Genomic DNA, 132,740 nt, shown 5'->3' on the forward strand with positions numbered 1-132,740 from the left:
ATATTTTCATGAATGAATTGCAAGGGTTTTCCATTTAATGTACTGAACCATAGTTTGGTTAGAAATTAATATTTTATATATTATTTTAATAAACAATAATAATTATAAGTTCCCACTAAATCGGAATACCCAAAAAAAAAAATTAATTTACTATAATTGGATGTTAAAATGGAAAGAAAAAGGAAAACTATTATCTATCTTCTCTCCAAACGAGCAAAACAAATAATTTAAATAATCTTTCTTAATTGTCACCATTTTTATAATTACTTTTTCAAATTTTAAAAACTCTTAATTTAGTGTATCAATCTTTCAATATATTTTTTTTAATTTCATCCATCCGTTAGGATTTTCTGTTAAATACTATCGAAATTTTTAAAATAACCATATTTAAAAATTAAAAAAAAAATAAAAAAGAAATCAAAGATTCAAGCTTGAGTATTTATGCAAATTTCATTTAATTCTAACCAACGCCTCAATCTTTGTATTTTTTATTCTTTTTTCCGACAAAAAAAAAAATGCATCTTGAGAATTTGACATTCATCCGTTAAAATTTAACGAAAAATCTTAATGAATTAGTGAAATAGGAAAAAAAAGAAAAAAAAAATTGATACACTAAATTAAATTTTAAAAACAAAAAAATTAGAAATATCATGAAAATTAAGAAAAATTTCCCTATTTTAAAGTTTAAATAGAGAAGCAATCATTTAGTAAGAAATGAGACGTTTAATCTGTGCCATATATTATAGGATGTGTCATTCTAGACTCTAGAGGTTTCTGGTTAATTGACTCCAATGCTGGCTGACACGTGGAGGACACGGCCTAATAGTCTACGACTCTATGGGCTATTTAGCTAACATCTTCACTTCTTCAGCACATGGCCGGAAAAAATGTGGTAGTACCCCATTTCTGTCGTATCTCCTGTGCATCTTCTGCCCACAATAAATTGGGTGCATGCATTGTATTGCTGAAGAGTAGGGCAGTAATTTTAACACGACACGACAATTCGATATAAATATGATACGAAATTAGTGAGTTTAGGTCTACCTTAAACGAGTTTGGGTCATAGACGGGTCGACCCATTTATGACCCGTTTATCTCAGTTAAACGGGTCGTGTCACGGGTCACCTCTACCTTAAATGGGTTTGGGTCATAGACGGGTCGACCCATTTATGACCCGTTTATCTCAGTTAAACGGGTCACCCGCGGGTGACCCGCCAGACACGATTTCCTTTTTTTTTTTTCTTTTTTTTTTTTTTAAACCCAAAAAGAATAGAAAAGAAAAAAAAAAAAAATGGAGAATAGCCGAATAGGAAATTGGGGGGAAAATTAATCTGAAAAGTGAAAGTTGAAAACAAAAGATTCAAAAGTAATCAAAACTCAAAAGAATCAAATGATTCAAAACAGTAAAACACAAACAAAACCAGAAAAGTGAGAAAAGTGAAAGAAAACCTTAACTTTTTCTTTTTTGATTTTTCCTTCGGCCTTGCCGAGTCGCCGCGCCACCGCCCCTTCTTCTTCCTCCCGCGAGGCTCAATTGGAACTAGACCCGCTCGACACTCTCTCTCTCTCTCAAGTTTCTCTAGTCTCTGCTCTCCCCGTCTCTCTGCCGCTCTCTCTTTCTGACTCTCTCTCTCTCGATCTCTCCGGTCGATGTCGCATCCGGTACCGCCAATATGTTAGTTGATTTCCATTTTTAATTTTTCATCAACAAGAGAGAATATTAGAAATTAGAATCTGTCAGCTTTGGAACTTAGTTGATTCTATTCTAGACTAATTCTTGTTTTGGGTTTTGGTTTAATTGTTGGTTGGTTTTCTGCAGAATGTGTTACTAAACTTACTGCAGTTGTGTTTGCTGTTCTTTTGTTTTGATTGTAATGTTGTTACTTTGATTGTGTGGTGATTTTTGTTGTTTATAATATTGATTACTTATTCATGTAAAAAAAAACCCATTTTATGAAGATTAGGATGTGCAAATCAATGGGAAGAAGCATTTTGTTCGTAACCCATTTTATGAAGGTGGTCTATTTCAGTATTTCTTGTCTTTGGTCTACTGACTCTACTTGTTTGATTGAAGTTGATGCATTATGGTCATACCCAATGACTCACAAACCTAACCTTAACCAACAACCATTGACAATCTTCTGGAATTGATGATGTATTTGGTTTACTGTCTATGCAAGTGTTCATTAAAAATATATTTTATTTTTTATTTTTTTTAAAAAAACCCCTTTAAGCTAAACGGGTCGGGTCGACCCAATTCGACCCATTATGTTAAACGGATTCACATGTCGTGTCGGGTAACCCGTGAAATAATCGTGTTTGTGTCGTGTCTGGAGCCCCGACCCGTTAACATAAACGGGTCGTTTATGGGTTTAGGCTAAACGGGTCGCGGGTTTTAACAGGTCGTGTCGGGTGACCCGTTTTGCCAGCCCTACTTAAGAGGGCTTATTGGTGCACAATAATTGTGTATTTTTGTAGATACATAAGGTGGGATTTATGTAGTAACATATGGGCCCATCTCATATGTCTACAAACTTGTACAATAATAATTGTTATGCAAGAGTCTTTTTCCATGGCATAATGTTCCTTTCTGTAAAATGGCATTGGATATTTTTATGGTTCACCCCCCCCCCCCCCTTTTTTTTTATTTAACTGTGTAAATGGTGTGATAACATATTTATTATGTAACAATATATATGTTATTGAATCATTTCCCTAGACCCCGGGGTGGCCTTCAGGTCACCTCTAGGGGTGGCCAGGCCACCCCCCAAAGGAGCAGCCACCCCTTTGCTTTTTTTTTTTTTTAAGAAAAAAAGAAGAAGAAGAAGAAGTTATATTTATATTTTTTTTTATTAAAATGGACACGTGTCACTATTTTATTGGCTGACGTGGCGTTTACATGGCATTTAACAAAATTTGTCAAAATTTTTAACGGAATTTGACTCTAGGAATCGATTTGTAAACTAAACCAACCACAAGAATTTGTAAATTTATGTTGATACCACATGGAGTGATTTATAATTACGCCAACCACAAAGACCAATAGTGTAATTATCTCATATACATACATACATACATATATATATATATATATATATATATATATATATATGGTTTCCCACCATCTCATAAAGCTTTTAACCAATCGTGACAGCAATCCAAACACAGATTCAAAGAGAATTTTCAAAGGCAAAAAGGACAATTTAAAAAAGTTGCTAGCAAAACTGGTGGCTGTAGCGGGACAGAAATTGAAGAAGTTAGAAGGAGATAAATAAGTAAAAATAAAAGAAAATAGGAAGAAGTTAGGTGGAAATTGTAGTGGCCGGGAGCAGGAAATGCCAAAATGGAATTATTAAGGGTAAGTTTTCGACGAGAATCTTTGCAGGAGGTTTTGTTCCTTTTTCTTCATCAAAATGGGCGCCTCCGCCTCACTGCCTCTCCATAAAAACCAAAAACAAATGCTCCAATTTGTACGCATGCAAAATCAAATGAGACATTTTAGCAATGCCATACATCTTTCAAGTTTGAAGGTTGAAGCCCCTAGCTCTTCCTTTATCCATATTTTGGACATTAATTATTTGATTTCCTGATTTGGTCCGGCTACGGACGGAGCCAGAAACTCTTATAGGCAGGGATCAGTAGCCAAAAAAAAAAAAAAAAAATTGTTAGGAGTCAGTAGACTAAATTATTATTTTTTACCTTATATTTTTTTGAAAAATAATAAATTTCAAACTTTATAAATTTTTTTTTTAAAGAAATTGAGGGAGGGGCCATGACACCTAGGTCCGGACTAATAAGGAGTAAATTTTTATTTATTTTTGTAGTATAGTCTAATAAGGAATAGATCTCTAGTTCAAAATCTCTCCTTACTAAAGTTGTTATAGTCTTAGAAGTCAAAACTCAATTGGTCTCTTATTTAATCAATAGTTTATTGTTTCTCTATTTAAAGGTGAACTATCAAGAACAAATGGATGAGTTGATTATTGTTTTAGAATACAATTTATTATGTATTGGAGGTCAATGATCCGATCCCTCAAAGTAGCCAAATATCTCAAAGCAGCCGATTTATCATTTCCAGCTACACATAATATAATATTTATTAGCCTTCCATTTGTTGATGAACTAGTGTATATATGTCTCCTAGTATATATTCATGTGATTCCTTGTGCTAACCTGCATGCTTCGATCATTACCCTGCTCATTCAAACCACTCACACCTCATATCAACTTCCCCAGTATTTCTACTTCAACTGGTAGTTTTAGTTTTAATTGCATTTCAAGGTAAATGTGAATTCTTTATATATATTTGATGAGATATCTTACCCATGCGGAAATATAAAGGTAAAAATAGTTTTGAATAATTTTTTGTATTAGGTTGTTTGTTAATATTTTTGTTTTTTTTTTTTTGTTAGGAAGCAAAAAAACTATCTTAAAAGTATTGAGTTCAAACACTGTCTCCGTCATTCATCTTTCATTTCAATTAAATATTTCACGTGTTAGGTGCTCACTTATTGATCGAGAGTTTGAACCGTCTTGTGAGAGAGAGTATTCGAATATTAATTAAACAATTAAATCAATCATTTTCTATCGAGTTAAGCTTTTAGTATAAGTGATAATTTAGCATTCTAATGACCAAGAAAATTCTCCAAAATTGTTAAATTCAAGCTTGGCCTGCCCATGCAATGGATGTAGGCATAAAATTCAAGATTGAAGAAAACAAAGCAGCTCACTTCCATTGTGTGTATATTCTCAAACCTAGATATATAGAAACCACCAAATTCTTCCCAAATTATATATCTCATTAATTGTTCACTCTGCTCATGCTGCTAGAGATTAATCTATTCCTTGGAGCTCTAGAACCCACCTACAGGGACGTTTTAGTTTGTAGCATCTTTATTTGGGGGGATGAATCAGGAATTCAGGATATAAAAGACATTAGGTAGGTTCCTAGACCTATATAGCAGTCAACCTACTGGTTCAGATGGGCAGGGCAGGGGAAACTCTTCATCATTCCTTTTCTGGAATATGATATTGTAAGAATTATTTGAAGGCAATCTAATTCTAAATGGCCTCTTAAGATAGCTGCATTTGAAGAGTATCATATTATAAGTTGGATTAAACCCATTCTAGATCCTGAAAAACATCTTGCAATTCCAAAAAACGAATCTCAAAGCTTCTAGCTTTTTGCAGCCATTATTATAGATATAATTTAGAGTGAAAAATAATATAGACTTATAGATAACCGCAACCAAACAGTTAACCAAGTATAAAAAGCAGTAAAGATTTAAAACACAGTTATTTAATTACGAAGTGAAAACTCCTTACAGCAAAGAGAAAAATGCTCTAGGGCAGTTAAACTCAGGAAATCAACTAATAGAAGAAATAGCTAGTTACAAGAAATTCGTACTCACAACCCTTTGTAGTAGTCACACCTCGAATTCTAACAAGTTCCTACTTGTTTGCCTTTCTCCCAGACCCATCTGGAGAGTTCTTCAATTGACTTTCTTAACTAGAGCTCATCTCTAATTAGACTTTAATGGTTAAACGGTTACAACACAAATCTAAGAGAGCACATTGGAATTCTCTACAGGAATTTTCACAAAAACACTGCCTAAAAGCCCCTTTAAATAGGCTATGAAAATCTTAGTACAAGTCAGGAATAGATTTATAGGCGGCGGCATCCGAACAGGTCATCGGGCATCCGGACAGGCAACAACAACTTCATATTTTGTTGAAGGGCGTCCGGGCGGTTGCATAAAAAGGATCATCCGTCCCCAATCTTCACTTCTGTGTTCAGACATCCTTGGACTAATAAATTTTGTTGTAAAAAAAAAAAAATTATTTATTTATTTATTTGTTAAAAATTAAATGTGTTTTTTATGGAGGTGGCTCTAGGAGATTCAAACCAGTGAGAGAGAGTAGGAGGAGGAGTTTGAAGCATGTGAAACAATTAATATACAAAAATAAAAAAATAACGCAGGCCAAGAAATTGGGGAAGGTGACTTGGCTTTACTTTGACCATATCGTAGGAGACCGTGACGGCAATGCCTCGCCCTCACGCCTTCGAGGTTCCATTCCCCCCCACAACCACAACCCTCCAATAAAAACCTTATATTTTATTATTTTACATCAAACATTAGAATAACAAAAACAAACACATTTTTTTTTTTGGGAAATTTCAAGTACTTTTTTAAGGTTTATTACAGTTACCTAGATTCCATGTTCCCCATCATCTTGCTAAACTCCGGCCAGCCATAGAAGTGCCCTTAGCTTTGTTGCATAATTAATTGATTAAACAACATATATTAATTGGACCGTCTAAGCTTTTGACTCGGTTGAGCTTGAGGTTGACATATCTTAAAGCCAACCTATCAAGCTTAATTATTGCATAACTCTATCAAATTACCCTCCTAGCTTTGTTAAGAGTGTGTTTCGCTCTCAATTCTGCCCAAAAGCGCATTTTTAACAAAATTTCAAAAAGTGTTCATTTGGAAGTGCGAATAATAATAAAAAAAAAATTACATTTTTAAACCGCATGCAAATATTTATGTTTTTAAAAACGCACGATTAAAGATTCAACAGTAATATTACTAATTACTTAACTGCATTTTAAACTCATTATTTTTTTAAACTATACGTTTTGACATCACTAAACCAAACGGACACTAATACAAAATGTGATTAAAAAATAGCCGGAAGTTCACCATAAACAAAACTATAAGATATATTTAAATCAACAAATTATATATATATTCTCTAGCCTAATCGGGGCTCAATTGATGGTATTTTGATATCAAGGCAGCTAACTCAATAGTAACTCAATAGAAAGAATTTAATATATAGGCCCAAGCTAATCATCATATCCTCAAACTTTCCGGCATTAATTAGTTTTTATAATAAAATTTTAAAAATAAAAATAAAAAAGGAAGAATGAAAAAATGAAAAATGAAAAGACAGGGCATCAACAAGGATGAATATTTCTCAATAATGATTCGATGAAGGGTAATTTTTGTTTCTCCTTTTTTGGGTCTGAGAAATTAGAAATAGGAGGAGATCATGTCCACATAATTATTATGGGGTTGTAGATGAAAACTTTAGCAGTACATGGTAGGCAACACTGAAAAATTTGGGAACCACATGAACGTGTACTGACCCATTTCCATCCAACGGACCTAAAACCGCCACCTGGACAAACACCGGACCATTTGGTCCTCCCATCGTACGGACGTGTCCAAATTTGGGCACAGTTCCCTGTGGGTTTAATAAAATCAGGGCAGGCAGTGGCACTGCTTGTCTTTATTGACTGACCGTTTTTCACCTTTACCTTTATTTTACCCCAGCCGGTCGGCCGGGCAGTCCTGGAGGGCAGGCCCACCCTGCTGTCGTCATTTGAGTCCATTTCACATTCTTTCTGGGCCTTGGACCTGTCACTGTCAGGTCCATTAGGGTAGCCCACTAGTTGTCCCAAACCCTTTTTTCACCCCCCCCCCCCCTCCTCTCATATAATATAAGCCTTGGCACCTTCACATTCTCTTCATACAGTGCACTCTCTTCTCTCTCCCTCTCTCTCTCTCTCGGAAGAGAAAAGGAAACTTCCCAAGATGAAAGAAACACACAAGTTTCTACGAGGTGTGAATGTGAAAAAGCTTTACATATGGCATGTCAAAATTTTTGCTATACTCTCTCTCTCTCTCTCTCTCTATTGACATGATACGAATTCTCAGTGTATGTTCAACCTTTTTTATAATACAATTTTGTAGATAAATTGTGGTCAATTTTATATATAATCCTGGAGTTGAGATTTAATTATCTCCTACCTTTCTTACATTATGTTCATTATTGATGCAGGTAACCTTGAAGCCGTTGGCTTGCATGGGGCCATGAAGAACACCACCACTGTACTCAACCCTCCAAGAATTGGAATCCAATGCCAAAAAGTAGTACTCCTTGTAGCAGGAATCTTCGAGACTTCCATTGCGACGGTTGCTGCTTGTTCATGTTAATTGGGTGCTATCCTACCTGAGCTTTTTCTTCTACCCACTTCTTCATCCGATCTATTTTTTTTTTTTTTTTTTTTTTTCTGTCTTCTTGACCTTGTAAGACCTTTTCTTGATCTTGTAAGACCTCGTACCGTGTCTGCTGTCTTTGTTTTCCAATTTCCTACCATCTCTGTATCGAAATTCACTGATGCAGAGTTTTGTCGTTGTACTTTCCCGTTTCCACCCAACTCATCTTCTCCTTCCTTGTCTATCCCTCCTGAGCTGTTTGAAATTAGCTTGTCATGCGTATATGTGTATCTCTCCTCAGAAAGTGTCCCATAGAAGACTTGATCAGATCAGCCTCTAGCTTATAAGAGCTCATGCAAGCAATGGAGACCTCGATTACAATATGGGTTTCTCTTTTCACATGTAAATTTAGAAGGGATTGAAGAAATTAAATGGTAACAGTGATCCATGAGGTTGAGTTGTAAAAGAAGCTAGAATATTAATAAAAATATTCCCACCTTGTTTTTATTCAGAATAAATACACACTGAAATTATTTGTTCCTTATTCTGTTGAGGCCATCAATTTCAATTTGTATTATTGTCTGCATAAATATGCTGTTGCAGGCATCAGTTTCGTTGTTTTATATGTTGTTGGGTGAGAAAGTGAGGAAAAGAATAAATGTTCTCTCAGATCTGTGGAAGAGTTTCCCTCGTGACTGCTCTTATATGTACAAAATATCCACTGTATTATTGGAGCTGGCTCTATCTCTTTCTCTCTCCAAAAGACTTTTGTACTAAGAAAGTCGTTCATGGAAAAGCTGATTACCCCTTGATGTGATCACAAGTCTTCTTTCCACAACCTCATAAATGTGGTGAGCTCAGGGAGAAGGGGAAAGAGAATACAAATAAAAAATCCCAAAAAAAGTAAGTGAGATAGAGAGAGAGAAGTAGGCACCGTTTGGCAAACCACTCAAATTTTTTTCCCTTTTTAAAAAGTCAAATTATAATATTCTTATTTTTTATATCACATTAATTTATTTTTATTACTATTTAGATTTTAAAAAGAATCTATTAAAAACCTTTTTTTTTTTTTTAATCACATCAATCACATCTTACTGTTATTTAAACAAAAATTTTACTACAAAATTATTTACTAGACATATCCTACGTAAATCCCCCAATCTCAGGAAAAAAAAAATCCCCAATCTCTCTTTATATGATTGATTTGTTTCTTCTTTAAAGCAAAGACAAAGTAGGATAAACTGAAGAAATCCAATTTGGCAGTTCATGCGTCCCAAGCCTTTGATCGATCTGTATTTTGTTGCAATGGTTATGATAATTAATTAGCCGTTAGTCAAAGCATTATACAGTTTAAAAGCATGTTTAAAATTGCGTTAAAGAGCTAAAAACTCATATTTAGTACGCAAAAAGCTGTGCCAAGTAAAAATTGATATGTTTGATAAAAAAAACTTTAGACTTTTTGCTTGAAAAATAGCTCAAAATTACGTTTTGGAGAAGCTTTTTGAAAATGAAGCTTCTTTTAAAAAGCTCTTTCAAACCTTTTTTTAAGACAAACTATATCTTCCGAGGCAATCCTCGCTAAATTTAAGGTGATACTAGTTAACAAAGCATTTCTCAATATATGTTGAAACTTAAATTAGAATGAATATATATATGATGCTTTATTTTCATGCTAGTGCTATGCTGAAGAACCTAAACCAATTAATCCTTTGATCTTCATTAATTTTCCTGGCAAGTGGCATTTTTTGATGCGTGAAAAACGGATTAATTGGCTTTAGTGTCGGAAAAAAGAAGAAGAAGAAGCTATATATATATATATATATTGTTAACGGTCCGAATTTGACAAGTAAAAAAATCACAGCACATATGATCATATATATGATTTTTTTTACGGCACCTTAAGTCAAATGGGCGGTGTGAAAATGATGCAATTCCTTACCCTTTTTTCAGAAGAAGAAGAAGCAACCACATGGCTGCGGAGAAGCAATTGGATTAGGAATTTAGGGTAGACTATAGCCTTGAGAGGTGTGGGTGAATAATTCACCAAGCTTCGAAAAGGATAGATCGAGATAGCGACCTACCTCACACCAAAGGTAACATGATAAACCATCATTCAAATGAAATTTGTTTTTCTTTTTGCCCCGTTTTCAACTTTGCATGATTATTGATCAAGATTCTCATGCTAAACACAGGACATGCATGTCAACATCATAAACAAAATTTCCTGATTCAAACCATATTACGACCGATCATAATTAACATTTGCTACCCCCTAGATGCTTTTGTCAAATCATTAATTTAGTTAGTTTTGAAATATAATATTTCATTTCAAAAATTCAAAAAAAAAAAATGATTTAACGTATAATATATACATTTTTCATAAAATTTCGAGGCTTCAAATTAACTCTAACATGTCGTGTAGATTTTTTTAATTATAGACCGTTAAGAAAACTGCAAGACATCTCTCCGGTCTAATAACCCTATTTGGAAAGAAATGTAACGTATTCGCTACTGAGTTTGATTGAGTTTATTTTAATAATTAAACTTTGGAGTAAATTAATGAGGAAGTACTAATTGGACTGCTTTAGTGAGTATGCAAATTAATATCACCCACTAATGTTAATCATGGTCCATGGTCATTTCTTATGAAAGATATATATTACATATAAATTAGAGGCAAGCAGTTACATTGAACAGTCAAAAGTAGTTCTAGCTAGCTAAGATGAAGACCAATTGGGTTAATTACTACGTACTATATATATATTGAGTATAAAAAAACAGTCAAGAGTGGTGAATTCTATCACAAAATGATGATGTCCACAAGTGGGCATTGAAAAGCTCAATGCCTTTAGCTTGTCTGCGACTTATTTACCTCTCTCTCTCTCTCTCACACACACATTTGGGTTAGGTATCTCATGCATAGGGCCCATATATGTCAAACCCTTTTCCATCTTTAGGTAACATGCTAACATGGCTCTTTCATGAGGTTTTTACTTTTGCTCCAATGATTCCTTTCAAGACCCTTGGAAAGGAGGGGAATTACCTCTCAATAATTAATGCCTCGATGGAAATATTCAGGCCAATAAATTTGTTGGTAAAATGTGAATCATGGTCAGGTTGTAAGTTTAAAATTGTATTTTCGGAATGAAAAGGTTTTCCACTGTTCCTTCATGTGCGAATCAACGAAAAAGCATCCCTATTGATCAATGAGATAATACTCTTTATGAAGACAGTTTAGATATAATATTATTATTATTTTTTGCTTTTTTCCTCTTTATTTATTCATTTAATTAGCCGATGTAACACTTACTATGTCTCGATTCTCTTACATGATGATCTACTCTCGAGGATCATAATTTTCTGTTATTCTTTATTTAAAGAAGAGAGAGCAAGAAGGGATCTGTGTCCCTTTAGACTGAAATTTTTGATCTTCAATTGAAATGAATTAAAGATGTGAAATTACAAAAATAATCCTAGTTATAATTGACCGTCTCCTCTCCAGTTAAAAATCAACTAAAAAAATTATGTTGCTATTCCGAAAGGCACTGTACCCAATTTGCGAGGGTGCCACATTGCAAACCATGACCCCATTTGTATCATGTACGTAAATTAAGCTTTCAAGTGTTAGAATAATTAATTAAAAACAAAATTACTATGAGATTAGGAATTCAAAAACGAAAATTGAAATAAATTAATAAACAAATATGAGTAGGCAATTTGGTAGTAGTCACCCTTAATTCCTAGCTTATAGATGCTTAATTTAGGGACAATTGTGGTAGTCATCAGTCTGTCGCAATCTTACTCAGGGTACGTACGGTCAACAATAATTACGTACAAGTTTTAATTGAAGTTTAATTAACATAATTTTCATGCAAAACATAACATGGACAAGCTAGCCTGGTTAATGGTTATTTAGTTTGATTCCAATCAGCAGACCAGAAATAGATTCGATCTACTTCAAAAACTCTTTGTCCAAATCTTGATTGATAGATGCTGAACAAGACCATCGTGACAACACTTCAGAGGTGCATGCATGTCAGGCTCGATAAGATTGAATTGTCAATTTGTAATAATGGTGAGGCCGGTCTCAAACTGTTTTTTTATATATTGACGATCACCAAATAACTCCCGCCATTAATAAGCTTTGATGACTTTTCCGGCACCGGCACCGGCACCGGCACCGGCGCAGATAACACCAACGATCTTGTCTCGACTCCACCTCGTCTTTGTAGTAGAAAGGAGACTCGTCCAGAGCTACTTCTACTTCTACTGAGGCCTAGGCGGTAGGTCTCCAGACCTACAGTCATATGTGAAAATCCAAGGTTGCCCATCAGTGTTTCAGCCGTTTCAGTCTAGTGCTAATAATTTTTATCACAACCAACAAGACCAATACAAAATTAAAAGATTAGATTTGAGGAGTATGACCATTTTAATTAAATAAATTTGATTATAGTTGACCTATATATAGTCTTATACACATATATACTTTGACACGAACTGAATTTGTGAACCCGATACAAACCCAATACAAAATTAGAGGATTATGGTTTAAGAGGTTAGACCCGTTTAATTAAATGAGCTTGGTTAGAATTGACTTATATAATCTTATACCCACTCTTCGACATGACTCAAATCCGACATGCGAACATGAATTGTTGCCCCTACTTATTTGATAACTGAGTTTCGAACACGAATTGTCGTCTCTACTTATTGATAATTGAGTTTATCTATCAACTTAAATCAATGTAAGCTTAGTTTGCTTATATATATATTTTTTTTTCAGAAAATCAATTTCTACATTTTGCATGTAGATGGTATAGCTGAAAAATGAAAATTATTAGTTAAAGAACAAAATTTGTCATGATAAAAAGAAAATTGCATTCAAACATACAAAAGAGGTTTATGAATTATGATGTTGGGCATTTTCACGTTAGAAAGGGCAGCTTACAGTTGGGCATGCCAGTGCCTCTTCTGTTTGGGTTGGGCTGGATAGAATGGGCCGGGCTTGCATTAATCGAATTTGCTTCAAAACCTTCTGAAGCGTGCTGAACCCGAGCTGGATAGAAACTCACCTCAACATTCTGATAATTTGAATTTGGATGCAAGCCCCCCTTCCCCATCTTTCAATATATATATATATATATATATATATATATATATATATATATATATATATATATATATATATATATATATATATATATATATATATATATAATCAGGCTTTCTTTAGATTCACAGCCATTTCCAATTCTAACTAATAAACAAACAGAAGCCCATTCTACATATGATCAAGGTGCTCATTATTTAGGTGTCGATCAGTTTCCAAATTGCTTAAACACAAGCCATAAATTTCTAAATAATGGTTAATGTGGTTTTCGTGGTTATCGATCAAAATATTTTTTGAGTTTTAGAAAGTGATAAAATTGGTCTAGCTCCTAGACTTTTTGAATTTGTGGGATTAGACCTTTCGTCCATGTTTGGTCGGACCCGTGTCATATCAACATATTCTTAATATATATACAAAAAAAAAAAAAAAAAAAAACGAAGAATGAAGGTTGGGCAATAGGAAAAATTCCCTTCAACATGTGGTACGTACTGGTGGAGTTCTCCAACAACCCACTTCTACCCTGCGTAAAAGGGGAGTTCCTCCCCCATGCTAAAATGGGTTGCAAAAGACCCTTCCACCCTACGATCCACCATATAACACAGGCGAGGGTTGGTTGCGGGGAAGCCACCACCCCTACGACCACCTCTGCAAGGTGGGGGTGGGTGGTTGATAACCCCATGCACCACCACTTGTAGAGTGGATTTATCCTACCGCCACCTATTTCTACCTCTTTTTATTGTTTTAGAGAACATGTTGCTATGACAAAGATGTCACACGCGTGGCAACATTTAATAGGTTTTTGGTGATTTATTTACTTATTATTATTATTATTTTTTTTGTATAGAAATGTTAAACAGCCTTGACAGTTGATGCATGGGCATAATGACTAATCTTATGAACTCAGAAAAAGACCAATTTTTCCACTTTCTAAAACTACTAAAAAGCTTGTTTTCATAAACATGAACGCAAACCATTTTTAGATTTAACCCATTTCTATATATATATATATATATTTGATAGAGAACAACCAAGCCACACGAATTAATGCATGCATATATTGCGTCTTCATGATCTCTGTTCTAACGTCATAGTTTTCAAAAATTATTATATGACTAAACGAAGATGTGGAACTGTTCATCGTGATGTGGCTCTTGGTTCCTTTGATGGGTCGTCGATTAAATTAATCACGTTTAATATAATACAAGTTGGAAAAAAAACCTCCCAACTGTCAACCCTACCCAGGAGACCATTTCATTCTATCAATTCTCTCATTTTCCAGGTTTCATTCCGATAGGACTCCCTAACTCATCCTACTCAACCCCAAATTTGATAATCAGATGCTTCGTCAATAAAATATACGAGCAGCTAATAGGATTCGATCTTTCATCATATTTCTGCGAATCTTCGTCGATATGGCTTATAAACGTCGTTTTCTTTAGCGTTTCATTGGTTAATTAGTATTAGAACAAGTGCGTGTATCTGCATTATATATGCAGAAATGGTGCCCGTCGTTGTGGTCTTGACAATTTTATATTAATTAGAGATTGTGGGGATGAATATTACCCTTTTGAATTTAAATTTAAATTAATATCCCATCCTTTTCAGCCAATATACGTATAAAAATCGATCTATTCATGAGGAAAACAAGGTTCTTTTTGGAGCTTCAGGCTTCAGCTATCTATCTATATATGGACTTCTTCCTAGCTGCAATGGTTTTCTTTTCTCTTTTTGGGATGAGAATCATGGAGAACCATTGCTTAAAAAAGATTTTGACTTGCCTTCATTTTTTTAATAAAAATTCTTAAATTATCTGGTAATTGGGCTGATCAGATATATATATATATATATAAGAGAATATATATATATAGGCTTATAATTTTATAAAGCAAGTGTCGTTTTTAACATGGATCTCGTCTACTAGGTGGGATTGTGTTTTACAGATTTTCTAATATTGAATAGACGGACCGATAAGAGACCCGGGACAGCTAGCAGCTGGTCTGACGTGAAATTCAATTTCATATGAAAAAATCTGGCCGTACAGAAACTCAATAGTGCATTGAAGAAAATCTCTGACCCCGTAGCAACATTAACACAGCTATTTAATTACGATATTCTTTTCTTCAATTTATGTGTGCCACTGACATCACAATTTCACATGCAATTGTGAAGTGTACAGATCATCAACACCAGATCGGCAATGAATTAAGTTGTTTATTGTTTGATATTTAATGGACAGTTTCATGTCAGCGAGCAGACACTTGGACTCCATCTGTTCACACAGATAGGACTCGATTTGTTCAAAAAACAGAATAGGACTTGAATTGCCCCCTTACACAGGACTTGGGTTCCTTCCATCTGTTCACGCAGTCTAATCCATCTACTCAGACAGTCTAAGCAGGTAGAACTCGATATGTTCGAACAGAATAATTCTGAATGCATGCCCTCTTACACAACTGTGGATTGCCATCATGAACGGAATAAGACATGAATGCCCTCTTATTACCAACCAAAGAGATAATAATATGATATTTCAGATCTTTTGCAATAAATTAAAGTTGGTTGTTGTATAATTTAATGGACATGCAGTTTCATGTGAGCGGACAGTTGGGATCCATCTGCATGCTCAAACAGTCTAAGCAGGCAGGACCAATATGTTCGAGCATAATAGGAGTGAACGCCCTCTTACCCCAACAAATAAAAGTTACACGATTCAAATCTCGTGCAATAAAATTGGTTATTTTTTTGATTTAATGGACAATTTTATGTGAACGGTCTACGCATGCAGGTAGGACTCGATTTGTTAAAAAATAATAAGATTTGTTAGTACAATTTTCAGTATGATGATGTGTCATTTCGGAATGGGCACTCTTTGCTACTTACAAGAAGAAAATATTAAACACAGGAGGTGATCAGATGAGTCTCACTCTAATGCCTAAATCAAATTCTTGTAAACAAAATACAGGAATAGGAAAGCACAAGAAAAAATAGAGAGATTTGATACATGAAGTCATGACTTATTTATAGACATGTAGTTTTGCTGCACTGGAAATTAATGTTCTGATTAGAGTTCAATTAAGACTCTAATCCCATATCGTGTGGGATTAGAGCTTATCCCTTGATCAAGAGTCATGTTCAGCTAGGACTACTCTTTAACTGAGTTCAAACAAATCTCTTATCCCATATCATGTGGGATAAGAGGCAATCTCGGAACATTCCGGATTGAGATCTTCGATCGCCTTGTCAAGGATTAGTGATCAGATCTTCCCCACAAATCCCTACTATAATATCGCGATTAGAATCTCAACATATTCCATCACAATCACCTCGTGGTAATCCCCAGAAATTCAATCCCGAGACTATCTAGATATGGGCATTCCGTTTAAATTCTTCTCATATTCTCGGGACACTGATGTCGATCCCTATGTTTATCCCCTATTCTGCCTATCGAGGGATATTCATAAGTTTTTTTAAGGAGCATTCGAAGTGTTTCCAATCCAAGGTCTCTCTCAGCCAAATCCGGCACATTTATAACTGTCCGAATTTTCACAGGCCTCTAACGAAATTTGACTTTCTGCTAGAGTTGACGGACCAGAGGGGCCCACAAGCCCAGTCATAAACTTGTATGAACTTTGAGAATAATAATTTTTCCAACAAATTGAATGCCCTCTTACACAAGACTGTTAGATTAGCAAAAATACAATGAGAAAGGAAAATTTGTAAAGTAATTTTGGATTGGAAAATAAGATTAACGTCAGCAACAGTAGTTGGACCACCGAAAATAAGAGATTGACGGCAGACACCATGATAGGTACGGACGGTGATTGTTTGCATTTAGACATGCTTTAATCAGCGTCATCTGTCAACCTTTAGATCGATCAACGTGAATACGTACGATTGTTCCCTCAATATCTTGGTTGGGCCTTGAATCTTGATCTGGCATATACATACGTACAGGGGTGGAGCTACTCTTCAGTTTGGGGGGCCGGCCAAAGGGTTTCACATAAACAAAAAAAAAAAAAAAAAAATTATCCTTTACTTATTTTTTCTTAGTTTTGATCCCCCAATTTTTTTTATTTTCTTTTTTTTTTTTTTTTTTTTTTTTTCATTTTAACCCCTTCAAAGTTTAAAACTTAGCTCTGCTCCTGCATACGTACACGAATAATAGAGTACGTACAAAGCACGCAGATCATTTTCAATGCTACTTTATTATTATTTGACAAATAATACACATTAAAAATTATTATTAAATTTTAAATAAGTTAATTTATATAATTCACATCAATAATAATTTTTACAATTAACTTAGAGAAGATTTGGGTACTAAAGATCGAGTAGCCTCTAAGGAGTGGTAGAGGGGTAAAGGGCACAACAGTCACACGATATATATTATGTGGCTTAATATTGGTAGTTATTGATAATTTGACAAGTCCAGGCAAAATGTTTTTTTTTTTTTTTAGAAATGATCCATACACTTATTTCTCACAACAGTCCCACAACAAGCTGATGTGGCTGGTAGTATTTTATTATTTTTTTACAAAAAAAAAAGAAAACAAAAGAAAACAAAAAAAATAATAAAATATTACCAGCCACATCAACTTGTTGTGGGGTTGTTATGAGAAATGAATGTAGGGAATCATTTCTTTTTTTTTTTTAACGACTAAATAATATAGACATGTGTCAATATATAATTGGTTTTGACATGTCACGTTAATAAATTTTGTCACTTTTTGTAACAATAATTACCTATTTATTTTGTTTGCATATTTTAGAGTGTTCAATCAAATTAATTAACTTCAGAAATTAAGCTATATATATATATATATATATATATATATATATATATATATATATATAACTCAACAAAACTATAGGGATTATTTTATTTTATTTTTTCTGGCAGAAATTAGAGCTAACCGATAAATATCAATTGATTGATCGACGACAGTTCTTAATAATATGATAAAAACTATATATGTAGATAACTATCGCTTTTGAGGTTTCAATTATTGTGTGTGTAGCATTATAAAAATGATCGCATCTTTGTCTGACGTATTGTTACTGCGTTGGACTTTGGGCTCATGGCTGCCACTGCTGAGAGAGACCTTCGTCTGTGGAGACAATTTTTGCCAATAATAAATCTTTATTTTGATATATATATATATATATATATATATATATATATATATATATATATATATATATATATATATATATATATATATATATATATATATATATGTATTGTGGTGTGCTTCTTTGAGAGAGACCGTGAGCCTTGTTCCAGGATGGTGATCCATTAATCTTCTTAATTATAATTAGGCCACCATTATCACGGAGCCCTCAAGTAAAAATAATAGTTTAAAAACTGCTACCTAAGTGGGTTAATTAATTAGATGAAACAAATGAATAGACCAAATAGAAATGTGAAATGATAATATGCAAACAACAGTTAATACTGTTGTTGTGTGATCGAGTCTATGATTATCCATGGAAGAATTGACTTGGAGTGGCTCCGAACGAATAAAAGCACGTCCTTTCATTTCTGATTTAATTAGTCGGTCGTTGCCATCGAAGTGTGTGTATATGCCGTGGAGTGCATGGGAATGCAAACCCTTCTTCTATTGGAGGCAACGACCCAACTTTATTTCCGAAAGTTATCTAAATCTACTTTTGGTAGGAGATTAGGTAGGTGTTCCTGGTCATTGTCGTGCTGTTTAGTCTTTCTTTCTTTCTTTCTTTCTTCTTCTTTTTTTTTTTTTTTGGTATTTCTTTAATTCATTTACTTGAATGCAGGTTCGATCAATCACTCAAAACGTTGATACTACAGGCTATTGCATTTTGTTAAGTGATTTTGTTGTCTCTTGTTGCAGAAAGAAACAATTATAATTAATTTGTTGTTGTTTGGATGAGTACTAAGCTAAGTACCATGTATTTGTTGACATCACTGTCGAGCTACACTCACTCTGCTAGTTCAGCCAAAACAGATACATGCAGGTGCCTCGATCTGAGGCATCTAATTCGATCTTTTTATATTTTGCGATAATAATAAAAATATTCAAACTGCCCATTATGTCTTTAATAAATACTCAAGCACATTAAGCTCGGCCGCCATTCACTTAATTATTTAAATATATAAATTTAATCATTTAATTAGTTAATCAATACTTTAACAATTATTCTTACATGTTAATTCAAATTCTTTTTTAATATGTAAAATGATGGACATGATTCAAACTAACAAACTCTAGTTTTGATATTATGTTAAATTACCACTTATTCGAAAAACGTAATTTAATATGAAAAAAAAAAATTGTAAATTTAATGAATACTTTAATATTTTGACTGATGTATTCACTGATGCACATTCACCTGAACGTTTTCGTGACCTAACTTGTTTTCAAATTCAAGCTGGCTTCCACATTACCGTCTTGAATTTGATGGAATATATGTTAGAATATCTTTTGGATACTTACCTTATTAGCCTAATATCAAATTTTGATTGGTGAGATTACTTGTCATTCGAAGACCATATTGATATTTGGCGGGACGAAGCCATCAATTACTATGGATAGGAGATTAATTAGGTGTTCATGGTCATTCTCGTGCTTGGTCTTTCTTTCATTTTTCTGGTCTTTCTTTAATTGATATTTGGCAGGGACGAAGCCATCAATTACTATGGATAGTCATAGGAGATTAGGTGTTCGTGGTCATTCTCGTGCTTAGTCTTTCTTTCTTTTTTCTGGTCTTTCTTTAATTCATTTACTTCAATCTGATTAACGCACTCAAAACGTAGATTTAATTGCAAGCCTCAATTGGACATCCACCCTGCATCTATTAATACATTTCGTGAAGTAGCCTCTGCTGCTCTTTTAACTTTTTAGTTGACTTCATTTTTTGGTTGTGAAAATTTACTTTTGAAGGGATGCTCTACTTGTTATTCTTGTTATCAACAATATATCATATGTACCCTCTTCTTATTTTTTGCTAATTGTATTTCAGATATTAGTTTAGTTTATCTTTTTTTCATAGGTAAGTGGGCCGCTTCCAATTATGTTTTTGGAAGCATTCTCATAGAATTTCTTATCTTCTCTTTCATTTGAGAAATGTTAGAGCATCTACTGTGGTCCTTCTTGAATCGTTCTGTACTAACTTAGCATCCTTTTTAAAATCTTTTTTTTTAAAAAAACTTATAACTAATTCTCTCTTTATTTTTTTTTTCTTCTGTGTAAAGTCCGTATAGAAAAACCATAATAAATACTCTAACATTACTCCTTCTATTAGGATAAGAAGCGAAAAAAAAAAAATAAAAATACACCCTTATAACTTTTCTCTCATATTTAATTAAAAAAAAAAAAAAAAAATTGTGACCGACAAAGAATTAATACATGTGATTTTTGTTACGAAAAGACAGAAACATCAAACTTCGAAGGGCGGTCTATACTTTTTGCCTTTGAGATGTGAGATGAAGTTGGTATCTAGAAATATGATGAGCCCCCAACGAAGCTTGACTTTGGTGCCTACACGTGGGGGATGCGGTTCCACTATAGACCGTGTAGAATGCAAGGGCAGCTCGTAGGCTTTCACCATAATCGAAAAGATATATAAAAAAGGCTGACAGTTAATTGATTGCTGGAGTAGCTTTTTGTTAATTTGTAGATATATACAAGCCTCTGATTTTTTTTTTGGCTTTTCAATCTTTTTGGACGAATTAATTTGGGGTTTATGATTAATGAATTTTGGTATGTTTTGATAAACAATAAGTGATCTTTTATTATTATTATTATTATTATTATTATTCAAATTTATGAATATGATTTTTGAGAATTAGGTTTAATTGTCCTTCACTTATTACTGTTCTTCTGTTGACTTTATAACTCATTAAAAATTAATATATATATATATATATATAATGACAGCTAATACATAAACAGTATTAATACTGTATTTGAAAAGAAAAAAAAAAAGAAAAAAAGAGTAGCTTATTATTTATATTGGAATAAGCCATAAATGAGATTCATAAACAGTAATAGTATTTATGAAAAATAAATAATAAGAGTTATTTTTATTGGAATAAGAAGAGAGAGAGATGTACAGAAGGGATAGGTGCGTGGGTCAAAAATAAGCTTGCTTGCCCAAGAAGCATAGAATAAAAAAAGAGAGTAGTAATTAAAAAAGGGTCAAAGTCAAAAAGGCAGTAATAAATTAAAGTAACAAAAGAGTATTTATTATTAATATCCAATTAAAGCAGAATAAAAACGTTATTGATGGGGGGTGGGGGGGGAATTTAATTCCCAGTCAAGCAAGAGTGAAGAAAGTCAATCTTTTTGTGGGGCTAGCTTGTACTTCACCAAAAAAAAAAAGTCTCTAGATTCCTTAATTCACCGGAAATCTTTCAGTATTAAATGGGAAAAGGGCGTGTGACTATTTATGATGAGGTTCAGGGCACGAAAACTAATGAACGCAGAATACTACTTTTTCTAGAAATGTCCTCCCTTAACTCCAGTCAAAATTAAATTTACTTCTAAGAGTGACGGTAAGGTCCTCTGCTTATTTACGCTTGGTAAAAATTAACGGTAAAAATTGTGAGATTAGGAAAGAATTATTTACGGTTAATTTTTGCACAAAAATATCTCCAATCATTTTTTTTTTTTTTTTTCTGAAAGCCATAGACATTTAGCTACGAGTGTGACCTCGTGGTAGCCCATCACTATTTTAAAATTCCAATTCTCAGTCGCTCTCTCGCCCATAAATATCTTCATTATCAGTTCTCGGAAACTCCCTAACCTTCTTTCTCGTCCTTCATAACACTCTCTCTCTCTCTCTCTCTGTTATCTTTCCCATCTTTTGCTTCTTTTACTCACTGTGTAGAAAATTAGAATGGTGGTACCGCCGAGTACCATTCTTGGCAGCGAAAAACTTCGAGCCATGGAGCTTCCTGTAGTCGACCTTTCGGCCGAGAGATCAGAGGTGTCGAAGCTCATTGTTAAGGCATGTGAAGAATATGGTTTTTTTAAGGTGGTCAACCATGGTGTCCCTGAGGAGGTTATAGTAAGACTAGAAGAACAAGTCCTCAGCTTTTTTGCCCTACCAGTGTCTGAAAAACAACGGGCTGGGCCGGCTGACCCTTTAGGCTATGGCTGCAAGAACATAGGCTTCAATGGAGATACGGGAGAGGTGGAATATCTTACACTTAATACAAATCCACTCTCCATCGCTCAGAGATCCAAAACCATGTCCAATGACCCTTCCAAATTCAGGTTTTTAACACTTTTCTTGCCTCCATTTGTTTTTTCATTCCAATGGCTCCTTGCATGGTTTGTTTGCCTTTTGTTTCTCTCTCAATGTTTTCTTACAGCTATTTTCAACTACTATCTGCTATTCATATAGTTTTTTGTTAATCGATACTTATTTGTGCATGGCGGCGAGACTATATATATTTATATTTATATTTATATATATATATAGAAGAAATCGTAGCAATAAGACCATGCTAGCTAGCTCACAAACGTTGCTGGCATTCCATGCAATTCAAGTTACATATACCACTCAAAAAGAAAAGGAAGATATTTATAACTATTTATTACGATATATATATATATATCATGGAAAATAATCTTTATAGAAGAAACTTACTTTTTTCTATAGCATTTTATTGTAGTATTTCGAAAGGAATTTGCAGTTCTTAAACAGGGTATATTCGTTATCCTAATAGCGTCGCGGTGTTCTGGGAAAGGACCAAAGACAAGTTGCCTGGTTAGGGTTGAGTTTAGCACTGTTATTTTCAAGAAAAAGGCTGTCACGCACGAATTTGGTTTCCGAGATTGCAGTATATTTATTTCATGGAACTTTTTGAGCTGAACAAATTAAAGGTTTTTCTTTTTCTTTTTTGTGCTCTCTCCCTCTCTCTCTCTCTTTTCCTTACGGTCGTTGGCAATCTTATATATATATATATATATATATGCAACTGGATTTGAACACGAAGAAGCTCGTTAAATTGAAACCCAAAAGATGATTGATTGAACCATCAAAACACGTTAGTTTCTAAAGCATAAAGAAGGATTTCAAGTCACATGAGTCTAAGGGATGTAGTAGTAGTTCCTCCTACAAGGCAGGATGGATTTCTCCTAGACGCTTTGGTGGTCTGTAATCCATGTCCAAGCTGGTGCGTGGGGATAGCTTTCATTGTAGAAATGAATAGAAAATCACAAAAAAAAAAAAAAAGGAAAGCTCTTACAAAGTACTATCAGAATGACAAGACAGAGATACGTCAGGAAGGTCCAATCAAATCAAAAAAGAGAGTTAAAAAGGCTTGAAAAACACCCAAAATAGAAAAGAAAAGCAAACTAAAAATTGATAACTGTCACTGAAAAGGCTTAGCACAAGCAGTGGTCAATCAGACTGAGAGACATGTGTGAGTTTAACGTACATTGCCACGGCCTACTTTTTGTGGGGTTTTGACTGATGTGTGATTGTGATTGTGTGTTGCGTATGACAGCTCTGCTGTGAGTGGATATGTTGAAGCAGTTAGGGAGGTGGCATGTGAGCTATTGGATCTGACGGCAGAGGGCCTGTCGGTCTCTGATACATCAGTGTTCAGCAGGCTGATCAGGGACGTTGATAGTGACTCCATCCTCAGGCTCAATCACTATCCTCCTCTACAAGTGGACTGCAAGGATTGGGACTCCTCACCATCCTATGCTAAAACTAGGATTGGGTTTGGAGCCCATTCTGACCCTCAGATCTTGACCCTCCTTAGATCCAACGATGTGGGTGGCCTTCAAATTTCTATTGAGGATGGGGTATGGATCCCGGTCCCCCCTGACCCAACTGCCTTTTGGGTTAATGTGGGTGACACGTTACAGGTTGCTCCTCTCTCTCTCTCTCTCTCACACGCACACACATTAATTGATGTTTGCGAACAAATGGAACTGAAAGGTGCTTGGTTGGTTCGGCAGTACGGCATGGTGTCTGCAACTTTACATTGAGATAAGAGTCATAAGACTGGAAAAAAGAAAAAAAAAACTCAAGAAAAAAAATAACTAGTCCCTTCCATGCTCCCATTCGTTCCTGTAGTTAAATAGTTCTTCTTACCTAGACCCCCCCCACCCCCACCCCCACCCCCACACAAAAGGTTATAAAATGAAGTTTTGCTTACTCTTTGGTAACAATCTGTAACCCTTGGAAGAAACTAAAGACAACCAATATATATTTCCTAACTAAAGAACTGTTTTTAATCAAATAATTTTTACTGTTACGTCATTTTAATCCGTTTGTTGATATTAGATATTCTTTTTGCATGTGTGTTTTTGAAGGCTATGACAAATGGGAGATTTGTGAGCGTGCGACACAGGGCCCTAACAAACTCATGCAAGCCTAGAATGTCAATTGCCTTCTTTGGGGCTCCACCCCTCCAAGCAAGGATAGCTGCCCTTCCAGAAATGGTTGCCCCCAACAGGCTCTCTCTCTACAGGCCCTTCACTTGGGCTGAATACAAGAAAACAATATACTCTCTCCGCCTCGGGGATACTCGTCTTGACCTTTTCAGGACATCTACAGATGACTGAATTGCTTCCTGAATTCAGTGCTGCTGTTGAATTGTATTGTGGGGTCGAGCAATTCCAAGATATGAAAGGGTTCTTTCGTGGATTTCCTTTTCTTTTTCTTTTGTGGAGGGCCAGGGAAGAAGGGGCCTCAAATTGTATACAAATCTCTCCTGTAGTTTCTACTAGAGAAGGATGTAGACTTGTAATCTTAGAATGGGGAAAAAAAAGTTTGTGCTAGTGTAATTTCAGTCATCGAAAAAAAATGCCAATTATATCCCAAGTTTGATGTGCTTAATTTATGCCTTCATGGAGACATCCACTGGTAACATTATTTGATGCCCCATTGGGCAATTAACCTTGTTTCTTCCGAAAATTGATCAACACAAAGTTTCTTTATACACATGACCAATAGACAACGTTTCTTATGAAACTAGGCTGCAAGAAATTTCTGTGACTTTGTCTATTGAACTGACACGTGAAAATTACATGTTCTAGTAAAAATACATGTCAAAAAAATCATATGCATTTTAGTCTTTTAGACACATGTCTAAGTTAAAAAAGAAAATAAAACTGTCCTTTTACAATTATGAACACAATCAAGCTCTTTTTGTATATTATCTCTTCTGCTATACACTCGAATTTCAAAGATGCATGGCAAAATGGGTTTCTTTAAATGCATTCATGATCAGCATTCTACAAAACTAAAGGGGCAAGCAAGCCCTAACATTTTTAAAAGGGATTGAGATTAATTTCTAGCAATTTTATTTATTCAAATTGCTTGTTTTAGAGCCCATATGGGTCTTATATGTCCAAATCACCTACTTGCCCGACCCACTTGGGCAAGTAGGACCTATACAGACTCTCTCCCCCGTACAAATTGCTAATAATTTGGCTAAAAAAGTTGGCTGAAAATTCCCATCCTCTAAGAAGACCTAGAAAATAGGAAAGGAAGAACAAAGTTACAAGTATTGTTATATTACATTTAATATAAATACATACAATTGTTTTGCAGTAGAGCCATACAGATGGGTTAAGATGCTCTCAAAAAAAGAGTCATAAAAAATGAATCGTCCCTCCAATTAATGAGACAACAAAATCATATTTTACAGTTTTGTTTAATTTTTGAAAACAGGGCCACAACCTAATTAGTGGTGGGAGAAAAAAGTTAGGCCGTTCAGATATTGAAAGATAGGAAGGCTTTACTGGTGTGGATAATATACCCTCACATAGATTTCCAACTGTCATGTGTGCATGAGAGGCATGTGATCATATGTGCAATAATTTAAGGGTTAAGTACTTTTTATGCATTTTTAATAAGCTGCATGGGCTTACTAGAAAAGACTTTTAAACATATACAGTTTGGCAAATCATTCCAATTTTCCTAAAAAAGTTAAACTAAAAATATTCCTATTTTTTAAATCAAATTAATAATTTTTTTTTATTATTCAACCAAAAAAAAATAAAAGAACATAATTTGTTCATTTTTCCTATCCAAAAATTTTAATTTTATAATTTTTTTTTTACTTTATATCACATTTATCACTTTTTATTACCATTAAAAAAAAAATTCACTGCAGATGGGTCTGCTGCTCTTTTATAGAAAATTTGTAAGTAGGAATATAGCATTTATTCTACACTGAAAACGCATTTGCAGCTACATTAATAGCTGTTATATGTATAAATTGTGCAATCCGATAATTTTGTAAATGACAGGAAAGAACATTCACATTTCACAGCATTTCAACAGAATTTTTTACGCTGTCGTAGTGCTGGAGGGTGCCTTGAACAGAATTTTTGACAGTGTCCTACTACAACAGGGTGCCTTGAGATTTACAAACCACCGACATAAATAAATTAAAAAAAAATAAATTAAGTTTGTACAAATATTCTGGTTTGGAGATAAGTACAAATAGAAAAATGCTAAAAATACAACAAGTGCATAACTAATGCACAACCCCAAGACACATTTGGGTGGAACCTACGTGTTAATAAATGATAGAATTTACTTATTTTTATAAATTTAAACTTTTAAAATAGAGGAAAAACTTTATTTATAATTCTTGATTTTTCATTACTTTTTTTTTTTTTTTTTTAAAAAAAAAAAAAAAGCATCTAAATTTTGAAAAGTGACAATTTAAAGTATCTATCTTTTAATTTTTTTTTTTCAATTTAACCCTATCTTATAATCTTCCGTTAAATCTTGTCAAATTTTTTAAAATATCCAATTTTTTATTAAAAAAAAAAAATTGCTAGGATTTAGTTATTGGTTTGCGAGAATTAAACAGAATTTACAAAAATACTCATGTTTGAAACTTTGAAATTTTTTATAAAAATAAATAAATAAATAAACACAGTATTTTGAGAATTTTGATAGGATTTAACGAAAAATTCTAACGGATTATTTAAATTGAAAAAAAAAAATTGAAAGATTGATACCCTAAATTGACACTTTTTAAAGTTTGGATACATTTTTTTCAAAAGTAATGAAAGATCATAAATTTTTTCTAAAATAAACGATAATTTAACATACGAAACTGATCAGCCTTCTCCGGCACCCTTTGGGAGCCCATGTTTTCGACATCAACTAGAGCTTCGAATATCTCCAAGTGTGGCCGCACACGAAATATAGTACTAGCCACCAGTTTCACTGCCCTAGCTGCAATCCCTTTGCCCCACTGCTTAGAGCCCAAAACATACTCAAGCTCACCTGATCTGCACTTATCATTAACGCCAGAATTTTCGGTCACTGAAATGGCACCAATTGGCCGCTTGTCACGGCAAATTGCCCTTAACCATGGGTGGGGAATAACCTTGTTCTTCATAAACTCTATGCCACCTTATTCCCGTGCGCAAAAACAAGTCACTTTAATTAATTATCATCTGAAGCCAACGTACACCATGAGATATGGTCTATGTCAAAAAGATCCGGTGGCCCAAGTGTGATCTTAGTGAATCCATATATTGCCACCTTCTTTTCGGTCTTATTTGCAACAACCTGTCAAAACTATAGATTAAATGATTAAATATATTTATTTCTATTAATTTAAGTTTCAAAAGTAGTTGTTTAATATAGAATCAGAGCGCCTATTAAAGCTAGTACATATTATTAAATGATGAGAACTAAATGCATGTCTTGAGTTTGAATATCTAATTAAGAGAAAGTTTAAGCCCACATGTCAGGGGGTGTGTTGGAATATAAATTAAAAGATTAAATTCATTTATTTCAATCAACTTAAACTTTCGAGATAAATAATAATTTAATAAAATTTCATTCCATTTGTACTAAGATAAAAGCCAATAGTTTGAGAAGTCTATGGGTGAGTACTTGAAATGTGAAGTGGTGCATGCCGAGCAAGTCATCAACGAGTGGTTGAGTATTTTGAGTTGGGGTGGTCAGCCCCCCAAGTGGGAGTGGTTAGAGTGGTCTGACTGCCTTGACCACCACATTGGAGTGGCTAATCGCTCTCTAAAGGGTAAAATGATGGTCTCGCCACCCAACTTTTTTTATTTATTTTTTAAATCACTTCAAGTGTTCATTTTGAATGAACAATATGAATCTATTGAAATTCTTTATTTAAAATAAAAATGAATATTTAGATTTGAAACCTCATTCCGCGTAAAAATGTGTGGATGCAAGGGCTAAGGCAGTTGGTTGCGAATAGTAAACGTCCGCAGAGTAAGAGGGCTGTGGATAACTAGGGTGTGTTTGGTAACCAACTTTCTCTTTCCTCCCCTTATTTTCACTTCTCTTAAAAAAATAGTTAACTTCAAAACATTTTCACTTTTTATATCACATCAATAATTTTTTATAATTATTCAAATAAAATAAAATAAAATAAATTCACTACAAAATAAAACTTTTTCAACTTTTCCATGCAAATTCTTTCTACATTATATCATGTTAATCACTTTTTACTACTACTAAAAAAAAAAAAAAGGATCTCTCAAGTATGAGGGTAAGGTGTTACCAAACGGGCCAATATATAACGATTGTAGGAGTGCATAGACGCAATAAAGAGTGAGAAACTAGAGAATTATAGTATATTTACTTTAATGAAGGAGGTTCCTTTTTCATATCTCTAAATTACATCTGCAGAAAACAGAATCGTCCTAAAAATGGAGAACATTTCTCTGTCTTTATTAGCATTCATTATTTTTGCACTGGTAAAAGGTCACAACGTCTGCAGGCCAATAATGCTAAAAATAAATATTTCCCTCGGTCAGCCAATTATATACTACCAAGGACAGAAATTCATCTCAAATAGAAAATCAGTATTCAAAAAGGTGTGTATAGGTGTTATTGCTGTCTTATCCCACATTGCCAGCACGAGACGAGCGCCGGGACAAGTCGGATAATTACAGACAGCATGAGTGGCTAGAATGTTCATACCTTTCTCGGCCTTTTGGCTAAGATCAAGTGTAGTATCTGTTCTTATCAGTTTAATATCTGTTACGTGGCCCATCAGGCCACATGATATTAAATTAATTTCTCTTAATTGGGGGAGAGTCAATCGCAGTAGCTTGCTACTGAGCCTCTCGAGCGTCGCCTATGTGTAGCACTATTGCACGGGCCTAGCGCACCCCACCCAAATCAAAACCAAGGTACTCTTGGCTCGTACCCGTTTCGATGTGTTTCGGTTCTTCCGAACAAGACAACTTTCGTTAACAAGTCGAGTTAGATTTGCCAGAATGTTTAGTGTTAAATGAGCAGAAAGTTACACACCACTAATTTCTTCATGAAGTTTATGCAATCTTCTATGTGATTGTAATGCTCCCAAGTCCCAAGTGGCAAAACGAGTCATTTTTATCATCTGTGACCCCCACCATGAAATCTTTAATGTCCAAAAGATCCAAATGCTGAGGGAGATATCTGAAAATTCATTGCAGCCTTCTTCTCTGACTGATTCACAAGCTCCCTCTATTATACTCGATCTGACGGATCATAAAGTTGTTGTAAGGGTGTTGCATGTACGAAAACATGAGCTTCAAGAAACTGCTTGGGATCGAAATAATATATAGATGAAGAAAAATCTAGCTAGTTGTATGACTAATGAGGGTCCATCTGGCATTAACTGACTACATTTGTACACTGATGAATAAAATACTGCTGTTTATAAGGCTGCCTTAACTGGCTGCTAGCTGTTTCCCTGATAACAATGCTAAATAGTTTATGTTCAATAGGCTAGGGACCTCATAATTTCAGTTTTTGACGTCTTGTTAAACTCTTGGGGCCAACTTTGATGCATGCGTCTTCTCTTTCTCTTTAAGAGAATCTATCAAATTTTTAAACAATTTATATTTTTTGTTGATGAATAAACGAACTTCTTTAATAACCACGAAAACATTGGTAGGTGTTGCAAATTTTAGAAACACCCATCAAAAATCACTTCCATTTCCAAACTGGAAGGTGTTCCCACCATTGGCATGGCGAAGGAAATGACGATTGATCTTTCAAAAATCACACTCCGTCCATATAAAATTTCCTATGTTGATGACTTCTTGATGTACGGTGGCGACGACAAAGTGACACGGTTCACCCGGTGGAACACCTTCACCTCCAAGGGGGAAGCACTTTCCTATATCAATGCAAGGACTACTGCATTCCGCACCCTTATTATAGATCCATATGCATAGCTGACCATTCGATCAGATTTATTATCATCGTGCCAAAATCCGGTGATGACAGATGTAGGGCAGATGTTGGGTACGCCTTAGCTGCCGAGTACTGGGGGCAAGGTATAGCAGCTAGAGCAGTGAAGATGGCCATCGCCCAAGGGTTAAAAGAATTCCCAGATGTGGTCAGGTTTCAAGCTTTGGTTGAGTTGGAGAACAACGCCTCTCAAAAGGTCTTGGAGAAACTTGGGTTCCTCAAGGAAGGTAATCATGAGGAAGTATGTAATACCCTTGATATTTCTTAGGCAACTTTTCCAAAGAACGACTAGAAATGTAATGAAGAAAGAAAGAAAGAATGAAGAAAGAACTATGTATATTATTGCAAGTAAGGTAGGTTGATTCGAGCTCAACCTAAGCTCCAAAGAAATAAACAAAAGAAAACAAATGATCCAAGATTTCCATGACTGAATTCAGAATCTAACTCTGTTTATAAAGCTCGACACTTACAACTGAAACTAACTGTTAACTACATTACAATACACGTGTACGCCCATAACAGTCCACGTGCACCAACCTCTCGGCTAACTTCTCTCTCAGTGAGCACTACAATCCCCTCCCCTTTAAAGAACCTTGTCCACAAGGTGGGGAAATCTGGAACATAAGTCCCAATAAAGCTCCCAAGTTGCATCCTCCACTGTGGTGCCTTTCCAGTAAATTAAAACCTCTGATAGTGACTGATTATTATTAACCTTTCGGAATCTACGCTGTAAAACAGCTGCTGGTTCCGACTGAATCTCCCCTTGAGCATCCATTGGTGGCAAAGAAGGTAAAGGAACTGAGTGGTTACCCAGCTGTTTCTTAAGACAGGAAACATGAAAAACAGAATGTATGTTGGAATAGCAGGCAAGGCCAACTTATAAGCAACCTCACCTACTTTACTCACAACTCGAAAGGGTCCATAAAATCGAGGACTCAATTTCAAACACTTCCGTAGTGCTAAAGTCTTCTGCTTATAGGGCTGCAGTCTGAGATACACCCAATCTCCTGGGACAAAAGATCTTTCACTATGCCTCTTATCATACTGAGCCTTCTGTCTTTCCTGTGCAGCAAAGAGGTTATGACGAAAGATAGCCAAAATCTGCTCTCTGCAATGAAGATGGTCCTCCACTGCTTGATTACGAGTTGTACCCGGAATATATTCGATCAACTTTGGTGGAAGGACACCATATAAAACCTGAAAAGGTGTAAGCTTCGTAGATGCATGGAAATTGGTATTATACCAATACTCTGCCATAGCCAACCAAGAAGACCAAGTCTTCGGCTTTTCACCTGCATAGCACCGCAGATAATGCTCCACACACTTATTCACAACTTCTGTTTGACCATCCGTTTGAGGATGATATGCAGTACTCATAGCCAACTGAGTTCCTTCCAACCGAAATAATTCTTGCCAAAAAGAGCTTGTAAAAATGGGATCCCGGTCACTCACGATATAACAAGGAAGACCATGCAACTTGAAGACATTGGTCATGAAAACATGAGCTACTTTAATAGCTGTAAATGGGTGAGAGAGAGCCATGAAGTGAGCATACTTACTGAGCCGGTCCACAACTACCATAATCACACTAAATCCATTGGACAAAGGGAGACCCTCAATAAAGTCCATAGACACATCAGCCCAAACTCTTGTAGGTACGGGCAGAGGTTGCAGTAAGCCCGCCGGTAAAACAGTCTCAGCTTTATTTCTTTGGCAAGTATCACATAATTTCAAATAATGCTTGAGATCAGAATGCATACCAGGCCAATAGAAGTCCAACTTGGCCCTATGGAGAGACTTTTGGTACCCTGAATGCCCTGCAGCTGGACGATCATGTACCAAGTGCAAAATTCTGTTCCTCAAAGATTCGACAGGACCAACATATATCCTGCCCTTATACAAAAGCAGGTCATTCTGGAATGTAAAGGAGAGATGACTAGCATTGTCAGCCTTCAAGTCCTGAATAATCTAAGTAATAGCTGGATCATGTGCATAACTAGCTTTAATATCCTCCACCCAAAGAGGATTAGGAAAGGTTAATAACATGAGTTGGCCATCCTGCTGAGATACTTCTTCATCTTCTATCTTTCTTGACAAAGCATCAGCCACAATATTTTCTCTTCCTGCCTTATACTCGATAGTGAAATCATACCCCAACAACTTTGTGATCCATTTTTGCTGAGTAGGTGTACCCACTTTCTGTTCCAACAGAAATTTCAAACTTTGATGATCAGTTTTTATCTTGAAAGATTGCCCTAACAAATAGGGTCTCCACTTCTTTACTGCCGAAACTAGAGCCAACAACTCTTTTTCATAAGTGGAAAGATGAAGAGCTTTGCCTTTAAGAGCCTTGCTGAAAAAGGCTATAGGATTAGAAGCTTGCATAAGCACAGCCCCAATGCCCACCCCGGAAGCATCACATTAAATAATGAAGGGCTTAGTGAAATCCAGTAATACCAAAACAGGAGGTGAGGAACCTGCCTGTTTCAAATTGTTAAATGCTTCTGTGGCCTCTGGCGACCAAAGGAAGGAATCCTTCTTTAATAAGGATGTAAGAAGGGCTGCTATTTGACCATAGCCCTTGATAAACTTTCTGTAATAACCCGTGAGTCCAAGGAAACCCCTTAAAGATTTCAAAGACTTAGGAACTGGCCAGTTTATCATACTCTCTATCTTAGCCGGATCAGCCTTAACCCCTTCAGCCAAGATCACATGGCCGAGATATTCCACCTCTTTACAAGCAAATTTACACTTGACTACTTTAGCAAACAGTTTCTGATGTAATAGAATCTCCAAAACTACCCTCAAATGCACCAAATGTTCCTGATCATCCTTGTTGTAGACTAGGATGTTGTAAAAAAAAAACCAATAGAAACTTTCTTAAATGAGCCTTGAAAACATGATTCATAAGGCCTTGAAAAGTGGAAGGTGCATTGGATAGCCCAAAGGGCATTACCAAGAACTCGTAATGACCCTCATGGGTTCTAAAAGCTGTCTTATGCACATCATCAGGTTTCACTCTAATCTGATGGTAACCGGACCGAAGATCCAGCTTAGAAATTTTTTTGGCTCCATATAATTCATCAAGTAGTTCATCAACTACTGGAATAGGAAACTTATCCTTAACCATAGCATAATTCACAGCCCTATAATCCATGCACATTCGCCAACTCCCATCGGCCTTGCGAACCAATAGCACTGGAGAAGAGAATGGTGATTGACTAGGCCGAATTACACCTGAATCCAAGAGGTATTTCACTATTTTCTCAATCTCCCCTTTTTGATAATGGGGATAGCGGTATGGCCTAACGCATATAGGTTGAGTTCCTTCCTTCAGGATAATTTGGTGGTCATTAGAACGCACCGAAGGTAAGCCTTTAGGCTCCTAAAAAACTGCTGCAAATTCCTGCAATAATTCTGCCACCAAAGGGTTCTGCTGTGGCTGAAGTGAGTCATGAGCTACGGATGCAACCATTTGTAAAATTAAACCCTTCTGTTTAGCTTTAGGAATTCTAGAAAAAATATGACCATCCTCCCACACCGAATCAGTAAGAGCAAGTCCTTTCCACAACACTCTCTTAGTAAACAAAGAGAATTCCATGGTTAGCTTGGAAAAATCCCAAAGAATGGGACCAAGGGATCTCAACCAATGAATTCCCAGCACCATATCACAGCCTCCCAAGGGCAAAAGATAGAATTTAGCTGAAAAATTTGTGCCCTGAACCTTCACTGGTAATGCTGGAGAATATCCTTCAGTATGAACTATCTGTCCATTAGCCACCTTAACAGCCAATCTACTATCTTTATGAATAACTACCTGAAGTTTTGCAACCACCACTGGATCCACAAAATTGTGAGAACTTCCAGAATCCACCAGAATAGTGATGCCAAATGATTTGACCGATCCTATCAATCTCATTGTTTCAGGATTTGGGGAACCTGTGATAGCATGTAATGATATCTCTGGGTGTGTCTCTTCTACTACTTCATTTTGTAATTTGTAATCTTCCCCAGAATTATCTATACCTTCACTTTCAGGAATCATCCAATGCTCATCACTAATCAACTCACAACCCTCCATAAGAAACACCTTCCCCCTTTGACACCTATGAGCAGCATTGTATTTTTCATCACAATAATAACAAAGACCCTTCCGACGTCTTTCTTCCATCTGAGTTGGGGTGATACGCTGGACTTGTAATGCTGGTTTTGTTTTTCCCACAGGAAAACCTACTTCAGTAGAATCACTCTTTCCAGCAGTAATAAGCCCTGGTTTAGGAATATTACTCTGGAAACTATTATTGTTCTGTTGAAAGAAAGAGGTGGTATGAACCCCACTACTCCTATAATACTTCCTGCTACTCAAGACAAACTCTTCCTGAATCTTAGCCAACCCAAAGGCTTCATTCAAAGTTCCAGGTTTCAACAACCTTAAAGGAAATCTTATCTCATCCCTTAACCCACTCAAGAAACAACTCAATTTATACCCTTCAGAAAGCCCTTTCAATCTATTCGAAAGCCTTTCAAACTGAGTTTTATAGATGGCAATAGAAGAGGTCTGTCTCAAACGAGTGAGAGCCTCCATTGGGTCATCATAACAATTAGGTCCAAAACGAACTTGGATAGCTGATTCAAAGGCTTCCCAAGACGTGAACAATCCTAAGTCAGACGCATCTTGAAACCACACTAAGGCATCCCCTTCCATATAAAATGAAGCCATGGGAACCTTATATTCAATAGGTGTATTGCTAAAATCAAAAAATTGTTTGACTTTAAACAACCAACCTGAAACATTTTCGCCATCAAAATGAGGAAAATCCAGTTTAAGACTTCTGAACTGAACATCCGGACCATTACCCAAACGAGTTTTTGGAAAACCAAATGAAGATTCTCCCGTCTCCCGGTTATGCCGACCCTCCAGAGGACCCTGTTGCACAAAAGTCGGTGTTTTCATTCCAGGAACCGAGTTCCGTGCCAACATCACCTCCAAGAGTTGATCCATCTTTGACGATAAATCCTTGATGTCCACTCCGTGTTGATTAATCTGATTCTGCATCTGCGTTTGTTGACTTTGCATTTGAGCTTGCTGGCTTTGAGAAATCTCCCACATCCCCTTCGCGCTCTCCATTTGCTGCTGCAACTCCTGTACTCTTGTACCTTCCGCCATGGATTGTACCGCTCTGATACCACTTGTAATACCCTTGATATTTCTTAGGCAACTTTTCCAAAGAACGACCAAAAATGTAATGAAGAAAGAAAGAATGAATGAAAAAAGAACTATGTATATTATTGCAAGTAAGGTAGGTTGATTCGAGCTCAACCTAAGCTCCAAAGAAAGAAACAAAAGAAAACAAATGATCCAAGATTTCCATGACTGAATTCAGAATCTAACTCTGTTTATAAAGCTCGACACTTACAACTGAAACTAACTGTTACAACTGAAACTAACTGTTAACTACATTACAATACACTTGTACGCCCATAACAGTCCACGTGCACCAACCTCTCGGCTAACTTCTCTCTCAGTGAGCACTACAGTATATATAGCCTAGACAAAGGTAAGAGCAGGGATACGGTGATGTACAGTCTTTTGTCTACTGATCCTATTCCTTGAACTGTTCCTTCTCCAGCCTTCATCTTGGTTTTTACAGCCATTACTAAATTTTCACAGTTTGTGTATTTGAATTGGCTATTTTGTGCAGTTGCCAATATCATATATTATATTTCGCACTGGAATGTTAATGGCTGATTTGTCTGCTCTGGGCACGGACTGCTGGGGGCTAGATATAGTCACAATCACTGTAGCAATATTGGAGATGGGTGTCTCTAGGGTGTTCAATTCCCAGATTTGGTGAGGATTGAAGCTTTGGTAGAGGTAAAAAATAAGGGGTCGGCGTCAAAGTACAAAAGGTTGGGTTTCTGAGAGAAGGGTTGTTAAGGAAGTATAGGTTTTGTAAAGGAGAGATTAGAGGCATATGCTTAGCTATAGCTTCCCAGTAACAGACAATATGATGTAAGTGATATGATCATAAATATGGTGTAGTCCCACATTGGAAAAGGCAGAAGAGAACCCAAACGGGAATATTATACAAAAGAGAGCAGCTCTTGTGTAGAAAGGTAATGCACTTCTCGACCTTTTGGTTATGATCAAGTGTAGTATCTGTTGTTTTCAGTTTAATTAATATCTAATAAGTGGCCCAATGGGCCTCATGAGATGAAATTTATTTTGATTGGGGAGAGCCATCGATACATTCTTATAGTATTATAATTATCAGTCATTCCTACATGTACATAATCATCTCTGTCATTGTTATGCTACATACTATACACACTGTAGGCTTCCTTGCAAATTATCCTTGATCTTGGGGTACGTGGAATGACTTCTATTCGAGAAATAAACAGTGGAATTAATTAGCATTTCTCATCGGAATGACTATATATTGCTTAAATTTAATTAGAGTACATGAGAAATTAAAGTACAAATTTCTATTTTAGTTACTAATTTTTCTATATATACTCTAACAATTCTCTATTATACTCGCTAAAAATTATATTCTGCCTATTTTACTTGAGGAGAAAAATAGCTCATAATAACTAAATTTAACTATTATAAGCCATTTAGCTATTCTGTTGGAGATGTTCCGATAAAAATAGTTATTCCTTATCATATACTCTAACACCAAGGATATGCATAATTGATTAGTCCATTAGGAAAAGTAATAACTATTCCTAAGAGAAGAAAAAGGTAGAATACTCTTATTCCGGTGGCAACACATGCATGCTCTAACTGTAATTAAATAAAAATCACTAAAATACCCACATATTTTATTTTTATTTTTTTAAAAATAAAAAGCTGAGGCTTTGTTTGTTTAAGAAGGTGGAACTCTGGCGGCCGGTGGCGGATTTCGGCGACCGGTAGTGGATTTTAGAAAACTCCTGCGATCGGAGGTGGATTCCGTCTGATTTCGACAGTGGCCACGACAGATTCCAGTGAACTTCAACGACGACGACAAATTCCAATGGATTATGTGTATGTGTGTGTGTTTTCGATTTGTTTTGAAAAATAGTCTTTCCCTAAAAGTATAACTATTTTTCTCCCTTTTTTTTTTTTTTTTTTTTTTTTTTAAGAGGAATGGCTATTACTTAATTTAAGGAATAGTCATTCTTATGTGAATGGGCGAAATGGCTATTCCAAGGCTAAACTCTTACAAATCGATAGAATAGCTATTAGGGGTGAAAATATGAATGTGAATGCGGTTATTAGCAATATCCATAACCGCATTATATGATTATTGTTCGCATACGTGTGGTTATTACGATTATTATCCGCTATCTGTATGTGAGGTAATGAGCGTTTTGAATTACTATCTAAATTTATATGTGAGATTAAATAATGTAGTTATTACTATATGTAAGCTTAAATAAATTAATATTTAACTTGTTACGCAATTCGTGATTATCAGTCATAGAAAGTCATTGTCTTATAGAGTAATTGAGATTTGGATTTTCAAATAAAAGAAGAAAAAAAATATAAATATAATGAGGTATGACTTTGAGATGATAGTGAAAAAAAACCTAACATATGCCCAGTTTAGTAATCCCCTTCCCCTCCCCTCCCCTCCCCTCTCCTCCTCTTATGGGAGAATTTTTTTGTTGAGTGAAAGTAAAAAGTGATTGATGTGATATAAAATAGAAAGAATTTACATAGAAAAGTGAAAAAAAAATTTGTATTGTAGTGAGATTTTTTATTTAAATAATAATAAAAAATTGTTGATGTGATATAAAAAGTAAAAAAAGTTAAGAATGTTTTGAGTTGATGTTTTTTGAAAGAGGAGAAAATAAGGGGAAGGGAAAGGGAAGGGGGTTATTGAACGGGCCATAACCTAAAGGTCCTAAACTTACCAAATCCAAAACAACGTTGTTTTTGTGAATTTAATTATATATATATATATGGGAATGCGATGCGGTTATTAACCGCATCTGCATTCTCTAAAACTGCTATCCGCATATAGGGATATTGCATAGTTTTTGCTGATCACATCCGCATGTGTGGATAACGGCTAGGTACAAATAGCAAATGCGGGCAGTTATTACCCGTCCGTATTTTCACCCATAATATATTATTATTCCATAGGTTTAATCCTTGGACCAAATGTACGCTTAGCGTTAAAAGACCAAGGAATTAGAGATAGTAATCATATTGAAACCAAACTACGGCTCTATCAACTATCTAATGTGTACGACTTCATGGATCGAGCTTGAGATGATAAAATAATACTATAATAAAAAGGAGAAGACTATTTGATGACTTAAGACTATGCTCATATATAATATTAAGACATTAATTAATCCACAAAACACCAAACACTTCGATATCGACTCTCATTTTGTGCGTCATTATCTCTTATAGGGAACTATCTACCCCTGATCTATTGCATTTGTTGATTAGATGATTGATGTATTCACCACCTAATAAACATTTTCGTGACCTTGATTTAAAACACAAATGACCTTTTACATTATCAGAAGGGATGTTACAATATATTTAAAATATAAATTTTGGATGCGTACTTATCTTATTAACCTGACATAATAATCTGATTCTGTTGAGATCTCTAGCTTGTCGTTAATTTGAGATTATTACGTAGTATTTCATATTAATTTTCAGATTTTCTTTCTTGTTATATTTCCTATTATGACCATCTGGCCTCGTTCCACTAGATTTTTGTATAATTGAATCATCACATATATATACAGTCAAGTTTTATATAGTTTTCTTTAGTTATATATTTTGCGTCAGGAGATTTGGTATATATATATTCATAAAGTCATTCTCGTGCTATATATTGACTTTCTTTATTATTAATATCTCATCCATATTAATGGTGATAATATTAATGAGTATATTGCTGATATAACTAAAAAAATTCATACTTTTTTTTTTTTTTTAAATGATAAGACGAACGTACAGTCTTTAATTATTTCAGATATTGGTATACGATGCAATTTTCATGAGGAGATAAACTTTGGATAATGAAGAATTACTGAGTAATAAAGCTAGTTGACTAAACATATCTATAACTTTGTGGGGCTAACTTGCAGCCTGCCTATGAATGAAACTGTGACAGTCAAATAATACACGTGATTTTTTGTTATAAATAGATTTTTTTTTTTTTTGAAAACTGTTAGAAAGAGAATTAAGAGTACATCTCGTGTTCTTCTTCCATACATCTATTTTCTAAAATTAAATTAAAATTAAATTATGCTGATGTGGCATGGGTTAGTGATCATTTTCAAATTTTTTTATATTATTATTTTTTTAAAAAAAAAAGAAAAAAGAAAAAAAAGACTGATATAAAGACTATTAACCCATATCGTTCAATTAGTTAATACAATATGATTACATTGTGATCGATTGTGGAGTGAAGACTAACATTACTAAAAAAAATTAATGGTGAAAATTTTTTAAGATTGGGAAATGATTCTTTATATATATATAAACGCCATAGACATAACTACGAGCGTGGTAGCCCATGAATCCATGATCACTATTTTAAAATTCCAATTATTAAATACTCTCTCTCTCTCTCTCTCACGCCCCCATGCATTTATTACCAAATCATATGCAACGACTTCTTATGTGTGTGTGTGTGTTTTTTTTATTGGTTATAAATATTTCCAGTCTTTGTTACAATGGTCTACACTCGCCAACCACGCTAGCTAGCTAGGCAGCCAAAAACTTGGAGCCATGGAGAATAATGTTCCTAAAATCGACCTTTCGGCCAGGAGATCATCGGTGTCAACGAAAATTGTAAAGGCCTGTGAAAAATATGGTTTTTTTATGGTGGCCAACCATGATGTCCCTTTGAACGTGGTGGGAGAACTAGAACAACAAGGCCTTCAATTTTTTGCCCGACCAATGGCTGAAAAACTAAGAGCTGGGCCGGGTACCCCTTACGGCTATGGCTGCAACCGCATAGGCCCCAGTGGAGATATGGGAGCGTTGGAATATCTTACACTTAGTACCAATCCTGCCAGTCCAGACTACATCGCTCGGAGAGCCCGTACCATCTCCAATCGCCCTTCCAAGTTCTCGTAATATTTATCAATTTTCTTGCCTAGCTCGATCTATTTCTTTTTTCATTCTACGTGTGTTTTAACTTTAATTTTACGCATGCATTCGATCAACGTACGTACCAATACTACCAATGGTTGTTGCACTTGCATGCATGGTTTGTTTGCAATTAATGCTTAGATTCATTGTAGAATTGGAAGTCTTGAGACTGAGAGATCGACATGCATGCATGTGTGAGTTTAACGTACGTACATGCTTCTGGGATTTGACTGATCATGTGTTGATTAATTGTGACTGTGTCTGCATGCGTATGACAGCTCTGCTGCCAGTGAATATGCTGAAGCAGTTAGGGGGCTGGCATGTATGCTACTGGATCTGACGGCAGAGGGCCTGAGGGTACTCAATGATACATCAGTGTTCAGCAACCTAATCATGGACGATAATAGTGACTCAATCCTCAGGCTCAATTACTATCCACCATCCAATGATCACAGTATTGGGTTTGGAGAGCATACTGACCCTCAGATCTTTACCATCCTCAGATCCAACGAGGTGGATGGCCTTCAGATTTCTACCCAGGGGAATTGGATCACGGTCCCTTCTGACCCTAATGCATTTTGCGTTTTTGTGGGTGACACGTTAAAGGTTGCTCCTCTCTCTCTCTCTCTCTGTCCTTCGAAGAAATTAATATAGGGTCACCAATATTTAAGGGAAGAATTGAACGTTGATATTAGATATCTTTGTGTGTGTGTGTGTGTGTGTTTTGAAGGCTATGACAAATGGGAGATTTGTGAGCGTGCGACACAGGGCCGTTACAAATTCACAGCAAACTAGAATGTCAATAGCCTTCTTTGGGGCTCCATCCCTCCAAGCATTGATAGCTCCACTTCCAGAAATGGTCCCCGCCGGCATGGCCCCTCTCTACAAGCCCTTCACTTGGGAGGAATTTAAGAGACAGATGTACTCTGGATCTCTCCGCCTAGGGGATGACCGTCTTAACCATTTCCGAGCATGAGCAGATGACGGCCGGATTACTGCTTGGCACATGCAGCTAAAGGATCTTGCTCTTGTAGGCCCCGGCTGGGGGCGGGGTTAACGATTAATTAATTTATATTAAATAAATTTATATTTTAATAAGTTTTCCCAAAAACTATCATGAATATATACTTTAATTTCTTTATTCCAAACACCCCAAAGAAAGTTTACGTCGCATGCATGCCCAATTAATTTGCTTTCAATATATTTCTCAAATTTACGCAGCCGATCTCTACCATGCATGTTGATATCTTAATTTACTTTGCATTTAGAAATCATATTATGCGGTTTTTAGTATTTTTCATGCCACGATGAGATCAAATGTTAAATATTGATAGAACACTACTCTTTATCTAACAATTAATCAAAGTAAACATTTTAATTAATAATGTTTAAGAGTTAACTCAAACTACACGTACTACTTAAAAATTCAAACCTTAATTTGTATTGATCAATCAAATTACAACTAATCCCGTTCCCGTCGACCATCAAATGCAACAATTGGTATCATCTGTATATCTCCCATTTCAAAAATAGTCTACTACCCGCTTAAACTTTTGTGACAATTTTCTTTTATACTTTTTCTTTAATTATTGGATCTTCCATTTCATAGGGGCAATGATCCATATAACTATAAGTTTCTCCTTTCTCTTTATCTCAACTATATTAAAAAAAAAAAATTAAAAAAAAAAAGAAAGAAAAGGAGGTTGTCTATAACATGCGTGACACATTAACAATCTTCAGGAGTGACATGACAAATAATAAAGAATAAAACCGATGAGACAAAAAAGTAAAACAATTGTTCTCTCTAAGATGATTTTTCTTGATTACTTGCGCACCATGACTTTGAATGATGCTATTTTGTAGGGGTGAAAAGGTGGGTGGTTAATAACCGCTTACTAACCATTAACCGTCTAACTACTTTTATGCCTAAATTTAAAAGCGGTTATGTTATTTAGTAGATTGTTATACAGCTGTCATACAACTAGAGTGAATGACATGACAATAAAAATAATTCATTAATTTTTTTTTTTTTACAAGCTGATTCAAAAATTGATTTTTACTGTCATATCATCTCAATTATATTAAATATATGATATATCTTTGTTGAAAGGTTTTAGATTTTAATTTTTTACCAAGAAAATGGGGGCACCAATGCAATTATGCAAGAATTGAACGTTGATATTTATATATGAGATATATCTTTTTTGAGTGTCTTTGAAGGCTACGACAAATGGGAGATTCGTGAGCGTGCGGACACTGAGCCTAGAGGCCCTGTTTGATATCCCCTTCTCCTTCCCCCTTCCCTCCATTTTCCAACATGCACTCTAACATGACATGTATTTGGCATAGGCTTAAAAAAAATAGCCCACTTTTTCAAGATAAGATAGGCTTTTTTTTTCCTATTTTACCCCTGTACACAACCATTTACATTGCACAATTTTTTTTCCTACCAGTGATTACCCCTGTATACGACCATGAAAATGATGATTAGGTGAAGGGGTATATTGGGCAAAATGCATGAGTGAAGCTTTTTGAAGAAGCTTCACCCGTTGACTTGCCCATTATGGCCGATGGGCAAGTTAGTTTTTTCTGTCAAAAGCTGAATGAGTCGAGGGTATGAAATAATGAGAGGAAGAAAAGGGATGAGAGGTGATTCCAAACAGGGCCAGAATGTCAATTGCCTTCTTCGGGGTTGCATCCCTCCAAGCATGATAGCTCCACATCCAGAAATGGTCCCTCGCAACATGCTCTCTCTCTAGTCTCTACAGGCCCATCACTTGGGCTGAATACAAGCAAACAACGTGTACTCTCTCCGCCTAGGGCATACTCGATCGCCTTGACCTTTTCAGGACATGCACATAAATCTTAATCTTTTGGGGATTTCCTTAATAATTAACACATAAATCTGCCATTAGGCAATTAAACTTGTTTCTTTTGAAAAATAATAAATACAAAAATCTGCCGTGCGATTACATTCTTTATACGCATGACGAGTGGACAAAAGCCTCTTTCATTCCTCAAATTCAGTCTATCAATCTATTAAATTGCCGTTGGAGAATCACATGTTTTAATAAAAAGAATAATTGCACCACTGGTCACTGGAGTATGTCATAATCATGAATCACTCCCTATGATTTAAAAAGTTCATGGAAAGTCTTTGTGGTAAACTATAATCACAAATCGATCCCTAAAGTCAAATTCTATTATAAAATTTGACAGATTCTGTTAAATGTCACGTCAGCGCCACATCAAATCAATAAGATAGCGACGTGTCCATCTAAATAAAAAAAATATAAATTTATTAAAAAATAAATAAATAAACTTATTTAAAAATAAAAATAAAAATAAATAAATAAATAAAAAATAAAAAGATGGCTGGGCCACTCCCAGTGGCCGGGGGTGGCCATCTGGCCAACCCTAGAAGGTTCATGGGTGGCCTTCCCCCCGGCCACTGGGGGTGGCGCGCGGCCACCCCCATATATTGGCTGGAGGTAGCCTAGCTACCCTTTTATTTTATTTTATTTTTTTAATAAATTTATATTTTTTTATTCAGATGGACACGTGTCGCCATCTTATTGGTTTGATGTGGCACTAAAGTAGCATTTAATAAAATTTGTCAAAAAATTTAACAAAATTTGACTCCATCGATCAATTTGTAATTATAGTTTACCACAATGACCTCCGTAAACTTTTTAAACCATAGCGAGTGATTCATAATTATGACATATCCTAGAAACTAGTGGTGCAATTATCTCTTATTAATGCACATTTTGAACATGCATCAGAATAATAAACCGAGTGGAATTTAAATCATGAACACAATCAATACGAATATCATATAATTTCCAGCGAAGTTACAAGTATTGTCAGACTGCCACATAATTCAAGTACATGCAACAGTGATCAGCAGTGGAACCATACAAATAGGTTAAGAGGCTCTCAAAAAAACAGAGCCATCAAATAAGAATCGTCCCTCCTTCAATTAATGGGACAACACGATCATATTCCACAGTATCGTTTGATTTCCGAAAACAGGACCACAACCTAAGCTTTAGGTGCTGAAAGGAAAGAAGTTAAAAGAGTCTTGTATTCAATGGAGTCACCGTCATTTGAGATCTATATTTTTTTAGCTCAGAGCGCTCTGTATAGCACTCACTTGTCATCGAGCAAGAATCTGAGACCTTGGAGCAGAACGTGAGCACTTCTTTCGACCAGTTTTGCTAAGCGCGCAGACACAAATTTCAAGGAGTTCGTAATCCTCCTCCCAGAACAACAAGGACGCCTTCTCCGGATTCTTCAAAAGCATCTTCGACGTTAGAAAACCAGCAATTGTCCATGTCTGGAAGAGCCGGGATTGCTTTCCTATGAATCTCCCACTGCGCATGTCATAATATTCAGGCCACTGATCCATTGAAAGCCTCTTCTCTGCCAAAGCAACAGCCTTCTGTGCCAATTCTGGCCTCCCCATCTTAATGCAGGCCAATGTGAACTAAAAATTTCACGTAGGAGAATGCTTAAGAAGTCTGATCATTATGATCTAGCCAATACCCAAAATCTTAAGAGAAGATAGAATTGAACAAAGATCAACTTACCTGCCATAGCAGTGTTGGCCAAGATCCACCATTATGATAAGACCAGGGACTGCAAGCAAGTAGAGAATCAGATTTGTGAAATAGGGAGCCCATAAGAAAATAACAAATTACTTAAAAGAGCCTCACGTATTCTTTGGGTCACTGCCAGTGATTATACGCCATTCCTCATGCTCCAAAGCAGGGTAACAAATTTTAAGAGGCATTTGAGCCACAAGATCATCCCATTTGTCCTTCAGAATACCCTCATTCTGTTCTGGGCTACCTAAAGATGGAACAATGGCCCAAAGATTTCCAAGTGTGAAAAACCTAAAATCCATATGAGCAGGTTGCAGATTGCCAATGAGGTAGCCACCTTTCTCAGGGATCCAATCTACCAGCCAAGAAGGAATTTGATCTGGATAAATATTGAACTTGTTAATGGCATCTGTAGAGTATTCCTCTGTCTTGTAACGATAAATCTCATTGATCTTCTTCATATCCGCCCAATAATACTCTCTGATATGAAAGGAGAGTGTACTGAGTCGATTATTGATAGCAGCCACCAAATTCTTGGTTCCATCATTGACAATAAGCATTTCGCGGGAACAACGTAGAGCTGAGTAGAATAACGCCTGTTAGATAAGATTTCTTAAGCAAATGGTTAACTTAAGACAAGGAAAGCGTGAAATAACACTAGAAATGGTGAAGAAAGGTATTGGAGAACGTTAAAGATGAATAAGATAAACATATTTGCCTCATTATGGTCACCAATAAAATACCACTTAAGACAAAATAAACATGCAATACTAGAACAATATAGGCATACCAAAATCAAGCTGGAATCTAATGTATACCAAGCACAAGATTTATTTTTCAGAGTAGCATCATTCCAAGTAAGATTTCAGAGTAGCATCATTCTCAACTTGGATTTCAAGAGGGTGTCTATGAATGCCCATCCGTCTATCAATCATGCAGGAACCATCAGTTACTAACAGAGAAGGAAACATGTCAAACCCACCAGTTAAACATAGATTAAGTATTAATCTTATGCCTGTCTGAACATCCACTCTTTCTTGCAATGCATAGTCGCCAGTGATCTTCCCATAAGCTCTCAACAAAATAATCCACCACAACCCTGTCATAGTAAACATATGCTTCAAAATTTATTTATGCTAGTTCTTTTATTTTTTTTTTTCCCAACTGAAAATAACTAACCCCATTAAGCTTATATGAGATTTGTAATGTCACAAAGTGTTGAAAGCACAATAGTTTTGGGCTTAGTCACCCATTTTACGCAATGTATAAAAATATTGCTCAAATTTGAAAATTTATAAACGAACATCAAGATATTGAGCAACCAAGCAATAATGGTCAAAGCTTATGCTGCGACATTCAATGGAAAAGAACAACTCCTTAAAAATTGCCACAGTGACCAGAACTACTATTGTCTTACCAGAATCAACAGGTGCAACACGACCAATGGCTGATTCACCAAAATCAGGATCTAGAACTTCCTCAAATGCTTCATTGCTTCCATCAAGAGGGATAGTTCTAACTTTAAAGCTTGCAGGCATTAACCCTTGCCCAGGACTGTAGCAGTCCACAGTCTTTTCCCAGCCCTAACAAAGAAGCAAAACACATATGATCAGAATTGGCACTTTAATTAAGTATCAATACTCGCTTAACATATCACAGATTACAACCTAATCTCCCAAAAACCCATTAACAACCTCTTAAGGATGCTCCCTACTCCACCATAGTATTCCAGAGGGAATCAACTTCCCTCATTAAAAACAAGGTTTGTTACTTGCAAGGAGGAAAATGATCTTCCAAGCACACTAGTCTCACTGAATCAGCAAATTACACATACCGATGGGCATATGATATAACCAATATAATGAGAAGATGTTAGCTCATACAGTTTCGAGGTCTATGGAACCATCAAAAATCCAACTAGGCGTCAAGAAGACTGGTGAGACCGCAAGTCTGGCCTATAAATAAAACCGTCACACCAGGTATGAAATGATGAATTCTCTGAGCTCTTGAGATTGAGATTGAAAATACTCTTCAGAAAATTGATTTGAACTGACTTAGGCATCGGAGTGGGCGTAGTCGGCACCCCCGACGAGTTGTTTGTTCTTTTTGCAGGATTGAAGTAGTAGAACCCAACGGCGAATCACCAGGCGACACATCACCATACCGGAAACTGTACCAACAGTTTGGCGCCGTCTGTGGGAACGATAAGTTGTTCTTGCGAAAAACAAATCCGTGATGGTGACTACGAGACGTTCCAAGTCGATTCAAAACGATGCATGCGAAGAGGTGCCACCTACCAGCCAAGACGATGTTCGTGGAGAAGCAGAATCTGCTAGACCAGAGGCCAGAATAACCCAACTGAGTCAACAGTTGGCCCAAGCACAGAAGAATGTGGAGGATTTGCTGGCTCAGAATGCTTTGCTCCTAGCTGCTCAGACTCCGCCGCCATTCAATCATGATGCAGTCGAAGGGACAAACCTTGGTGGCAACCCCGAAGGGTCAGGAGAGAAAGCCGGGCCACGGAACGAAGACCATGGAGAGCCCGCCAATCCGGCTCCACCAACAGAATCAGAAAGGAGGTTGCAGAAGTTGGTTCAGGACATGGGCGCAAAATATGATGCACTATCGAAAACAATTGATCAGAAGCGTGATGGAAAGGAGTCTCTCGTGGACAACCTCTTTCAGCACAATGAGTCGATATTCACCGAAGAAGTATCCAACTTCGATCTACCCGGAAGATTCAAGGTACCTGACATCCCTGTTTTTTCAGGCAGTGAAGATCCGGTGGAGCACTTGGACAATTTTCGATCCCATGTCTCCCTCCACAAGACACCAGATGCTGTGGCATGCCGAGCTTTTCCTCTCACCTTGTTAGGAAAGGCTCCAGATTGGCTCAGGAATCTCCCACCGAGGTCGATTGATTGTTTCGACGCCCTTGGAAGGAAATTCCTAGCCCAGTTCGTATCCGGGAGAGCTAGAAGAAAACCCCGAGGATACCTACTCTTTATACAGCAGGGGCCAAACGAGTCTCTAAAAGACTATCTATGGAGATTCAACCAGGAAAAGCTAGACACAGAGAGTGCGCCAGATGATTTCATCTATGGAGCAATCTTCCAAGGCTTGAAGAAGGATGGACCTCTGATGGCAGAACTGGCGTTGAAACCACCGAAAGATCTTCATACCTTTATGGTAAAGATGGACAGGTACATTTATCAGGAAGAAATGCTCCGAGCCCTTCTCAATAACTCCCAGCAACAACAACAGCCATCCACCGAGAAGCCCAAGAAGAAGAAGAATCCTGAGCCTATACAGGACACCGGTCCCGGAGAATACAAGAAAGTAAAAAAGAATTTCGGAGATTACAAGTGGACACCATTGAACGCCTCCCTCACCGAGGTGCTCATGGAACTCAAAAGAGATCCGAATTACCAGAGACCGAGACCCATTCCAGGAGATCCGCCCCCGCGTTTGGCTCACAAATACTGTGTCTTCCATGATTCATACGGTCATCTGACCGAGCAGTGTGTATCATTGAGGCAGTTGATCGAGAAATTCATCGAGAATGGGAAACTAGTCCAATTTCTCGTCAATGAGAGGAATCATCAGGAGTGAGACCATTATCCGCGGCCCAGGAGGGAAGATGTAACGCCCCCAAACCGCTAAGGGTTAGGTTCGTCCATTTTCATACACCAAACTGCAAAGATTCCTAAGGTCTGCCACAACCTAGCTAATATGCTGAATTAAATAAATTAAATAAAGAGAATAATAATAATAATAATTTTAAAACTCAGAGCTTCAATAAATGCGGAAACAGTTATTTCGAAATGAACAATTATGTTTGATTCAATATTTGAAAATCTAAAGAAAAACTAAATTTATTGTACAAGTGCACTTATTAAGGTAACTGAGATGCAATGTCCTAATGCTAGCCTAGATCCCATCCCGGCCGCCTAGGTCTCTCAGCTCATAACCTGAAAATAAAAACAAAATAAGAGGTGAGCGAAAAATGCTCAGTAAGGTAACCCTCAACCATAAAACGGTTGAGTTAACTTCATTTTCTTTAAAACAATTATTAAAATACACTTGAAATCTAAATTTCTAGAATACAAATAATAAAAATTCGGCATTTTACTTAACACATAAAATTACTGGTTGATAAATAAATTCCTCATATGTAGGGCCCATGTACACTATTACGCCCTGTGTACTAGGGTTGCGCGGTCTACTGCGACCTCAGGTAGGTAAACTGTGGCCACAGGCCGAACCCCTTCAGCTAATTAATTGAAGTGCACTTAGCATGACATAGGGATGGATCTGCTTTCTCTAAGTCCTTGAGCGGTTGCGCTTCCATCCAAGCAACGGTACCGAGCTTAAACTCTGCAAATCTCTGTGAATATATCTGAGGCCAAAATAATAGTCTCCTCCACACACGTGCCTCATTTATAAAAATCTCATTCTCACAAATTATTCTTATTCCTTTGATAACTCTTGAGGCAAAGTGTGGGAGGGTTTTTACTCTCATTTTCTCATTAATTTCAAAAAGCTGTAACTTCCCGTCTCGAGAACCAACTACACAATTTACGAATAATTAGAAAAATCCTTTATAACCAAAGCTTATTTTAAAACAGTGATTTCAAGATTAACATTTATACCAACAAATTTTCATCTCAAAACTATTTTTAAAACAGTCCTTCATGCATCAATATAATTTGAAATATAGAACAAGAACAATTAATTGCAAATATGTTTAAAAAAAAGGATAAAGTAATATGACATAAAACAATTTGAAAATGGGTAGAGGATCCCTTACCTCGATACTGTTACTCAAAAACTGATCTGAAATATCAGACACCTGAATCGATAACACTTAACTATGTCAGCCTTAGGCTAGAATACACATCCTAAATGAAATCGGATTTAACGCATCCTGGCTTTTCGATCTCTACCTATAGCATGATTATAGGTGTATTATTATTATTAGGAAATTATTAAACTGTATTTGAGTATACATATTTTGGGTTTCCTGAAAACTCTTGTGTCATATTCATATATAAAATATGATATCAGTTCACTGTGAAAAATGTTCTTAAAATGATATAAATCGTTCAAGTAAAAAATCAGAAAAGAAATATAATAAGATACTGAATATTATTGGTTGTTAAAATAGCTCCATAAAACTACAATAGGAAATTTTCAACTACATGTAAGAGAAAGGAAAACAAATTACATAGATATGCTACGGGGCTTTGGGGTTAGAAAAGTAAGGAAAAGAAAACAAATAAATCTTATGAGCTGCTATGGCTACTTACAGAACAGAAACAAAAGGGAAATAATTAGGTCTTGGTAAGTTTGATACGGCTAACCATAGAGGAAGGGCATGGAAGCCAAAAGGGCCAAGACTTGATGACACAAGGCTAGGACAATACCTGCTACGGTACTATTGCTTAGAAAAGAAAGGAAAGGAACAAAAAGAAATTCAATCTATTGACTTGATATCAAGAAAGTAGGAACAAAAGAAAAGAATAAAAATAAAAATAAAATATAAGCAAGTTGCTATGGTGATATGGCTGTTTCCAGGGGAGAAACAAGAGGACCAAAAATATAAAATAACACAAACAATTGGGACGGCTATAGGGCTGGCAGGAGAGAAAAAGAAAAAGAAGACAAAACACAATCCAGTAACTTCAAGATGGCATTCGGCTGTAGTACACAACAGTAAAATAATTATGCTAAAAAAGAAATCTGCTACGTTGTACTAAACTGACGAAGGAAACAAACAAAAATAAAATAGAAAAGCAATAGGAGAGTTACAGATAGGGGACGTCGGTAGAAGGGAACGAAAAATATACCTGCTATGATTCTTGGCTAGAAACAAAGAGATTGTGGCCGGATCGTCTTGCGAGAGAGGAATAGGGAGATGGTTTTCATGAAAAATATTTTGAGATAAAAAGAGCGAATGACGGCTAAAGGACGTATTTATAAGGCGTAGGGTTTCATTCTTTGGCTGCTAGGGTTTTATATACTAAAACAAGTATTTTAATAAAAATAAAATTGCATAAAAATATAAAATCTGGTCCTCATATTTTTTTTTTATAAATATAAAATATAAAAGTAGAACTTAAATTTATATAAATTTATTATATTTAAAAGTATGTGTTTTTAATAAAATATATGAGTGGCTATTTAATAATAAGAAATTAAATTTTTGTATGAAAAAAAAAAATCAAGTGTTTATTATTCCCGTCTAGTTATCCATTCTCATAGGTCGTAAAGACTATTCTATCCTTGAAAGGGGGTCGGGGTTATTACAGAAGAGGATCGGAATGAAATGAGGAATTATCAACCGAGACAAGAAGACAGAAGAGGAAGAAGCCGAGAGCCAGCACCTCGACCTCGGAGGAATGAAGGAAGGGAGAGAAGTAGGAGCAGACCTCGGGTGGCGCAGCAAGGTAATCTCCCTATCATCCACACTATCTCGGGTGGATTTGGAGGAGGAGGTGAGTCCAACTCGGCTCGGAAGGCGTATGCCAAGCAGCTGGACGATTTTGAAGTATTCTCGGTCCAAAAGCCTTTAGTCTCGGAAATATAACCCTCTGGTTATAAGGTTTTCTGATGATGATTATGCTGGGGTCTCGCTTCCGCACACAGACGCCCTTGTGGTCACCTTGACCATAGCAAATTATCAGACTCGGCGGATCCTCGTTGACACAGGGAGCTCGGCTGATATTCTGTTTAAATCAGCTTTCGATTACATGGGTGTTCCACAAGAAAAGCTGGTCCCGGTCTCATGCCAGTTACAGGGTTTTGCTGGAGAAAAGGTGTTGCCTCTCGGTTCTATTGATCTACCTGTGACGGCAGGGACTTATCCGAGGTAGAAAGTCATTATGGTGAAGTTCCTGATAGTTGACAAAGTCTCGGCCTACAATGCCATTATAGGACGGACAGCTCTCAACGACTTCAAAGCTGTGACTTCAACACCGCATCTCAGCATGAAGTTTCCAACAGAAGAAGGAGTTGGAGAGGTGAAGGGAGACCAGAGGGAAGCTAGGCGATGCTACAATCTGTCCTTAAAAGACACCCCGAGGCAGCACAGCCGGGGGGAGAAAACTAAGAAAGATGAAAAATAGCAATCACCGTTGGGGGAGCCTGTGGAAGCCTTGGAGGAGTTCGAGATAGGTGATTCAGGAAAGAAAGTTCATATAGGCTCACAACTCCCTCAACCTATGAAGGAAGATCTGGTGGCGTTCTTGAGGCGCAACAAAGATGTATTTGCCTGGAGCCATGAAGATATGCCGGGGATTGATCCCTCGGTTATTGTCCATAAGCTAAATGTGGACCCAAATTATCGCCCTGTGAAACAGAGAAGGAGGGCTTTTGCCGCCGAACGAAACACGGCTGTTGCGGAAGAAGTAGAGAAGTTGCTAAAAGCTGGATTCATCCGAGAGGTGGATTATCCCGAGTGGCTGGCCAATGTGGTGCTGGTAAAGAAGTCTAACGGCAAGTGGAGGATGTGCGTAGATTTCACCGACCTGAATAAAGCATGTCCGAAGGATAGCTTTCCTCTGCCTCGGATAGATTTATTGGTTGATTCAACGGCCGGACACGAGCTCTTAAGCTTCATGGATGCCTTCTCGGGATACAATCAGATCTACATGAAAGAAGCAGACCGGGAAAAAACTGCTTTCATCACAGACCGAGGACTTTACTGCTATAAGATGATGCCCTTTGGACTGAAGAATGCGGGAGCCACGTATCAGCGACTTGTGAACCGGATGTTTCAAAGTCAAATTGGCCGAAACGTTGAAGTATACGTAGATGACCTGCTGGTTAAAAGTGTTCGGGCAAACAGGCACATAGAAGACCTCCGAGAGACTTTTCGGACTCTAAGTAAATACAACATGAAGCTCAACCCCGCGAAGTGTGCCTTCGGAGTTTCTTCAGGCAAATTTCTGGGGTTTATGGTGTCGCAGAGGGGCATTGAAGCTAATCCAGAGAAGGTCAGAGCTGTCCTCGAGATGGAGGCCTCGAGAACAACGAAATAACTCCAACGACTGACAGGAAGGATTGCGGCCCTGAACCGTTTCATATCACGGTCGACAGATAAGTGCCTTCCCTTCTTTAAAATTTTACGAAAAGCATTTATGTGGAGTGAGGAGTGTGAGGAGGCTTTCAGGAAGTTGAAGGAATACCTAGCCAACCCACCACTGTTGAGCTGCCCAACCGAATGGGAGATTCTTTATCTCTATCTGGCAGTATCTCCCTCAGCAGTAAGCTCAGTGCTAGTCCGAGAAGATTCAGGAGTTCAGAAGCCAGTTTACTTTACAAGTAAAGCACTGCATGGCGCGGAAGAAAGGTATCCTCGGATCGAGAAGTTGGCGTTCGCTTTGATTATTTCAGCCAGAAGATTGAGGCCATACTTTTAGGCTCACGCTATCAGAGTTCTAACCGAGTATCCGATGAAGAAGGTGTTGCAAAAACCTGACCTCTCGGGAAGATTAGTCAACTGGGCGGTGGAACTCGGACAATTTGATATCGAGTTTCATCCTCAGACGGCTATCAAAGGACAGGTTCTGGCAGATTTCCTGGTAGAATTCTGCAACATTCCTGAAGCAGAAGAACTCCCTAGGGAGTCAACCTGGGTTGTTTTTGTAGATGGCTCTTCCACACAGGGCAGAAGCGGAGTAGGAGTCCTCCTCAGGAATCCCGAAGGACAAGAATTCGGTTTTGCTGTAAAACTGGACTTCGTTACGACGAACAATGAAGCTGAGTATGAAGCGGTGATAACAGGTTTGGCTTTATCCCGAGAGATGGGGGCAACTAATGTCGAAATCCGGAGTGACTCTCAAGTGGTCGTAGGCCAAGTCCAAGGACAATTCGAAGCACAAGAAGACCGAATGGCCAGGTACTTGGAAGAGGTACGGCGATTCCAATCCTATTTCGAAAGGTTCGTCATCACAAAGATACCTTGGGAGGAAAACATCAGAGCCGATGAGTTCTCGAAGATTGCATCGAGAACAGAAGAAGAGATTGAAGCGTCAAGGAGGCAAATTATTGTTCTGACCGAGCCGTCGATAGCCCCGAGGACCAAGGTTATGGAAGCAGACTCAGCACCAGATGAACCAGAATGGGCAAGGGACATTATCCAGTTCCTCAGAAATGGGTTGCTGCCCGAAGACAAGGTCGCAGCTCGGAGGGTGAAGATACAAGCAGCACAATTTTGCCTTCTCGGGGAGATACTGTACAAAAGAGGATATTCCGAACCCCTGCTCAAATGCCTCTCCAAGGCCGAGTCGAATTATGTTCTTAGGGAAATCCATGGAGGTGTGTGCGGAGACCACTCAGGAGGAAGGATACTGGCACAAAAAACCATCCGAGCAGGCTACTATTGGCCTACGATCAAGAAAGATTCGGCTCTTCTCGTCAAAACCTGTGACAAGTGCCAGAGGTTCTCAAGAATCATTAAAGCAAGTCCCGAGAAGCTCACCCCCCTCACTTCTCCATGGCCATTTGCGAAATGGGAGGTGGATATAGTTGGCCCAATGCCGGTAGGGAAAGGTGGACGGAAGTTCTTGGTTGTAGCTGTAGACTATTTTACTAAATGGGCGGAAGCAGAAGCATTAGCAGCTATAACCACAGCAAATATTATAACTTTCCTCTGGAAGTCGGTGGTGTGCCGGTTTGGGATTCCTCATGCTTTCGTCACGGATAATGGGAAGCAGTTTGACTGTGAACCATTTCGGAAGTGGTGTTCGGAGCTCCGTATCCGAAACCATTATGCTTCGGTACTATACCCAAAGGCAAACGGTCAGGTAGAGGCGACGAATAAGACCCTGGTAAAGACTTTGAAGAAAAAGCTTGACAAGAAGAAAGGAGCATGGGTTGAATATGTTCCAGAGGTGCTGTGGTCGTACCGAACCACAAGAAGAACTCCAACAGGCGAGACACCATTCTCACTTACGTATGGAACCGAGGCGGTTATACCAGTCGAAGTAGGATCTCCAAGCTTCCGTGTAGCTCACTACAATCCAGGACTCAATGACGAAAAAGCTAAGGTACACCTGGATCTTTTGCAGGAGAAAAGAGACGATGCTCACGTCACATGGGCAGCATATCAGAATCGAACGGCTCGGTACTTTAACAAACAGGTGGTGCCCAGAAAGTTTCAGCTCAGAGATTGGGTACTCAGGAAGGTGGGCTTAATGACGAAAGATCCAGTGGAAGGCAAAATGGGACCCGGATGGGAAGGTCCCTATAAGGTAGTAGGATGCCATCAGAAAGGAGCTTATCGATTTATGACCGAGACAAGAAAGATACTCCCGAGATCATGGAATGCCGAGCACCTGAAGAAATATTTTATGTTATTTATTGCTTTTTCCTAACAATTTCATATTCAATAGATGATCAAGCTACATCAGCGTCCATCTGACTCCCCACCTCGAACGACTCGAAAGAGTAATGGTGGGGATGTTCGGGAAAGAAATCCACCCGAATCCTTTCCTCGAACAACCCGAAAGGGTCAGAGAAAGGATACAAAGGGTTGAAACCTCTCGGTTGGAGGTTTCCGAAGGATGAGGACTAGAATCCGCCCGAATCCTTTCCTCGAACAGCCCGAAAGGGCCAGGGAAAGGATACAAAGGGTTGACACCCCACGGTTGGGGGTTTCCGAAGGATAAGGCTAAGGATATCCAAAGAAGAATCTGCACGAACCCTTTCCTCGAACAGCCCGAAAGGGCCAGGTAAAGGATACAAAGGGTTGAAACCTCCCGATTGGAGGTTTCCGAAGGATAAGATGATGGATATCCCGATTAGAATCCGCCCGAATCCTTTTCTCGAACAGCCCGAAAGGGCCAGGGAAAGGATATAAAGGGTTGAAACCTCCCGGTTGGAGGTTTCCGAAGGATAAGATGATGAATTGGTTCAAATCCTTTCCTCGGACTACCCGAAAGGGTTATGGAAAGGATACCACGACAAAGCTAGAAGATTTAAAGGAAAAGAGCATTCAAGATAGTCTATTCCTCAGATGACTTGAAGAGATTGTAGAAAAGAATATCAAAGTAAAAGGCTCCTCTGAATGCTATGATCAGAGAAGAGAGAATTAAAAGGTAAAAGTTTCATCCAAAAAGATTTCATTTCATATTTGAAGTCCTTTACAGGTTGATAAAAAAAAAAAATTAAAAAATTAAAAAATAAAAAAAAAAAAAAAAAAAAAAAAAAAAAAAAAAAACTCAGGCATCTGCCTGAGAAGCTTTTAGCTTGCGGCACCATCAAGTGGATCTTCTCGAGGATCTGGCGTGTCATCACCCCAACTCGGAACATCAGGCATAAAGTCCTTACCGAACTCTTCCATCTCTAAAATGGCTTCTTCAGGAAAACCAACAAGCATTGGCCCAACAGTCTTGGGGTCGAATTTATATTGGGGATTCGTTACCAAGGTTCGAAAATTTTCGAAACCCCAATTGCATCCCCGAGCCCAACTCTGATCCTGAAGGTATGGTACATAGCTCAATTGCTTCAGATAACGCTTGAGCTTTGCCCGATCTGTGTCATATCTAGCCCTGAGCCTAATTAAGAGGCTCTCCGAGTAATCCTGCGCCTTAACAGCTTTATTTCTCTCGGCCTCAAGTCTTTCAACCTCATCTTTCAGTTTGTCCTTTTCGGCTTCAGCATTCACAGCGTTTTTGCACGCTTCGGAGCATTCGTTTTGCACGGCCGACAAACGAAGGGACAACTGATCTGCACGATCCAGCTCGGTAGAAAGGCTTGCAACAGAACGTATGTACCGTTCATTGGCCTCCAGTACTTCTTTCTTCAAACAAGCATTGGCAGAACGCATCTCGGATATAGTCGAGTCCCGAGATGCGAGTTCCTCGTCCTTAGATTGAAGAAAGGCCTTCAGTGCCGCAACTTCATTCTCCAAGCCCGAGATGCGAGTTTGCACTTCGGGGGCAGGAGCAGGTGGGGGCACCGGACGATTTTCGTACTTCTGCCAGAGGGCGGTCATCTTCACAAGAAGCTATAAAGAGAAAAGTAAGCAAAGTCAGAATCAAGAACCGAAAAGTGGATAGAATGAAAAGGCCTGGTTTCAAAAACTTACCTGATAATGAGAGATAAGAATGCCTTAAGCAATCTTCTCGGGAGAAGACACCCCTGCATTTCCCAGATACCCCTCGGGAATTAGGTTCTTTATAGCCTCCATTGGATGACCCAGAAGGCCTCTGCCCAAACTTCAAAACCAGCTGAGACCTTAGAAGAGGAGCTAGGACCCACAAAAGGTACAGCCCCTGTACTTGGAGCCGCTTCCGTCCCATCAAATCTTAATCTGGAAGGGCTGGCCTCAACACAAGACCCGCTCCTAGTAGAAGACTCGGGAAGCACACCTGCTTCAGGAATGATGTGCTCGGAGTCTATCCGAGACTCTTCAGGCACTCCGAGATCCGGAGTTACTTCGGGTTGACTTGCACCCTGTACTTCAGAAGCGGCGCCCGACATATCTTGATCAACCGCTTCCTGAGAAGTTCTAGGCTCTTCGATATTTTCAACCTCAGGTGCTCCAGTATGAGTTTCAAGTTGTACAAGTGCAGAACATGGAGCTTGGGGGGTGGCATGCCCCGTTTCACGGTTTTCCTCGGGAGGTGGTGGAGTGTCTGGACGTTCCGAGGAAGGAGTCCGGGGAGTACCTTCGGCTTCAAACTCCTCAACAAAAGGCTCATCTCGGGGGGTGCCACCTTCCTCATCCCTCTCTTCAAGAGATTCACCACCTGAAGCAGTGGGCTCTTGACGCACCTCCTCGGCATCAGAAGGTCTTATAACCGCCTTGCCCCACATCCGCTCGGCCTCCAAGATCTTTTCAGCAATTCGGTCCTGGGCTGTGAACTTTCGCTTTCTGGCTGGGTGTTTTACCCTACGCGTGACTTGTATGTCTCGGGCCTCAGGAACAGTTTCATCTCCTTCTCCAGATCTCTCTGGTTCCGGGGTAATCACTATCGAAGTTCCGAGAGGAGGTTCCTCAAAAGAAGTTTATGCACCCTGTTCACCCTGATACGATGCCTCGGAGCCAGACTCATCCCTTAAAACAAAGGAAGGAGCAGCACTAGCTTCTGGTGTAGAAGAAACTTCTGGAATGAAACCCCGAAAACTTGCAGATCCCTCTTCAACGTTCACTCCAGATGACGGTACCGAAGGGGGAGTTCTCCTTGCACCCAAGGCAGCTAGAGGAATGTTTTGTTTCTTCCGCAAAGGGACATCTTCGGGAACTTCTTCGGAACTTTTGAATGGCCTCTTCTTAGTAACAGGCCTCGGAGATGGAGGGGCATCATTCCTCTTCTTAATAGCCCCTCTCTTGGTAATAAGCTGTTTGTCTCTCGGGATGTCGTATCCGAGAAATTGCCTTAAGTTCTCCTCGGTGACAAGGCTGTCAAAATCAACTTCCTCAAACTTGTCAGCCTTGACCCTAGCTGCGGACCACCCACTTATCTTCTTGACATCCTCCTGGTCGGATACACTGAGTGAAGGGGGGTCGCTTCGGTCAAGTCGTAGCAATTGCCAGGTCCGAGGCATCCTACGGTTTTTAGGCAGAAGAGTATCTTCAGGGCATTCCCACTCCCCAGAAACTCTGAAAAATTGCATCTCTCAGAATTTGTTGTTTGTTAGCCCACTCTTAAGCTTGATGAAGACAGGCGGGTGACGAACACAGAGTTCAATCATCCCCTCTGAAGTTTGCCTCGGTCTGTAGATGTTGAAAAATTGCAGGATCTTCATCTCCTTCTTCAACACGAGCCTCCAAAGGATGTACGAAGCGAACAGATACCTCCAGGCATTGGGCATAATCTGACTGGGTGCAACCATCAGAAAAAGGACGAAATCCCGAGCAATCTCCGGAAACGGTAACCATAGCCAGCAAGAAACATCCTCTCATACAGTGTAATGTCGCCGCCGTTGATAAGCCGACACTCAGGTGCTTGGTAAAACATCCTCACTGTTGGAGGAATGTCGTAGTTCAGGCGAAGCACACCCTCATGCTTCGCAAAAAGGGCGGTTTCCACCTTACTCTCAAGGGGAGAAAGATCCACGGAGCCGTCGGACCTCATTGTCCGAGCCCGAGACGTTACAGGAACGGTTGAAGCAGCCTTCTTAGGAGCCATTGAAAAAGAAGAAAAGAATAAATAGAGGATACAGGGAAAGAAAAGAGTGTAAGAAGAAGGCAACAATATAGGATCGAGAGAGAGAGAGAGAGAGAGAGAGAGAGAGAGAGTAAGTAAATGACAAGGAATGAACAGTGAAAGTGTTCAAAACTTTAAATACCCCCTTCCCTACGTGTCCAAAATATCAAAAGGCGCCATCATTTCAAAATTTCCGAAGTTGAAAAGGCGTGCATTCCGTATTCAAGAATTAAATGCGCTACCTCGATAGTACCGTTTCATGATGACAAAGGACGGCGTTTCAGAGCTGACGTCGTCATTGGAAAAGAAGCGGCAAGGTTTAAATGTTTGAACTGTTGAAAAGACGCGCCCTTCACTGTAGCAGGTACAGGTTGGCAGACGAAAAATAATTCTCTTATTTCCATTTTCTGAAATCAGAGAATTAGGAGGGTAACTGTTAGGGATAAAATTAACCCTAGAGACATGTGGATTCAGAAACATCTCGGAGTTACGTCTCGGACATTTGTTCCGCCCAGCAAAGAAAAGATCGTCTAGGTATAAAGACATTTCGGAGGTATAACGACGTCTCGGTCTTAACATTCCAAGTTACGGTATATAAAATATTCCGGGATCTCCTACTCTGATCGGAGCGAACATATCTCGGATATTTGAATCTCGGAGTAATAGCACCTCAGGGGTAATAGCGCATCGGGGTAATAACGCCTCGGTGTGATATCAAGTCGATGCAACAACATCTCGGAGTAACAACATCTCGGCCTTACACAACCCTGTTATGGTGCGGCGATACCCCGAGATCTCCAAGTCGGAGCGAACATATCTCAGGTATCATCACCTCGGAGGTTGGCTGAAGTGTACCGCAGTTGTTTTAGAATGCGATAAGGATAGAATCCCAGAAGATCAGGGATAAACCACAATTCCATAATTAATGGGATAAGATAATTATTGATACGGAATCAAGTTTAAAGAGGTACAAACGCAATCAACTTCGGACTCTACAATCCCATTCGAATTCCCTGAAGATATGGTTAAAGTTCAACCAAGCTAGGACTCAAACTCCTAATCCAACTAGGCGTCAAGAAGACTGGTGAGACCGCAAGTCTGGCCTATAAATAAGACCGTTACACCAGGTATGAAAGGACGAATTCTCTGAGCTCTTGAGATTGAGATTGAAAATACTCTTCAGAAAATTGATTTGAACTAACTTAGGCATCGGAGTGGGCGTAGTCGGCACCCCCGACGAGTTGTTTGTTCTTTTTGCAGGATTGAAATAGTAGAACCCAGCGGCGAATCACCAGGCGACACGTCACCATACCGAAAACTGTACCAACATACATTATATCACGTCAATCACTTTTTACTACTACTAAAAAAAAAAAAGGATCTCTCAAGTATGAGGGTAAGGTGTTACCAAACGGGCCAATATATAACGATTGTAGGAGTGCATAGACGCAATAAAGAGTGAGAAACTAGAGAATTATAGTATATTTACTTTAATGAAGGAGGTTCCTTTTTCATATCTCTAAATTACATCTGCAGAAAACAGAATCGTCCTAAAAATGGAGAACATTTCTGTGTCTTTATTAGCATTCATTATTTTTGCACTGGTAAAAGGTCACAACGTCTGCAGGCCAATAATGCTAAAAATAAATATTTCCTTCGGTCAGCCAATTATATACTACCAAGGACAGAAATTCATCTCAAATAGAAAATCAGTATTCAAAAAGGTGTGTATAGGTGTTACTGCTGTCTTGTCCCACATTGCCAACACGAGACGAGCGCCGGGACAAGTCGGATAATTACAAACAGCATGAGTGGCTAGAATGTTCATACCTTTCTCGGCCTTTTGGCTAAGATCAAGTGTAGTATCTGTTCTTATCAGTTTAATATCTGTTACGTGGCCCATCGGGCCACATGATATTAAATTAATTTCTCTTAATTGGGGGAGAGTCAATCGCAGTAGCTTGCTACTGAGCCTCTCGAGCGTCGCCTATGTGTAGCACTATTGCACGGGCTTGGCGCACCCTACCCAAATCAAAACCAAGGTACTCTTGGCTCGTACCCGTTTCGATGTGTTTCGGTTCTTCCGAACAAGACAACTTTCGTTAACAAGTCGAGTTAGATTTGCCAGAATGTTTAGTGTTAAATGAGTAGAAAGTTACACACCACTAATTTCTTCATGAAGTTTATGCAATCTTCTATGTGATTGTAATGCTCCCAAGTCCCAAGTGGCAAAACGAGTCATTTTTATCATCTGTGACCCCCACCATGAAATCTTTAATGTCCAAAAGATCCAAATGCTGAGGGAGATATTTGAAAATTCATTGCAGCCTTCTTCTCTGACTAATTCACAAGCTCCCTCTATTATACTCGATCTGACGGATCAGAAAGTTGTTGTAAGGGTGTTGCATGTACGAAAACATGAGCTTCAAGAAACTGCTTGGGATCGAAATAATATATAGATGAAGAAAAATCTAGCTAGCTGTATGACTAATGAGGGTCCATCTGGCATTAACTGACTACATTTGTACACTGAATAAAATACTGCTGTTTATAAGACTGCCTTAACTGGCTGCTAGCTGTTTCCCTGATAACAATGCTAAATAGTTTATGTTCAATAGGCCAGGGACCTCATAATTTCAGTTTTTGACGTCTTGTTAAACTCTTGGGGCCAACTTTGATGCATGCGTCTTCTCTTTCTCTTTAAGAGAATCTATCAAATTTTTAAACAATTTATATTTTTTGTTGATGAATAAACGAACTTCTTTAATAACCACGAAAACATTGGTAGGTGTTGCAAATTTTAGAAACACCCATCAAAAATCACTTCCATTTCCAAATTGGAAGGTGTTCCCACCATTGGCATGGCGAAGGAAATGACGATTGATCTTTCAAAAATCACACTCCGTCCATATAAAATTTTCGATGTTGATGACTTCTTGATGTACGGTGGCGACGACAAAGTGACACGGTTCACCCGGTGGAACACCTTCACCTCCAAGGGATAAGCACTTTCCTATATCAATGCAAGGACTACTGCATTCCGCACCCTTATTGTAGATCCATATGCATAGCTGACCGTTCGATCGGATTTATTATCATCGTGCCAAAATCCGGTGATGACAGATGTAGGACAGATGTTGGGTACGCCTTAGCTGCCGAGTACTGGGGGCAAGGTATAATAGCTAGAGCAGTGAAGATGGCCATCGCCCAAGGGTTAAAAGAATTCCCAGATGTGGTCAGGTTTCAAGCTTTGGTTGAGTTGGAGAACAACGCCTCTCAAAAGGTCTTGGAGAAACTTGGGTTCCTCAAGGAAGGTGTCATGAGGAAGTATAGCCTAGACAAAGGTAAGAGCAGGGATACGGTGATGTACAGTCTTTTGTCTACTGATCCTATTCCTTGAACTGTTCCTTCTCCAGCCTTCAGCTTGGTTTTTACAGCCATTACTAAATTTTCACAGTTTGTGTATTTGAATTGGCTATTTTGTGCAGTTGCCAATATCATATATTATATTTTGCACTGGAATGTAAATGGCTGATTTGTCTGCTCTGGGCACGAACTGCTAGGGGCTAGATATAGTCACAATCACAGTAGCAATATTGGAGATGGGTGTCTCTAGGGTGTTCAATTCCCATATTTGGTGAGGATTGAAGCTTTGGTAGAGGTAAAAAATAAGGGGTCGGCGTCAAAGTACAAAAGGTTGGGTTTCTGAGAGAAGGGTTGTTAAGGAAGTATAGGTTTTGTAAAGGAGAGATTAGAGGCATATGCTTAGCTATAGCTTCCCAGTAACAGACAATATGATGTAAGTGATATGATCATAAATATGGTGTAGTCCCACATTGGAAAAGGCAGAAGAGAACCCAAACGGGAATATTATACAAAAGAGAGCAGCTCTTGTGTAGAAAGGTAGTGCACTTCTCGACCTTTTGGTTATGATCAAGTGTAGTATCTGTTGTTTTCAGTTTAATTAATATCTAATAAGTGGCCCAATGGGCCTCATGATATGAAATTTATTTTGATTGGGGAGAGCCATCGATACATTCTTTTAGTATTATAATTATCAGTCATTCCTACATGTACATAATCATCTCTGTCATTGTTATGCTACATACTATACACACTGTAGGCTTCCTTGCAAATTATCCTTGATCTTGGGGTACGTGGAATGACTTCTATTCGAGAAATAAACAGTGAAATTAATTAGCATTTCTCATCGGAATGACTATATATTGCTTAAATTTAATTAGAGTACATGAGAAATTAAAGTACAAATTTCTATTTTAGCTACTAATTTTTCTATATATACTCTAACAATTCTTTATTATACTCGCTAAAAATTATATTCTGCCTATTTTACTTGAGGAGAAAAATAGCTCATAATAACTAAATTTAACTATTATAAGCCATTTAGCTATTCTGTTGGAGATGTTCCGATAAAAATAGTTATTCATTATCATATACTCTAACACCAAGGGTATGCATAATTGATTAGTCCATTAGGAAAAGTAATAACTATTCCTAAGAGAAGAAAAAGGTAGAATACTCTTATTCCGGTGGCAACACATGCATGCTCTAACTGTAATTAAATAAAAATCACTAAAATACCCACATATTTTATTTTTATTTTTTAAAAAATAAAAAGCTGAGGCTTTGTTTGTTTAAGAAGGTGGAACTCTGGCGGCCGGTGGCGGATTTCGGCGACCGGTAGTGGATTTTAGAAAACTCCTGCGATCGGAGGTGGATTCCGTCTGATTTCGACAGTGGCCACGACGGATTCCAGTGAACTTCAACGACGACGACAAATTCCAATGGATTATGTGTATGTGTGTGTGTTTTCGATTTGTTTTGAAAAATAGTCTTTCCCTAAAAGTATAACTATTTTTCTCCCTTTTTTTTTTTAAGAGGAATGGCTATTACTTAATTTAAGGAATAGTCATTCTTATGTGAATGGGCGAAATGGCTATTCCAAGGCTAAACTCTTACAAATCGATAAAATAGCTATTAGGGGGGAAAATATGGATGTGAATGCGGTTATTAGCAATATCCATAACCGCATTATATGATTATTGTTCGCATACGTGTGGTTATTGCGATTATTATCTGCTATCTGTATGTGAGGTAATGAACGTTTTGAATTACTATCACTACAAAAAAAAAAAAAAAAAAAAAAAAAGGTGTTTTGAGTCCTTTTTTTAAAGCTGTTTTAAGGCCTTAAAACGGCTCAAAACATTTTGAGCCGTTTTTTTTTAGCCGCTTTCAAAATGGCTCAACATATAGCGTATTAAAATCTTGTTTCGAGCCGGTTTGAACTAAAACGACTCTAATTTGAGCCGTTTTAATTAAAGCGACTCAAACCAGTTTAAATCGCTTTTTAAAATGGCTCCAATTAGTTAGAGACGTTTTGTCAAAAACGGCTAGCTGGACTAAATGGCTACAACCAAATTGCTGGAAATCAGCTTTATCTTCTAAGCAATGGGCTATTATCATGGACATATAGCATAAATCAGGGACAACATCTTGGGAAAGTATTCCCCATAATCATCAAAGAAAATGAATACATTATCCAATAACAAGATTTTTAACTCAAAACTATTCTAATTCAAACATCAACCTTCTAAAAATCCAGAACACTGACAGTCATACCAAACACCAAATGGAAAAACAGGGGAACCGTTCAAAACCTAAATGTCAGTTACAAAAAAACTCGACTGAGCTTTTTTCCTCGTGCTCTTCTTCCTTCTTTGCAGCCTTCTTTGTCTTCTTCTTCGGCAACTCGGGCTTCGACTTAGCCGTGCTCTTCTTCCTTCTTGGCCGAGCTCCTGGGCTAGTCACCATCGTTGGCGGCAACTTGAGCTTCGTTGGGTCTTGCTGCTTGCCACTTTGTTTCTTGGGCGCCATAAGAGAGACAATGAAAGAAAGCCTCTCTCTCTCTCTCTCTCTCTCTCTCTCTCTCTCTCTCTCTCTCTCTCTCTGTGTGATTGTGTGTGTCTCTCAGTTGGACGCTCCCTCTGTTTTTCATCTTTCTGGGTTCAGGCGAGAAGAGGCTAAACAAGAAAGAAGAAAAAGAAAAAGAAAAAAGACAGAAAGAAGATGTCAGTTTTTGCGTGGGGCTGCCTGTACCTTTTATAAGAGAAAAGGAAATAAAAAAAAGTTCAAAAATTTTTGAACGAAAATATGAGGGGGCGCGGGACACGAAATTTTCGTGTCCCGCGCCCCCTCTCAAAACGACTTGGAGTCGTTTTGGAAGAAAACGACTCCAAGTTTGAGTCGATTTGTAAGAAAATGACTCTAAGTTAGAGTCGTTTTCACCCAAAAGGGCTCCAACTAAAACAATCTAAAAAAAAAATTAAAGAAAAAAGGAAAAAAAAAAAAAATTAAAACAATTTCTTGTTTAAAAAAAAAAATTAAATAAACAACCGAAAGAAAATTAAAACAAGTTTTTATTTATTTATTTTTTGGTATAATTTTTTGTTATCTTATATATATATATATATATATAAGTTGGAGCCCTTACTTAGAGTCGTTTTCACCCAAAAGGGCTCCAACTAAAACAATCTAAAAAAAAAAGAAAAAATTAAAGAAAAAAGGAGAAAAAAAAATTAATTTTTATCATTATGGTGAATATTAACATTTTTTGGTAGTTTGAGGGGGGTTATTGACACAATTGGTATTACCACGATTGATCGTGGTACGATCTATACGATCAATTGTGGTAAGATCATGTGATCGATAGTTGTACGATCTATGTAATCGATCGTGGTAGGATCTAAGTATGATCAATCATGGTACGATCAATGTGATCGATTGTGGTAGGATCTAAGTGTGATCAATCGTGGTACGATCAATGTGATCTATCGTGGTACGATCTATGCGATCGATTGTGGTAGGATCATGTGATTGATCGTTGTACGATCTATGTGATCGATCGTGGTATGATCTAAGTGTGATCAATCGTGGTGCGATCTAAGTATGATCGATCGTGGTACGATCAAGGTGATTGATCGTGGTACGATCAATGTGATGGATCGAGATACGATCAATGTGATGGATCGTGGTACGATCTATGTGATGGAACTTGGTATGATCGATCTAAGTGTGATCAATCGTAGTACGATCTAAGTGTGATCGATCGTGGTACGATCTATGTGATAGGTCATGGTACGATCAATGTGATAGGTCGTCGTATGATCAATGTGATAGGTCGTGGTATAATCTATGTGATGGACGCTATGTGATCCATCGTGATAAGATCATGTTCCATCATACGATCTATGTGATCGATCGTGGTATGATCATGTGTGATTGATCGTTTTGATCAAAACAGCTCAAAATTATTTCAAGCCGTTCTAACCAAAACGGCTTTTAACCAACACGGCTCAAATTAAAGCCGTTTTAACCAAAACGGCTCTAAATAATTTAGAGCCGTTTTAAGTAAAACGGCTCAAAATTATTTAGAGCTCTTTTTAAAAAAGCGGCTCTAATTTGAGCCGTTTTAAGTAAAACGACTCGAATTAGAGCCATTTTAACCAAAACGGCTCTAATTAGAGCCGTTTTTGTTAAAGGGGCTCTAATTAGAGCCGCGTTTTTAAAACGGCTCGAATTAGAGCCGTTTTTGTTGAAAATTGCTCTAATTAGAGCCGTTTTGTTAAAACGACTCAAAAAGCCTTTTTTTTTTTTGTAGTGTATCTAAATTTATATGTGAGATTAAATAATGTAGTTATTACTATATGTAAGCTTAAATAAATTAATATTTAACTTGTTACGCAATTCGTGATTATCTATCATAGAAAGTCATTGTCTTATAGAGTAATTGGGATTTGGATTTCCAAATAAAAGAAGAAAAAAAATGTAAATATAATGAGGTATGACTTTGAGATGATAGTGAAAAAAAACCTAACATATGCCCTGTTTAGTAATCCCCTTCCCCTCCCCTCCCCTCCCCTCCCCTCTCCTCCTCTTATGGGAGAATTTTTTTGTTGAGTGAAGGTAAAAAGTGATTGATATGATATAAAATAGAAAGAATTTACATGGAAAAGTGAAAAAAATTTGTATTGTAGTGAGTTTTTTTTATTTAAATAATAATAAAAAATTGTTGATGTGATATAAAAAGTAAAAAAAGTTAAGAATGTTTTGAGTTGATGTTTTTTTAAAGAGGAGAAAATAAGGGGAAGGGAAAGGGAAGGGGGTTATTGAACGGGCCATAACCTAAAGGTCCTAAACTTACCAAATCCAAAACAACGTCGTTTTTATGAATTTAATTTTATATATATATATATATATATATATATATATATATATATATATATATATATATGGGAATGCGACGCGGTTATTAACCGCATCTGCATTCTCTAAAACTACTATCCACATATAGGGATATTGCATAGTTTTTGCTGATCACATCCACGTGTGGATAACGGGTAGGTACAGATAGCAAATGCGGGCAGTTATTACCCGTCCGTATTTTCAGCCATAATATATTATTATTCCATAGGTTTAATCCTTGGACCAAATGTACGCTTAGCGTTAAAAGACCAAGGAATTAGAGATAGTAATCATATTGAAACCAAACTACGGCTCTATCAACTATCTAATGTGTACGACTTCATGGATCGAGCTTGCGATGATAAAATAATACTATAATAAAAAGGAGAAGACTATTTGATGACTTAAGACTATGCTCATATATAATATTAAGACATTAATTAATCCACAAAACACCAAACACTTCGATATTGACTCTCATTTTGTGCGTCATTATCTCTTATAGGGAACTATCTACCCCTGATCTATTGCATTTGTTGATTAGATGATTGATGTATTCACCACCTAATAAACATTTTCGTGACCTTGATTTAAAACACAAATGACCTTTTACATTATCAGAAGGGATGTTACAATATATTTAAAATATAAATTTTGGATGCGTACTTATTTTATTAACCTGATATAATAATCTGATTCTGTTGAGATCTCTAGCTTGTCGTTAATTTGAGATTATTATGTAGTATTTCATATTAATTTTCAGATTTTCTTTCTTGTTATATTTCCTATTATGACCATCTGGCCTCGTTCCATTAGATTTTTGTATAATTGAATCATCACATATATATACAGTCAAGTTTTATATAGTTTTCTTTAGTTATATATTTTGTGTCAGGAGATTTGGTATATATTCATAAAGTCATTCTCGTGCTATATATAGACTTTCTTTATTATTAATATCTCATCCATATTAATGGTGATAATATTAATGAGTATATTGCTGATATAACTAAAAAAATTCATACTTTTTTTTTTTTTTTTAAATGATAAGACGTACGTACAGTCTTTAATTATTTCAGATATCGGCATACGATGCAATTTTCATGAGGAGATAAACTTTGGATAATGAAGAATTACTGAGTAATAAAGCTAGTTGACTAAACATTTCTATAACTTTGTGGGGCTAACTTGCAGCCTGCCTATGAATGAAACTGTGACAGTCGAATAATACATGTGATTTTTTGTTATAAATAGATTTTTTTTTTTTTTGAAAACTGTTAGAAAGAGAATTAAGAGTACATCTCGTGTTCTTCTTCCATACATCTATTTTCTAAAATTAAATTAAAATTAAATTATGCTGATGTGGCATGGGTTAGTGATCATTTTCAAATTTTTTTATATTATTATTTTTTAAAAAAAAAAAAAAAAAAAAAAAAAAAAAAAAAAAGACTGATATAAAGACTATTAACCCATATCGTTCAATTAGTTAATACAATATGATTACATTGTGATCGATTGTGGAGTGAAGACTAACATTACTAAAAAAAAATTAATGGTGAAAATTTTTTAAGATTGGGAAATGATTCTTTATATATATATAAACGCCATAGACATAACTACGAGCGTGGTAGCCCATGAATCCATGATCACTATTTTAAAATTCCAATTATTAAATACTCTCTCTCTCTCTCTCTCACGCCCCCATGCATTTATTACCAAATCATATGCAACGACTTCTTATGTGTGTGTGTGTGTTTTTTTTATTGGTTATAAATATTTCCAGTCTTTGTTACAATGGTCTACACTCGCCAACCACGCTAGCTAGCTAGGCAGCCAAAAACTTGGAGCCATGGAGAATAATGTTCCTAAAATCGACCTTTCGGCCAGGAGATCATCGGTGTCAACGAAAATTGTAAAGGCCTGTGAAAAATATGGTTTTTTTATGGTGGCCAACCATGATGTCCCTTTGAACGTGGTGGGAGAACTAGAACAACAAGGCCTTCAATTTTTTGCCCGACCAATGGCTGAAAAACTAAGAGCTGGGCCGGGTACCCCTTACGGCTATGGCTGCAACCGCATAGGCCCCAGTGGAGATATGGGAGCGTTGGAATATCTTACACTTAGTACCAATCCTGCCAGTCCAGACTACATCGCTCGGAGAGCCCGTACCATCTCCAATCGCCCTTCCAAGTTCTCGTAATATTTATCAATTTTCTTGCCTAGCTCGATCTATTTCTTTTTTCATTCTACGTGTGTTTTAACTTTAATTTTACGCATGCATTTGATCAACGTACGTACCAATACTACCAATGGTTGTTGCACTTGCATGCATGGTTTGTTTGCAATTAATGCTTAGATTCATTGTAGAATTGGAAGTCTTGAGACTGAGAGATCGACATGCATGCATGTGTGAGATTAACGTACGTACATGCTTCTGGGATTTGACTGATCATGTGTTGATTAATTGTGACTGTGTCTGCATGCGTATGACAGCTCTGCTGCCAGTGAATATGCTGAAGCAGTTAGGGGGCTGGCATGTATGCTACTGGATCTGACGGCAGAGGGCCTGAGGGTACTCAATGATACATCAGTGTTCAGCAACCTAATCATGGACGATAATAGTGACTCAATCCTCAGGCTCAATTACTATCCACCATCCAATGATCACAGTATTGGGTTTGGAGAGCATACTGACCCTCAGATCTTTACCATCCTCAGATCCAACGAGGTGGATGGCCTTCAGATTTCTACCCAGGGGAATTGGATCACGGTCCCTTCTGACCCTAATGCATTTTGCGTTTTTGTGGGTGACACGTTAAAGGTTGCTCCTCTCTCTCTCTCTCTCTGTCCTTCGAAGAAATTAATATAGGGTCACCAATATTTAAGGGAAGAATTGAACGTTGATATTAGATATCTTTGTGTGTGTGTGTGTGTGTTTTGAAGGCTATGACAAATGGGAGATTTGTGAGCGTGCGACACAGGGCCGTTACAAATTCACAGCAAACTAGAATGTCAATAGCCTTCTTTGGGGCTCCATCCCTCCAAGCATTGATAGCTCCACTTCCAGAAATGGTCCCCGCCGGCATGGCCCCTCTCTACAAGCCCTTCACTTGGGAGGAATTTAAGAGACAGATGTACTCTGGATCTCTCCGCCTAGGGGATGACCGTCTTAACCATTTCCGAGCATGAGCAGATGACGGCCGGATTACTGCTTGGCACATGCAGCTAAAGGATCTTGCTCTTGTAGGCCCCGGCTGGGGGCGGGGTTAACGATTAATTAATTTATATTAAATAAATTTATATTTTAATAAGTTTTCCCAAAAACTATCATGAATATATACTTTAATTTCTTTATTCCAAACTCCCCAAAGAAAGTTTACGTCGCATGCATGCCCAATTAATTTGCTTTCAATATATCTATCAACATTATTTCTCAAATTTACGCAGCCGATCTCTACCATGCATGTTGATATCTTAATTTACTTTGCATTTAGAAATCATATTATGCGGTTTTTAGTATTTTTCATGCCACGATGAGATCAAATGTTAAATATTGATAGAACACTACTCTTTATCTAACAATTAATCAAAGTAAACATTTTAATTAATAATGTTTAAGAGTTAACTCAAACTACACGTACTACTTAAAAATTCAAACCTTAATTTGTATTGATCAATCAAATTACAACTAATCCCGTTCCCGTCGACCATCAAATGCGACAATTGGTATCATCTATCTCCCATTTCAAAAATAGTCTACTATCCGCTTAAACTTTTGTGACAATTTTCTTTTATACTTTTTCTTTAATTATTGGATCTTCCATTTCATAGCGGCAATGATCCATATAACTATAAGTTTCTCCTTTCTCTTTATCTCAACTATATTAAAAAAAAAAGAGGAGGTTGTCTATAACATGCGTGACGCATTAACAATCTTCAGGAGTGACATGACAAATAATAAAGAATAAAACCGACGAGACAAAAAAGTAAAACAATTGTTCTCTCTAAGATTATTATTCTTGATTACTTGCGCACCAAGACTTTGAATGATCGATGCTATTTTGTAGGGGTGAAAAGGTGGGTGGTTAATAACCGCTTACTAACCATTAACTGTCTAACTACTTTTATGCCTAAATTTAAAAGCGGTTATGTTATTTAATAGATTGTTATACAGCTGTCATACAACTAGAGTGAATGACATGACAATAAAAATAATTCATTATTTTTTTTTTTACAAGCTGATTCAAAAATTGATTTTTACTGTCATATCATCTCAATTATATTAAATATATGATATATCTTTGTTGAAAGGTTTTAGATTTTAATTTTTTACCAAGAAAATGGGGGCACCAATGCAATTATGCAAGAATTGAACGTTGATATTTATATATGAGATATATCGTTTTTTGAGTGTCTTTGAAGGCTACGACAAATGGGAGATTCGTGAGCGTGCGGACACTGAGCCTAGAGGCCCTGTTTGATATCCCCTTCTCCTTCCCCCTTCCCTCCATTTTCCAACATGCACTCTAACATGACATGTATTTGGCATAGGCTTAAAAAAAATAGCCCACTTTTTCAAGAAAAGATAGGCTTTTTTTTTTCCTATTTTACCCTTATACACAACCATTTACATTGCACAATTTTTTTTCCTACCAGTGATTACCCCTGTATACGACCATGAAAATGATGATTAGGTGAAGGGATATATTGGGCAAAATGCATGAGTGAAGCTTTTTGAAGAAGCTTCACCCGTTGACTTGCCCATTATGGCCGATGGGCAAGTTAGTTTTTCTGTCAAAAGCTGAATGAGTCGAGGGTATGAAATAATGAGAGGAAGAAAAGGGATGAGAGGTGAATCCAAACGGGCCAGAATGTCAATTGCCTTCTTCGGGGTTCCATCCCTCCAAGCATGGATAGCTCCACATCCAGAAATGGTCCCTCGCAACATGCTCTCTCTCTAGTCTCTACAGGCCCATCACTTGGGCTGAATACAAGCAAACAACGTGTACTCTCTCCGCCTAGGGCATACTCGATGGCCTTGACCTTTTCAGGACATGCACATAAATCTTAATCTTTTGGGGATTTCCTTAATAATTAACACATAAATCTGCCATTAGGCAATTAAACTTGTTTCTTTCGGAAAATAATAAATACAAAAATCTGCCCTGTGATTACATTCTTTATACGCATGACGCGTGGACAAAAGCCTCTTTCATTCCTCAAATTCAGTCTATCAATCTATTAAATTGACGTCGGAGAATCACATGTTTTAAAAAAAAGAATAATTGCACTACTGGTCATTGAGGTATGCCATAATCATGAATCACTTCTTATGGTTTAAAAAGTTTATGGAAAGTCCTTGTGGTAAACTATAATTACAAATCGATCCTTGAAGTCAAATTCTATTATAAAATTTGACAGATTCTGTTAAATGCCACGTCAGCGTTACATCAAATCAATAAGATAGCGACGTGTCCGTATGAATAAAAAAATATAAATTTATTAAAAAATAAATAAATAAACTTATTTTTTTTTAAAAAAAAAAAAAAAAGAGTGGCTGAGCCACTCTCAGTGGCCGAGGGTGGCCATCGGGCCAACCCTAGAAGGTTCAAGGGTGGCCTTCCCCTCGGCCACTGGGGGTGGCGCGAGGCCACCCCCATTGGCTGGAGGTAGCCTAGCCATCCCTTTATTTTATTTTATTTTATTTTAATTTTAATTTTAATTTTTTAAAAAATAATAATAATAAGTTTATTTATTTATTTTTTTAATAAATTTATATTTTTTTATTCAGATGGACACGTGTCGCCATCTTATTAATTTGATGTGGCACTGACGTAGCATTTAAAAAAATTTGTCAAAAAATTTAAAGAAATTTGACTCTATCGATCAATTGTAATTATAGTTTACCACAAAGACCTCCGTAAACTTTTTAAACCATAGGGAGTGATTCGTAATTATGACATATCCCAGAAACTAGTGGCGCAATGATCTCTTATTAATGCACATTCTGAACATGCATCAGAATAATAAACCGAGTGGAATTTAAATCATGAGCACAATCAATACGAATATCATATAATTTCCAGCGAAGTTACAAGTATTGTCAGACTGCCACATAATTCAAGTACATGCAACAGTGATCAGCAGTGGAACCATACAAATAGGTTAAGAGGCTCTCAAAAAACAGAGCCATCAAATAAGAATCGTCCCTCCTTCAATTAATGGGACAACACGATCATATTCCACAGTATCGTTTGATTTCCGAAAACAGGACCACAACCTAAGCTTTAAGTGCTGAAAGGAAAGAAGTTAAAAGAGTCTTGTATTCAATGGAGTCACCGTCATTTGAGATCTATATTTTTTTAGCTCAGAGCGCTCTGTATAGCACTCACTTGTCATCGAGCAAGAATCTGAGACCTTGGAGCAGAACGTGAGCACTTCTTTCGACCAGTTTTGCTAAGCGCGCAGACACAAATTTCAAGGAGTTCGTAATCCTCCTCCCAGAACAACAAGGACGCCTTCTCCGGATTCTTCAAAAGCATCTTCGACGTTAGAAAACCAGCAATTGTCCATGTCTGGAAGAGCCGGGATTGCTTTCCTATGAATCTCCCACTGCGCATGTCATAATATTCAGGCCACTGATCCATTGAAAGCCTCTTCTCTGCCAAAGCAACAGCCTTCTGTGCCAATTCTGGCCTCCCCATCTTAATGCAGGCCAATGTGAACTAAAAATTTCACGTACGAGAATGCTTAAGAAGTCTGATCATTATGATCTAGCCAATACCCAAAATCTTAAGAGAAGATAGAATTGAACAAAGATCAACTTACCTGCCATAGCAGTGTTGGCCAAGATCCACCATTATGATAAGACCAGGGACTGCAAGCAAGTAGAGAATCAGATTTGTGAAATAGGGAGCCCATAAGAAAATAACAAATTACTTAAAAGAGCCTCACGTATTCTTTGGGTCACTGCCAGTGATTATACGCCATTCCTCATGCTCCAAAGCAGGGTAACAAATTTTAAGAGGCATTTGAGCCACAAGATCATCCCATTTGTCCTCAATCAAATTCAGAATACCCTCATTCTGTTCTGGGCTACCTAAAGATGAAACAATGGCCCAAAGATTTCCAAGTGTGAAAAACCTAAAATCCATATGAGCAGGTTGCAGATTGCCAATGAGGTAGCCACCTTTCTCAGGGATCCAATCTACCAGCCAAGAAGGAATTTGATCTGGATAAATATTGAACTTGTTAATGGCATCTGTAGAGTATTCCTCTGTCTTGTAACGATAAATCTCATTGATCTTCTTCATATCCGCCCAATAATACTCTCTGATATGAAAGGAGAGTGCACTGAGTCGATTATTGATAGCAGCCACCAAATTCTTGGTTCCATCATTGACAATTAGCATTTCGCGGGAACAGCGTAGAGCTGAGTAGAATAACGCCTGTAAGAAAAGATTTCTTAAACAAATGGTAAACTTAAGACAAGGAAAAGCGTGAAATAACACTAGAAATGGTGAAGAAAGGTATTGGTGAACGTTAAAGATGAATAAGATAAGCATATTTGCCTCATTATGGTCACCAATAAAATACCACTTAAGACAAAATGAACATGCAATACTAGAACAATATAGGCATACCAAAATCAAGCTGGAATCTAATGTATACCAAGCACAAGATTTATATTTCAGAGTAGCATCATTCCAAGTAAGATTTCAGAGTAGCATCATTCTCAACTTACTTGGATTTCAAGAGGGTGTCCATGAATGCCCATCCGTCTATCAATCATGCAGGAACCATCAGTTACTAACAGAGAAGGAAACATGTCAAACCCACCAGTTAAACATAGATTAAGTATTAATCTTATGCCTGTCTGGACATCCACTCTTTCTTGCAATGCATAGTCGCCAGTGATCTTCCCATAAGCTCTCAACAAAATAATCCACCACAACCCTGTCATAGTAAACATATACTTCAAAATTTATTTATGCTAGTTCTTTTATTTTTTTTTTCCCAACTGAAAATAACTAACCCCATTAAGCTTATATGAGATTTGTAATGTCACAAAGTGTTGAAAGCACTATAGTTTTGGGCTTAGGCACCCATTTTACGCAATGTATAAAAATATTGCTCAAATTTGAAAATTTATAAACGAACATCAAGATATTGAGCAACCAAGCAATAATGGTCAAAGCTTATGCTGCGACATTCAATGGAAAAGAACGACTCCTTAAAAATTGCCACAGTGACCAGAACTACTATTGTCTTACCAGAATCAACAGGTGCAACACGACCAATGGCTGATTCACCAAAATCAGGATCTAGAACTTCCTCAAATGCTTCATTGCTTCCATCAAGAGGGATAGTTCTAACTTTAAAGCTTGCAGGCATTAACCCTTGCCCAGGACTGTAGCAGTCCACAGTCTTTTCCCAGCTCTAACAAAGAAGCAAAACACATATGATCAGAATTGGCACTTTAATTAAGTATCAATACTCGCTAAACATATCACAGATTACAACCTAATCTCCCAAAAACCCATTAACAACCTCTTAAGGATGCTCCCTACTCCACCATAGTATTCCAGAGGGAATCAACTTCCCTCATTAAAAACAAGGTTTGTTACTTGCAAGGAGGAAAATGATCTTCCAAGCACACTAGTCTCACTGAATCAGCAAATTACACATACCGATGGGCATATGATATAACCAATATAATGAGATGATATTAGCTCATACAGTTTAGAGGTCTATGGAACCATCAGAAATTACAAAAACGCCAGCCATCAACCGAATATTTAAAATTCAGCATCACATTATAAAATTTCTAATAGTCCAGAGCCAGACCATAAAGTTTGGACTCTCTTTGCCTAGGTTAACACAACATTACCGTTTACTTTACAATGGACATCCCAGTGCTAATTATGCATACGTAAAAAGTAACAACAAAAACAAGCATCGTACATTAGAATTGCACACAAAAATTAACACAACAAGAAAAACCATTCAGAAAAGAAATAGACGAAGGAATTAAGATCAATGGACTACCTGCAATTGCAGTGTGTGAAGAAGAAAATTCTTCACAATCTCTCCTTCTCCATTGAGTAAGAATGCAAGTGCTGAGGGGACAAAATCACGAATAAAGACCTGATCATAGTTCAGCGGCTGCTTGTCGGCCGAATCATTAGCCGCAACAGTTCCCACCGGATTTCCACAATAACTAACAACTGCATTTCGAAGTAACTTCCATGCCTCCTTCTCAATTTCGGAGACCTCCCTCTCCACCATATTCTCATTCAAACCCTTCAAATTATCAATGTTTATACTTGACCCATCAAAATCTAACCTAGACTCTTCTTCCTTAACCACACTGTGACCGGTCTCGATCCTCTCGATCACCAGAGGCTTCACATTCAGTCCGCCTTGAATGTAAATCCTCTCGAAGCTCTTCTCATTAACATGAGCTTCGACTGAGGTTGAATGGTTCCTAAAGTCTGACGCTACATTGGGAATTACTAAAACACCCCTACCACTACCTTGACCAACATGGAAATTCATCGGAAAAACCCTAGACTGACCCCAACTCGAACCAGAAACACTAAAAGCTCTCTGATTCGAATCTGTTACACGTGTGTACCCTATAATCTGAGAATTGCAGCTATTGAATCGACCGCAATGAAATTTCGACAAATTATCAATTGGATAATCGTTGAATTTTCCGGGCGAAAACCCAAAAATCGAGGATCCTTTGTGGCTAATTAGTATCCTACAATAGGGTTTCATAGTGGAAATTCCAATACAACCGCTAGTGTTCATTATTAATATCTAAATATTAGTAAAATTCAAATTTATTGTATTCTTTAAAAGTTAAGCCTGAGCTACAATCTAAATATCTATCAATTTTTATTATTATTATTTTCCAGTAAAATTTGAGCTACAATTTTAGTGAATGTATTCTATATACGACTCTGTTAATCTTGAATATTTGAAAAACAGAGATCAAATATGGACGAGAAAAAAGAAAAGCTTTGTCGATGAATATATAATACAATTCAGAGAAGAAATGGGAATCGAAAATGGAGTGAAATTTTTTGGAACAATGATTTACTTACAGTTCGATCGGAGCGAAGGATGTGAATGAGAACTGAGAATTGAAGATTTGGGAGGGGGTGCCCAAACTTCAAAGAGGGGCTTTATAGACGAACGAAAAGGAAAGTTCGTAAATATTGAATGTCAATTTAAAAGGTGGGGTGATTTACACTACTGTCCTTGCACGTGGAAGATTTTTTTTTATTATTATCGTTGGAATGGATTTACAGAAATGGGCCTTGTTTTTCTTTTTCTTTTTTTCAAAGCAACAATAGACTATACGTTATATAATTTTCTATATATATGCTATGACGTGGCATTTCAAATTAATTATTAAATTTTTTATTTAACAAAGTTTAGTTAGGATTGCTACGTTAGCGAAATAGGATCTTCTCTATTTTAAATAAAATATTAGGATTTGAAGTCAACGTCCGCACGTCTTTTAAAATTTAAAATCATGTACACCATTAGATGTATTAACTTTAAATCTTGACCATAAGATGGATAGTATCCATTTAATTTGAAATTGAGAAGATCTTATTCCGCGAATGTAAATGATTATATTTAATCCAGTTAAAGAACAACTATACATTGTTCTAGTAACATGCTTATATGCTTTCTAAGTATATCATTGTTTTAATTAAAATTCATATCAAATAAAAAGCCTAAAACAACCATTCAAGTAAATATGGTATAGTTATTAAATTCTAAGTCAATAAAAGACACTTGGTTCTTGTTTTTCAACCATATTTCTCTTGACTTTTATTATAGACAACATAAAATTTGTTGCGAATTAAATTGAGAAGTTGGGCATCATTATTTTAGTACTGTTTCTTATCTGGGTAATTGCAGAAGTTTCTCATGTGTGTTCTTGTATCCTTTAAAAAATGAGGTAACTTTTAAAATCACAATTTGATCAAAATTCAATAGTAATCAATTACAAGCCAAATAGTAATTTTAAAACCACATCATTTTTTAGGGACACAAGAGAGACTTCTAACATTACTCTTCTTATCTTGATTCAAAAACTGTGGATACAAATAGTAGTAGCTATTCTTTCTAAGCGAAAACAGCATCTTACACCTTCAAAACACCATTAAAGAAAATTATTAGAAAAATTAGCAACAAAAAAACACCAATTTTGGTAATTCGCTTTTGGAATCCATGTCCAAACTTATTTAGATATTGGTTGGTCGTTTAAACATCAAAGATTATTGTAACAACCGGAAAACTCGAAACAATGCCACAAACTATATTTTTATCGTATAACTATCTTACAATACTGGTGTGATAATATCAACCAACCATTAATACATTCATTATTAAAAACAAAAAAATAAAAGATTAGTTGAAACTGCCACATTAATATTGCGGATAATTGTGAGAAAAAAAAATATAAATTTTAGTAGAATCGATAGCCTCTAATAACGAGCCATTATAATCATAGAGCTTTCGTTAAAAATAAAATAAAATAAATAAATAAAAGAAGCTCTCCCCTCTCTCCTAAAACACCGATCCTTTGTCTCTGGCTGCCATAGTTTCCTCCTCCCCCTTCCCCTCTACTCCCATATTTTTCATTCTCTCATCATTTCTTGTCTCTTTTGAGGCTCATTTAGCCTCTTTGGAGCCCTATTTGTTGCCATTGGCAACTTATCTTTGTCCAACAACCCCATCAGCTTTTCTTCCACCACAGATCGTCTGATTTTAACCTCCTACAATCATTTTTAGCCTCAGATTTGCCCCATTTTTGAAGTTTTTGGATTTATATTTTTCAAAATCATATCTGTCAACTTCAGGAAACTCCACCTTCAGGCGCGCCTCTCCACCATGATCATGGGTTTCTCCACTTCCAGACACCATCAACTGTGACGCCTTCTGACCCACACACGCCCGCGAGTAGATCTTACTCGTGGATGCGTGTCCAACACACACCAACGTGTGGGTAGCTATACGCTGTGTGTGACATCTTCCACTACCTTCCACCACTCTCACCGGACTCTAGTAGTGGTTCCCCGCCCACTGACACCCACTGTCAGTGCGTGGGCTTTACGCATCGGCCCTCTATTATGTCCACATCGCCCCCCTTCGCCTTGCCATTTGTCGATGTTGCTAGCTATTATATGCTTTTCTATTATGTCTATTTTCTATGTGTTGTTACTTTTAACTTAACCCAAACCGGATGGGCTACTGACTATTTGTTTGTGTTGGAGATCTCATTTTCATTGTTCTTTTCATTCTTGATTTGTACAGTTTTCTTGAAAACTAGTATAGATCCAAGTTTGTAAGGACTTCATACTTTTGATGGTTTTACCAGTCATAATGGGTTGTAGCTTTTATTGACTGCATTCTCAAGTGACTTATACCTTTTTGGTTTTTTTACAATTGATTGAGGTGCTAGTAGTCTATTTAAATTAGATTTCTCAATTGTTAAGTTTGTATTTGTTTTTGCCTTTTTTTTTTCCCTTGTCGTTTGTAATTTGATGTTTATTTACTTAAAAAGAAAAAAGAAAAAGAAAAAAAGCCTCTAACTGTAATTTAACTTCAATCAAAGGGCAGCTTGGGTAGTTCAAGAAAGACAAGGTCCACAAAAGTGAGCCCGCGCCCGCCCATGTGCTGCTCCAGAGAGGGTATAATCGTCATTTGAGTTTTTAATATAGGAATGGATCAGATATGTCGGTTGTGGTCCCAACACTTGTGGTCTTTTATAAATTGTGCGGAATTCAAGGTGGTCTAGGCACAGTTTATACGAATATTTCTTGCCTTTAAAACGTGGCGACCTCTGATTCGGTATAAAGGGGGCTGTCTACGGATATCAATGACTTTCTATCACTTTCCTTTGGAAAGCTACGATATCTATGTAGAAAATATCGTGATATTTGGAAACAGAGATTTTTCACTCTCTCATTCGTACGCGTGCAGCGGGATTCCGTCGAGGGCAATTTATGTATGTTTCGTGTGTCCGAATCTCGCACGGTGACGCGTGCGACACGGTATCTTTTTGTCTTGTGCAGCCGAGAAGTCCAACACGGCCAACGCAGCCGATAAGTCCAACACGTTGGCCGATAGCCATTGTCCAATTTGGGCCAATTGGCTTTTCCTTTCTTTTGAAAAAAATATATACAATTTAACCTCTTAAACTACGGTTTTTTTCTTTTTTTCTTCTTTTCTTTTCTTCTTCTTCTTCTTCTTCTTTTTTTTTTTTTTTTTTTTTTTTTTTTTTTTTTTTTTTTTCTTTTATGACCCTTCAAATTATTAAGACTTGTACTCCGGTCCTTAAAATTATCAAAACTTTTGAAAAATATCAATTTTGACAAAATATCCTCATAATATTCATATCATGTGTCATTTTTCAATTAAAAAATAAAAAAAAAAATTGAAAAATAAAGTAATTTGATTTTTTTAAAATATGGGTGTTTGGGGTGGCATTATTTTCTAACCGCGACCCAATATTCCCGACATCCCTTCGGTCACCGTCTGTTTGCAACGCCGTAATGACCGATTTTATAATTCGGCTCTGCGAGTTTCGATTCGCAATCATCAGCTCGTTGATCTTGGCCGAGTTCAAGCTTGCTCCGCTATAGAAAATATCTTTCACTTGAGAGAAAAACTTGTCATCCTTGAGCCCCAGGTAGCTATTGGCCAACATTTTGAATGCAAAAAAATAATAGAGAGGAAGATGGATATGAACATCAATAAACAAGCTCACGGCCGTTGATTTCTCCGTCAGAAACAATCGAGGTTTTCCACAATGATGATATACTTGCTCGTCATTTGTAACAAAACATAATTTAGATTGGAATAATTCATAACCTTCGAAAGATAAAAAATTAGCCATGTCAGCATTCGAAGAGGCGGATACGAGTTCGCCGAGCTACAGGTGTGTATCGTGCCCAATAACGATGTTGGAAAGAAGCAGTACGTCCTCCGGTTGATCGCAATATTTTTTTAAGAATAAAAAATAAAAAATATAGTTTTTTTTAGTTTTTAATTTTTTAATTTTTTTTTTAATTGAAAAAAGGCACGTGACAAGAGTATTATGGGGATATTTCGTCAAAATGAGTATTTTTCAAAGGTTTTGATAGTTTGAGGGGCCATCCAGAAAAATAATGATAGTTTGGAGAGCTAAATTGTATTTTTTCCTTTTTTTTCTTTTCGTTTTTGCTTCTTAATTAGGAAAAAACGAAAACCATATTGCTGGAATTTATGAGAGCATTTAGCACTACTCAAGTACTCAGTGTACTCACATTTTAAAAGTATGATTTATACTAAATCTTAAAAATTATACTAAAAATTGTTTTTATCTTTTTAAAAATCATAAATAAGGGTGTGCGTTTTTTAAAATATACAATTTTAAACGTCAAAATGCAATTTAATCAAGCACTTAACCATGTTTCTAAAAATTTAATTTTTAAATCGCATGTTTTAAAATTTTTATCTTTCAATAATACTTTTTGAAATCACAACCTAAGTATATGTGGAACTGGTAAATTTTATATCTAATAATAATCATATGAACTGGTAAAAAAAAAAAAAAAAGAAAAAAAAAAAGGGGTCGAGGAGGAGGAGAGGGTACTAATAATAGCTGGGTTTAATGGGGCAGAAAATTACTTTCGTAGCTAAGGCCGAAAGATGCCCAAAAGCAAGCCAGACATTTCCGTTGGGCCGTAAGAGTTTGGTAGGCCCCAAGAACAATGAAAAAAGATTCAGCGGGCTTGATTGGGTTTCAGAAATTATTGTGAGTTTTTGGGCTACAAAATTTCATATTTTCCTACACAGCCATTTTGGCAAAAAGGGTTAAGAGGATTGAAAATGCAAATAATGGGTTTATTTAGCAGATATGGGGCTTACCTGGTTCATACCTTATAACCTATATTTGGATCATATAAACTGAATCAACAAAACACCCATTTAATTAATTAATGCTTCAAACCACGTTTGTATTTCAATTTTTTTTTTTTTTTTTTCCACTGATTAAAAAATTAATATTTTCTATTAATTTAAGTTTTTAAAATAATCGATAATTTAATATGATATGAAAGTCCATGTCCTCATCCGAGTTCAAACTCTACCTCTATAGTTTATTCCATATTTTAGTTAAAAATTCATTTTCTACCAAATTAAACTTTCGCAACAACTTAATGTTCCAAGTAATGGAGCTTTTTGCCTCGTACGTTTAGCAATTTGCAGCTAATTGAGATAACTTTAGTTTATAAAAAAAAATAATAATAATAATTAAAAAAAAGGGTCACTTTTATTTGTTTTAAATAAGTAACCCTAATCCACTCTCTAATCTCTACGGCTAGGTCCCAATAAAGAAAAGAAATCATTAAGCATGGATAGAGTATTGTTAAAATATTGTTAAAATAAAGAAAGTAGCTAGTCTAGATCTACAATATTTTCCAAAAGCTTGGATCAATTTTTCTTTGTGGTCGCTATCCTCGATGGCGAAAGCCATGATTCCATTCTTGCACTCACACCGGATGCCCACTAAAAATCATTTCACAATTAATTAATATCAAATATATATAATCAGCTGCTGATTTCACTAATTAATCTCCCTTACAATATTCTATTATCTCTTCCGTACAAGTTACCCTGTGTTTTTGCCATTAACTCGAAATAACTCTCTCTCTCTCTCTCTCTCTCTCTCTCTCTCTCTCTCTCTCTCTCTCTCTCTCTCCACTCTCTAAAAGTGTTGGAGGAAGTCCACTTTGGTAAACTGCGAAAGTGTTGAGCTTCTGCTGAGACATTGATTGACTCAATCGAACCTGGTTTTGTGGCGCAGAATGCAGACTAAGAAACCCTAATTTATATACGAAAGTCTTCCTTTTCTTACAGCTATATATTATAACTTGTGATATATATCTTATTTGTGTGAATATTATTTATTTCAACGGCTTTCTTCCCGCAATATATTTATTAGAGTAATCAATGAAAGCCTAGATTTACTAGGAATGTCCAATTTATTTTGGTGGCCAAACTTATATATACACACCCTACCGAATTAAATTGAAATTGATGCAAATGGATCGATTATCGGGGGTATGTTTGGTTAATGTGTTTTGAAAATTGAATTCTCCAAAACACGTTAACCAAACATACCCGGCCCGATCCATTTGCATAAATGCATTACATATATTTTCATTAGCACATTGTTGCAGGCCAGGCTTTCGTGCCGCATTACAATTCTCCTCTTGATCCCTTTCAAAGCCTAAACATGCATGAAGTGGCACAGTGATGAGGTCCGATCGATATTAACCTTTCCACAATTTAGGCACCCAAACAAGCTAGGAGCCACACATGCTGTACTGAATAGTAACGATGATAGCGTCCATGCTTCTTGTTTTAACTTCTTCGCTTCAAAAACGGAAAAAGTGCACTATTTGTTACACTAGAAACATTCATCTTGGCCTTATCCAAAGTATATATATAGGGTCAACTAGTCAAGAACATGTATCATGCTGCATTAATTAGATATACCAAAATCACGTTATACTAGCCTCATTCAGACTCTTTTCATTCTATAGTTATTGAGTTAGCTTGAATATATATATATATATATATATATATATATATATATATATATATATATATATATATATATATATATATATATATATATATATTTTTTGTTTAGAGCATTCACACTCGGCTCAGCACATTTTCTCTCAATTTTATTTAAAAAAATCATTTTTTTTTTCGCTACTCGATCACTTTTATAAAGCACCTATGTACATCATTGCACTCTTTATTTTAACTATCCATTTTCACTATTCCAATTCATTATTCTTTCTATTTCAAAGCACTTAATTACATTCCAAAATCATGTACATGTCTTACCCGAGTAGAAAAAAAAAATGTACGTTTGGCGAGTTACAATGCCCATCAAGTTTGGTGAACATTGTAATAACCCATCAATTTTGGGGCTAAAATAGCTAGCCAGATGGAGCTACATTTTGCAACGACATAAGAAAAAACGCTAGTCAACTGCCCTATCACTTAAAAGAATTAGCCAATTTGAAGTTTTTCTTAGAATCATTTATAAAACTTAATTTCACATAGTAAATAAGCAATGTGAGACTTAACACCCATGTATGTCTTTATAAATTACTCACTCTATGTGAGCTACTCATCTTCTCAATATAAGACCAGAGTATTATAAATTTTCATCCAAATTTGCATATCAATTATCTAAAACAACATTTAGCTAGCGGGTGGAAATGCTCTTTACCTCCCCCTTGGCTTGCAGCCTTTTACTACCTAAACTTTCTCTAATTGAACAAAATATGATGGAACCAAACTATCACATCAATAACCAATAGACTCGAAAATGGAACATATTATGTGGTTCATCTACTTTGCTTGCATGTACAGAGCAACCCTATTGAGCCACAGTAGTAATGGCACCAAAATTATATATCTATTTTAGACTACATTAATATGAGTTGGATAAAAGTTATCTATCTACAAAAGGATAAGCCTGCTCATAGTGGAATGCTAACATGAGCACTTACTTTAATTGTTGCGGGTCGGGAAAATCTTCTCTTCATTTTAAGGCCATGACCTACAAAAATTGAAAGTGATGACTCCAACAACATTTGTTCAACCCCTCGAACTGGTGGTTGTGAGGACTTTCAAAACCTACACCATTCTCTGCTCTTGTTCGATCGCTTTCATCACAAAGCTTCACGCAAAAGAAAATGTTGAAAAGACACCATAAAGTGCACCGAATATCCATGCCACTTTTCTCAACCGACAAGTTTTTTTTTTCTAAATTCTTTCAACCTAATCTATTAAATTGGCCGGCCGGTCGTCGACGACCGGCGTGCAACTTATTTTTTATAAAATAAACAAATCTACCAAATAGCTTAGAACACCAAAAGAAATCAAAATATAATTGATTTCTTTAGTTCATCTTCAAAAGTTGTTTTTCTCATCAATTACATTGATATCACGACTCTTTTATAATAGAAAATGCAGAAGAAATATGCTATATAGCATTCTTTCATCATTTTTTTTAGCATTTTCAGTTAACGTAGCATGTTCAATTTACCTTAGATTAATCTTAATTAAAAAGAAAAAAAAAAATCAAGGGTAAATTAAGTATCATGTCAGCTGAAAATGTTAGGAGAATGTTAAATAACGTTTCTCAATGTGAAACTTACAAAAAAAAAAAAAAAAAAAAAAAAAAAAAAAAACTATAATCAATCTAAACTTGGGCATTCTCCCAACTATATTTGGAAGTCTAACTATTCTAAATATGGGAAATATCCTAAAGTTGGAAAATTAAATTTTTTTTTTTTAAAAAAAAGACGAAGAATCCCTTTAAAAGGAAACACCAACTAATATTGAACCTAACCCCTAATGAGACTTTGTTAATTTCTTGGTTGCCGCACCATCTTCTGGTTGTTTCCGGGCTGCTGTTTAGGTTGCCCACCCATATTTTGTTTACTTTTGACTGAATTCCCATTTTCTCATTTTCCCTTGGAATAATAATAATAATAATAAAATTTCTAAAGAAGGCAATTCAAATTATATTTGACAATTTCCTAGTCTAACATGGGAATCAATAAAAGGCAATTTTTGCCTAAAATTGGGATGAGAATTGACTGAATTCTTGAAATTACGTACATATTCTTCCCTTTTATAGGCCAGCATTTTTTATTTTTTATTTTTAAAAAAAGGTGAAAATTATTTTCACATCAGCTTTGTTATACAAAGTGTGCACAATTATTGTGCATGAAACATTACTCGAATAAAAATATGTTCAAACAGTGTTACTCCAATTTTGTTTTTCTTAATTTTTTTTTTTTTTGCACCGAGAATAGGGAGGTTTTTCATCTTCCATTATAAACTGACACATATTCAAAATGCATTTAATTCTCACATATATTTTTAAAAATGCATTTTCCTTGACCTCTACTGCTTGTTTAAGTATGGATCATAGGGTAAAATCAACTCAAAACCAAGATCATGCTCATTGGGCTTTATTTTATAAAACTTTTTCATTCTCCTTTTTATTTTTTCTTTTCAAAACAAAATCTTTAACAAACAACTCAAAACTACTCCCACTTTTACGTAATATCATAATTTTTTATTTTTTTTAAAAAAAACAGAAAAGAAAAAAGGCACAAACATACATATGATTTATGCTCTTGTAAATTAATATGTTCCAAATAAAAAAGAATTTGGATGTGAAAATCACAAAACTATCAATGTTGACATCATAGTATAATATAAGATATTGGCTTAATTAGGTGGGTACCTCAAATTAAATTGTGAAGGCAGCAGCCCCAGCCAATGAGCAATACATGGATAGCGTGGGAGCCGTATCCTCGTGTTAGGTCCCGCAAGTCATAGCATCAGATGCCGCCCACAATTCCAACCTGGGGCTACCATGGACTCACGCTTTGACTGGGAACTGAGAAGTCATTTTATGCGGTCCTTTCACACCGGGTCCCACCGCTTGAGGAAATTTTACTTTGAATTCTTGAGGAATTTTTGGAAAACCAACGTGCCACAAAGATATCTTCAGGGCTTTGTGGAGGCCAGTTGTACATTTTTTTAATTTATATATGTATAATTGTATATTATCTTATTAAATATTTAATGTGTATATATATATATATATTATGATTAGGATACACATTTTTCATGTGTACATCTACGTACATACATACATATATCTATCGATACAGACTGTAAAGGTCACGGCCCCATCTCCTTCCGATCAAAAATTTATATATAATTAAAGTATTTATATATCAATGTATTTATAGTTAAATATTTATACATAGCTAAAAAAATTCTTAAAACATTAACACATATATAGTTAAGTATGTATATATATATATTTTAGCCTAAAATTAAGTTTGATGCCTGTCAAAATTAGACCTAGGTCTTTTATTAATATATTTTGGCCTCTCATAATAAGAAATCCTCTCTCTCTCTCTCTCTCTCTCTCTCTCTCTCTATATATATATAAAAGTGCATTAGAAATTTCTTAAGATAATTTACTATAAAGTCTTAAAAATTTCAAATATTATTTTATTAAATGGATCAAATTTATCATTCACTATTTATTTTGTTTTAGTATATCATTTTTTATTTACTAAATATTTTCAGATTAAAAATTAAAATGGCTTAAGTAAAAACTAAAGTTAGAGACATTTTTTATACTATATATATAAAATATCCTTATCCGCATAAATGTGCATGTATACTCTAAGTACACTACAAAAAAACAAGTGATTGGCCACGCGCAGTTAGCCACATGTACAGACACTGTACACGTGGCTAACAGGTGGCCACGTATTCCGCGCGCGTTAGATCCAGGTGTAGCTAAATGCACATTTGGCCGCGTGTACAGTAATACACGTGTCAGACAGTCAGCCGCATGTACATAATACACGTGGCCAGACTGCCACGTATATTATGATACACGTGGCAATCTAGCCTGCCTTTTTTTAATTCTATTTTTTATTTAAATAAAATTATTTCATATATTAAATCTAATTATTTAATATAATTTTCGAATTAATTAAATTTTTATTTTTATTCCTTTTTCAAATTTTAATTGTATATTTATTTTATTTAATTTTTAATTGTATATTTATTTTATTTAATTTCTAATTGTATTTTTATTTCATTTAATTTGTAATTGTATTTTTATTTCATTTAATTTTTAATTATATTATTTTTTAAATACCTAATTGTATTTTTATTTAGGCTAATTATTTTTTAAATTTCTTTTGTAATTTCTTTTTTTGCAGTAATTTTGTTATTGCCGGCCTAAAATATCGCGAAGTCTATTTTACCCCAAAATAGAACAAAATGAAATTACACATATCAATAATTAATAGCGTATTTGTTAACTACACATATCTTCACAAACAAAAAATAATTGCATTAAATATTTACGACTCGGAAGGGCGTCTCTGCGGTACCGTCGATACTGGCCACCCGGTGATTGCTGCGCAAGGGACGGTGTAATAGGCGATGGTGTCCCGACAGGAGAGTGCTGGCTTAGCCGTCGTCCAGAGGGTGACAATTGACCAATTGTTGTCGCATTACCTGCAAATAATAAATACACTTATAATATATAATACTATACGCAAAGTATGACAATTAATGAAAAGAAATTTAAAATAATTATGTCATATACACAATATGAATCATACCTGCAGATGCACTACTAACTGACGACGTGCTACCTACGTTTGCAGGTGAATCCTGCTGAGCACCTCCTGTGCCATGCGAGGCCATGAATGCCTCGATCCCTCGCATACGCTGCTCCAAGATGTCGTTTCTCTCTCGCTCGGCACGTAGCTTCGCCAGCAAATCCACCACCTCCCGGGCATGCTTAGCCAAAGCTTGGGACGTGCCATTTGATGAAGCCTCCTGTGAATGAGACCTGTACGCGAAAGACGTTCCACGAACAGGAGTAACGTTCGGCCAATCAACATAAAGAGAAGAGACTTGTTATTTTTTCAATTCTTGTTTATCTCTATTCTCTTGTTTAACTTTTTCTCAAATTTATTATTTATTGTTTAATTTATAATTGAATCTGTAAAATTTATGTATAAATCTTACAAATTTAATAATAAATTTAAAATAGAGAAGGAATTGAACAAGGAAAAGTAAAATAGAATTTCTCAAAAGAAAACATGGGTATACAGGTCATACGTGGACTTCTTACACAGGGGCTGTTTCAAGGGTTGCGGCCGCCAGTGCCTCTGTCCAGGAAGCGTTAACCAATAGGGCCGAAAGAAAAAGACTACCTTTGAAAGAGGAAACACGTGGCAAATGCTCAACACCTCGCTGACACTAGGGACCACTTTGGTGGCTTCTCTTAAAGGCACGCGGCCTACAAAGATTCCCGCCGCCATACCCTCTCTAGTCTCTCTCTCTCTCTCTCTCCACTATTCCATCACGTTTAATACGACCTTTGGTTTACTTCGCACGTGTGAACCTTTTCTTTTTTCCATTCAGTTTTCACATATTGGGTTTTTTTTTGCTAATATTATTTTATTTTATTCACTTCGAAGCAGAGTTCTATTTATTCAACTGAGAATATACAGTCTATCTATATATAAAAAAAAGAAGAAGGAGAATATACAGTCTAATAAAACGGGCAGTTTTCAATACATCAACTGAAAGTATTTCTATCTTTTTTCCCCTTAATTAATTTTGTATCTTGGATTTAAATCCCATGCAATATAATATTGCAATAGGGCAGCCTCTCTTATAATTATGAGATTGTCTAATATTACAGTTTAATAGAACAACCTTATTCCATAGAATCCGATCTCTTTTAATAGTTTATATTTTTATATTTGTTTAAAAAAAAAAAAAGAGAGAGGAAAACTTAATTAGAATATATATATATATATATATTCCTCACCCTTTTCCTCTTTGCCTAGAAAAAAGAAAAAAAAAAAAAAAAAAAAAAAAAAAAAAAAAAAGAAGAAGAAGAAGAGAAGAAAAAGAGGATGATATATATATGTATATATATGGACTTTATAATAAACTTTTGTCTTGCTAAGTGGGTTCGAAGCACTTTGTTCGTACGACGGCAAACAAAAGAACAATTAATTGGAATTGTACTTAGGTGGCCTTGATGATCATGTAACACGATAAGATCATTTTAAACTTTGGAAAGTTGTCGTTAATGGGGCTAACTTAAATTATACGTCGGCCAATCACATGGCGCCAAGACTCGAAAATCATTGCGAATAACCTTTTAGCAATCTAGAAACATTGGAACTTTAATCCCATTCAGGCCCTATGGACAAGGTTTCAAATGTTACACGACTTTAGCTAACTAATATTATAACCATTTAATTAGGACTTGTTAGTAAAGTGGTAGAACCAATTATTCACATCTTAAGTGTGTTTATATATATATATATTATAGTATTTACTTAAATTTAGCTGACAAAATTTATTGTTTAATTTTATATATTGATCACCCTTAAGATATTGTTAATTATATGATTTTTTTTTTTTTTAAAAAAAAAAAATTATAGTAAAATTAAGTTGTAATATCCTAAGCATTTTCCCATCTTTAATATATTATATATAAGATTTTCTGAACCCATGTTTCTTTAATGCAAACACCTACCAACAGAGAAAAGAAACACTACATTAATGTCAATTTCAAAGAATGAGATTAAAATAAATCTCAATTAAAAATCTCCCCACCCCGGAAGTAGAACGTACAAATGAAAAAAAGAACAAAGATTAAAGATTACAAGATACAAACTAAATAATAATCCACAATTAGAGCTCTTGTCTTTCACAAACCTATATGTATCCTAAATTAATTATTCTAATTAATTTCTCGAGTCTTTTTCTCTTTCCCCCCATGTTTTTTTTTTCTTCTTTTTCTTTCTACATGTAATTTTCACTCTGTTTCCTTATTTTTCACATTTCAAATGTTGTTGTTGTTGTTGTAGTTGAGCTGCTCCTGTAAAAACCAGATGTCCTCAACATTCCACAAATTGTCCGATGTGTCCCCGCCGTCCAACCACTGGTTATTCTGCTCCACAGCTTGGAAATCTAATCCATTATTGAAGTACCCAGATGGGCTAGTTAAGGTCTGATCCGGGTAGCCAACCTGACCAGCCTGGAAATACTCTTGGCTAGGGTTGTTATTAACCGCCCGGATATTGTAATAATCAGTCAAGTCCGACACCGGCGATACCTGAGCCCCAAATGAGTCCGACGAGGCAGCAGTGCTAGAATTCTCCGGGGTGTAACTTGGAGTAACTTGTGCACCGCCAAACTCGTGATGGCCAACATTAATAACCTCGGAGAGCGGTAAAACCATTTGGCCGGAGTTCACGTCAAGGTTATTGTTGGCGGTGATGGAAGAGGTGGCTGAGCCAACGGAAGATGTTCCGTTGGCGGTAGTGGCGCCGGCAGCGGCTTGAATACGCTCGACTAACCTTGGCATCCAAAGGTAACGCATGGTGTCCTTGAATTGCTTGCTGTTCACGTCACATTTGAGCTGCTTGGCGTGCTTTTGGACACGGGTTCTCCAGTAGTTCTTGATCTCGTTATCGGTTCGTCCTGGCAAATGTTGTGCAATTTTGGACCAGCTGTTACGGGTCAAAAATAAACCAGTTTTTCCATAAGAATTAGGTTAAATCAAACTATCAAACAAACAAACAAGAACAAATTGGATTAAAATTAACAATGATAATATATACATGTACTTACCGGTTTCCCCAACGAGAATGAAGGTCAAGAATCAAAAGCTGTTCTTCTAGGGTGATGTTTCCACGTCGAACATCCGGGCGAAGATAGTTGAGCCACCTTAATCTGCAGCTCTTCCCAGTTCGTTTCAAACCTGTTTCAGTTCGATGAAACTTTGTTAAGATCGATTCAACCAAGTTTTTGGTAAAGTTTCTCGCCAACAAATACAGAGAAAAAGAAAGACCATTTTTATTCTTTCTTGTACTACTTTTTCCACCACTGGCTTTATGGGTAAGTGCTCTAACAATTATGCTTTACAAATATCTGGTGTACGATTAAAGAACAATAATAATCTATAGCATATCTCACTCGATTATGCATATATATAAATTCCATTATATATCATGTTGTTGTTTTCCATAAAAGGCGAACAGCTTCTGCTTTATATTTTCCCATTCTATCACGGGTCTATAGCTAGCTGTGTGCGTGCGTAATTGGTTAAATTTGAGAAAAAAGAAAGTAAAAACCAGCTGCAGGCTTTAAGAGAAAGAGGAAAAAGAAGCAAAACCAGAGACGTAAGGAATAAAAATTTCTCAGACCCATCCTGTCAATCCAAGACACGAAGCAATAAACATGAGCAAAACAATTGAACCACGCGTTGTCAACACATGTTGTTTGGCTCTTTGCTATCTGTTGGCATATTATGATGTTGTAAAAAGTAAGTGGTATATACTAACCGGCGCAGCGAGCAAGGGAGTTCCAGCGACCGTCGCCGTGACGATGAATGTAATTCATGAGTGTGAAGTCCTCATCAACAGTCCATGGACCTCTCCTGAGGTCCGTCTGATCTTCCTCGCTTTGAATGGAGGAGCCGCGACCTCTCCCTTTAACATCCATTCCCTTAAATGGCCGGAGGAACTGATTGATTGAAACACAAAGGCCTTTTGGATTGGGAGAGATAGAGCTTTAGAGAGATTGAAAGAGAGAGAGAGAGAGAGAGAGAGAGAGAGAGAGAGAGAGTTTGATTAACTTAAGGAGGACGGAGAGGGTGGGGGGGGTTTTATAGATGGATGGATGGGTTTGAAAAAAGAGGTAGCATAACAGAGAGAAAGAGAGAGAGAGAGAGAAGGCACAGCCGAAATTGGTGAGTTGATTAAATTGAGGATTTAATCGACACTTAAGCTTGGTAGTAATCATAGTTACCAAGAGCCTTTGAAGTTTGACGCTTTGACTTTCTTCCTTCTATGTGCTGTGCGTCTCTGCGAAAGCGTGTGCCCGAGTCAGTTTATCGCTTCCGTTGGAATGAAAGGTTTTTTTTTTTCAAAAAAAAAACACATGTCCCCATTAATTTATTATTGAAAAAAAGTACATGAAATTGTTTGCCAGTTGTATTTTAAATCTTTAAATATGAAAATAGGACAATTTTTCTCGCAGTTTTGAATATGTATAATTTTTATTTTTATTTTATTTTTTACGTTTAGTATTTAATTAAAATAGGAGGTGAACGATAAAAATAAAGTTTAAATAATCATCAATATTTATTTTAAAAGCTTAAACTAATACAAATAGATAAATTTAATAATTTAATTATATTATAACAGTTAAAATTCCTTCAACTTAATCTCTAAAAATGTCGTGTGTCATTTTAACATGTGAGAAATGCCCACTATTAAAAAAATATATATTTCTCACATGCTAAAAAATATATGATATTTTTAGAAACGGAGTTAATTTTTTTTTTTCCTACAAAATTCAATTTGTAAAAAATTTATGTCCTTTAAAATCTCATCTTACAAGTATAATAATATTTTAAGTTATGGGAAGAAGAGCCTTATCGATCCCTTCATATGAGGTCTTGATACATTTGTTGGAAAACCAATATACCTAAAACATTAAGTTTATGAATTTAGATCAACAATGTTATATATATATATATATATAAAATCACTCATATAAGTTATAAATTTGATTACATTGAAATATACTTTTTACAATTTTTTTGACAAAAATATTTTAAAGCAATATATATAGAAGGATTTGAGCAAATGTTTTTGCCAATGAAAACTTTTTTTTTTTTTTTTAGAGTTGGGGCTAAGCTAATGGATGATGATCACTAAAATAAATTCTTGAAATTCTCTCCCTCAAGTTTTCACATATTGATAAAGAGAGAAGTACAACTTAACCACTATTTGGTTGGTATCTTGATATAAATGACTTTATTGGATGTACATATCTTTTATTTTTCGTTTTTTTTTTTTTTAATTTTTTTTTGGGTAACCATGACTGCTAGCTCGTAGCCCCTACAACCCCGAGGCAGCATTACAGCCTTTAATTTGACGGCTACCTGTCCTGCCCTCTTTGGGTAGCTCTAAGGATCATATGCTACTAGTACTATTTTCATCTCCTTACAGCCTTAATTAGACCTTGGTTCCTCCATCACTCCTGTTTTCCGAAGTCAATGCCAAAGCTACGGGCTTATTTGTGGAGCAACAATACAAAACAGCACTATATATATATATTTATATTTTTTACTATTAATTAACATAAAACTATTCTTATTTTTTTCACTTTTTATATCACATCAATAATTTTTTATTACTATTCAAATAAAAAAATTTACTACAATACAAAACTTTTTTATTTTTTTATACAAATTCTTTTTATTTTATATCATATCATCACTTTTTATTAATTTCAAAACTAACAACCCACTACTCTGTTCTGTTCTGTTCTGTACATGTCTTTGCCAAACAAGCCCTACAATAAAATCTAAACCATATGTTCAAATTCATTTCTCTTGATTCTTTCAAATTCATACAGATAATTTAAGGAGATCCTAACACCTACTTGAGGGGCTTTAGTTTTCTTTCCCATGCCTAAACATTAAGGAGTATGTTGATGTTCATCAACTGGATAGTTTAAATGCTTTGATTGCCTACCAGAAAGGGTAATAATTTTAATGGAGTAATTATTTGTATTTAATGGTTTGTCTCTAAAATTATACCATAAGTAGGGTGGCCTAGATAAATAAGTCAGAAAACAAAATAGGCCAGGTGGGATCTAATCCCTTGGCTGGAGTCAGTTGCAATGAAGTACACCCGATCTAAAACCCTAACCCCTCATACTTTTTAAGCCTAATTTTAGGTTCTGTTTGTTTCTGTAATTTTGTCGGAAAATATATTCAACCGAAAACATTTTTTTTTTTTTTAAAAAAAAAAAATTGCTATTTTTCATTGTATGTTTTAAATCCCAAAAATGATTTGAAAAATACTTTTAACGTTTGGTTAGTGCAAATTTTTTTCAAATATTTTTTATATTTTTATATAATTTAAAGGGTTACGAGAAAAAGAGAGACAACAAAAAAATAGAGTTACAAAAAAAAATAGTATACGAGAATAGAAGGCTTTCGAGAGTGGGATTGAGATCCAGTGTAATTATATATCCATATTGTTTATAATTTGGATAAGTAATTGTGAGAAAGTCCTCATAGAATCCACATGCTTGGACAAATGTTCCAGCAGCCCAAGACCTGTTTGGACATGAAAGTTCTATAAATGGTCATCTCATAATGGAATATTCAAAAATATGAGAGAACCGGGGCCTTAAAGAGGTGATGTAAATTTTCATTCTTTTTATTGTAACCAGGAGGGGCATTAAAGCCATCCAAATCCAATTTATTGTTGAGCATATCTAGTAGCCTTATCAAAATAACCAAGTTATTTTGGTAAATTTGTTCAAAATGACTCTCCAACAGCCTCACCAATTTGGTGAGTCAACAATGGTGAGCAATATATATATATATATTAAAACTTTTTCTCTTTTATTTGTTTATTTATTTCTCTTTCATGTATCACACACAACTTTTATTTTGAAAAATATTATTTAAATACAATAGTAATAGTGAATAGCTAAAATGACGAGGCTGTTGAGAGTGCTTTATAAAAAGGTTGATGGCTAAAATAGAAAAAAAAAAAGAAAAAAAAAAAAAAGAAAGTAATTTTTAACTATTTTGACTAATAAAATTTGATGAGATTATTAAGAATGTTCTAAAGGCATGCACGAATTGATGATACCTCAAATTTGTGATTGGTGATATGGAATTAGAATTAGGATTCTCTCAAAATACTTGTCCGAATTTGATAGAATTTGGACAGGCAATTGTGATAGATCATTTATATATAGAATTTATATAACCAAATAAAAATTAAGCCGGATAATTTGGGAGAATTGTCTTCAATGGAATTGAGCCAAAATGTCGTATGTGAATTGTACCAACGAGATTTCAAAGTTGGCGACGACCGCTTGCTATAATAAACATATGTCACACGGAATTTCGTTGCCGAATGTTATTGCGCGTATCTGGCAATCCTTTGCTTTAATTTGACACTCTTTCACTTTCAAGGCAGCTGAGGTTTTTCTCGGCCCCCTCAATCTTTCAATGCGGATTAAGATTTAAGGGTTCGGTGGATAGGCACGTATAAATGGGAGGGTTTCTTTATTACCTTTTAATTCAACTGCGTTTGGCCTAAATATTAAAAACTTTAACTTTTTAAAAAAAATATCTATATTTTAAAGTTTTTAATATTTAGGTTTAATATTTTTGAATTTATTAAGAGTGACACATATCATCATTCTATTGGTGCGAACGTGGTACACTAACGAAATTCGTCAAGTGTTTTGACGGAATTTGACTACAAGGACTAACTTGTTATTTGGGCTTACCTCAAGGACTTGTAAATTATTTTTTATACTGCAAAGAGCGATTAATTTATGCCAACCACATTGACTAATTTTACATTTTTTTAAAAAGAAGATATATGTTTCTTACATGCTAAGAAACACATGTCACTTTTTTAAAGGCAGAGTTGTAAGAGTTCATACAACCCATTTTATAGGAAACTTACGACCAACACGAAAAGTGTTCTGATTGGGAGTGCAAATGACAATATATATATATATATATATATATAGTTTAAAAATATTGAAAAATTGTATTTTTAACCACATGTAATGAGTGCATTTTTAAAAACACACAACTTTAAAATTCAAATCGTAATTTTACCAAACATTTTTATTAACCGCATTTTGAAATGGTTACTTTTTATTATTATTATTATTATTGTTATTATTGTTAAAACTACATGCGTTGAAACTACTAAATCAAACATTCTTCTATTTTTTATTGATATATCCAGTAACCCGATACTTCTTTTTCTTTTTATTTTCACCTAACCTTTATATGTCTTGGCCTAGTTGTAAACAATTGCCACTATAGAGCATAATATCTTGGTTTATAAAGGTTATATATTTAAAAAAATAAACATTCCAAATGGGTGCCAAGTTTTATATACTGAACTACAAAGGCAACATATATATATATACCTTAATAAAATATTTTTATGTTTGTTCTTGATGCTAGCTACCCTCCAATTTGAGCCGTCATTGTCGGTGGCTTGGATCAATAAATTAAATAAAAATAAAATAAACAAAATTTATATTTGGACAGAAGGAATGGATATACCACTTACCACACAGCAAAATAATATATAATTGCTAAACTAATTAGAGCTAGCTACTTGTGGCATGCCATTTGCTTATTGTGAGATGAATGTCTATTGTCCATTGTCCATTGTCTTGAGAGAGTAATAATGCTATTTAATTAGTAAACTCTTCGTACGATTGTCATATAATTAGAATGACGTGACAGTAAAAATCAGCACTTGAAAAAAAAAATTAATTAATAATTTTTATTATTACGTCATCTTAATTGTATAACAGTTCAGTCTACTAAATATTATTGCTCCTCTTAAAATGATGACTAGATAAACAATGAGAGTGGAAATAAACATTTAATGGCATAATGATCACGTGTGTCACGTGTGGGGAAAAAGGACTAGTTATTTCATATGCATAATTCTCTAAATACTTAAAGGTTTTCATTCCTCGGTATCCATCCATATGCCAATACGTACCTTACTTGTCTCTAGCTCATGGGAGACATCTTTGTACTTTTCAAATCTTTGTTGTTGTTCTGGCTGGAACATTTGTGTTTTTTTGTTTTAATTATAAGGACGGTGTTTGATGATAATGTTATGCTCCAATGACTATATATATATATATACACGATCGAATGTAATTATATAATAATATAACATGCTTCTAGAAAAGGAGAGGAATGGGTACCACCAAAAGGAATAAGGGGGGACCTACTCAATAATCACACGTTCCAATCAATCCATAAACCTTTATTAGTGGGACTAATCCCTTATTATTAATATTAATCCATGGAGCCGAATGTTGTGTGTGAACTTCAACCACAAGTACTTATAGGCGTCTATGATTGATGTTCCATTTTGAAAATTAAAGACTTCCAATTTAATGTATGTGTGATCAATTGTATAACAAAATATTTAAATTGTAAAATTTAAAAGAGACAAATATTTTATTGATGAAGTGAAAACTCTTATTAAGAAAAAAATTACTCTGGGGCAGCCAAACCCAAAAATTTCACTATTCAGAAGTCAAAGTTAGTTACAAACTCACGTACCTATTATGCAGTAATCATACATTTAACTCTGACACGTACCTATACGTGAACGCCTCCCAACCAAGTCTCTTACCTGAAGGGGTCTTCAATTGACTTTTTTAGCTTAAGGCTCCTCCCTAAGCTAGACTTCAATGGATTTATCAAATTACACAAATAAAACTTTAAGATAGCTACATAATCTCAGAATCTCTGCTTAAACAACGTCTCTTAGCACAATAGAATTCAATACCGAATTCTTAAAGAATACATGCCTAGAGACCTCTATATATAGGCTTTAGAAGACCTGATACAACTCTGATTCGGAGTTCTGTGGGTGGCGTCTGTAACCTAGACATTGGGAGTTCGGATGGCAAGTAGCAACCGACTCATTTTCACGCGTTTCTTCATTAATCTTCAGTCATCGAGTCCGAACGGCTTCGCCCTATCGTTTGGACGGTTGCATGTTGTCTTCATTATTTGCAGCCTTCAGTTTGCTGTTCGAACACCTGTGCAAACAGGTGCTCTCGAGAGTTGGTGTCTGTTGGGCTGTTCGGATATCTGTGCAAACATGAGTTCCCTGTGGTTAGTATCTGCTCAGGTGTTCGAATATTTCTTCAAACAATGGTGGGCGTCCGGACGCTTCTTTTGGGTCGTCCGGACGGTAACAATAGAACCGCCTTTGTTGACTTATACCACGCACAAAATCTTCTGACAATTGAAAAATTGTCTTTCTTGATATTTGTGACATTGAACGCCATTTCCATATTGAATAAATAAACTTTAAATATTCTGTAAACTCTAAATAATTATGGCATCCCTGTTATAGTATTACACTAACATGGTAGTGATTTTATCAGCAGAATGTAGCCAATAAAGTAACACATTTTGTGTTTAGAGACACTAATTTCCTTCTTTAAGTATCAAACCATTCTTTTTCCCTCTTTTATTAGAAGAGAGTTGAGCTTTTGCCACATGTTTTATTAAGTAAAGGTGGTTTTAAAATAAAAAAATAAATAAAAAAAATCTAAATAATAGTTGAAACTACTACATCAGCGCATTGTGAGATAATTGTATGATAAAAATGTGATATATATAGCATAATTGCAGTACTCTTAAAATACTTACGACATGAGGAATCTTGCTGGAGTTGATACAATCAATTGATCCAAGATACTAAAACTAGACTAAATAGTCTCCAATCTTGGTTTACAGCACACATCATAAGGGAGGCAAACGAAGCAGCTCTCCATCTGTCTATAGACCAAGTATGGAAGGAAGATAGTCCCTTTTTTATTCAAAGTATTGTTCTTAATTGTTAGAATATATCAGGAGTTCAAGAATCCAAGTTATAGTTGAAGACTATCACAATTGAAGATTGTGACCTAACTACGTACAGTTGAAGACTATTACCTAGTTACAATTGAAGACTGTAACCTAGTTACAGTTAAAGTTTATCACATAGTCATAATTGAAGACTGTTACCTATTTATAGTTGAAATCTATTTGTATTATCTAATTTTTTCTATAAATATGAGTATATTCTTTTGTAAACATCACTCAAAGAAATAAGAGCAAATGTAGCCATTTGAACCTTATCTCGTGGACGTACCACGTAATTCTTTGGGTCTTCCAATACTAACTGAGAAAGAATTTTCCTTGTGATTTTAACGAAAGAATAAAGCTTCATCTCAAATAAGTAATAATAATAACAGGTTAAGTCCGTAGCATTTTACTATTTTTCAGGACTTGCTCCTGATAAAAATATATTAGTTGATAATCATATGTTGTTATTACTGTTAGTGTTGTAAATATGAAGCAATCATGGCATCATGCTTACGTACTGCTAAGGAGTCTGTGACGATGTGGTCGATCAGTACGTTATCATTGAAATGAATAATTATAGTTACAATTGTTAATTAACTTAAATCGGCGAGGCCGGATCGAAGTTACAATATTAATTATATATGAGAGAAGTTATTGTTAATGATATACATGCAACATAAAAATAATTTTTCAGTTTTTCGAAAGACTTCAGAATTAAATATGCAGCAATTAATATACCTTATGATTTGTTTAAAAAAAAAATTAAGATTATTTTATTTTATAAATTAGTGGAAAACCTGATTTTGTAAGAGCTTTAGGTTAACTATGTGATATATGATAGGTTTATAACTTTCGTACAACTCTTAATAATTCTTTTTTTAAAAGAAAAAAATTAACCATTGAATATGTAGGACTCACATGTAAGAAAATAAATTCAATGGTTAATTTTTTTAAAAAAAAAAATGTTAGAGTTGTACAAGAGTTATGTCAAAAGTTGTACAACAATCATTTCTCTAACTATATATGAGCAGCAGCTAAAAATCACATTTTACATACATGTAAACTGTAAACACATACAACCAATCAAAATTTAAACATCATTGTGACAAAAAAAAGAATCTGTATATTACACGTTAATTACATGCTAGTTAAAATAAAATTATGGCCGGAATTATCTGGTAAGATGGATCTTATAAGTGCTCTCTCACAATCACCTATTCGAATTCTTTCAAATTTGGACAAAGAATGAGGATCCTGATCCTACTAATTAACCATATCTTTTGTTTGGAAATTGTTGCGAGGAGAAAGTGCCTATAGTAATGAAGCTGTTAAAATATATTGTTCTCCTTAATCACTTCATTAATTTGTTCTAATTTTGAGAACCGGGCTCTTATATAAGCTCTTTATTTCGGTGTAAAATATTTTTAAAAATTTATTTTTTGTAATTTTTGGTGTTTAATACAATCGAAAATATTGTTCAAATCGAAAACATTTTCGGTTGGATGAAAAGAACTTCTTTCATTTTTCGTAAAATGATTTATTGTTTTTAAAACCGTAAATCATTTTTTTAGTTTGAAATTCTCCTTCTCAAATCACTCAAAGTTCACTGCACCTCCACCGGAGGTTAACGGAAGTCGCCGACCATTTTTCGTCATCATTCATTTTTCAAACTAGTCAAACACTAAAAAATTATTTTCTAAAAAATATTTCGTTAAAAATACTTTTCAACCCAAATAAACGTAGCATTAAATTGACACTCAAATAGCCAACGTAAGTAGTAATGAATGGACAGAAATTCAAATAATTCAAACCAACACTGTAGAGAGAAATTCCGAGAATAGAGTTTAATTACTTTTCTGCTATTTAGAGACATAGAGGCAACCATTTTTCGTATGCCTTCCTCAAGAAAAACACTAAGATACATATATAACTCAATAAAATCCTTCCATTTCCCATCGATCTTTCCTTGTCAATCATGATTTTTTTTTTTCCCGATATATGTTTGATTGTTAATTAATTTGTTAAATTTATTATTTTATATTAGTTTAAGGTTAGGTTTGATATCCAATAATAGATCAAAAAATGAACCTTTATTTGGTCATGCCATTATTATTGAAAATAACTATTTCTTAGCAAGAGACATGATTCTTGCACAACAGTTGTGTAACTGTTGTACAGAATTCAAGAGACATGGGTAAGTCTCACGTGGTGGGTCCCACACTATAAAAAAAAAAAAAAAAAGCAAATTCTGGACGGTTTTTAAACCATCCAAAAATGCAAAAAAAAAAAAAAACCGTCTGGAATCAATTCTAGACGGTTTAAAACCGTCTAGTATATAATGTCGCTAAATAAATTTCTGGACGGTTTGGGCAAAATCGTCCGTAATTCTAGACAGTTTGGTCCCAACTATCCAAAAACAGTTCTGGACGGTTTTTCCCAAAACCGTATAGAAAAATTTTGGATGATTTTGCCCAAAACCATCCAGACTTAATTTTTTTTTTCCTATTTCGTTTATTTTTTTTTTATATTAATTAGTTTTTTGATATTAAAATTAATTAATATGGTCGATCTGAATGTTTTATACGCTGGCCAGCGACAGAGAAGGAGAGAGGAAGAGAGATCTGGACGGCGACGAAGAAAGAGAGTGGAAGAGAGATTCGTCACCCACGCACACCGGACGGTGACAAAGAAAGAGAGAGGAAGAGAGAACCGGTCGGAATACGTGGTATTCCGGCCAGATCTCTCTCTGTATCCAGCCAGAGAGATGCCGAGCGTGGGTTTCGGCCAGATCCGGCCGAAACCCAGATGACCTCGCCAGATCCAACCGAAAATGTCGTGACAGAAAACCCACGCACACCGGCGTGGGTTTGACAGATCCGAAACTCCATCTCCGGCACTCTCTCTCATCGTCCCGATCCCGTCGTTCCGTCGAGATCCCGTCGTCATGAGGGTTGTTGTTTGGCCGGCTGGGGTTCAGATCAAGGGGCTAGGATTCACATTTGTGATGTTTGTGGGGTTCAGAGCTAGGGGTTGTACACCTTCTTTGCTTGGTGAATGTGCAATGTGGGGTTTAGATCAAGGGGCTGGGTTCACATTTTACTCATTTCCTTTTCAATCCGCGTCATTTTCTTTATACGTGTTTAAGCCGTTGATAATGTTTCAATCTACAGCTGAGGGTGTCGATCCGCGTGTGACTACCTTATGAATTTTCAGACGGTTTGAAAAAAACCGTCCGGAAATATAAATTTGCATACGGTTTTTTCCAAACCGTCAATAAATTTATAGACAATTTTTTTCAAACCGTCCATAATTAATAATATATATTTTTTTTAATCCATGCGATTTTTGTTACCATTTTTTTTTTTTACAAATATCATTAATATCAATAATTCCAGATGGTTTTAAAAAAAAACCGTTCGGAAATGTAAATTTCCAGACGGTTTGTTTTAAACCGTCTATAAATTTATAGACGATTTCATCAAAACCATCTGGAAATTTACATTTCCAGACGGTTTTTTTCAAACCGTCGATACATTTATGGACGGTTTACTCAAACCGTCAATAAATTTATAGATGGTTTCATCAAAATCATCTGGAAATTTACATTTTCAGACGGTTTTTTTCATACCGTCTGTACATTTATGGACGGTTTACTCAAACCGTCCATATTTATTTATTTACAGAGGGTTGTTTAAAAACCGTTTGTAAAATTTTAATTCTAGACGGTTTTAGAAACCGTCTAGAAAAAAACGGACCATAATTGTCCTTTTTTTTTGTAGTGACATTACATGAGTTCCATGTGAGAACCACTCCGTGTCTCTTGCACAACTGTTGTACAAAAGACGTTTCAGTTTTAGCAATAGCTATTCCTTTAAAATGATGCATGGTAATTTATTTCAAAAAGGTAGGAAATAGAATAGAATACCATCCAACCTAGCCTACCACCAACAACCATACCATCGCCCATCGTCATCATCAACTAGTATTTGTCATTGTCTTCGATGGCCCTCTGTTGTCACCGGCCTAGCCAATCGCCAGCCACCGGCTAGTCTCCCCAACTGCCAACCACCATCCAGCACAACTTATTGCCAGTGCCATTTCTTTTTTTTTTTGTTCCAAGAAAAAAAAAATGGTTATTTGGGATTTTATATTTTTCACCAAACAAATTAATAAAAATGGTCATTCAATTTTAGCCTTTTGTATTCCGGGCAATACTCATTCTTATAAGTTATTCGTAATGAATAATCATTCTAATGTACTAAACATATCGTAAGTTTTTAGAATAAGTAGTCATTTGTGCAACATGATATCAAAGTAAACTAGTAAAGGTTGAAGTCCTTGTTTTCATAATTCACATTTCATTCAATTAAATATTTTCATGTGTTAAGTGTTACTTATACGCGAGATAAAATAAGTGGTGATTTAATAATGCACTCAAAGAAAAATGATTGGAAAACATATGAAATATAAAACGAGCATTTCACTGATTTCAAGGTTGGACCACACTTAGAAAAAAATAGAATATTTTGAACTATAGTGATCTTTCCTTTCACAAATACAATATATATTTATAAAAGGTAGCTAGGCTAAGAGTTTTGTTCTCAAAGATGATATGATGATTTTTCAAATTATGGAACAAGTATGATTCTGTTGTGGATGAATATTGGAAGTAGGCGAAAATTAAAGGGATGGAGAGGACATAGAATATGCTAGTGCGGTGTGAAAAGAGCTTCCTTGAAAAAGTGGGAATGTGTAGATCAGATTCTGAAACTCAGCTCCTTACCCCCCAAAAGGGAGCTTGAAGGGGAAAAGCAAAGCAGAACTAAAACAATTGTCCAAAGACAAAACCATCATTGTCTGACACGTGTCCCCACCACAGATTATCCTTTCTTCTGGTACTTAAACACCACTGTCTAATTATTTCATTTCAGCATATATATATATATATATATATATATTGAGGCACAATGACTTTGAACATACCATAAACGGGAATTGAAGCTTATCTTCAATGGATTCGAAAGCACATATATATATATATATATATATATATATATATATATATATATATATATATATATATATATATATATATATATATATATATATATATATATATATATATAATTCATATATTTACACTTACACGTGTGTGTATGTCTCTGGTGAGAGCTTTGCTTGAATTCAAAACTTGTGATTTGGTTATCAAATTTGTAAATGCTTTGACCTTGGAAAAACATATCACCACGTTCAGCTAAAGTTGAGAAATTAAATAAAGCTAGTAGAAAACTAATTAATATGGGATGGTTTGTAATGTAATTTAACTGAAAATGATGGATGAATTGTAGAGTCAAACCTTTATAGTTAATTACTATTTATTCCAAAAGCTTAAGCTACAAAATCGTTGCTAAAGGTCCAAAATTTGTTGCTAATAACTTTTAGCGACGGCAAGTCATTGCTAATAAGTCATTGCAAAAAGTTCGACCTTGTTGCTCATCAATGACGACTTTAAATCGTCATTGCTAATAACTCCTTATAAGCTGATATTGTTTATAGTAGTTGCTAATAACTTCATAACTCCAAATGAGATGACCGCCGCCGATAATAAAACACTTTGTAATACTAGGAGATAAACTATGGTCGAATTTTTTTGTGTGTGAACAATTCCTTGGGACCAGCTCGTCGACGAAGTCGGAGTATTATTCGATCCGTATGGAATGGACGCTTTACACGAATTCGAGGTTTACCTGACAGGATTGGGTACACAAAGTGACCCTGCCTTGTTGAGGTTTCTAGTCATAAAAAAATAAAAATAAAAAAGAGAGATAAACTATGGACTATTAAAAAGATATTGCTTTAACCACTACTAGAATTATTAGAACTTCATATATGGTATTCTTTTAGCCACGCTTGTCCAATGATTTAAGTAACCAATTAAACACAAAAAAGCATGACTTGGTGAGTTCTTTAGACTATTAGATGGCTTGGGTCGTCATGTTATGTGATGGCAATGTTATGACTTTCAATATGTTGATAATTGGGACACAAAAAAGAATCACGTAAAACCAAAAGCAGTTCTTTTTATTAACAATCAGATTAAACCGATCGATCGAACCGTTAAATATATGTAATCTAATCCAGTCACCAGAAAAGGAAAAAAAAGAGGATAGAGGGGGGGAATTCGAATAAAATGGCATGGTTCCATGACAGCGACACCATCCACAGTTTCCTCCTTCCCTGCTCCTTTGTCAAAAGCTAGCGGGTTTTCGGGGCTTACGGTGTTGACATTTCCACTGCACTGCAACTCTCTCTCTCTCTCTCTCTCTCTCTATAATTATTGCAAATTAGATAGTATATATTAATGTTGATGTACTCAAAATATTCTCCTAGCTATTCTTCTTCTTCTTCTTCACTATGAAGCGTGTTTGACCCAAACATGTGTTTGTAAACTGTTTTCTTCTCACCCTATTTTTGACCTGTTTGATCAGGCTATAGGCATGCGCGCGTATTTTTTCTTCCTAGGAAGTATACACATGTTAGGTATAAAAATTTTATGATTTGTTTGACAAGCTGGTGCGCGTAGATAATTTGGATATGTTTTTTTAAGTGCTTTACATCTCTATAAAGCTGTAAAAGAAGTGCCATCGGAATTGAATTAATTCATTGTATCTTACATATATCTTTTGACCATCTATATATATATATATATATATATATATATATATATCAACAAAACATGCATGTGTCATTCAATACGATGTCGATCCTATAACTGATCAAACATGTCTCCAACATAATACTGCCATAAAGTACTCACAAAGGACTTCTTTGATAAAATATTATGTTGGAATTTTGATTGCACCAAAATAATTCAATTTTTTATCATGAGCAATTAATATTACTATTGCTACTTGAGTACTTATAGCCCTGCATATATATATATATATATATATATATATATATATATATATATGTTAATGGAAATAACGAAGCTTTTTTTCCTTTTTTCTTGTTTTCCTTTGTGGCTAGGATTGGATGTACTCAAGCAAGAGTAGTAAAACTTCGGCTAAACTGATCAGTTTGAGTCAGATGAAGTTCAAACCTGGAAAGAAGCTGGATTTTGCACTCTCACCAAACTTATTCACATTAATTTGAACTTGCGGAAATGAAAAGGAATTCAAATTTGAAAAGTGATAATGGTATATTACTAGTATATTATAACTCGTCTAGATTGACCAAATTAAATTGCGCGCGCGCGTAGTTCTCATACAGCCATGCTAGCCTAAATTAAAGCATATTTTTTTGGGTATCGAGCTAGCTAAGCTTATATAGGATATGCTTATAGTGCTACCGTTTTTATTATAATTTCTTTACAAATCGGCGGGATACTCCACTATCTCAACTACCACCAGCTTGGTTTGTCTCTACCCTCTCCGACCTCCTCACCTTTCCATCTCTCCTCTTCCTTATAGAGTGAGAGCTTGATGCGGGGCAGAACTAAGATTATTCTGACAATATATAATAGCAACATAAACTATGAATTTAAGATAGAAATGAAATTCAAGAAGAGAAAAAAAATAACAAATAGGGAAAAGATAATCCCTAATTGCCTCAAATAAGCAAACAGAAAAATAACTCTGAAAGACTTAAAATTTAATTAATACTTACAAACTTGATTGAAAAATAACAAAGACTAGATGTCTTTGTATTGGCTAGGTACCTCCTATTTTAACAAGGAAAATGAAAAGACATCCAAATTGGAAAAGAAATACATAATCCTAATGGAAAAGTAAAACTTAATCCTTATTTGAAAATGAAAACTAAAACACACATGCATAAAATAGAAAACCCAATCCTTATTTGCAAAGGAAAACTAAAATACACATGCATAAAATAAATCCACTTTAAAGTCAATCTTCTCCTACATCAGACCTACACACTTCCTTGCATAGAAGACTGATTTTTCATCCACCCTCAACCCCTACCCCCAACGCGCCCCCTCCCACCATCTCTGGTGTGACGTCCCACATCGCCTGGGAATGGGGATGTACTTATATGTATAAACGCATCATTCTTGACACAAAACGTTTTAAAGCCGTGATGACCATGAATTTATCAGAATTCTACAGTTAAGCGTACTACTGCAAGAGTACCAGGATGTGTAACCTCTTGAGAAGTCTGATTCAGGGGAGCCAAAATAAGATAATATTGTGTCATTAGGGGTGAGTCGTTACAAATAGTATCAGAGTCATTGTCCAGCCTGAGATGGGAGAACGTGCACAAGCCCATGAGGGTCGCCAATGGACACTCGTTGGGACGCCAAGAATGAGTTGATCCCATGAGGGTCGCCAGTGGGGACACTGGGTCTTAAGAGGGGTGATTGTAACGTCCTACATTGCCTGGGAATGAAGATGTGCTTATATGTATAAACGCATCTTTCTTTATACAACGCATTTTAAAGCCAGGATGGCCATGAACCTATCATAACTCCGCAGTTAAACGTACTTCTTAGGGGTGTAAATTCAGAGCCGGTTCTTGGTTATTGGCCAAAATCGGGAACCGGCTCCAGGGTCTCTGGTTATTAAAAAATAAGAACCGGCTACCCGGTTAACCTGGGTCCCCAATTAACCACCCAGTTAGCATCCGAATAACCGGGTGAACTTTTGTTTTCAACTGTCAGACTTGCTATCCGCCCAATTTTCAACTGGTTTTGCAACTTCAGGAAAAAGAGTGTACTCCACAACACTGCCCATTGAGCCATCAATTTATGTTCCCATTGAAAGACCACCGTCAGAGATATCACTTAATCTTTCCTTAGAATCTGCCCTCATTCAGAGATGAGGTCAGATGGTTATGCTAGTGGGGGCTATTCTTTTGCAAATACGTTCATATACATAGGGATGTTCCATGATCTCAATTCATTGTTACTTCTTTACAATTTGTTCTTAGCTGGAGAAGTCAGCTTTTATCTCATCCTAAAGAATGTGTATCCTATATCAATGTACGTCAAAACTCCCCAAAACGTAAATAGCTATACTAATAGCAGAAACACGAATACTCCAAAGAGACAGATTGAGAAGTAAAAAATCACCTTAGGTTGCTACTAATGACGTACACTGATCCTTTATTGCGTAGTGAATGTCCTAGAATAAGCTTGATTACGTAGTGAGGGTAATTTTAAAATTTAAAATTTTTATATATATATATATACACCCATAGCCGGTAATTTGGTTATAATTGGATTTCTAAGAATTGAATAACCAACTCCAGCTCCAGGTGCCTAGTTACCCGGTTATACCAAACTGATTACCCGGAGCCGATTGGTGCTCGGTTACGGTTTTCCAGCTGGTTATAACCGGCCTGGAATTACACCCTTAGTACTTATGCAAGAGTAGTACCAGGATGGGTGGCATCCTGAGAAGTCTAATTTGAGGAAGCCAAAAGTGGATAATATTGTGTTATTTTGGGTGGGTCATTACAACTGGCCTCCCTTCTTCACGTACCCCTAACTCCTCTTCTCCCTCTCATGGGTCTCATGTGCCTCTCTATCTTTCCCCTTTACTACTGAAGTTGTAGAACGTTAGTTTTGTTGTTTATTTCTGTGTATTACTGTCTCTCATTCTATATGTATCCATCTTTTTGTTTTGGAGACAAACGAAATTGTTGTCCTATGAGCTCCAACATTTGGGCATCATTATGTGGAACTTTACTACAAAAAACTGAGCATTTAGTAACGTGTAAAATTTTTCACGTTACTAAATTTAGTAACGTGCTAACAATTTGCACGTTACTAAATTTGCACTTTATTAACTATTATGTCAATATAATTTTTAAGAATTAGTAACGTGCAAAATTTTGCACGTTACTAATGTAGTAACGTGGAACATTTTGAACGTTACTAATTTAATAACGTTTAAAATTCTGCATGTTACTAAAAATTATGTCAATATATTTTTTAAAAACATAATATAATTCTTTAGAATTAGTAATTTTGCACGTTACTACATTAGTAACGTGGACAATTTTGAATGTTACTAAATTAGTAACTTGCAAAATTCTGCATGTTACTAAATATTATGTCAATATATTTTTTAAAAAAATAATACAATTTCAAATATTTAGTCACGTTACTATTTTGCACGTTACTAATTTAGTAACATTCAAAATTGTCCACGTTACTAATTCTTAAAAATTATATTATGTTTTTAATAGAAAACTGGTTTTTCTTTTTTCTTTTTCGTTTATTTTTTTTTATTGAAAAAAATTTGTTTTCATAATTTTCAACTATTTTTTTTGTTTTTTGGTGTTTTGAAAAAAAAAACAAAAAAAAAAAACTTTTTCGTTGTCTAATTTTCAATTTTTTCGTTTTTCTTTAATTTTTTAATTTGTTTTTAAAAAATAAATTTTTAGTTTCTTTTTTCGAAACATTAGTTTTTTCGACGGAGTAATACACTATGATCGATTGGATAATTCTATTGATCCTATGATTATGTCATGATCGATCACACGTTAGATCGGATGTTCTTGTCACAATAGATCGGACCGATGCACTAGGATGAATTAGATATTTGATCAAACCTTCATTTGTGTCAAGTTTGATCGATCATTTGATCCTGTCATGATCGATTGGACTAGTACTTATTAGGATCAATCGCACGTTAGATCAAACTTTCACCATGTCAAGTACGATTGATCGAACTCTATCACGATTGATCAGATTAATTAATGCACTATGATTGATCGGATGGTCTATCGATTATGTTGATCCATCACGATCGATCGGATGATCTATTGATCCTATTGATCGATCACGATCGATTGGATGATCTATCGATCCGATCAGATGATCTATCGATCATATGGATCGATCACGACTGATCGGATGATCTATCACGATTGATCGGATAGGATCGATACTATCACGATCGATTGGATGATCTATCGATCCTATGGATCGATCACGATCAATCGGATAGGATCGATACTATAACGATCCTATTGATCGATCAGATTATCTATCGATCCTATTGATCTATCACAGTCGATCGGATATGATCAATACTATCACGATCAATCGAATGATCTATCAACCCTATTGATCGATTGGATGATCTAACGATCCTATTGATCGATCACGATCAATCGAATTATCTATCGATCCTATTGATCTATCATGATCGATCGGATGATCTACCATGATTGATCAGAATATCTATCGATCCTATTGATCTATCATGATTGATCGGATAATTTATCATGATCGATCGGATGATCTACCATGATTGATCGGATAATCTACCATGATTGATCGGATGATCTGTCATGATTGATCGGATGATCTACCATGATTGGTCGGATGATCTATCATGATTGATCGGATGATTTATCATGAACGATCGGATGATCTATCATGATTGATCAGATGCTTTATCATGATCGTTCGGATGATCTACCACAATTGATCGGATGATCTATCGATCCTATTGATCTATCATGATCGATCGGACGATCTATCATGATTGATCGGATGATCTACCATGATTGATCGGAATATCTATCGATCCTATTGATCTATCATGATTGATCAGATAATTTATCATGATCGATCGGATGATCTACCATGATTGATCAGATAATCTACCATGATTGTTCGGATGATCTGTCATGATTGATCGGATGATCTACCATGATTGGTCGGATGATCTATCATGATTGATCGGAAGATCTATCATGATCCTAATGATCTATCATGATTGATCGAATGATTTATCATGAACGATCGGATGATCTATCATGATTGATCAGATGATTTATCATGATCGATCGGATGATCTACCATGATTGATCGGATGATCTATCGATCCTATTGATCTATCATGATCGATTGGATGATCTATCATGATCGATCGGATGATCTACCATGATTGATCAGAATATCTATCAATCCTATTGATCTATCATGATTGATCGGATAATTTATCATGATCGATCGGATGATCTACCATGATTGATCAGATAATCGACGATGATTGGTCGGATGATCTGTCATGATTGATCGGATGATCTCCCATGATTGGTCGGATGATCTCCCATGATTGGTCGGATGATCTATCATGATTGATTGGAAGATCTATCATGATCCTATTGATCTATCATAATTGATCGAATGATTTATCATGAACGATCGGATGATTTATCATGAACGATCGGATGATCTATCATGATCGATCGAATGATTTATCATGATCGATCGGATGATCTATCGATCCTATTGATCTATCATTATCGATTGGATGATCTATCATGATTGATCGGATGATCTATCGATCCTATTGATCTATCATGATTGATCGGATGATCTATTATGATCGATCAGATGATCTACCATGATTTATCGGATAATCTATCGATTTTATTGATCTATCTATTCTATTGATCTATCATGATTGATCAGATGATTTATCATGATCGATCGGATGATCTACCATGATTGATTGGATGATCTATCGATCCTATTGATCTATCATGATCGATCGGATGATCTAACATGATTGAGTTGTAATTAAAATTAAAATTATCAATTAAAATTAAAAATTAAAATTAAAAAAATAATAAAAAACCATTTTTTTGAAAATAGAAAAACTAAAATTAAAATTAAAAAAAAGGAAAAAATAAATGAAAATTAAAAAACGGAAAAGAATTTTATTAAAAAAAAAACGAAAAAAAAACTAATAATTATTAAAACATTTAAAAAAAAAAAAGAAGAAAAGAAGAAGAAAACAATCTAAAAGTAAAAAGGAAAAACTAGTTTTCTATTAAAATAAAAAAATGAAAAAGAATTTTATTTTATTTTATTTTTTTAAAAAAATACAAACGAAAAACTATAACTGATATTCAAAAAAATTAATTAAAAGATAAAAAAGGCTCATATTGAGCATTTGGAGGGGAAGGGGGGCGTTCACGCGGGACACGAAAGTTTCGTGTCCCGCGCGCGCCTCATCCAAAAACAAAAGTTTAATTTTTGTTTTGTTTTTTATTTTTTCAAATTTTATTTTTTTTTCCTTTCTAAAAAGCAGCTATACTCTCTCTCTCTCAACTCAGTCGTCTCACTCATCTTTCTCTGTCTCACTTTCCAGACACCGCCGGCCACCACCTGCCGTTGCTCTCCATCGACCACAAGTACGTCCTCTCTCTATCTCTCTCACTTTCTCACTCTCTCTCTTGCACTCTCCGCCACTCTCACTCTCTCTGTCTCTCTCTCTCTGTCTGTCTGTCTCTCTCTCTCTGTGTCCGGTTTTGGATTTGGGTCTGATTTTGTGTCCTTGATCATAGGGATTTCCATGGTATAAATCTCACTGACAGTTATCAGAGAAAACTGATTTTTTTTTCAATATTTAAAAGGTTTGGGTTTTGCTCATCTGGGTCTCTGGAGATGGACTTTCACAGAGAGAGAGAGAGAGAGAGAGAGAGAGAGAGAGAGAATGATAAGAGTGGGATTAGAGACTAAAACGGTGGCTTAAGAGTTTGGCTGTGTTTTTGGGTTCTGAGAGATTTCGAAGCGGGAGGAGATTTAGGTGGGCAGGTGAGAACTTAAATAATTTTTTATCTTCTATCTTTTTTACATAACTAAATTATTTTATTTTCAGGAGCTTGAATTTGTGAGGATGGTGAGAGTTAGTGTGTTGAATGATGCTCTCAAGAGCATGTACATTGCCGAGAAGAGGGGGAAGCAACAGGTCATGATCAGGTTGTCCTCCAAAGTTCACTACAAAAATACATCCATTTTGACGCGTGTCTACAGTACCGGTTACTGTAGACACGCGTCCAATTTGACACGTGTCCTTGGAAACACGTGTCAAATTGTAACATCTTCACAATTGGACGCATGTATTTATTACACGTGTCCAATTGGACACGCGTATTAAATACACGCGTCCAATTGGACACGTGTACTTAATACACGTGTCCAATTGGACACGAGTATTAAATACTCGTGTCCAAATGGACGCGTGTAATAATACGCGTGTCCAATTTTGACACGTGTATTAAGTACACGTGTCAAACTGTTATTTTTCCCAAAAATAAATTTAAAAACAAAAAATGTGTTGTGTTAATTTTTTGAAACCTAAAAAAAAAAAAATAATAAAAAAAAATAATAAAAAAAAAACTCCTTATCTTATTAACCATACAAATCTGTGAAAATACGGTGTACATAACTTATACGCATAAAATTAGGTTTGAAAGCTATATGCTATATGTAAATTCTATGCTTGAAATTTATACTTTTTAGGTTCCTTATTTATATATATATATTATACTAATAAGTACGTAAACCCTAACCTAATTTACATATTGTACTATATGCATAATTAAACAAATTTGGTGCTATATATATAATTAAACCAAATAGTTCAAATTAGGGTTTAGTTTTGTACACCATCTACGTTTAGAAACAAAAAAAAAAAATTAAAACATAACAAAGTTGAAAAACCTATAATTAATACTATATATATAGATATGCATGCATGTAAACGGTTTATAAACTATATACAGTAACCTTGCTATTTATGGCTATATATAGTAAATGCAACTATTTTGAGGGTTCCCCGCTACATAATGAATTAAATACTTATGATTTAGTCCCTTATATAATACATACACTTAAGGTTAGGGTTAGAGTTTATAATTGTATATAGTATATACACTTAGGGCTAGGGTTTATACCTATATATAGTATATATACTTAGGATTATGGTTTATCAATATATATAGTACATACACTTAGGATTAAGGTTTATAACTATATATAATATTTACACATAGGGTTTATAGATATATATAGTATATACACTTAATTAGGTCAATAGCTATATATAGTACATACACTTAGGGTTAGGGTTTATGACTATATATAGTATATACACTTAGGGTTATGATTTATAGCTATATAGATATATAATATATATACTTAGGGTTAGAGTTTATCGATATATATAATATATACACTTAGGGTTAGAGTTTATAGCTATATATAACATACATACTTATGATTAGGGTTTATCGTTATATATAATATACACACTTATGGTTAGGGGTTTTAGGGTTTATAGGTATATATAATGTATACACTTAGGGCTATGGGTTATAATTTAATTCATTTTACATTTTATGAATAATAATGTCAATATATTTTCACGTGTCATTATTGTACACTTTTAAATATAACATTAAATCGTAGATTGATTATAATTAGATTGTAACGATATATATATAGCCATATACACTAAGGATTAGAGTTTATGGCTATATCAAGTATATGCACTTAGGATTAGGGTTTATGACTATATATAGTACATACACTCATGGTTACGGTTTATAGATATATATAGTACATACACTTTGGGTTAGGGTTTATAACTATATATAGTACATACACTTACGGTTTATGCACATATATAATACATACACCTAGAGTTAGGGTTTATGTACATATATAGTACATACACTTACGGTTAGGGTTTATATCTATATATAGTACATACATTTAGGGTTAGAGTTTATGACTATATATAGTACGTACCCTTAAGGTTATAGTTTAATTTTTTGGTTATGTTTTAGTTTTTATTTATGGTTTAATATAGTATATATACTCAGTATTAGAGTTTAATTTTAGGGTTAGGGTTTAGTTTTAATTTATAGTTTACAGTTTAGTTTTAGCGCTTAGGGTTTAGTTATCACAGTGGTACATACATTTAGGGCTGCATGGGTTTGTATTTTTTTTTTTTTTTTTTTACGTTGTTAAATTATATATATATATATATAATTATTTTTTTTAAAATTAAATACAATTTCTACTATCCCGCGCGCCACCATTTTAAAATTCAAAATAATATAGAGTACATATACTTAGGGTTATGGTTTTTTGCTATATATAGTACATACACTTAGGGTTATGGTTTTTTGCTATATAAAATACATACACTTATGATTAGGGTTTATATGATGAGTTATATATATATATATATATATATGGTATACTCATAAGTACGTAAACCCTAACCCTAAATTGACATATTGTACTATATGCATAATTAAACCAAATTTCTGCTATATATATGTAGACCCAAAAAAAAAATAAAAATTGCAACATGAGTTTAAGTTAGGGTTTATAGCTATATATAGTATATATACGTAGAGTTAGGGTTTATGGCTATACATAGTATATAATATATACACATAGAGTTATGGTTTATAACTATATATAGCCATATACACGTAGAGTTATGGTTTATGGCTATACATAATATATAATATATACACGTAGAGTTAGGGTTTATATCTATATATAGTATATGGGATTAGGGTTTATAGATATATATAGTATATACATTTAGGGTTAGGGTTTTTAGCTATATATATATATAACATACACTTAAGATTAGGGTTCATGGCTATATATAGTATATACACATAGGGTTAGGGGTAGTATAGTATAAATACTTATACTTAGTGTCATGGTTTAAATTTAGGGTTTATATTTAGATTTAATTTATAGTTTATATTTTAGTTTTAGGGCTTAGGGTTTATCAATGTGTACATGCAGTACATGCAGTGCATAAACTTAGGGTTGCATGGGTTTATATAAAATAGATATAATATATATATAATATATTTTATATATAATTATAATATTAGAAAAATCACATTTGGAGACGTGTATATAGTACACGTGCCCAATTGTTTGGCCAGGTGCTGCGCGAGAGTTCTCCCGCGCGCCACCTGGCCAAACGTAATAAGATATAGTTTTGTTTAAAAATATAATAATTTTTAAATAAAATATATTATTTAAATTATATATATATATATATATATATATATATATATATATATATATATATATATATATATATATATATATATATATATATATATATATATATTTATATATAAGAAATGTGGAAGCTACCCATTTCTGTATTCTCTCTCTCTCTCTCTCTCTCTCTCTCTCTCTCTCTCTCTCTCTCTCTGTGTCTCTTCGGCGAGCTCAGCCGGCCGGCGTGGTGAGCTCTCTGCCGTGTCTCCGGCGTCGTCACCTCTCCCTCTCACCGACTGTCTCTCTCTCACCGACCCTCCCTCTCTCTCGCTCTCCCTCTCTCACAGCCCGTACGTTCCGATACCGGCTCTCTCTCTCTCTCTCTCTCTCACTCTCTTTCTCTCTCTACTGGGACGTCTCTCCGGCAGCTTGGCACGGCCGTTAGCTTCATTTGCTCCGGTCAGTGTTTATCTCTCTCTCTCTCTGTTCAGTGGCCGGTTGATATATGTCATATATAACGTTATATATATATATGTTAACATATATATATATATATATACATTTGCTAACTTATATATTGTTTCTTCACAAATTGGTCCGAATATGCAGGTATATATATAAGGAACCCTAAATCCACAAACCGGCAGTGAGTATTTTGCCCCTTATTTGCTGTATTTCATTTTTTGTTCCACATGTAAATTTGTAATAACTATATATATATTGTAATAATTTTTATTTGTTCTTGATTGATAATTGTAATAATTTTTGGATTGTGTTCTATTTTTTTATTGCAATGTTGCTTAATTAGTGTAATTTGTATGCTTATATTTCTGTTTTTTTTTTTTTTTGGGTTTTCATGGACTAGGTATTTCATTTTTGCACACGTAGGTAGTACGGGGTCTGTTAGTAGTGCATCTGCAGGTATGATTTATATTGTGTAAAGGACAAAATTAATTTCAATTTGTTTTAATTACCCCTTTAATTTTGCAAGTAATATCATATACTTTAATTGTCTATATTATTTGCAGGTAATTCGACAACGGTTGGTACGTTGTTGCCCGTTGGACGACGGCTGAGCCAGCACTCCACTGTCGCTACACCTTCGCCCGCTACACCATTCCTTGAGCAGCAATCGCCGGTTGGCGAGAACACGCCTGGGACGGTACCTCGTGATTCGCATGGACGCTCTTCAGATTTGTAGATGTTTTGTGTAATTAATTTTTATTTGTAAATATTTGCGTAGTTAATGAAAACGTTATTAACTATTGGTTTGTGTAATATGATTTTGTGCTGTTGTTGGGTAAAATCAATATTGCGTTATTTGTGGTCGGAAATAATAAAATTTGAAAAAACGAAAATTTATTAAACCAAATAATTTTAAATAACCAATAACAAAATTAAATTGAAAAAAAATTCCAAATTGAATTTTTTATTTAATTATTTAATCGTATTTTTAATTTAATTTAAAAATACAATTAAATAATTAAATTAAAAATTTATTTAAATGAAAAATTCAATTTGGAATTTTTTTTTTTAAAAAAACCGGTTTGACACGTGTATTGAGATACACGTGTCAAATGGTTTGACACGTGTATTGTGATACACGTGTCAGATTTGACACGTGTATCTCAATACACGTGTCAAATTGTGCAGTTAATGACTTGCACATCTGACACGCGTCTTACGCGTGTCAAAATGCACGTGGCTATTTGCATGCATTTTGTAGTGTTTGTTTGATTGCCGAGAAGAGGGGGTAGCAACATGTCAATGATTTCTTCTGGTCATGTAGAACCATGGTTTGTTCGATTGCGTTCTTATAATTTTATTTATTTATTATTTTTAATTTTGTTTTGAAGGTTATATTGTGGAGTTTGAGTATGTTGACGATCACAGATCTGAAAAATTTGTGGTTGAATTGAATGGAAAATTTGTGGTTGAACAAGTGCGGGGTTATAAGTCCTCGATTTGATGTTGGTGTTAAAGAGATGAGAAATGATACCTTCACAACTCCTCTAAAGAGATTGAAGCCTGGACTGCCAGGCTGCTTCCGTCTGGCAACAGCTTCATATGGCAGTTTTTTATTTTATTTATTTATTTTTTTTTAATTTAGTAACGTGTGAACACACGTTACTAAAAAAATAATTTTTATTTTTTTTCCTTTTTATATACATTAGTAACGTGCTTTTTTCTTGAAAACAATTTTTATAATTTATAATTTAGTAACGTGATAATTTTATCACGTCACTAATTTTAGTAACGTGCAAAAATATTAGGCCACTAAATAGTGACGTGCGACAATTTTGCGGGTCACTAAATTTTTAGTAACGTGCGAAATATTACGCGTTACTAATTAATAACGTGGTGTCAATTTCCACGTTATTAAAATTATTTTAGTAACTGTGGGTTTAATCACCTGAAAATCACGTTACTAAATTTTAGTAACGTGCAAAAGGGTTTTGCACATTACTAAGGTTAAGTTACTAAAATTTAAATTTTTTGTAGTGATCTTGGATATGAAACTCCTCGTCTTTGGTTCAAGACATATTTGGCTTTTACTGTACTTCCCTTCCTGTTGCATGTGGTCTCCACCTTCCTTGGTTGCCGTTACAGTAGACTTCTCTAGTAGGTTTCTCTGTAGTCTACATTAGAAACTGTCTTGGTGTATGTGGCCCCAATATTTGTGGCTTTCAGCCCGAGATATATTGAATCATGCCATTTTTTTGGATCATTTTCAATTATTTGTTTGTCTTGTTCATTAGCACTGTATTTTCTGTTTGGGTCTTATTGTTAGAGAGCTCACTCCTTAGTTCTTTGTTTCCATGTAACCCTTTTTCCTATATTGAATAGAGTGAGAAATTAAAAACAAGGCATTTTCAAGTGAACATTTGATATTTAACAATTTAAGCTTTTTGTATATTCTTCCAATATTATATATGCTTATTACTAGCATTTTTTTAGTAATTCTAAAGGTCATTCTTGTATCTCTCAAAAAATGATGTAATTTTTAAAATTATCATTAAATTAAAATTTACTAATAATTTATCATAAATTCAATAATAATTTTAAAAATCATATTATTTTTTTAAAGACACAAGAATCACACATACCATTACTTGTGTTTTCAACTTTTCATAAAAAGATACAAATTCTTGACGTGAGGATAAAGTAGAAATTGTAGAGTAATATTTTTATATGGGATGTGCCTTACAGGACAAACTGAAATTGATAAAGAAAAACTCATTGTCGGACATCAAAATGACATAAAATAGAAATAGTCCAAACACGTTTTTTTAAGTGTCACGGACTCATAGTTGTTTGGCAAATCAAGAGGGAGAAAAAAAAGAAAATTTATTCATTCTTTCCTACTTGAAATGCTTATTTCGCATGCTATATATATACCTACCTAGCTAGAAGTTTACACATAAGTACTAATTAATTCTCTTTCTTTCTCCTTTTATATATTTTTAATCAGAAAGGGAGACGAACTCAAAGAGCAAGAATTCACGTGGGAATGGTTAATTCTAATCTTCAGTACTAGAAGGATGATAATATATGTTTAAATATTAAATTAAATTCTAAATTATATGGTTTATATAATATATATGCAGCCAATTAATTATTTTTTTAAAGAAGCTGCCAAAGCAAGAAGAAAAAGCTGACTGCCAATGTCTCATCTCTCACAAGCACGCCTTCTTGCAAAGCTAAATTTTAAGTTTAAAGTATGTTTTTGTGTTCCCTATAGTCTTTGCCACTTCTATAAAGTATGCGTGATTATGTTGGTTTCTAACTCTACATTTGGAATAACTTGTGCAATTATATACATAAACAGCATTCTTAATTCTTTAGTGTTAGCAAAAATATATATATTATTTTCGGACAGGCGTACTGTTTGTTGCCTCCACTCGGCAAAAGGACGTCCATGATAAGTGAACTTATTTTAATGATAATACACGTTTGATTTGATTGTTCAATGGCCGGTGTACGTCGACCTTCCATCAGCTTTCTTACTCAGATTTCACACATGTACTGGTGGTGGGGAGGGAGACCGCGATCGGATGCCGACACGTCTTCGAATGCCCTGCCCTGAACAGTGCTAGCGATCTGGGTTTCTGACATGTGTCAATTATATTGGCTGCCATGGTAGGGGACCATTGTTTTGGTCATCATGCAAGTATCAATCCACGTTGGCCGGGTAGCTAGGTACTGTTGGTGGTCTTTCTTGGAGAAGATCGATCCATGGTGTACTTTGTTTAAGGACAATTGAAAGTTGGCCTTCCATTGGACGGCGTTCAACCACCTACGAATCTTATCCTTTGACCATTTTTACTAGGGTTTTTCATTCGTGTTTCGATTAGTTTAGGTTCGAATTGTGTCAAAATATGATATGTAATAAAATTATATAGGTTAATTATAATTTAATTTATTTAATTAAATGTGTCAAATTTTTTTTTTTTTTTTTAATGTTTTGAATTGAAGTTGTGTTTGTAAGTCGTGTACAAAATTATCAACTCTTAAAATATTTCTAATTAAATTTGAATTATTTCGATGCGCTTTAAGCTAATTTTTTTGAACAGGAATGTCAACCTATGACTAAATTTTGGCATGGGGGGGGGGCGTGTGTGTCGACTTCTGAATGGTTTGCCTTTACACCTAAGCACAGGAAGATTGGAGAGTCATCATCATTCGTGTGTATCTATACCATTTTGGCTAGTTTCATAGCCTCGTAGGGATAGAGGAGAATCACGACAGTGAGATACGAGGATATCTATTAGTTAACCGTCCAAGGTTACGTTTTCATGTGGCAGATTGACCAGATCAGTAACTATCAAAATGTCATTCATACATAAAGCGAATGCATACACATCCATCACCCCATGCCACTAAAAACGAATAGGCAGAAGGGGGAGGGGGAGGGAGAGGGACCAAAAATCTTGTAACTTTAACTGAGCTGCCAGCAGTATATACTGCGAACGACGTTACTTGTGACGTCGTTTTAAGCAATAAATAACGTCGTCAAGTTGACGTTGTCGTTTCGTATAGAAACGTTGCGAAAATAATTTTTTTACCGATGTATCATGACAATATGCAAATGTCATCAATAAAACGACACTAAATAATTGGCGTCGTTTATTTTTTTAGTGACATTCTCTACCCTAGCTTAAACGTTTGATCATAGTCTCATTTTTTTATATATCGTCAAAAAATACACAGTGATTTGAACTGTTCAAGGTGCATGTTGTGGTAGGTTGAATATTGCGATCGATATAGGAGAATATATATATATTACGATTGATGACAGTGGCGAAGATGATGACAATCGAAACTTGATCCAATAGTACGTTCCTGCTGCAGTGGCAGCAAAAGAAATTAAAAGCAATGGCCTGAGATTGCGATGTATGGAACATGGATTAATTGATAGGAGTAGGACTAAGAATGGAAGAAATTAAGATGCTTAGTCCAGATTCAATGCTACCTCTCAAAGATATATTTATAAAGTCCACGTTCTAAAACGACGTGTTCTTTGGATCTTCTTTTTTCATCTACTTTTGGATTTTTTCAACAGCTAATGTTACTTCCTAATAATGCTACCCTAGCCTATCACCTACAATATATGCCACGAGTAAGCCCCTCTTTATACGCAAATAATTCTCAATTTTGTAAAACGAATGCCTCTTTTTTTCGTTGATTTGTCGGATTATGTGATGTTACTCTCATAATGCTTGATTTAACAAAACCCACTAACTTCGTTTTCAGTAAGGTTAGCAAATTTGTTCGGTTTTGGGAGTAAATTCCATATAATCTTCTGGTAATGTTGACCATGGACTTAACAGTCAAACTGTTATGGACATAAAACCTAATTGGGTCTGCTAGCTGATGATCATCAGTTGATTAATGGCCGGATGTCATGGAGTTTAAGTAACTGCAAAAGTCAACCAACTGAATAGCCATAGGCCCATAGCGTTCTAACTTTGTAATTAACAGCAATTAATAATGACTTTAGTAGAGACTTAAGTATTAATTGTCTTTCCATTTGTTGAAATCAAGGAAGGAAAATTTTACATAAAATGTTGGCAGCTTTGAGAATCGATCTGATTACAGTTTGCTTTTGGAAAATGATTGGACCATATATTACAATTTTTACTACAAATTCATAAAAATAAAAAAAAATTTGAAAAAAAAAAGGTTGTTTTTAATTGGCCTCCCCCTAACAACCCTCTTTGTTGTTTTTAATTGGCTGATAGTATCCAGTTGAATTAATATATATCTCTATATATGCACATGCATGATTTTGGTGGCTATATATAATTTTTAAAGCAAAGGAACGCGAATTAAGTTGCTAAATAAAAAAATTTTCCCAAATGAACGCAGCAAACTCTCCAAAAAGTGGAAAGCAAAGTACTTAATTAGAGACATACTTTCATGTTCTACTCCTTGAATTGGAGACACTGGGTTGGCTAAAGCCCAACAGAATAATTCATTATGTTGAATCTTGCAAAGAAATTACTTCCATATGTTTCATGTCTTCAACAATCATGCATGTGTGTAAGCCTTCAAACTTGAAAACCTTAATAAAGATAATGATTAATGGGATTAATTATCTTAAACAAACACCATCTGTGTGTGAATGTTTCAAGCCATTGTGCTTCGCAGTTTAAAAGCTTTAGAGAATATTTTAAACGATTCTTTAGTGGAAGCCCATTTTTTTAAACCCCAACATTATCGAGCTATGAATATATTAAGCAACTCGATCAAGCCATCATGCTTTTTCTTTTCTTTTCTTTTTTTCTTTTTTTGTTTGTAGTGACTCAAAGTCTCAACACCTATGTAGCAAGTCTACAAAGCTATCACTACACGCCATCCGTGTGCTTGCTTCATTGCATACGTCCAAAACAAAACATCTAGATCACTTGGAATAATTATTTAATTAAGGAATAGATTAAGGGAAAAAGTGTGACTTAGGACGGATATCGAGGATCCTCTACACGAAGTGAAGTGAAAACAAAGAAGATATATTTAACGTTAAATTTAGACGGGATGATTGACGTTGCAAAAAATTAAAAGATAATGATCTTAAATTGATACATTTTAAAGTTTAAATATAAATTGTAAATGTGATGAAAGATCATTAGTGGTAAGTGAAGTTTTACTTTGAAATAAGGAATTGGTTAAGGGAAAAAGTGTGACTTATGCTCCGTTTGTTTCGGTGTAAAATGTTTTTGGTATTTTTTGGTGTTTGATGGGGGCAAAAATAATGGTCAATAGAAATCATTTTCAGTTTGACCGTAAAAGCCTCATTAATTTTTAGAAAACGATTTACGATTTTCGTAAATTATTTTTTGAATTTAAACTCTTTATTTTTGCACGCAGGTTTGTGGGAATCTGTCACCGCCGGACATTGGAGTTTGTTGGTAGCCTGACTCTACAGCCGAAGATACTCGAATTTTGGTATCCGATTGCTGGAATTCGGCGACGTCTCTAGATTCCAACGAACCATATTTCGGCCAGTTTAGCTGGAATCTAAAAATTTCTGTTGGAATTTGGAAATTTCTGCCAAATTTTGGCCAGATTTCGGCGAAATTGGCCGAATTCCGGCGGCCGAACTTCGCCAAATTCCGTTTTACGTCATCAGTGATTTTTTTATACAAGTTAAACACCGAAAAATATTTTGAGGGAAATAATTTTTTCATTGAAAATATTTTTACGTCGAAAGAAACATAGCATTAGAATGGATGACGATTCTCTACAATTAGGTTATTTGAATTTTAGTGAAATTCTGACTGCCCACCAAGAAGATCGAAGCTGCAAAGCTTGCCTGTTCCAAGTAGGAGTAGTCTATGGCGCGGGATATATCCACCTGTTCCAGATAAGCGGGTCCCGAAATTTCAACGAAAATAGGCTCATTTTAGTCATGAACGCGCGTGGACCGATATGTAACAATTTCGTTTTGAATGTGCAACTGAAGTACGTACCCTTAGGTGGGCTCGTTTATCTACATCCACTTTGCCCAAGCTTTCCCAATAGCTGCACAGGCAGGTGAGCATGCAAGTCAGAAACGAAGTTTTACTCAATTGTTTGTTTGTTTGTTTGTTTGTTTTTTTTTTTTTTTTTTTTTTAAAAAAATAATAATAATAAGTCAGAAACATAGCCAAAGCTAGAAGTAAACTAGCAAATTTACACCAAAAAAGAAGAAGAGAAGAGCCAATATATCCCAAGTGAGAGAAGCAGTGAGTCAGCTCAAGAAGCATAGTTGCAGTAGAATAACGTCTGTGATGTTGTATTATCTTGCTCACTGAATTAGAATGGAACACCCAAATTATTATATTCGCATATATAAATAGGTTAATTTGCAGCAAAACCTAATTCCTTTGACATTCAAAGGTAGACTTATATCCACTTCAATTCCATTATATAAGTTTCTGCAGAAAAGATACTTCAGAAGCTGTTAGTTTTTGTCTTCTTGAATGTTTTTGTGAGAAGTCTAAGGTTTCTGTTTCATTGGCAAGTGCGTAGGACCAAGTTGGGTATATGTTGGGCTTCATCCACTCTAAATCCGATATTTGTGTACCTAGTCTGTGGGCAATCAGCCCAATCTTCTTAAATGGCCTGGTAGTGCATGTGGCACTTAATAGAAAACCGTAATAAATCTGAAAAGCTCCATAGACGGCTTTCTTTTATGGGTATGGATAGTAACTCCACGTGATTTAATTTAAAGAAAATTGAATCATTGAATTTTGTGGTTAACTTAATTATAAATTATTATATGTGGTATAAAAAAAATTATTAGGCCATTGTGATAAGCAAAAATTACAAATTATTCCCTAAAGTCGTTTTCCGTCCACGAACTTAACAAAAATCGTAAGGTTGCCACGTCAGTATAATAAAAACGCGACACGTGTCGCTCTTAATAAAATAAATATTAATATATTAAAAATTAAAAACTTAAAAATTTATAACTTCAAATTTTAAATTTTTATTTTTTATTTTTTTAAAAAAATTGAATAGGGCTTGAGAGGTGGCTGTCAGCTTGGGAAGGGAGTGGCCTGCGAGTCACCCTTAGCGGTGGCCGGCGCCACCTTTGGGGTGGGTCACCACCTCCCCCATGGGCCGGGGGTGGCAGTGCACCACTCCTAGCCCCATCCACAGCCACCTCTGGGGGTGGTTTGCAGGCCAGCAACCTCCCAAATCCCCCCTTTCATTTTTTTTTTAAATAAAAATAAAAATAAAATTTAAATTTAAATTTAAAGTTTTTTATTTTTAATATATATTTTTTTTATTAAGAGTGAGACGTGTCGCGTTTTTATTGGACTGACGTGGCAATCTAACAGTTTCTGTTAAGTTTGTAGACATAAAACGACTTCAGGGAATAAATTGTAATTTTCGTCTACCACAATGACCTTATAATTATTTTTTATACCACATGAAGTGATTTGTAAATTAGGTCATTCACATGGACCAATGGTACAGTTTTTCCTTTAATTTATTGTAAACCAACAATCATTATAGTTGAGAGAATTAATTCTGAACCCAAATAGTAATACATTTCTAAACACTTGCTATTATGTAAATGTGCAAACTTCTTAAAGCTTAGAATAAAATGTTAAAAGATATCATTAGTTATTTTATAAGAAAATAAATTTAAAAGAATAATTGGGATGTAAAAAGGAGATGGAACTATTATATGACTGTCAATTTTTTTATTATGATGAGAGCTACAAGACTGAACTTTCCTATTACAAAATTATGATTTATATAAATATATTTTGCGCTTGTTATTGTTGATATATTTAATTACTCTATGTATTTGCTAGTTTAGGGGTGTTGATGTTAAGATATTTTCGTATTTAATGATTTTATTATTAACTATTTTCTATACGTTTGATCGATGTGTGTGTTCATGTTTCCGGAGAGACAGGTTTTTAATCCATTGATTTCAATGTAATAATAGTTATGTGTAGGGGTGTGCATGGGGCGGGGCGGTGCGGGTTTTCGCCTTTTTTGGCCCCGCCCCGCACCTTTGCGGGTTGGAAATTTCCAACCCGCAAACCGCATTTGATAAATACTAACCGTGCGGGGCGGATCACTGCGGGGTGGGTTTGTGCGGGGCGGGGATTGCGGGTATTTCGGGGAGGAGCGGGTATTTTAAGTGGCATTTACGTAATTTTGATTTTATTTTGTAAAAAATAAAAATTCAAACAAAATACTAGTTTTTTAAATAAAAAATTAAATTCATATTTCCATTCAAGAACATTTTTCATGGAATTAGCCTTTTAAACTAAAAGCCTTATTAATTATAAGATAAAATTCTAAGAAACATGATTTCTATTTTCTCCAATCAACAAAGTATAATTGAATAAATGTAAAGAATAAAAAGTTATAATATTTCACTATTCCATGTAATCAATTTTCTTGTCTTTTCCAAAAGTAATGAAAATATTATTTCAAATAACAATACAATAAAAATGTGTACACTTTAACATCCTATGAAATTGAACCATAAAAATTGTATTTCTCACACAATGAAATTAAACCATAGAGCTAGTTTTTTTTTTCCTTCCCCTTTGTGCGGTGCGGGGCGGGGCAGGGACCCGCATTTTTTAAAAGGCTAAACCCGCAACCCGCCCCGCCCCGCATAAATTTCTCAAATTAAGATCCTAACCCGCAAAAAAATTCGAAAACCCAGTCCTCTGCGGGGCGGGGTGGGGCGGGGATTGCGGGTTTTGCACCCCCCTAGTTATGTGGTTCAATAGGGTTAAGGTTGTCTTTCTTTGGGTTTTATTTTCTTTTTCCTTTTCTTTTATATATATATATATATATATATATATATATATATTGAAAAATACTGTGTCAAAACCTTATTTTTGAGTTGGAAAACAGAAGCGGTCGTCCACAAGCTGGTTGATAGCTGTTCAAACATGATCAGGGGCAGAGTCACCTTAGACCTTGAGGAGCCAAGTGTTCCCCCCGCCCAAAAAAATAAATTTCAAAAAAAGAAAAATAAAATTTTACCCCTCAAATTTTATTTTTTATTTTTAGTTTTGGCCCCCTAATTATTATTATTATTATTTTCAATTTATCCCTCCCAATTTGCAAAACCTGGATCCGTTCCTGAACATGATCTTCAAATACTTAAAAGAATATAGACCAATGAGCTTTGGTCATATATATGATTGCTAGAAGTTCGAAATTTTTGTGCACAATGTTGGGCCTAATTTAGATTTGTGGCCCAATCACTTTTTTTTCCCAACAATCTGTTTTGGTCATACAGGCTTTCCTTCTCTCAAGACCAAGGTTAATCAAAGCCCAGGTTTGGCTTCAGGCCTATTAACAAAAAAAAAAGAAAATGGGATTAATCCAATAATATTAATATATTAATTCTAATATCGAGTTCTAGAATCCATTAATTTATAGATATCACACCTAACTGCAAACAACTGATGTTTTCCCTGAATCATTAGATTCGACCAAGATACTCTCATCAAACATCTAAGAATTCAAAAACAAACACATTCCAAAAGCAATAATATCACCATTTTGAAACAGGAGAAGCCATAACAACAAGACAGACAAAGAGTCCATTGTTCAGTCCAGTGATAAAACCATAAGTCCACTGTCCGTACTTCATTAAAACAATTCAATAAAGAGCAAATTAAAATTCCACAAATAAATTATAAATTACACAATGAAACTAATACAAGCTAAATAGCTAATAACATTACTCAATGAAAATTATAAGAACTAAAAGAAAAAAAGAAAAAAGAAAAAAAAAGTGCAATAACAACAACATAATACATTTGATCTGAGATTGGGTTAGTAATTTAATAGAGCTTCAATTATTATTTAATTATTATTTTTTTGAGTAATAGAGCAAATGCGGGTAGCACTTCCCTAAATTAGCTATGGATTTAAATCAAAGTTGTAGCCATCTACATATGAGAATTGATAAAAAGAAATAAAGAAATTGCCTTATCCCCCTAGAACTTTGGACTTGTAACATATATATAATAACTTAGAATTTTTAATTTTGACATTAAGGATTTGAATTTTGACCAAATAAGAAATAGTTTTTTCCATTAAATTTTCTGCCAAAATTTTAACAACAAACACACACACACACACACCACCCCTTTGCAAGATGCAGAGACGGAGGAGAGGGGGGGCCGGCAGGGGCCATGGCTCCCCCTCACTTTTTTGGAAAAAAAAATTTATAAGGATAAAAAAAATCTTGAAAAAAATAAAAATAAAAATTAGCCCATTGGCCCCTTCTCAATTTGTTGGCCCTTACCCAATTAATTTTTGTTCCTTGACCAAATAAACCTATAAAAAAGCCCAAATCCACATATTTGTTGTAGTTGTAGTCTCTAAACATCAAAAGCCGGCATGCACTTAATTAAGAGGGGTGTTTTTAGTTCCAACACAGCCAAACAACTCAAATTTTGAAAAAAAAATTAATTAATTAAAAAAAAAAAAAAAAACCCTAAAACAAGTATACCTCTGTACTCTTCTCCACCCCTCAGCCGACCCACTGCAGTTTCCAATTTGCACACCAAATCCAACACAACGGCCAAGCAGTAAGCACAAAATTATCGCTTTGCACACCAGGTAGGTCCACGGCAGTGACGAGATGCTATGGTAATCTACTCCTATTTTTTTGTTGATGATTACTATTTATGACTTTTTCTTTTGTTTGCTATCGCCTCTCTGCAGAAGGAGAAGAGACCAGGAGAGTGAGAGAGTCTCTACCTCTTGAAAGTTGAAAACAATTATTTTTTTATTAGGAAAAGTACACATAACCCCCTCAAAGTACCACTTAATTGTCAATGTACCCCATAAACTACCAATTGTGTCAATGTCCCTCCCTAAACTACAAAAAAATGTTAATGTCCCCCTTAAGACCAACAAAAAGACAAAAATAACCCTAATTGTTTTTGAATAAGACAAAAATGTACTCATAAATTCAAAAAATTAAAACTAAAACTAAAAAACTTAAAAAATAAATAAAATAAATAAAATAAAAAACTAAAAATTAAATATTTTTAAAAAAATTAAATAAAAAACGATTTTTTTTTTTAAAAAAAAAAGAACAATTTTTTTTATTTTTTTATTTTTAAAAAAAAAAGAACAATTTTTTAACTGAGATTTATTTATTTATTTTTAAAAATAAAACAAATGAAAAAAAAAAAAAGAAAAACCAGTTTTTATTAAATTAAAAAATGAAAAAGAACAATTTTTTTTTAAAGAAAAAAAATGAAAAAACAAAAAAACAAAAAATAACTGAAATTTATTTATTTATTTATTTATTTTTTAAAAAAACCAGTTTTTATTAAATTAAAAAACAAAAAAGAACAATTTTTTTTGAAAGAAAAAAAAAACGAAAAAACAAAAAATAACTGAAATTTATTTATTTATTTTTTAAAAATAAAACAAATGTTTTTTTTAAAAAAAAAAACCTGTTTTTATTAAATTAAAAAAAAAACGAAAAAGAACAATTTTTTTTAAAAGAAAAAAAAAACTGAAAAATATTATTATTTTTTTTTTAAAAAAAAAACAGTTTTTTTTTTGGAATAAATTTTTGTTATTTTATATTTTTTTAATAAGTTTTTTTTAGTTTTTATTTTATTTTAATAATTTTAGGAAGGGCATTTTTGTCATTAGGGGGACATTGACATTTTCTGGTAGTTTAAGGGGGGAGATTGACACAATTGGTAGTTTGGGGGTACATTGACAATGATGTGGTAGTTTGAGGGGGTTATATGTACTTTTCCCTTTTTTATTTGTTTTATGGAAGTCTCTGGACTAGAAAATTGAAAGATAGTTGTTTTCAACTTTGTGACTTGACTTGTCAAAAAGCTTTAAGCTTTTGTGACATTTATCTCTGCCCAATATACATAATTAAATAATTTAAATTCAAGCTTTTGTGGGATAATGCCTTCACAGAGTGTGTACGGATAAAATTTTACAAAACTTTAATTTTTTTTTTTTTAATAGGTTTGTTAATTGTTTTGTGTAAGGATAAAATTTTGAAAATAGTTGATTTAATCTGATTTTTATGATACAGAATAATAATTAATTTGCAATACAAAGGCGGTACAAAATCACTCAACACAGGTCCTACTTTTTGGGGTTAGTTTTCTAAGCTCAATTCCTAATATAAGTGGTATTGTAATTAGAATATTATGGTTATTAAATATTGAGAATATTTGTTATTATAGTTTATAAGTCTAAACAATTAATTGGAGAATTTGACATGTGAAAACTATTATATTATATTATTCTTTATGTGAGTTCATTAATTGTTAACTTACAAATATTTTTTTCTTACTTTTCTAAATACTCCAATATAATTATGTAAATTTATTTGTAGATGATGGGAAAGCCAAATACAATATTTGACTTTTTCAAAAGAAAAAATGCACAAAGTTCAAATACCAATGTTAGTGATACATCGTCGCCAACTTCTGATATCATAGTTTCTGAAAATTCTTCTAAAAAATCTCGAAGAATTGACGTCAATGAGTTTGATATTAGTTCATTGGAGTTTGATCCTGGATTGCGTCGTTAAATATGGGAGTATAATGTTAATCAACGGGATGAAATTCGACGAGCTTACATTCAAGCTGGTCCGTACCAATTTATCCTTAAAGAGTACCCAAAATCTGGAAATCAAAATCATCTTCGTAGCTTTCAACATTCGTGGTTCAATTTATTTTCTACATGGCTTGAATATTCGAAGGAAAAAGATGCAGCATTTTGTTTACCATGTTTTCTCTTTAATAAGCCATCTGTGCATCCTACGCAACGTGTATTCACTATAGATGGATTCAGGAATTGGAAGAAAGTTAGAGATGGAAAAAATTGTGCTTTTCTCAATCATATAGGAAAAGATCATAATTCATTTAATAGAATTGCTGAAAGGTCATATGAAGACTTAAAGAACCAGTCTCAACACATACAAAATGTGTTTGAAAATTTCACTTCTGAACAAATTGCAAACAATCGACTGCAGTTAAAAGCTTCAATTGAAGTTGTTCGAATGTTGGCATTTCAAGGTATTGCTTTTAGAGGTCGGGATGAAAGTGTGGATTCAACGAATCGTGAAAATTTTCTTGAAATATTGAATTTGATAGTTTCATATAATGAACAAATTGCTGAAGTGATAGCTAAAGCTCAAAAAAATGCCTCTTACACATCACCAGTGATACAAAAAGAAATTTTACATATTTTTTCAACCAAAGTGAATGAGACAATTCGCAAAGAAATTGGTAATGCAAAGTTTTGCATAATTGTTGATGAACCTCGTGATGAGTCAATGAATGAGCAAATGGCTATAGTTTTAAGATTTGTTGACAAAGATGGTTTTGTGCGGGAACGCTTTTTTGGGCTTGTTCATGTCTCTAATACTGCGGCAGCAACTCTACAAAATGGTATGTATTTTGTATTGTCTCAACATAAGTTAGCGATTGAAAATATTCGAGGACAAGGATATGACGGCGCAAGTAACATGCGAGGTGGGTGGAATGGGTTGCAAGCTTTGGTTTCAAATGATTGCCCATATGCCTACTACATTCATTGTTTCGCACATCGTTTGCAATTGGCATTAGTAGCAGCATCAAAGGAAGTTATTCCTGTTCATCAATTTTTTACTAATTTGACTTTTATTGTTAATATTGTTTGTGCTTCGTGTAGTCGATTTGAAGAATTGCGGATTGCCCAAACTGCTGAAATTGCTTACCTAATTGAAATTGATGAGATTCAGAGTGGAAGGGGACTTAATCAAATTGTAATTTACAACGGGCTGGAGATACTCGTTGGAGTTCTCACTTGAGATCAGTTTCTAGCTTGATCAAAATATTTAGTCCAGCTTGTGAAGTTCTTCTTAAAATAATTGATGTAGGAACTACTTCTTCCCAACGAGCAGAAGCAGATTCAGTTTATCAAGTAATGACTTCATTTGAATTTGTCTTCATCTTGCACCTCATGAAAGAAACAATGCAGATCACTGATCATCTATGTCAAGAATTGCAATCAAAATCTCAAGATATTTTAAGTGCCATGAATCTTGTTTCATCCACTAAAGCATATATCCAACAATATAGAGATGATAAATGAGATGATTTACTTACCAATGTGAAGTCATTTTGCGAGAAACGCAATATAGATGTCCCATATATGAGTGCTCGTTATGTTGCGAGACGAGGTCGAGCTCGCCATCAACAAGCGGACTTTACAATTGAGCAACATTATCGAGTGGATATTTTTTGTGCATCAATAGATTCCCAATTGCAAGAGTTAAAATCGCCGATTTAGTGAGCATGCAGTGGAGTTGCTTATTCTCGTCTCT

General features: G+C 35.3%; 9 protein-coding genes, 1 long non-coding RNA gene, 2 other non-coding genes and 2 pseudogenes across 12 annotated transcripts; 11 read left to right on the forward strand and 3 right to left on the reverse strand.

The window, feature by feature from the left end:
• Positions 1-7,517: 7,517 nt before the first annotated feature.
• Positions 7,518-8,513, forward strand: LOC133867018 (uncharacterized). Its single transcript, XR_009900035.1, has 2 exons — positions 7,518-7,629; positions 7,849-8,513. It is a non-coding gene; the product is annotated as an uncharacterized LOC133867018 (long non-coding RNA).
• A 13,371-nt stretch (positions 8,514-21,884) lies between these two features.
• LOC133882925 (gibberellin 2-beta-dioxygenase 2-like) lies at positions 21,885-24,954 on the forward strand. The gene is made up of 3 exons (XM_062322167.1): positions 21,885-22,373; positions 23,612-23,978; positions 24,429-24,954. Exons 1-3 carry the CDS (start codon positions 21,994-21,996, stop codon positions 24,678-24,680), a joined length of 999 nt encoding a protein of 332 aa, XP_062178151.1. The 5' UTR covers positions 21,885-21,993; the 3' UTR covers positions 24,681-24,954.
• A 4,091-nt stretch (positions 24,955-29,045) lies between these two features.
• LOC133858965 (U2 spliceosomal RNA) lies at positions 29,046-29,245 on the forward strand. The gene has a single exon (XR_009898638.1). It is a non-coding gene; the product is annotated as a U2 spliceosomal RNA (small nuclear RNA).
• Positions 29,246-30,083: 838 nt separating this feature from the next.
• LOC133860484 (uncharacterized) lies at positions 30,084-30,577 on the forward strand. Its single transcript, XM_062296076.1, has 2 exons — positions 30,084-30,190; positions 30,310-30,577. The coding sequence occupies exons 1-2, from the start codon at positions 30,084-30,086 to the stop codon at positions 30,575-30,577; spliced, it is 375 nt and encodes a 124-aa protein (XP_062152060.1).
• A 2,700-nt stretch (positions 30,578-33,277) lies between these two features.
• On the forward strand, positions 33,278-41,399 carry LOC133860500 (gibberellin 2-beta-dioxygenase 2-like). Its single transcript, XM_062296092.1, has 5 exons — positions 33,278-33,321; positions 33,421-33,488; positions 40,038-40,404; positions 40,702-41,029; positions 41,154-41,399. The coding sequence occupies exons 1-5, from the start codon at positions 33,278-33,280 to the stop codon at positions 41,397-41,399; spliced, it is 1,053 nt and encodes a 350-aa protein (XP_062152076.1).
• Positions 36,431-36,554, forward strand: LOC133858968 (U2 spliceosomal RNA; annotated as a pseudogene).
• A 2,828-nt stretch (positions 41,400-44,227) lies between the features above and the next one.
• Positions 44,228-46,627, reverse strand: LOC133882934 (alkaline/neutral invertase A, mitochondrial-like). The gene is made up of 5 exons (XM_062322175.1): positions 46,448-46,627; positions 45,918-46,129; positions 45,142-45,626; positions 45,016-45,064; positions 44,228-44,912 (listed from the first exon to the last, which is right to left on the reverse strand). Exons 1-5 carry the CDS (start codon positions 46,566-46,568, stop codon positions 44,583-44,585), a joined length of 1,197 nt encoding a protein of 398 aa, XP_062178159.1. The 5' UTR covers positions 46,569-46,627; the 3' UTR covers positions 44,228-44,582.
• A 14,388-nt stretch (positions 46,628-61,015) lies between these two features.
• On the forward strand, positions 61,016-61,215 carry LOC133858964 (U2 spliceosomal RNA). Its single transcript, XR_009898637.1, has one exon. It is a non-coding gene; the product is annotated as a U2 spliceosomal RNA (small nuclear RNA).
• An 829-nt stretch (positions 61,216-62,044) lies between these two features.
• LOC133860507 (uncharacterized) lies at positions 62,045-62,589 on the forward strand. The gene is given in 2 exon segments (XM_062296099.1): positions 62,045-62,209; positions 62,212-62,589. Coding segments are annotated over 2 exon segments (537 nt in total). The 5' UTR covers positions 62,045-62,050.
• Positions 62,590-63,096: 507 nt separating this feature from the next.
• Positions 63,097-63,232, forward strand: LOC133858967 (U2 spliceosomal RNA; annotated as a pseudogene).
• A 979-nt stretch (positions 63,233-64,211) lies between these two features.
• On the forward strand, positions 64,212-70,640 carry LOC133860518 (gibberellin 2-beta-dioxygenase 2-like). Its single transcript, XM_062296109.1, has 4 exons — positions 64,212-64,304; positions 69,277-69,647; positions 69,945-70,272; positions 70,395-70,640. Exons 1-4 carry the CDS (start codon positions 64,212-64,214, stop codon positions 70,638-70,640), a joined length of 1,038 nt encoding a protein of 345 aa, XP_062152093.1.
• Positions 70,641-73,501: 2,861 nt separating this feature from the next.
• LOC133882947 (alkaline/neutral invertase A, mitochondrial-like) lies at positions 73,502-77,496 on the reverse strand. The gene is made up of 6 exons (XM_062322181.1): positions 76,500-77,496; positions 75,725-75,890; positions 75,196-75,407; positions 74,406-74,899; positions 74,280-74,328; positions 73,502-74,176 (listed from the first exon to the last, which is right to left on the reverse strand). The coding sequence occupies exons 1-6, from the start codon at positions 77,265-77,267 to the stop codon at positions 73,847-73,849; spliced, it is 2,019 nt and encodes a 672-aa protein (XP_062178165.1). The 5' UTR covers positions 77,268-77,496; the 3' UTR covers positions 73,502-73,846.
• Positions 77,497-90,668: 13,172 nt separating this feature from the next.
• On the reverse strand, positions 90,669-92,772 carry LOC133882963 (transcription factor MYB108). Its single transcript, XM_062322182.1, has 3 exons — positions 92,477-92,772; positions 91,764-91,893; positions 90,669-91,642 (listed from the first exon to the last, which is right to left on the reverse strand). Exons 1-3 carry the CDS (start codon positions 92,634-92,636, stop codon positions 90,973-90,975), a joined length of 960 nt encoding a protein of 319 aa, XP_062178166.1. The 5' UTR covers positions 92,637-92,772; the 3' UTR covers positions 90,669-90,972.
• Positions 92,773-113,239: 20,467 nt separating this feature from the next.
• Positions 113,240-132,224, forward strand: LOC133860528 (uncharacterized). Its single transcript, XM_062296117.1, is given in 6 exon segments — positions 113,240-113,394; positions 118,258-118,328; positions 118,330-118,379; positions 118,415-118,471; positions 118,904-118,958; positions 131,178-132,224. Coding segments are annotated over 6 exon segments (1,422 nt in total). The 5' UTR covers positions 113,240-113,252.
• Positions 132,225-132,740: the final 516 nt, after the last annotated feature.

This window comes from Alnus glutinosa, chromosome 1 (genome assembly GCF_958979055.1).
Source record: "Alnus glutinosa chromosome 1, dhAlnGlut1.1, whole genome shotgun sequence".
NCBI classification, from domain to species: Eukaryota; Viridiplantae; Streptophyta; class Magnoliopsida; order Fagales; family Betulaceae; genus Alnus; species Alnus glutinosa.

Excerpts from the sequence above, each read along its gene's own strand:
- LOC133882947 (XM_062322181.1), bottom strand. The coding sequence starts at position 77,267 with ATGAACACTAGCGGTTGTATTGGAATTTCCACTATGAAACCCTATTGT. Across the intron at positions 75,891-76,499 it reads TTCACACACTGCAATTGCAG|AGCTGGGAAAAGACTGTGGA; the intron begins GTAGTCCATTGA and ends CTTCTTTGTTAG. Across the intron at positions 74,177-74,279 it reads GGCCAACACTGCTATGGCAG|TTCACATTGGCCTGCATTAA; the intron begins GTAAGTTGATCT and ends TGAAATTTTTAG.
- LOC133860484 (XM_062296076.1), top strand. The coding sequence starts at position 30,084 with ATGGCGAAGGAAATGACGATTGATCTTTCAAAAATCACACTCCGTCCA. Across the intron at positions 30,191-30,309 it reads GGCGACGACAAAGTGACACG|ATTTATTATCATCGTGCCAA; the intron begins GTTCACCCGGTG and ends CCATTCGATCAG.
- LOC133860518 (XM_062296109.1), top strand. The coding sequence starts at position 64,212 with ATGCGGTTATTAGCAATATCCATAACCGCATTATATGATTATTGTTCG. Across the intron at positions 64,305-69,276 it reads ATCTGCTATCTGTATGTGAG|CTAGGCAGCCAAAAACTTGG; the intron begins GTAATGAACGTT and ends CACGCTAGCTAG. Across the intron at positions 70,273-70,394 it reads TTGTGGGTGACACGTTAAAG|GCTATGACAAATGGGAGATT; the intron begins GTTGCTCCTCTC and ends TGTGTTTTGAAG.
- LOC133860500 (XM_062296092.1), top strand. The coding sequence starts at position 33,278 with ATGACCCTCATGGGTTCTAAAAGCTGTCTTATGCACATCATCAG. Across the intron at positions 33,489-40,037 it reads ACATTCGCCAACTCCCATCG|GCAGCCAAAAACTTGGAGCC; the intron begins GCCTTGCGAACC and ends CTAGCTAGCTAG. Across the intron at positions 41,030-41,153 it reads TTGTGGGTGACACGTTAAAG|GCTATGACAAATGGGAGATT; the intron begins GTTGCTCCTCTC and ends TGTGTTTTGAAG.
- LOC133882934 (XM_062322175.1), bottom strand. The coding sequence starts at position 46,568 with ATGCCTGCAAGCTTTAAAGTTAGAACTATCCCTCTTGATGGAAGCAAT. Across the intron at positions 46,130-46,447 it reads TGTTGCACCTGTTGATTCTG|GGTTGTGGTGGATTATTTTG; the intron begins GTAAGACAATAG and ends TTACTATGACAG. Across the intron at positions 44,913-45,015 it reads GGCCAACACTGCTATGGCAG|TTCACATTGGCCTGCATTAA; the intron begins GTAAGTTGATCT and ends TGAAATTTTTAG.
- LOC133882963 (XM_062322182.1), bottom strand. The coding sequence starts at position 92,636 with ATGGATGTTAAAGGGAGAGGTCGCGGCTCCTCCATTCAAAGCGAGGAA. Across the intron at positions 91,894-92,476 it reads CTCCCTTGCTCGCTGCGCCG|GTTTGAAACGAACTGGGAAG; the intron begins GTTAGTATATAC and ends GAACTGAAACAG. Across the intron at positions 91,643-91,763 it reads CATTCTCGTTGGGGAAACCG|CTGGTCCAAAATTGCACAAC; the intron begins GTAAGTACATGT and ends GACCCGTAACAG.
- LOC133882925 (XM_062322167.1), top strand. The coding sequence starts at position 21,994 with ATGGTGGTACCGCCGAGTACCATTCTTGGCAGCGAAAAACTTCGAGCC. Across the intron at positions 22,374-23,611 it reads AATGACCCTTCCAAATTCAG|CTCTGCTGTGAGTGGATATG; the intron begins GTTTTTAACACT and ends TGCGTATGACAG. Across the intron at positions 23,979-24,428 it reads ATGTGGGTGACACGTTACAG|GCTATGACAAATGGGAGATT; the intron begins GTTGCTCCTCTC and ends GTGTTTTTGAAG.